Genomic DNA, 144,179 nt, shown 5'->3' with positions numbered 1-144,179 from the left:
CTTGACGTGTAGGTCTTAATGGCACAACTTAGAGCCAAGAACAGAGGATTTTCGGATGTGCTATACCTTGATTCAGAGACCAAGAAAAATCTGGAGGAGGTCTCTTCTTGTAACATTTTTATTGCCAAGGTACTATTCTTGTAGCATTTTTTCTTTTCAAGCATGTTGCAATGCCGCATATGATGAGTGGCGAGAAACAACAAAAGAAAAATGTACACCAAGTTAAAACTAGTGTTGTAAGCTAATGAAGGCATACATGAGTCTTTCAAAACTGCAATTCCAGAACTATAAGTTACGATTTAATGCTAGAAATTACAGAAAACTGATTAAAATATGTAAGTAGATGTCATCAAAAGTTTTGGAGACTTTGCATGTAAGCAGGGATTGGAATGAATGGGAGGTATTCTCGATATTTGATAGATCATATGATATGGGCAAACATACAACCTAAGATATTAAAAACATAAGGTTGTGTTAGAGAACAGAATTTTAGACAATTGCAGTTAAGTTGAATTGTTTACCTTCCCGTTTGCGCATGTTACCAAACAATTTAGTGAAATTGTCAACTACATTCACTTGCAACTGGCCAATCTAATTTGTTTTCTAATCTCATAGGGCAAATGCATCTCAACACCTGCTACCAATGGAACCATACTTGCCGGAATCACCAGAAAAAGTGTAATTGAAATTGCTGGTGATCTCGGCTATCAGGTAAGAATATATAATAAGTACTTTTGGCTCCTACATTCAATATTTTGTGCTTGTGTTTGGATACTAATTGAGGGCAATGTGAATAGACTTCTGAAGCTAATGGATTATGGATATCGCAGCATATTGTTTCTGGCTTTTTGAATTCATGATTAGTCTTTCTCACAGACAGTAAAAATTTGAGTAGTCATTCGTTAAGTTTGTTTAAACTACACCAGTTATTGTTAATTAGTTTATATTTTTCTGTTGTTGAAGTTTTCAGCAAATTAAACTCGTATAATCCATTAGTATTGTCTTCTACAGCAACAACAAAAGACTTATCCTACTCAGTGTAGTATTGTCTTCTAAACCAGTAAAAATAGAAAAATAAATAGGAACACTATAATCTTAAAAAAAGAAAGTCAATACAATTTACATTAAAGTAGTCTTACAAGTTCAAGGAAAACAAATGTTTGAAGTTCAGATCATAGAGTTGATCATATTGGAGCTTTGTGTATTATTTTTCTCTTTCAAATATGCTTACTGCATGACCAAATTTGTTCAGGTGGAAGAGCATGCTGTAAACGTGGATGAATTGATGGAGGCTGATGAAGTATTCTGCACAGGAACTGCTGTTGGTGTTGCCCCTGTAGGGAGTATCACATACCAGGACAGAAGGTAATAGTAACTTACATATATAAGAATATTACTTATGTTTTTAGAAAAGAAAAGCTAATTTCTTCTTCGATCATGTATAAACCAGGGTTGTTAATGGCGGATAGCGTAGTGTAGCGGCAAGCCCAAAAAACGCTATTTCAAGCGCTATTGCGGCGCTATAGCGGCAAATAACGCAAATAGCGGTGAATAGTGGAGTAGCGGTGAACCCCCAGGGCGCTACGCTATAGGCTATTGCGCCGCTATAACGTGCTATTAACAAGCCTGATAAAAACTATATAAAACTTCCTCTCTAGATTACAAATCTTAACTATTTTATTTAACAGGTATAAATGCATCATATCAGTCTAAAATTTGCTGAAATATTGTTATATATCTGCAGGGCGGAATATAAAACAGGTTCCGGAACCATTTGTCAAGAGTTGTACAAAACTATATCAGGAATTCAAACGGGTACTATTGAAGATAAGAAGGGGTGGATTGTTGAAATTGATTAATACAGTTGCATCTTCTGTTTACATATCTCCTTGTGAATCCTCCCGTTTCTTTGAATTTGTGTATATTCACCATCATCATAAAACAACCCATTCAAATTTGCTTCAAGTTTTTCTCCAAACCTTTGGATTGTTTACGAATTTAAATCTTCCAAATCCGAACTGTTGCCTTGCAAGTTTTTCTTTCTTACTTGGTACATTCACCACCACCTTCCCCATGGCTAAATCACCAGCCTTAAACTCATTTGATCGTTCTGATATGAGAAAATAGTGAAGTAATAGGAAACTGTGCTGTTGAACTTCACCTCTACCAATCTTTGCAAGGAATATAATCCTCCTCTTAAGTATCTTTCTCCTGTCAGTAATCACATTGCCCAAAAGTTGCTTCCTCTGCCGAGGCTTAGTCTCCATCGTGACACTACAATTCATTGTTGCTCTCTGGTTTGATGGTTTGATGATCTCTACCTTATTGACCGCAACTTCTGTATACTTCTGTATTTATTATCTCTGTCTCTCCTTGTTACTGCTTCCAAATTTCAAAAGTAGTTAACTGAAATATGTAAGAAAAATGAAAAAAAAATTGAAAAGGATATAATGATTGGCCATTTCACAGATTCATATACTTGTTTAAGGCATTTCCTTTGTGGGGCGAAAGGAACTGATGTGTTTCCTTCAGAGGAACTCATCATTTTCTTAGTTCACATAGAACAATTGACCTATTAAAATTTCCATGTTTTTCATTTGAGAAAGAAGCTTTTTGTTTTTTCACTTGTTTTGAAAAATGAATTGAAGTGAAAGTAAACGCCAAAACTCAAATGAAGTTTTTGGTAATGTTTTCTGAGCTTAGAAAAGAAATCCTGCTTATAACACACTCAAGTATTGCGTTGATGTCTTTGATAATTTTTGAGTATGTTAATTTTCCCATTAGAAAATCCTGAATCAATTCCGGCAGAGTACAATTGATTCTAGACCAAAAATCTATTCCAGTAAAAGCTAGAAAAAGTAGGTTTTGCGTTGAATATAATTATTCATGAGACTTTAAACAGAACTTCACAACATTACTGAATAAAAATCACTTTTTCATATATGTATTACAATCTCAATTCACTTTGCTGTAATAAATTATACTAAAACCAATAATGATAAATATTGATCCAAACTAGCACTAGAAACATGATTCCTGCTGAGATTTGATCTTTGACTGAGAGAAAGAGACACATGAGCAGAAAGAAGGATGAGTGAAACCGTAAGTGCTTCTATGACAAATTGACAATCCACTGTGGAATCAATCAAGCTAGAAAGGGCCGGCCCAACACTAAGTGTGGCCTAAAGCAAAGTTTAAAGTGAGGCCATATTACATAAATGAGGACTATAGAAAACTTTAATTTTGGAGGCCTTTTTTACTTAGTAAAAAAATATTTTGAGGCCGTTTTTACTTAGTAAAACAAAATTCTTTTTGGAGGCCTAAAACCCTTGCTTGGGTGGCTTTACCCTTGGGCCGGCCCTGGCTAGAAGTTTGTTGGCTTGGTGGTACACCAACGTTCGGGTTCAATACTTGGTGGAGTGGGGCCTTGAAGTTAACTTGCCTGAGCTAGCCATTCAACTCATGAAACATAAATTGTAATTCACAGCAAAGAAATGCCACGTACTTGTGGTCATAAATCACAACGATGTCAAGGTGCATGCACCATGGCTAATTGGCTATGCTTCAACCAAACTAAGTAGGACCTACAGCCAGTGAAAGACGTCACGTAAAATGAATAAAACAAACAAGTTACTCTCTGATCTTCAATGCATCCATATTCCATCCATCCCAATCCCATGAAAAGTCAAGCTGTCAGACTTTTGAACCCTTTAGATTTTCACTATCCGCAAGTTTCATATTTTTCCTACATAACATTTCTCATATGAAGTTCTACAATATTCCATCAGCAGCAGTCATTTTATGACAATTAAACCATTTTCATCAGAAAACTGGTTGTCTCCTTTGAAGTGGAGTATGACTGATCAAACACTTATTCTTATTTTAAGTTATATTGCATGATTTTCCTGATTTTTCTTCAAATAACATATTGCAATCCATAGGATTATTTGTATGAATAATCAGTTCCAGTGAAAATAAACTAGTGTACAATGAGAAACAAAACCAACTTTTAATATAATTTCACATTGTCCACATGGGGATGAAGCTATGTCTCGATCTGTTCTGTTTGCTTTGTGCTTTTTTTTAATCAGTTACTTACTGTTAAGTTGGTGATAAAAAGATATTAAGGCCTGGAGAGGAAGTTGGCTTCAGCTGTATGCACTACTGATTATTGAAGAATGAGATTGTAAAGAAATGAATATTTTGATTTTTCAAACATATAAGGTCAAATCAAGCATGGAAATTAAAACATACAATATAATATGGTTGCTGACCAACTTGTCAGCAGAGACCTCTGTCCTAACCCTTCAATTATTTAAATATTTAATTATCATTATACAGTAAAACTTGCTTCTATTCTTTGCTAGGGATTGTTGGGCATGTCTTCCAAACTCTTCTTTAGTTTTATGTTTCCCATTATCAATATTTTTAATATTTCTATTGCATCTTCTTTATTTATGTTTCAAAACGATGATGAACGACCAATAAAATCAAGCCAAACTCAGAAACAAGATACATAGAGCAAGTTTTAGAGGTCCCTCCTTCTTTAGCAAGGTTTGGAGTCTAAAAAATTACTATAATTATATTGGGCACCCTATCACTTTGGTGACTTCATAATTTGGTTGTGCGACTGTGACTTTGGCCGCGATTAAGATTTTAGAGGTTCTTGAAACCGCAAAATGAATGTGATTTTGACGACAACAACCACGTCTATTCATAATTTTCTGCAATAATCAATGCATTGTGACATGACTGAGGCTAGTATCGTAATTACAATTTAAACCCTCACTACATCAAAGATTAATCATTTGATAAGAATTATCAATTGATACTTGGAGAGAAAAAAAAAAGTGACAGTCATGGTTTATTGTTGTTACTTCTTAAATATTCTAAATACTATGTCTGTTGGGTCCTAAATCCTTGATTACTTGGGGTTTAAAAATACAGACTTCTAAACAAAATTCATGAATTAGCTTCATCTCCCTTTGGTTGATTTAGCATTCAGGTTCAGAAAACAGCCAAAGTGACCGTTTACTTGGTGCCATTAGCAGAGCAACCAACAATTTGGCTATTCAGAAAACAGGACCAAACTCAGGATCTTTTCATACAAATCATAGTGCATGACTTCTAGGGTGGACCAGCTAAACCAGATCTTAAAAAATTCAGGTTAGAACTAAATTTGCCTCAAAAGCTAGATCAGGATGAAGGTTGTTCGATCTTTTATGTGGGTTATTTTAGTTATATCACTAGTTAATGTAAGATTTTTTAACACGGAAGGTTCCACACAATAGCAAAAGTCCAAAATTGTTGATGTGAAATGTAGTTGTAATAATAGAGTTGTAGCTTCAATAACTTGAAGCATGGCTGCGCTTGTGTTCATTCAAATGCTGTAAAGCACTAACATGTTCCCAAATCAACCAGGACGAGGAAGAAGGTCAACCAAATGACAGCTTTTGATGTGACCCTATGTTTGAGATATGAACAAAATAACATTTATATATAGATCGATAATCTTCAACTCTTTTACTAGTTTTTAAAGTAGAGTTAGATCTAACCCAAATTTTAATATGATATCAAAACATATCCTTAATCCGTTAAGTAGAGACTATGTGTATATTAGCCACCCGCTGACCGGCAAATGTTTATTCTCGATCCATAGTTTACGCTTTATATATCCAACTTTGAATGTGAGGGGTACAATCTTCACCTCTAGTTTCAGGTTTTGGGTAGAGTTAAATTTACCTCAAATTGTAATACAATAGCCTCCCTAGTCCCTACCACACTAGATAAGTTAAACAAGGATTTAATTTCATCTTTTCTAGCAACCTATATGTGATGACTTTTGACTTTGCCTTATACTTTTCATTTTGTGGGGGCAAAGGCAATTATTTTAAGGTGGTCCTTCTTGAGCTTCTTCAATTTCTGAATTTTTTGTTTGAAATGAATAAGGGAAAGCGTAGTATTGCTTGTCAACCTGATTCCTCGGTTCCCAAGGCATGCAATTCTATTATTTCTATTATATCTTGTTACCTTGTTAGTCATTTGTTCACCAACCAAAAGGGTTTTCCACACATTTTCAATGCCAGTAGCACCCTGTCTCTTTTGCTTCTAGAAATTGTATATCCTTTTATCAATTTTAGAACACACAGGTTACAAAGGCAATGAGATGAAGTTGACATTGGGTGATAAATTTCAACGTCATGGTTTTAATTTCCTCACTTGGGTGAAGTTTGGTTTGTGATGAATTACTGACTCTACACAATAACAATCCAGTCTCTTCTGAAGTGATTATAAGTTGACTCTGATACCCAAGACTCTGATACCTTGTCCATGACTCTGATTACTTATGCGCTCTGATTACTCGATTTTCATCTATGTCATAAGTTTTTCACTCTGAACTCTTATATTATTTAGCTCAGAATCTAGACTTTACTAACGTTTTCATCAAGTATTAGATTCAGGGGGAGCTAAGCTCAGAATCAAGCAGTGACTTGAATTCAGAATGAGCAAGATAAACTATTCACATCAGGATAAGTATTATTCTATATCTCTAAACTCTGAGTGAATTCAGTTTAATGTTTAAGAATTGTTCATCAAAAATCTTAGTTTTGTCATCATCAAAAAGGGGGAGATTGTAAGATCAAGTTTTGATCTAGTAGTACAACTCTATGTTTTGATGATTACAAGTTAACCTTTTGATATGAACAATTGTGGTACTCTAACGTGTTTTTCTGAGTGTGCTATTTGCAGGTTCTGACCTCAACTCAATCTCACACTAATCAGAAGCACTGTGTATAAAGAGTGACCCAAGCAACGTTTTCGCATTCACCATGTTCAGGATGAACAGTGGAAAAGCTTCAGAAGTTCTGAAGTTATACAAACTCTGATGAGGACTCAGTCACTAGAAGCTCTGAAGATCCAGAAGTTCTGATAACCAAGAAACACTGAAGGTTCAGATGTTCTGATGGTGTAGAAGACTCTGAAGATCCAGAAGCTGAATAGTGGAAACTCTGAAGTCCAGAAGCAAGAAACTCTGAAGGCCATGTTCTTCCCTCTGAGTTCAGAATCAGAAGATACAATGGTCAGAGGATCTGTGCTTTCCATCTGACTCTGATCAACCGGCTTCACAAGTTCCAATACGAAGCATTCCTCTGATCAGAAGTCTCCCAGGTTTAAAGGTCGCGTCGCTATCCAAGTACAAAAGCAACTGTACCTTCCTGACGACCTACCTAACGTTCTCAGCCACAGCAGAAGCTGGATTTTCCATAACTGCCCTCCAACGGTAGCATTTCCCATGCATCGCTCAACCCTAATCCTTGGAGTATATAAAGAGGCTGAAGACTGAAAGAAACGGTTGAAGCAAGAAGCATTCACATACGCAAGACATATTCGAAAATCTTCTAAGTTTTCTTTCATCTGAAATTCATTGAGTTTACTATTAGCTTTTTAGAAGCAAATCTCTTGTAAACGATTCTTTGATAAACAGTTTGTTTAGTTCCTTTAGGAGATCAAGGTTGATCGGATCCTAGAGAAGACTAAGAGAGTGAATCTTAGTGTGAGCTAAGTCAGTGTAATTGTTAGTCACTTGTAGGTTTCAAGTGCAGTTGTAACTCTTACCTGATTAGTGGATTGCCTTCATTCTAAGAAGGAAGAAATCACCTTAACGGGTGGACTGGAGTAACTTGAGTGATTTATCAAGTGAACCAGGATAAAATCCTTGTGTGCTTTTCTATCTCTTATCTTTAGCACTTAAGTTCTCGAAAGATTTGTCAAAATCTTTAAGGTGGATGTTTTATACTGAAAACGTTATTCAAACCCCCCCTTTCTACCGTTTTTCATACCTTCAATTGGTATCAGAGCGCAAGTTTTGATTACCACACCTAACAGTGTTCAGTGATCCGGGCCGGTGTGAAAAACAATGGCTGCCACCACCAGTGAAACTCAAAGAGATGGTTACAATGCAAAGCCTCCTATGTTCGACGGTCAAAGGTTCGAATATTGGAAAGATAGACTGGAAAGTTTCTTTCTGGGTTTCGATGCAGATCTCTGGGATATTATTGTGGATGGCTACGAGCGTCCAGTTGATGCAGATGGCAAGAAGATCCCAAGGTCAGAGATGACTGCAGATCAAAAGAAGCTGTACTCACAACATCACAAAGCAAGAGCAATTCTTCTAAGTGCTATTTCCTATGAAGAGTACCAGAAGATTACAGATCGTGAGTTTGCAAAAGGCATTTTCGAATCTCTGAAGATGTCTCATGAAGGAAACAAGAAAGTCAAAGAATCAAAGGCATTGTCTTTGATCCAAAAGTATGAATCCTTCATCATGGAGCCAAATGAGTCCATTGAAGAAATGTTCTCCAGATTTCAGTTGCTTGTAGCTGGCATACGACCTCTCAACAAGAGCTACACAACAAAAGATCATGTCATAAGGGTCATCAGGTGCCTTCCTGAAAGTTGGATGCCTTTGGTGACTTCAATAGAGCTCACGAGAGACGTTGAGAATATGAGTTTAGAAGAACTCATCAGCATTTTGAAATGCCATGAGCTGAAGCGCTCAGAGATGCAAGATCTGAGGAAAAAGTCCATAGCCTTGAAATCCAAATCTGAAAAGGCTAAGGTTGAGAAGTCAAAGGCTCTTCAAGCTGAAGAAGAGGAATCTGAAGAAGCATCAGAAGATTCTGATGAAGATGAGCTGACTCTGATCTCCAAGAGACTCAACCGCATCTGGAAGCACAGGCAGAGCAAGTTCAAAGGCTCTGGAAAGGCAAAAGGAAAGTATGAGTCCTCAGGCCAGAAGAAGTCTTCAATCAAGGAAGTCACATGTTTTGAGTGCAAAGAATCTGGGCACTACAAAAGTGATTGTCCAAAGTTGAAGAAAGACAAGAAGCCAAAGAAGCACTTCAAGACGAAGAAGAGTCTGATGGTGACATTTGATGAATCAGAGTCAGAGGATGTTGACTCTGATGGTGAAGTCCAAGGACTCATGGCAATTGTCAAAGACAAGGAAGCAGAGTCAAAGGAAGCTGTTGACTCTGACTCAGAATCAGAAGGAGATCCTAACTCAGACGACGAAAACGAGGTATTCGCTTCTTTCTCTACCTCTGAACTGAAACATGCATTGTCTGATATTATGGATAAGTATAACTCCTTATTGTCTAAGCATAAGAAGCTGAAAAAGAACTTATCTGCTGTTTCCAAGACTCCTTCTGAACATGAGAAAATTGTTTCTGATCTGAAAAATGATAATCATGCTTTGATCAATTCTAACTCTGTGCTTAAGAACCAGATTGCTAAGTTAGAAGAAATTGTTGCCTGTGATGCCTCTGATTGTAGAAATGAATCTAAGTATGAAAAGTCTTTTCAAAGATTCCTAGCTAAAAGCGTGGATAGAAGCTTAATGGCTTCAATGATCTATGGCGTAAGCAGAAATGGAATGCATGGCATTGGCTATTCTAAACCAATTAGAAATGAGTCCTCTGTGTCTAAAGCTAAATCCTTGTATGAATGCTTTGTTCCCTCTGGTACCATATTGCCTGATCCTTTACCTGCTAAACACCCTCTTAAAAAGGGATCTTTCTCTATGACTAAATATCATGCAAATATTCCTTTAAAATATCATGTTGAGACACCCAAGGTGATCAGAACCTCTGGGGTAACTAACAAGAGAGGACCCAGAAAGTGGGTACCTAAGGACAAGATTATCTATGTTGCAGATATCCTTGATAGCTCCACTGAAACACCAATCATGGTATCTGGACAGTGGATGCTCGCGTCACATGACGGGAGAAAGGCGTATGTTCCGAGAGCTAAAACTTAAGCCTGGAGGAAAAGTTGGCTTTGGAGGAAATGAAAAGGGTAAAATTGTTGGTACTGGTACTATTTGTGTAGATAGTAGTCCATGCATTGATAATGTGTTATTGGTAGACGGCTTAACACATAACTTATTGTCTATAAGTCAATTAGCTGACAAGGGTTATGATGTTATATTCAATCAAAAGTCCTGCCGGGCTGTAAGTCAGATTGATGGCTCTGTTCTGTTTAACAGCAAGAGGAAGAACAACATTTATAAGATCAGATTATCTGAGTTGGAGGCTCAGAATGTGAAGGGCCTTCTGTCTGTTAATGAAGAGCAGTGGGTATGGCATAGACGGTTAGGGCATGCCAGTATGAGAAAGATTTCTCAGCTGAGCAAGCTAAACCTTGTCAGGGGCTTACCCAATCTGAAGTTCGCTTCAGACGCTCTTTGTGAAGCATGTCAGAAAGGCAAATTCACAAAAGTCCCTTTCAAAGCAAAGAATGTTGTCTCAACCTCAAGGCCGTTGGAACTTCTGCATATCGACCTTTTTGGACCAGTGAAAACTGAGTCTATAGGTGGCAAGAGATATGGGATGGTTATCGTTGATGACTATAGCCGCTGGACATGGGTAAAGTTTCTAACCCGCAAGGATGAGTCTCATGTTGTGTTCTCTACCTTTATTGCTCAAGTGCAAAACGAGAAGGCTTGTAGGATTGTGCGTGTCAGAAGTGACCATGGTGGAGAGTTTGAGAATGATAAGTTTGAGAGTCTGTTTGATTCCTATGGAATTGCACATGATTTCTCTTGTCCCAGAACTCCTCAACAAAATGGTGTTGTTGAGAGGAAGAACAGAACTCTTCAGGAGATGGCTAGAACCATGCTCCAAGAAACTGGCATGGCTAAGCACTTTTGGGCAGAGGCAGTAAATACAGCATGTTACATTCAGAACAGAATCTCTGTGAGACCAATTCTGAATAAGACTCCTTATGAATTGTGGAAGAACATAAAACCCAACATTTCTTATTTTCATCCTTTTGGCTGTGTTTGTTATGTTCTCAATACTAAGGATAGATTGCATAAATTTGATGCTAAGTCTTCTAAGTGTCTATTACTCGGTTACTCTGAGAGATCTAAAGGTTTTAGATTTTATAATACTGATGCTAAGACTATTGAAGAATCTATTCATGTTAGATTTGACGATAAGCTTGACTCTGACCAGTCAAAGCTAGTTGAAAAGTTTGCAGATTTAAGCATTAATGTTTCTGACAAAGGCAAAGCTCCAGAGGAAGATGAGCCAGAGGAAGATGAACCAGAAGAAGAAGCTGGTCCCTCTAACTCACAAACTCTGAAGAAGAGCAGAATCACTGCAGCTCATCCTAAGGAATTGATTCTGGGCAACAAAGACGAACCAGTCAAAACCAGATCTGCCTTCAGACCCTCTGAAGAGACGCTGCTCAGTCTGAAAGGATTGGTGTCCTTAATTGAACCCAAGTCCATAGATGAAGCTCTTCAGGACAAGGATTGGATTCTGGCCATGGAATAAGAACTGAATCAATTTTCCAAGAACGATGTTTGGAGCTTAGTGAAGAAGCCTGAGAGTGTCCATGTTATTGGAACGAAGTGGGTATTCAGAAACAAGCTGAATGAGAAAGGAGATGTAGTCAGAAACAAGGCAAGGCTAGTTGCTCAAAGAGTGCCTAGTTCTACACCAGATGGACGTAAAGAGTGCCTTCCTAAATGGTTATATCTCAGAGGAAGTCTATGTTCATCAACCCCCAGGTTTTGAAGATGAGAAGAAACCAGACCATGTGTTCAAATTGAAGAAATCACTCTACGGTCTGAAGCAAGCTCCCAGAGCATGGTATGAGAGACTTAGCTCATTCCTTCTGGAGAATGAGTTTGTAAGGGGTAAAGTAGATACAACTCTGTTTTGCAAGACTTATAAAGATGATATCTTAATTGTGCAAATTTATGTTGATGATATTATATTTGGTTCTGCTAATCAATCTCTATGCAAAGAATTTTCTGAGATGATGCAGGCTGAATTTGAGATGAGTATGATGGGAGAATTAAAGTACTTTCTGGGAATACAAGTTGATCAAACACCAGAAGGAACATATATCCATCAGAGCAAGTACACTAAAGAACTTCTGAAGAAGTTCAATATGCTGGAATCTACAGTGGCCAAGACTCCAATGCATCCTACATGCATTTTGGAGAAAGAAGATAAAAGTGGTAAAGTATGTCAGAAGCTCTATCGTGGCATGATAGGTTCACTTCTATACTTAACTGCATCTAGGCCAGACATATTATTTAGTGTTCACTTATGTGCTCGTTTCCAATCAGATCCAAGGGAAACCCACTTAACTGCTGTTAAGAGGATCCTAAGGTATCTGAAAGGCACCACTAACCTTGGCTTGATGTATAAGAAAACATCAGAGTATAAGCTTTCAGGTTACTGTGATGCTGATTATGCTGGAGATAGAACAGAGAGAAAAAGTACTTCTGGAAATTGTCAATTTCTGGGAAGCAATCTAGTCTCATGGGCAAGCAAGAGGCAATCAACCATTGCACTATCAACTGCAGAGGCAGAATATATCTCAGCAGCAATATGCAGCACTCAGATGCTTTGGATGAAACATCAGCTGGAGGATTATCAGATCCTTGAGAGCAATATCCCAATCTATTGTGATAACACTGCTGCAATCTCATTGAGTAAGAACCCTATCTTGCATTCAAGGGCAAAGCACATTGAGGTAAAGTATCACTTTATTAGAGATTATGTACAGAAGGGCGTACTTCTTCTGAAGTTTGTTGATACTGACCATCAATGGGCAAATATCTTTACAAAGCCCTTAGCTGAGGATAGATTTAATTTTATTCTGAAAAATCTAAACATGGAATTTTGTCCAGAGTGAAGATGGATCAGAACCTCTGACTATGATACTTCTTGATCAGAAGATGTCTAGTTCAGAAGGTAACTCAATCAGAGTGTGTGTGCCCACTGGTACTGACTCTGAAGCTGAGACAACAACGCGTGTGTCAGTTTTTCTGATGCATAGTTCCTTGTGCCCGTGTGACAGTCTGTTATGATTGCGTGTAGATGTGCTTCTCTCCTGTGTGTGATTGTGTATTTTACTGTTACTATCTATCTTTAATTTTCAACCGTTGATCTTAAAGTGCTTTTTGAATCAACAACGGTTATTTGATAAAACCCACTATACACACACGTTCTCTTTCACTTCCGGTTTTTACTCTCGCTCTCTTTGCTTTTCAAAACCGCTCTTCTCGATTTCTCTCTCGATCTTTCTTCATCTTCCAACCTTCATCTTCTACCTCAAACCTTCAACCTCTTCAAAAATGGTGAGACAAACCAGAAGATCTACCGCAGATGCACCTCAGTTCCCTCACATGGTAGTTGGTCTGGCAACGGGTCAAAGGGGTTCTGAGAATCCAACTCAAGATCAAGTTCAAGCTCAAGAACAGAGTGTTCCAATTGCAGAACGGGGCTGTGCCGTTCACTGTGTTTATCCTCCTGAGGAACTCCAAGTCCTGGCAGAATGGAGATTCAACCTCGACAACTTGGCTACAAATGGGTATGATCTTCGTCCTGAAGTCCAAGCTCAAGGTTGGGGAAATTACTTCAACAGACTTCGAGGACCGGTGTATGATAGATTGGTCAAGGAATTCTGGAAGCACGCCGACTGCGATGATACTCAGGTGGTATCTCATATTCTTGGCAGAAAGATCATCATCACGGAGAAGTCCTTCGTGAACTTGCTGGGTGCAGATACTGCTTATGGGTATCGGTTCCAACTCACGGAATCGAAGCTGAAACCCAGCACCAAGGATACAATCAACCAGGCCCTGGACACCACTTTTAAACCGGGCAAGACGAGTTACAAGGTGATGGATCTTCACCCCAAACTCAGGATCTGGCACAAGATCCTGCTTCACTGCATAAACCAGAGACCGAAGGGCAGTTCTCCAGACTACATCAACTTCAACCAGAAGGTGATGTTGTTCTTCATCCAAGATCAGAAGAAGATCTGCCTTCCCTACTTCCTGTTCTCCTACTTGAAGGAATGCATCCGGAAGTCTCGCACCACTGCCTCCATCAAGTCTGCAATCAAATATATCCCTTTTGGGAGGCTGCTCTCAGACTTTCTCATTGAAAGCAACCTGGTGCAAGATCTGGTTAATGCTGGATGTGTAGAAGATCTGAGCACAATTGTCAGTGATGTCTTCACTGCAAACTCTCTGAAGAAGATGGGTTTGGTCCAGAAGAAGATTGCTCCTGCTCATGAAGACACATCTTCTGAGATCAGAGGTAGAAGGATGCCTCTGAATGACTACCCTCTGTGGACTCAGGCAGACAATCCTGACGCCATCAGATGCTATGTTGAAGACCTCAGGGCTCAAGGATTCGAAATTGACCTTGATGATTTCGTCAGCAGACTACCGCCAGCTCCAGAGTTTCCTTCTCCTCCCAAGAAGAAAGCTCAGAGGAAGATGCTACTGGACGAATCTTCTGAGGAATCCGATGTCCCTCTAGTCCAAAAGAAGAAGAGAAAGCCTGATGATGGTGATGATAGTGACAATGAGGATGGTCCTCCCAAGAAGAAGAAGAAGAAGGTCAGAATCGTGGTGAAGCCTACTCGGGTGGAACCAGCTGCTGAAGTGGTCAGAAGGACTGAACCTCCTGCTAGAGTGACTCGATCATCAGCACATTCAAGTAAGCCTGCACTTGCTTCTGATGATGATTTGAATTTATTTGATGCACTCCCTATTTCTGTCTTGCTCCAACACTCCTCAAATCCCCTCACTCCTATTCCTGAATCCCAACCAGCCGCACAAACCACCACTCCACCACATTCCCCAAGATCTTCCTTCTTTCAACCTTCCCCTACTGAAGCACCTCTCTGGAATTTGCTTCAGAACCAACCCTCTAGGTCAGATGAACCAACCTCTCTCCTTACCATTCCGTACGACCCATTATCTTCTGAACCAATCATCCATGAACACCAAGAGCCAAACCAAACAGAACCACAACCCAGAACGTCTGATCACTCTGTTCCCAGAGCATCAGAACGTCCTGCTGCCAGAACCACGGATACAGACTCTTCAACAGCCTTTACACCTGTATCCTTCCCAACCAATGTTGCTGATTCTTCTCCCTCCAATAACTCTGAATCCATTAGAAAATTCATGGAGGTTAGAAAAGAAAAGGTGTCTACCTTAGAGGAATATTACCTAACTTGTCCAAGCCCTAGGAGATATCCTGGCCCTAGACCTGAACGTCTAGTTGACCCAGATGAACCTATCTTGGCCAATCCTATCCAAGAGGCAGACCCTTTGGCTCAACAAGCTTACCCTGTCCCCGACCAACAAGAGCCTATTCAACCAGAACCTGAACCCGAACATTCAGTGTCTAACCAATCCTCGGTTAGATCACCCCATCCTCTGGTTGAAACTTCAGACCCTCACCTTGGAACCTCTGACCCCAATGATCAAATGATTAACATTGGTTCTCCACAAGGTGCCTCTGAAGCTCATAGCAGCAATCACCCAGCTTCTCCTGAAACCAACCTCTCCATAATTCCCTATACTCACCTCCAACCCACATCTCTCTCTGAGTGCATCAATATTTTCTATCATGAAGCCTCTTTGAGGCTCCGCAATGTGCACGGTCAGACTGACCTCAATGAGAATGCTGAATGTGTGGCTGATGAGTGGAACAATCTGGGCACTTGGCTAGTAGCTCAAGTTCCAATTATGATGCAGCTCCTGCATGCAGAGGGAAGTCAGAGCATTGAGGCTGCAAAGCAAAGGTTTGCTCGAAGGGTGGCTCTTCATGAACAAGAACAGAGAAATAAGCTTCTTGAAGCCATTGAAGAAGCCAAGAGAAAGAAGGCTCAAGCAGAAGAAGCTGCACGTCAAGCAGCAGCTCAAGCTGAACAAGCCAGACTTGAGGCAGAGCGACTTGAAGCTGAGGCTGAAGCTCTTAGATGCCAAGCACTTGCACCAGTTGTGTTTACTCCTGCTGCTTCTGCTTCCATTCCAGATCCTCAAGCTGCTCAGAATGTTCCTTCCAGTTCTACTCAGACAAGCTCATCCAGACTCGACATCATGGAACAGCATCTTGACATTCATGAATCCATGCTGATTGAGATGAAGCACATGATGATGGAACTTCTGCGACGATCTGACAAACCTTAGTTTTAGGATCTCTTCATTTTCCTTCTTTTTTATTAACGTTGTTTTATTTAAACTCTGTTTCTTTTTATTTACTTATTCTATTTTATTCGTTTGTGATTCTATTTGCATATCTATATATATATTTGTGTCACATATGTTTGCAAAAATCTTTTTTATTCATCATATTTCTATGTTTACATCATATTTCTTTACTTCATAAAATCTAGAATGGAGGATCCCTCCTCATTCTTCTGCACTCCTGGCGCTGCTCTGACCTATCTTTCTCCAGACGCTCCAGTACATGCTGGATGTTGTTGAGCCTGTCCTTTAGCTCATCCCTCTCCAGAATCTCTTCTGCAGTATTGAGCTCCTCTTCCAAACTTTCTTTTTCTTCCAGCAGCTTGAGTTCAAGCCGGCTGAGTTCTTGCACCTCCTCCACGAAGGCAAGAAATTCCTTCAGGTCTCTCTCCAACTCTGGACGCAGGTCCTCTTCCAGCATTCTCCGTGTCAGCTCCGCGATGGTAGTTGTACCCTCTGGATGCCTGATGTTTAGGAACAAGTCCTCTTCAAAGGCCTTCTTCCTCAGCTCTTCTAGTGCTACGATGTATGATGCCATTTTTTTTACTGAAATTGTTCGAGGTGTGAAGCTTACCTTTCTCTCCAACGCTTTATATAGGCTTCACTTTCTCTCTGAAAGTTAATGCTCCTACGGTTTCTCGAGGTTAAGTTCTTGGTAACTGACCCTTCTCTTTACTCACTTGACCGGTGGTAAACGTTCTTCTCTTGCATTAACTCTTCCATTTTTTTCGCCTAACTCTGATTCTTGCATCATTTTTCTTTTTCTTTAAACTTAGACCTTCTCTAAGGGGGAGTACCTTGTACTTCAAGCTAAGTTTTTCACACCCCAAGCTTTTTGCTTATGACAAAAAGGGGGAGTAAACCCAGTTTTTGATGTGTAAGATGTGTTAGTGTGATTTATTTTTCTTTTGGAGATTTTAAGAGTTCCACCTTCATGACCATAGATGTGTCACTGGGCAAATACAAGGAATACATTTCACTTCTTCTGAAGTGATTATAAGTTGACTCTGATACCCAAGACTCTGATTACTTATGCGCTCTGATTACTCGATTTTCATCTATGTCATAAGTTTTTCACTCTGAACTCTTATATTATTTAGCTCAGAATCTAGACTTTACTAACGTTTTCATCAAGTATTAGATTCAGGGGGAGCTAAGCTCAGAATCAAGCAGTGACTTGAATTCAGAATGAGCAAGATAAACTATTCACATCAGGATAAGTATTATTCTATATCTCTAAACTCTGAGTGAATTCAGTTTAATGTTTAAGAATTGTTCATCAAAAATCTTAGTTTTGTCATCATCAAAAAGGGGGAGATTGTAAGATCAAGTTTTGATCTAGTAGTACAACTCTATGTTTTGATGATTACAAGTTAACCTTTTGATATGAACAATTGTGGTACTCTAACGTGTTTTTCTGAGTGTGCTATTTGCAGGTTCTGACCTCAACTCAATCTCACACTAATCAGAAGCACTGTGTATAAAGAGTGACCCAAGCAACGCTTTCGCATTCACCATGTTCAGGATGAACAGTGGAAAAGCTTCAGAAGTTCTGAAGTTATACAAACTCTGATGAGGACTCAGTCACTAGAAGCTCTGAAGATCCAGAAGTTCTGATAACCAAGAAACACTGAAGGTTCAGATGTTCTGATGGTGTAGAAGACTCTGAAGATCCAGAAGCTGAATAGTGGAAACTCTGAAGTCCAGAAGCAAGAAACTCTGAAGGCCATGTTCTTCCCTCTGAGTTCAGAATCAGAAGATACAATGGTCAGAGGATCTGTGCTTTCCATCTGACTCTGATCAACCGGCTTCACAAGTTCCAATACGAAGCATTCCTCTGATCAGAAGTCTCCCAGGTTTAAAGGTCGCGTCGCTATCCAAGTACAAAAGCAACTGTACCTTCCTGACGACCTACCTAACGTTCTCAGCCACAGCAGAAGCTGGATTTTCCAGAACTGCCCTCCAACGGTAGCATTTCCCATGCATCGCTCAACCCTAATCCTTGGAGTATATAAAGAGGCTGAAGACTGAAAGAAACGGTTGAAGCAAGAAGCATTCACATACGTAAGACATATTCGAAAATCTTCTAAGTTTTCTTTCATCTGAAATTCATTGAGTTTACTATTAGCTTTTTAGAAGCAAATCTCTTGTAAACGATTCTTTGATAAACAGTTTGTTTAGTTCCTTTAGGAGATCAAGGTTGATCGGATCCTAGAGAAGACTAAGAGAGTGAATCTTAGTGTGAGCTAAGTCAGTGTAATTGTTAGTCACTTGTAGGTTTCAAGTGCAGTTGTAACTCTTACCTGATTAGTGGATTGCCTTCATTCTAAGAAGGAAGAAATCACCTTAACGGGTGGACTGGAGTAACTTGAGTGATTTATCAAGTGAACCAGGATAAAATCCTTGTGTGCTTTTCTATCTCATATCTTTAGCACTTAAGTTCTCGAAAGATTTGTCAAAATCTTTAAGGTGGAAGTTTTATACTGAAAACGTTATTCAAACCCCCCCTTTCTACCGTTTTTCATACCTTCATTCTACAACGTTAATTTGAGCGTTGAGTGATACTGCAACGTTTTGGGATTCATGTAGCGCCGATGAGCTACAACATTTGAGCGTTACAATGTGGAAAACTTATCAAAGTTGCAACATTGCTTATTAATATTTTTACTCACTTAAAAGGGTTATACGAATTTCAAGACAAGCACTTGCAGTAGGGTTTTTGGACAAAAACAACTATTAGGAGCTCTGTTAGGGTTTTGTGGCCTCTCCATTGTCAAGCCATGGGCTCCGGGAATTAGCTAGTGCGCGCTTAGACTTAACACCCTCAATAAAATGGAGACAACTCATATATGGATTGAGTAGAGCATATAACAATTCTTGATGCGGAAGGTAGAAGAAGAGTGAACAGTTGAAACTGAAAAACTGAATTGAATTGATAGTGTGAAATGTACAAGAGTGTAGCTTATATACAAAGGAGTGAATAGCAAAGGTAAAGTAACAAACTTAACCAACTAGCTTGGTTAAACTAACTGCAACTAACAACCTCACTAACTAACCTAATGGGTTGAGAGTTGAGGTAAGTATACAAAAGTAAAAGAGGTAAAAGTAAAAAATATTTACTATATCTAATAGTCCCCCTCAAACTGGAGAGTGTATGTCCAACAATCCCAGTTTGGAGAAAATGGAACGGAATGGAGCTGGAGTCAAAGGTTTGGTAAGAATGTCTGCCAGCTGAGAAGTAGAAGTCACTTGAAGTAGATGAACCAGGCCTTGTTGAATCTTCTCACGCACGATGTGACAGTCAAGCTCAATGTGCTTTGTTCTCTCATGGAAACTTGGATTGTGAGCGATGTGAATGGCTGACTGGTTATCACAGTAGAGAGAAACAGGAGATGTAAGTGAAGCTTGAAGATCCTTCAAGAGGTAGCTGAGCCATTGTATTTCACACACTGCTGCTGCCATGGCACGATACTCCGCTTCACAAGAGGAACGTGAAGCAGTGTTTTGCTTCTTAGACCTCCAAGATATCAGAGAAGACCCTAAGAACATGCAATAACCAGTGATAGACTTGCGGGTATCCACACACCCTGCCTAGTCTGAGTCACTAAAAGCTGTGAGTAATGTTGATGAAGATGCTGGATAAAAGAGTCCACACCCAGGATTGCCCTTTATGTATTTAAGAACACGATATGCAGCTGCCTCATGAATGTCAGTAGGTGACGAGAGGAACTGACTCAACTGGTTGACTGCAAAGGATATATCTGGTCTTGTAGTTGTAAGATACAGAAGTTTCCCAACTAGACGTCTGTAGGAACCAACATCTGAAAGTGGAGTTCCTGAGGTAGCACCAATTTTCTGAGAATGATCCATTGGTGTTGAAGTAGGCTTGCCACCAAGTAGACCTGAATCTGAGAGGAGTTCTAAAGCATACTTGTTCTGGTTCAAGACAATGCCAGCCTGAGATCTTACTATTTCTAGGCCAAGGAAGAATTTGGCCTCACTAATATCCTTTATTCGAAACTGAGAATGCAATGACTCCTTGACTAAGTCTATTTCCTTCATGGCATTCCCTGCTAGCAGCACATCATCAACATATAATAACAGTGCAGTGAAAGATCCAGTAGGTGATCTCTTGGTATACAAAGTGTGATCTGCAGGGCTTTGTGAAAAACCAAGAGTCTGAAGAGCTGTGCTCAAGGTGGTATACCACTGTCTACTAACTTGTTTAAGTCCATATAATGACTTCTGAAGTAGACAAACTTGATTAGGCGTGCTTGTGTGAAGACCCTGAGGCAATGACATATAAATCTCTTCATCCAAGCATGCATGAAGAAAAACATTATCAACATCTAGTTGATGAAGAAACCAGTTATTGGTGGACACTAGAGAAAGCAAAACCCTCAGAGTTGTCATCTTGGCTACTGGTGAAAAAGTATCCATATAATCTATTCCTTCAACTTGGGTGTAACCTTTCACAACCAACCTTGCCTTGTACCTTTCTATTGTGCCATCTTGTTTATATTTGATTTTATAAACCCATTTACACCCAATCGGTGTCTTATCAGAAGGTTTATCTACCAATATCCAAGTGTTATTCCTTTCCAATGCCTCTATCTCCTGATCCATTGCTTTTCTCCAGCAATCATGCTTTACTGCTTCTGAGTATCTTGTGGGCTCAACAGTTGTTGTGATATTCATAATGAAGGATCGATATGAAGGAGCTAAACTATCATAAGAAATGACTTGAGACAAAGGATGAGAGATACCTTTGCTTGTGGAGTGAACTGGCATAGTAGTAGAAGTAGAAAGAGTACAGTGGAAATCTTGCAAATAAGCAAGAGGCCTTCTGGTTCTAGTGGAGACCCTTTGGATAATTTCCTCTGAAGAATTGGAACCTACTTGACCAGTAACAGTTGGTTCTGTGATATGAGGTGTTGTAGTATTGGGTTGTGTTTGGTCAGTAGTAGGGTTGGCAAAGAAGTCTTCAGTCAAAAATGTAGGTTGAGGTAAGACACATGCCTCTGTTTGGTCAATGTGAGAATAGGCTTTATATGGGAAAATGTTCTCATGAAATACAACATTTCTAGAAATAGAAATATCTCTAGACTTGAGGTCATACACCAAATAACCTTTGGTTCCTGACTTAAACCCAAAGAAAACACACTTTTTGGCTCGTGGATCAAACTTGGTTTTATGACTAGACAAAGTAGAAGCAAAGCAGAGAGAACCAAACACTTTTAGAGTTGTCAAATCTGGTAGCTCATTATATAACAACTGATAAGGACATTTATGAGCTAACACTGGACTATGAAGCCTATTTATGAGATAGACTGAGTGAGCAATGGCATGAGCCCAGAAAATTTTAGGAAGATGTGCTTGGAACAATAATGCCCTAGCCACATTCAAGATATGTTGATGCTTCCTCTCAACAATAGAATTATGTTGAGGTGTCTCAACACAACTTGTCTGATGGATAATTCCTTTTGTGGCATAAAACTGATCTAAAGCAAACTCCTTGCCACTGTCACTTCAACCAACCTTCACTGTTGTGTTATACTGATTGACTACTAATGCACAAAAATCTTGAACAAGGTTTCTTACTTCAGCTTTAGACTTAAGTAAGTAAATCTAGGTAAATCTAGAGTAGTCATCAACTATGGTTAAGAAGTAAGAATAACCATGCAAAGAATGAACTGAAACTGGACCCCAAATATCAACATGTATTAACTGAAAAATAGCAGAAGAAACAGAATTGCTAAGAGGAAAACTGAGTTTCTTTTGCTTTGCAAGTGGACAAATTTCACATACAGAATCTTTTGTACAATGTACATATGGAAAGAGGTCATTAATTGATTGAACTTAGACAAAAGAAGGATGGCCTAGCCTAAAATGCCATAAATTTTGTACACTAGACTGTGAAACACAAACTAAATGACTATTGACAAGTGCAGGTAATGAAACAGATTTACAAGGTTTTATACTAGGATTTACAGTGACTGAATTACAAGCTTTCAAAGGTGGATGTACAGAGGCCTTGTTGAAGATGTAGAGTCCTCCTCTTTCTACTCTAGCTGTGCCAATCGTCCTCCAAGCATTGGAATCCTGTATTAAGCAAAAATCATCCTCAAAAGTCAGCTTAAAACGAAGACATTTCACCAACTTATGCACTGAAATCATATTGAATTCAAAGTTTGGTAGAAACAGCACATTTGTCAAGATAAAAGATGGGGTAATATGAACTGATCCTGTCATTGCTTTTTCTACAACTCCATTTGGTAGTGAAACAGGAATAGGTGCCACATGCTTATAATCATGAAAATAACTCAGAGTATTGCATATATGATCAGTTGCACCGGTATCAAGTATCCAAGTAGTGTCTAGAGGTTTACTATTCTTGGTGGGAACACCTTGTGAGTGACCATTACCATTCTTAGATGATTGGATTTGAGCACAAGAATTGACACTAGCTACATGATTTGAGGAAGAACTCTTCTGATCTTGATATGGAAGGAGGGCCAACAAATGATGATATTGGTCAGCAGTGAAGCCAAAACGTGTACCCTCTTGTCCTGAAGCTGCTTCCTGAGAATCTTGATCCTCTTCATTGCTATGAACACAGTTTGCAGATCTGTTAGCATATTTAGGATTCTTGAACTTGAACCCTGGTGGAAACCCATGCTTCTTGTAACAATCCTCCACTGTATGGCCCATCTTGCCACAATAAGAACACTTCTTGTTTGAATACTTGCTTCCTCCATGATTTTTGCTCCCTCCATGATTATTGTTGCAACCTCCAGAGTTAGAATGATGATAGCTCCGATTCTTAGATTGTGCACTTCTGTTCTCAGACTGTGCATTCCTGCTATCACTTGTGCCTTCTCTGGAAGCCAACAAAGCTTTGGACCCAGAAACATTCTCAGAAGAAAACCGCCTTTCTTGTTGTGCGATTAAAGCAAAAACACAATTCACATTGGGGAGAGTATCAAGCAACATCAACTGAGACCTAACCCCAGAAAATTGATCATTCAAACCCCTAAGAAACCTAACCACTTGGTTCTTGTTTCTTTCTTCTTCAACATTTCTAATCGCACCACATGAACACCGTGGATTACAAGTGCAGAAAGGTAGAGGATTCAAGACATCTAACTCATCTCAAAGGGTTTTCATACTTGTGTAAAATTTTGAGACAGAAGAATCACCTTGTTTCAAGCTGAAGATCTATTCTTGAATCTCTGAGATCCAGAACAAATCAGCTTGGGAAAAACGCTCTCGAAGCTCCCTCCAAACCTTTGTGGCTTTCTCCCTCCAGAGAATCGATTGTGCTATTTCTTGACTCAACAATTTGATAATCCAACTTAACACAAGAACATTGCATCATTGCCAGAATGGTAGCACAGGATGACCCGTTGGAGGCTCAGGAATCGACCCATCGACGAAACCAAGCTTGTTCTTTGTCAAGAGACTCATCTTCATGGCTCTTGCCCAATTGTGATAGTTGCCTTCTGCGAGTGGTGGTGAAACGAGAACGGTAGCGGGACTCTCATTCAGATGAATGTAGAAGGCGTGAGAGATGGTTTGTGCATCTTGCACAGTGAAAGGGTAGGCTGGTTCTTCAGCCGCCATTGATGCGCAGCAAAGCTCTCTTAGAGCTCTCTCTCTAAGAGAGCTCTGATACCATAACAATTCTTGATGCGAAAGGTAGAAGAAGAGTGAACAGTTGAAACTGAAAAACTGAATTGAATTGATAGTGTGAAATGTACAAGAGTGTAGCTTATATACAGAGGAGTGAATAGCAAAGGTAAAGTAACAAACTTAACCAACTAGCTTGGTTAAACTAATTGCAACTAACAACCTCACTAACTAACCTAATGGGTTGAGAGTTGAGGTAAGTATACAAAAGTAAAAGAGGTAAAAGTAAAAATTATTTACTATATCTAATAGCATAGGATATGGTCAAGGAAATAAAACCCCTAGAAGTTTTCCCATATTTTACGCAGCATATAATTTTTCCCATATTTTACGCATCATATAATTTTCGCTTTTGTTCATGGTTAAAACATTGCAGCATGAATGCAATTCAACATTTTCAACTCATTCAATATTCAATAGGAAGCTAGCTAAATATTGGTTTAAAGAAATGAAATTAAAGATAGTCACGTGAGTTGGTTATATATTTTTAGTTCTCCTACCATCAATAAGTTAAAGGTACAATTGGTAAAATTAATGCTCGCTTGAAATTGTAAAAGTGACAAGTAAATAAGAATAAAATAATGATCAAAATAGTGACAATTATATAAAAACATAAGGTAAAAGGGTGTGAAGTAAAATAAAAGGGAGTTGTTATTAAGACTCCCCTCTCACATCTTATTGGACCCCCTTTAAAGTGCAAAAATACTAAAATGTCCTTAATGAAAAAAATATAAAAAAATATTCACCCCCTTCTCACATTCTCTCTCATCTCTCCTTACCTTTTTCCTTTTTCTTCCTCACCACCGCCACCACCGCCACCACAACCTCCATCTTCTGTCGTTTTTTAAAATTTCCAACTTTAGGGAGTTGTTTTTGTCCTTTGTTATTCCTTTTCTGCAACTAAACGCACTTTAGAAGTGCGTGCCTCACACACTTTAAAAGTGTGAGACCAAAAATTGTCAAATTTTTCAAACCGCACCGCTCCTGATTGTGAAGCGACTACTAGAAGGTGTAGAAATTTGGAGATTCTGAATGCATATTTGAGCTCAGAATGATCGTATTACCTTAACTAAGAAGTGACAGTCCAAAATTCCTACAAAAAATTAAACAGGAAAAAAAAAGAAATATGTGCGTTCTGCTCGCACTTTGAAAGTGTGTGACTTACGCACTTTCAAAGTGAGACTTACGCACTTTCAAAGTGAGAGCAAAAAAATTTACAAAGGGTCTTTTCGAATTTTACAAATTTAACATAGTATGAATAGATGGGGGTCCGAATAACAACTCCCAAAATAAAAAGCTGAAAATACACAAAGTAACATAAAATTAAAGGAGGCAAATACCTAAAGTTTCTATTTTGATTTGGTTTGAATGTGTGTTCTAACCAATGACCTTATCCCCTGTTTATAAAGTAAATCTTAGCTAACTACAATGGTTACCAGACACTTAACCACTTACGCCATGTCCAAAAATCATGCTTCCACTTAATATCAGGGCTTGGTTCACGTCTCTCTCTCCTAGTCAGCTTGTAGACATGGACTATGTTTGACATGTTTAACTGATAAGCTAGTTGAAAGCTGAAAAGCTAGCTGAAAGCTTATAAACTAGCTGATAGGTGAAAGCTGATAAGCTAGCTGAAAGCTGAAAAGCTACGTGATTGAAACAAAAGTGTTTGGTAAAACTAGTTGTTAAACAAGCTGAAATTGTAAAAGGACATAAAATGACATTACTTTATTTTCACATTAATACATATATGATATTAATATTAAAATTATTATTACTTTAAATATTTTTATTAACTCAAGTTATTTATCATCTTAAAAATATAATATTAATTTTTACTTATTTTTATTAATATGATATTTTTAATACTTTTTGTGCGCAGCAGTGTGGCGGAAATGGTGGCGGACACTGCATACGTAAGTGTGGGGGGAAAATAGGTTTAGTGTTAATATATAAGGGTAATGGTGGAATTTTAATAAAATAATAAGGATAAAAATGAGAATAAATTTAATAAGTTATAAGTTACCTGAGATAGCTTATAGCTTAAAGCTTTAGCTACTGAAATAAGCTCCTTCACCAAACACTTTTAAAGACCTTTTAAGCTAGTCAAATAAGCTATAAGCTAGCTGAAATGACATGCCAAACATAGCCATGGTCTTCTTTGACTATAGGTTGGCTTCTAAAGTATCACAAATTTTTCCATTTACTAAGGAATAAATTCATTTTAAATTTTCAACGTGTTAAACCCAAGAACCTGAGTAAATATCTTGTGAATATTATCCTCTCTATGTATGTATAGGCTTGGTTTCTTGATCTAAATCTCTTTTTAATGCAAAACTTTTCCATATCGACCGAGCTACTCGACTACGACTAATACCCTCTATTATTCACCTTGGCATTCCCTATCGGCGGGAATTCTAGATCTTTCTAGCCGATATAGATGTCCAATATTTTGGTGCCAAGAGTAATAAGGTGTTTGTTGTGCGTGGTACCTTAAGCCAGATTAAGACGTGGTACCCAAAATGAGTTCGTTCGATAATAAAGACTCAATATACCGATTCAAAGTTTGATTTTATTCTATCGTATTAATGCAGCGTTGCATTCTTAGGGACGTGCGATTTGCGAGTTATATTTTCAGAGCTTTATTTATCCATCAACCATGGTCATTTTACGCGCATCTCTATCACCATGATTGTTTTCACCACTCATTCATTTTTCATTAAAATAGGAATTTCATAAGATAAAGTTAATTGATAAGTAAAGTAAAATCTAAAGATGTAATATTTACCTTAAATAACATGATAATAATCTATTAAATTACTTAATACAGTACCATACCCAAAAAAAAAATCAGGGTACCACAAAATTTACCTAGTAATAAACCCCACTTTATCTGTGTGTGTCGCTCGTTGTTGGTGTTAGGATGTGTTTCGTTCACCATTCGCGGTCGCTTGCGTTTGCTCACCTGAGTTTCTAACCATCTTCCACTAATATAATACTTCATTCACACTTTAATTCCACTAACATCAAAAGTGAGATATGAAGAAAACAGAGAGAAATGAGTAATATAATAAATAATGTTATAGGAAACAACAAAGATTTGTGTACTACTTTTATTGGTGTAGATACATAAACATAGAAAGATAAAAGAGAAAATAATAGATGCAATCATCATGTGATGTGGCATGAAGAAAGAGGTAGAGAAAAGAAAAAAAAAGGTGCACCCATGAGTGTTGAATTTAAATAAGGGTATTTTAGTCAAATTTTATATCAATTAATGAGCCCTTAAGTTGTGCGCATTTCCTTAAACAACAACTATTTTAGAACAGAGAGAGTAACAAATATCATATACATATATATTATGAAAAAGTATGCATTTACTATTATGGTTTACACCAATTGATATCGAATAGGAAAAATATAAAATTAAGAAGAAAAAGTTATTCGAAATGAGATAGATGAAAAGGTTAACGTGAATGAATCATTACTGAATGAGCTATGATACATTCACATTCTCACTTTATTTACACCTCACTTTTTATCTATTTCTCTTATCTTTTAATCATATCATATGTCACATGCACCTTCATTTACACCTCTCTGAATACATAGCAAATACTGTCCAAATGAAAGAGTATTTTGGGCATGTTGTGTGCTTGTATATACTTGGACAGCGAGGGTCAGAGGGGAGTGTACTTCAAAAAGTTGCAAGAAAAAATTGATTCCAGTTAAAGAAAGACAAGAAGAACAAACCTTATTCCCCTGTTCTGCCAATACTAATTAATTTCTGAAATACCTTTCTTTTCCATCACACCCTCATATAAAAATAACACCATGGCATGTTCTTGGAATCATGTTTATCCGCTCCAGCTCTAGTTTTATATTCATTAACACACACACTCTCTCTTTCTTTTCTTTCTCTCTCTCTCTCTAATCAAGCTTAGAGGCAACAACAAACACCATGGGAAGAGCACCTTGCTGTGACAAAGCAAACGTGAAGAAAGGCCCTTGGTCTCCAGAAGAAGATGCCAAGCTCAAGTCCTACATCGAACAGCACGGAACCGGTGGTAACTGGATCGCTTTGCCCCAAAAGATTGGTATTAACTCTTAATTATGCATCTACAATACACACTTGCAACTAAATTAACCCTATTTAGTTGTGACTCCATCAATATATTCACTTAAGAAACTTTTTTCTTTTTTTTTGTATTCATGTAACCAAACAGGCCTTAAAAGATGTGGCAAGAGTTGCAGACTCAGGTGGCTAAACTATCTTCGCCCTAATCTCAGGCACGGTAGCTTCTCAGAAGAAGAAGACAACATTATTTGCAGCCTTTACGTTAGTATTGGAAGCAGGTAGGTTTTTGGTGCAACCAAGTTTGACACATGTTTTATTTTTTTCTTTTTCTTTTTATATTCCCTGTTTGGATGTTAGTTGACCGCAAACTCAATGGTACTTACATCCTAGAATAGAAGAAGAAGAACAGTTTAGCTATGAAGTACATGGTAACGCCTGTTTGCAATAGCGTCAACGAATTTCTTAACATAGCCTTAAGCCCTCCTGAAGTACTTTTTATTTTTCCTTTCTGTGTGATGGATGCAGGTGGTCTGTGATTGCAGCTCAATTGCCAGGAAGAACTGATAATGATATAAAGAACTACTGGAACACAAGGCTGAAGAAGAAGCTTCTAGGGAAGCAGCGTAAAGAACAACAACAACAACACGCACGTAATAAAGGCATCAAGCATGAAATTAGCAATAGATCATCAAGTGGGGATCAATATTCCTCATCTTCTTTGGTTGTAAACAACAATAACATTACTCAACAGCCATATTCTTGGCCACAGGTTATGCCTGTGTTGCCACAATTTCCTTACACAAACCAAGGACCGAGTTTCAATGACCAAGACTCTATTAAGAAACTTCTAATCAAGCTTGGAGGAAGATTCTCTGATGATTACTATCACGAACCCGTCGTAGATGTGTTGAATAATAATCTTCAATTCCCTGATGGTCTTCCTCCAACACAACAAATTCATGAAGAACAAGTCCATGTTGTTGGCTCTTCAGGTGGTTGCAACATAAACTCCATTAACAACAGCAACGAAGTGCAAGGAAGTTTTGCAGGAGAAGGAAGTTTCTTAGAAATGTTGGGGGAAATGGAATCTATTGAACATTACCAACAAAGGTTAAGTGGGATAGAGTGTTTCTATGGGGAGGACATGAACATGATCAACGGTGATAAGATCATAGGGTCTTCCAGCTGTAGCCAAAGTACTAACTGGGGTGACACAAATAGTAGCAGTCTGATATATTCTTCCCCTCCTCTTGTTGCTTCAAATTACCAAGAGTCGACGCCACAAGAATGCGCATTTCGAGAGCAGAACTACCCGGGGGCGCAATAGGAACCTTGTATATGCATGAATTACTATCACATTCTATTCCTTTCTCGCTCTGGGTATCTATCAGCTATCCGCATGCGGATCAGATGTCCACATATCATTACAAATTATAAATTTATGGAAGTTGGAACTTTTGGAACTATTTAAATTTGTAGCAAACATTAGAAGCTTTGTATTTGATTCCCATTTAGACAGTAAATTCAGCTTTATATAAAGAACTAGCGATCAATGTGTCTGAGGGATCATGTGCTGATCTGCTAGTGGAAGTGCCGTTTTAATTTATCTGACATGTTTGTAAATTTGAGAATTTATTTTTATTATGCTTTGTGTTCTAATTGGATATTTTGCAGCATGTGGCCTAAACTCAAGTATGCAAATTAGTCTCACATCTATACTCAGATACTCTTGACTTAATCGCTGGAGATAAAGCATTTGTCAGAAAAAACTGTTCAACTATAACTGGTACGTACCGTTATTTTCACACATTTAATTATGATTTGCATGTGCGTATGCAAGACAAAATTCTAGGTAATTGTAGGAAAGGGCTACTCTAGGGACGGTGCCATATAAATTTAGAGTATAGACACTGCTCCGGAGTCAGCACTGGATAATATAGTTGGTTATGGTGTGTGTATATAGGGATCCCTTAAAAATGCAAGTGTGCTTACTAGTATCTTTGGTTACACGCTGAAATGTTCTACACTCACTTCTAATTAAAAGTTACAAGTTTGAGCTTCTGAGATTTCTGCATTAATAAGTAACTTCTACAAAGCAATTTCAGGATTAAGTTATAGGTGTTCCACACCTTCTTTAGAATTGTTGTGCCTTGAAGCCTAGTGCCACAATCCTACTCCTTTTCCTAATCCTAATCCTAGTGTGAGATACTACAAGGTACATCCACTCATATCCTTCTCTCCATTAGAAAACCCTTGAGCTCTCTCAGTCTCTAGCTTAGGCATCAAAGTGTCTTCGCAGGACCCCTCAGAGGGCGAGTCAGACTATAGAGCAACAACAGAACCACGTCGAGGCACCTTCTTTCCAGCCCTTCACTACTGAGAATGCGATGTTCTTTTTCAATCAACGCTCACTGAAGTAATTTGACCTGAGAGGGGGGGGGGGGTTTCCTATGAAGGAATCTTTGTGAAGTTGTGGCCGAGCTGCTTTCAAACAACTTCCCCCTTCGATTGTTCCAAGATGTTGAACCTTCAAGAGGTCATGAACCTAAAGCAGGCCTAAAGAATTACTTGTACTTCCCGTCTTCTAAACAAGATGGTCCTTCCCTAGTTCGGGCGGGAACTTTCTCAGAATGCGTCTAAAAAATGGACAAAGTTAAGAAATTAAGCCTCAAACTTGAGAAAATTGAAAATGAGAGGGAGAAGTTGACCAAAGAGATTGAGGACCTTCATAACGAGGTCAATCCTACAAGCTTAGTAGCTAGAGGGAAATTAGAACTAGATGTTCTAAAGTGAGTTCAAAGGTAATTGGATGCATAAAATTTGATAATTTCTTATACAATTGAAGAGATAAAACTCTTATTTGTTGAATTTAGTGCATCTTCTAATTGAATATCGTGTGCGTTTATTTGTTGAATTTAGCAAGCAAATTATGGCGGACTTAATGCCAAAAAAATTTGTCAATGGATTCCTTTTTTATTGCGGCAATTGCAAACCGCGAATGAAAGGCAATTGAATAATTGAGAAATTAGTATGCATTTCGCGAATATTTCAAACAGCTATATATGTCCATTAGAGTTCAACAGTTGGTCAAAACCGCCACAAATTAATCTTCAACACTAATAACCGCAGCGTTGTTCCACCAAGACTCATTTTACGGCAGCTAAAATTGACACAAATTCTGCTAAAAACTTGTTTCCTTACAGTGTAATTTGAACCAAAAGAATGACTAAACACTCACAGTGAACGGTGAGTAACTAAAAGTGGTTGTTTGACCTTTTAAGTAAAAAGTTTGATTTTTATGAGCAGTCCTTTTTGACATTCATCACATTTAAATTGAATTTGCGAGAGGAAGAATCTAATAAAAGGTTGGTTTAATTTCAGAATCTCTCTCCCAAAAGGAAAACGGAGATTGGTTTAAATCATTACATTGATCCTCATACACAACTAATTAAGAATATAGATCGACCTTCCATTTTTTGATGACTTAATTTCATTCAGCTAGTGTGAAACACAAGGAAAAAATGAAACGAGAGCATGTCCAACACAAATATTTAGGATATAGATGACCTACCGCTACCATTTTTTTACCTTGTTTGCTTAAAAGGTCAAAGAAGTCACAATCATATAGAAGCAGATATATATCTTGTCTAACTAGCTATGGGTTTAATTTTATATGTAGTTGATTACAGTTGTTTATGTTTTTACATGAATTCTTGTTGACTTAAGGAGTTTGTTTGTGAGCTAATTAGGTCATGATTTGTTAAAAGTGGTTGACATTATAATGCGAAACTGAGTAGCTAATTATTTTGTCAATAGTTTCAAAAGTTTGGCCCCAATAGGCAATAACCATCCAACTCTTTAATTATAAAGTTTTCTTCTCCTTCTACTTTCCAAAAACTCTTATTCTTAGAAGTTCCGGAAGAGAATATTTGATCACGACACCTCTCCGAATGTCACCAAGCTCTGTCGCCCCCATTTGCATCTCCAACCTTATCGTCTTCCAACCACTATAAAACCTCAAATTTGAAACTGACAACGTTTATGTCATTTCCTCTTGTCCCATCAAACGTCTCACTTGGAGCTCGAGAGCTCGAACAAGGTATGATAGATGACCATAGATGCCTAATTACACTATCAAGCTACCAAATTAAAGGTCCGCTGTCATACAATAGGCAAGTCCTGAGATACTACAAGGTACATTCACTCATATCCTTCTCTCCACTAGAAAACCCTCTTGCTCTCTCAGTCTCTAGCTTAAGCATCAAAGTGTCTTTGCAGGACCCCTCAGAGGGCGAGCCAGACAATAGAGCAACGACAGAACCATGTCGAGGCACCTTCTTCCCAGCCCTTCACTACTGAGAATGCGACGTTCTTTTTCAATCAACGTTCTCCGAAGTAATTTGACCGGATTAGTCCGATCAATTATAATAAATTTTGAGTACACAATACAATATTTAACTTGTATAGATTCACAAAACTCAATCCAAAACTTTAATTAAAGCATTGGCCAATAACTAATTAATTAGGCATAATTATATAATTGCACAGAATATTCTCCCACCCTACTCCTTTTTGTCCTCGTCTTGAGGTTTCTAGCATAATTCAGGAACCTCCATCTTTATAGCCATCAGTAACTGAAGTGTTGATGATGAGTTAATTGCACGTACGTTGCAACTACACAAATTGAAGAACAGCATAGACCAGCAAACTACAAACAACTAAAAAAAGACGCATGCTTAATAAACTATAAGCAATAAAGTTTATAATGTGAATATTTCGCCCTGTAAAGTAAAATGGAATATCCCGAAGCCAGAAAAAACATGAAAGAACAATCCTACAACATAAAACAGGGATTCAAAAACTTGACTTGTGAGTTAGTTCATGCTTTACAGAAATATAATAATTAAAAATTAATTAACACAGATACATGATTGTAGCTCTATCAGCATGGCATGCCCTATAACCCTGACAAGAGCCAAACGACGAGTTCTCTTATCGCATTATTCATCGGTATTTCTTTTTATAATAATAAGTCACATTCTATCTAGATTATGATCTTAAACAAATGCAAATCCGTATCATATACTACTAATTAATTGGATTTGGAATAACTTTGATTGTTTATTCAAATGATAATGACACTCACTAACATGAAAACTTCTCAAATTCAGTCATGCCTTTAGACCGGACAAACATTACTTGCAATTCTTATATTGGTTCACGATGACTGCAGGCAGTTTTTAATTGGACAATGTAACGTTTCAAAGAAAATAATAGCCGACCTAGGTCCACTCTATTAATGTGTCAAGGGTGTCAAAGATAATAATATATCATGTGGTTTTTTAGAACTGTGATCTTAACTTAAGGTGATTTGTATAGTGGTTTGTTCACCTCGTCCTTTAACCATGAGGTCAAGGGTTGATTTTTACCCGTGAAAATGTAGTGCATTTTGTAGTCAGTCATTTACTACTTAATGCGCGAGCACTCGACAAGGAGATTAGTCACTGTTTTCAGCCATAGATACCTTAAACACACACAAAACGTGATCTTGGGGTGCTTGAACCACAACGTTTATTGAATCATTAACATGTACAAGCCTAAAAACGGTGAGAAGAAATGAGAAATAAAATAAAGATGTTAAGTGATTTAATTGAGAAGACAAACATAGATAGAAAATGAAGGTGGAAAAATGGTGAAGGTTTATATGAATCATAACTTAATTTTTAATGTTGGACAACGTAATTTCAAAGAAAATGATGAATTCCGAAAATGATAGCCGACTCAGACCCACTCTAGTTATCTATCAAAGGTGTCAAAGATAGGAAGTAATATATTATGTATAGTATCTTACAATCGTGATTCATTCGTCTCCCTCTTGGTTGATGTATTTAATAATTGTATACATAATAAGCATGTCTTTGGCAAAGATATACTATTTCATACGTCAAATTTTAGAGTATGCCTGCAAGATTTTCGAGCCGCTGCATTTTTTGGGACTATATTCTTCCTGTTTTTATATGGATTCTAGTTAATCGGTGTCTTAATTTGTAAAAGCAAATTTTGTTATTGGCCAATTAATTTCTAGTTTCTACTATCATAATGGAGAAACTCTATTAGCTTTTGCATACTATCTTATCAATATCATGTACAATTATACAGAAAATAGGACAAATAGCATAAAGATATATATACTCTGTTGTTGAACCAAACTTTCCTAGGAGTCCAAATCCTATTTTCTTCGCAGATATACGCAATATGGATTATCTTCATCATTAACATGTACAAGCCTAAAAACTCTATTACATTCCAACAATTCAAACACGATGAGGTGGCCATGATATATCTTGTTGGATGATTTCCAAGCCTGAAAGATGAAAACCAAACATAGACAAGCTATTATATTTTTAATTTTAGATAGAAAAGTGAAATTACCACCACCATTGCTTAGAAGCAAACCTGTCTTTGAATCTTCTTCTGGAGTCTGAATATGCTCCCTGCTTTGATGGCTGGAGCATTCAGATTGACCAGAACTCGTGAACTGGCAGTAAGCTGAATGCAATTGTTCATAAATCTCTTCTAGCCTCCCGCAATGCTCATCCCTCTGATCCAAATCAATAAGAACCTAAAACAAAGAACGTATTTGTAAAGAGATATTGATATTTCTTATGAATATATAATCATGTCAACAGATGATTGTCACAAAATTATATCTTTTTCTCCAAAAACATCAGAATATCACATGAAACATCATTAGTCATGTTTAGAACAAGTCTTGAGAATATTCCATTGCCTATTATTTATGGTCTGACTCTAACTATATTATTTTCATCTCCATTCTTCCCATCCAAAAAAAGGTCTAGTTCATCAAAGACAACTCCTGCCAATTTGAAAAGTCCACTACCATAAAAAGGTCAATCACATACTAATGTCTCACGACCTTGTCTCTCTTTTTATTATATGTTTTATCTTTGCCAGAGAAAACTTAAAGGTTACAATGCACACAAACCAAATTATCTTCCCTTTTTGTGATTTATTTTGTTTATATTCAAATAATTGATCAAGGAGTATGTACTCCAAGACTTCTCACATGGAGAATAAGGTTGTGCAAAACACTTTAAGACAGGTTTTTAGATATGTTCGCCAAATATATTAAAATCGTATACTAAATATATGGTCAGTCAGTAACTTCTTTTACAAAAATGCAAGATGCTCCTTGGATACATACTTAGGAGTATCGGATATGTATCGATATTAGATATGAATATAACACCAAAGCTTTAGCAATTTTGGAGTAATATTAGATTTGTGAGGTAGTGAGAGCAAGAGATCGCACCTGTGCTGCATTGTTCTTAAATACCGGAAGAAATCTCTGCCTACAATATTGGTGAAATAGAATGGTACCAATCAGGAGAGGAATAGTAAATCCAGATGCAATTGTTGAGTCTTTCAGTCCAAACACCCCAAGTGCAATAACTTGAGAGAAGACCAATGAAAAAATCGTTGTGTTGTGAGCAATGGGCCATAAGTGTCCCCCGCCATCATATTTTTTAATATATACATTGATAATCTGAAAAGGATAGTGTTAAGTATAAGCCCTTTTCCAAGATAAAAATGATTAAGTATTCATTCTCAGACTAGAGAATTACACTAGAAACAACTAAAGCACTTGAACTTATCCCTGCATGCATAGATATAGGTGTTTATCACTCTTACTTATGTATTTGGGTGACATATCCTTCACTACCTTTAAACTCTCTGCTCTAGGTGGATTTAAATGCAGATACTACATATAGGGAACCCAAAAATCACAGCGAAATGCTAGCAACGAACTCTTTTGAACACACTTCATGTGATTGACTTATTTTCTAAAGAGTCAAGACATTTTTCAAAAAGTGAGGCAAATGTGTGGACTTTTCAATTATTTGCATAAAAATAATGAAGTGTTTTTTTATTGTTGCATTGTTTTATTCAAATATTTCACTAGGAATTAAAAGTAAAAATACAAAGGAAACAATATAGACAAAAAGATAAATGCTTATGCATAAAAAAAAATAATTAAGTGCAATTAACTCCATCATGAGAAAAAGGAGACAAAAACATGATAGAAGTACTAACCTGGTTTCGGTAAACGAGGTATGCAAGGGAAAAGTAAAACAATAAGAAGGGCAGTATGAGGGGTGCCAGAATAGAACAGGTGAAGCCAAGGAATCCAAACAGCAAGATCCTTGGAACTTCTGTATGGTATGGAAAAGTTAGGTTGCCATTATATGAATCCTCCTGGGAACAGAAGACCAATCTCTGGAACAAATTGCATAAAAGAGGAAACGGTTGTATAATTTCAAAAGCCAAACTTGCCCAACCAGATGATAGAACATATGTTGTGAAGAAGGCAGCCTGTATGCCATGAGAAAAAAAAACCACAGTACAGTGAATAACTAATCACAAAGATTAACCAATTTATCTGACATTTATAAACTGAAGAGGACAAAAGTTTAGTTCAACAATGCTCAAATATTTGATACAAGTATATATCCTCACAAGGGGTACATAATTGACAATCAACATTTGTCATCTAGGAATCTGGATATCTCACCTGCACCGGGACTGCCTGGGCAAGTTGGGCAGTTAGTTCTGTTATATTAGTAAAGACTGAGAGTTGGCTGATTACAGACCCGGCAAAAACATTAACGAAAAACACATTCCAAATTGTGAAGAACAAAACTTTACAGCAAGCACTTCTTTTCCTTCCACTACGGGAAATAGGCCCCTCCACCGCTGAAAATAGCATCATCAATGGTGGAACAGCTAATAAAAACAAAACCAAAATCACACTTGGCAAGTAACCAGTCACCAGCTGAATCATAAATTTCCTGGAAAAAAATATTGTTTCACTTTACAATGGACTGTATAGCATTTTTAAAATTTGAAACTATCTTGATAACCTTCCACATCCCATGCATGGATAATAATTTTAAACAACCCCCCTATTTTAACAAGAAAATGTTGCAGAAAAATGAACATTTAACATTGCTTGTGGGCAACTGACAGTGTTTAAATAAGATATCTTTAGCAAAGCACTAGATTTGGGATAATATTAGACACTTGGGTTCTATGTGAGGTGAAGCACTTGACATTTTTAATTAGATTTCCTTAGCAAATATTTTGAGGTATTGGGCAGCTTTGTTATATTCTTTTCCATTTTCCAATTTCATTTGCTGTTTTGTGTTTTGTTCTGATGCTAAGGAGGATTCCCTATCATTACATCTCATTGGGATTCTTTTGTCCTTCATCTTAATGAATTTATGATTTTACAAAAAAAAATATGTGTGGAATTAATAACTGAAATTAGATGAAATAGAAGGACAAACAATGAGTAGCTTAGCTAGAATTCTAACATGCTGACATTATTCCTCGAAACAAATAGCAGATGGCTAACTTATAAGCTTAATAGAATGACAGAATTTTTTTATAGAAAATTACAAAGAATGAATTCTTAGCCCAATCAGGTTATTCAATTACCATTCTTCCAACATAGTTAATCAGTTGAGTTTATTGTTCCTAATTGGGAATATGATTACCAAGAAATACATTTTTGTTTTCCTCTATAAAGTATTGCTGAAGATATACTAAGTATAAAGAAATTCTTGAATATCATATATGGTAGGTGGCAAATTGCAATTACAGGCTTAGCAAAGTAATTTGTTGTTTTCTAGTTTTATCATAATATATTACGAAATCTTGAAATTTACACAGGATTTATGGTAGGCCAAGTATTGTATGAGCAAGTAAACAAACTAATAGAAAATTCTGAATAAACTTTCAATATAGTGCATGCACATGTGTTACTCTGCTTATAAAGGGTTTATTAAAATGTGATTCCATGGTTGATTTATCATGTATGAAACCGAAGTCATTATCATGCATAATTATTTCTTTCAAAATTCTAATCCATATTTATTGCAAAAAAAGGCCAACAATATGGTTAGGTCTATGATATTTTCCGCTAGTATATGAGCAAAATCTTACTTTTTAAGTATCCCAGTCAGAAAAGGGAACATTTTCTCAAGCTTGTCTAGTTGAGTCAAGCATTGTGCAAATGTGACAGGGATGAGAAATACAAGCACGAAGGTCATAGAAGCCACAAGTGTGGCTATCTTACGGATCCAAAGTTGCCTATATGGTATGCACAGTTTAGACCAGTAAACATCATGTGGTTCAGGAGCTTGGTCTGTGACCCATAACATAGGATTTGATGTTTGAAGATTTTGTGCAGCCATAAGAGCAGCATACCGACTTTTAAAGAACACAAAAGCAGCTGCGCATTCCTGCAATTGATACCCAAACTTGAGCATAAAACATAATAATAATGATAAACAAAAAGAAAAGAACACTAATAACATGTTTAAAAAACTAACTACAATTGATTCTAAAGTTAAAATCAATTATGGGGAGAAGTTTCTGTGAGTAGCTTCTGGATGCCAAAATTAATTCTGGAAAAAAAAGCTGATCCAAACATGCTATAAATATGTTTTGGCGACATAATTTGTTTTCTTTCAAGAATGGCTTAATAGCTCTTTTGGTTCCTTACTTATCACGATTTTGCACTTTTGGTCCCCAATAAAAAAATTAGCACTTTTGGTCCTCTACATTGCTTATTTTTTTGCAACAATGATCCCTATTTGGGACTAAAACAGCTTAAGTGTGCAAATGTGAGGGACTAATTTTGCTAATTTGTTTCTAGAGGGACCAAAAGAGCTATTAAGCCTTCAAGAATAGATGTCAGACTAATACCCAATATATTTCCAGTAATGAATGTCTTGTTCAATGTTCATTGCTAATACACAACTAGAAAACTTTTCAACTATTTGCATGTCCCGGACTACTAGACCTGGTCACCCAGTGGAGCAAACTCCAAACTCCGAGATAGAATAATAAGCTTGAAAAATATTGAATAATCTTTCATCTTAATTACTTATACACATTGATCTTCTAAGAATGATCCCAAAATTTTTTTTTGTCAGCAATTCACCCCCAACCCCAAAACAATCCAACATAGGATATCCATGTCCAAGACCAACTATCCTAATAATTCAACCAATAAGAGGACAACTATAGATGCAAGAATTTTTTATTATATTTTATTTTAATTTCTCTCACACTTGTACAAGTTAGGGCCCTTAAGTCACAGACTCAATTTATGTAATATAGAAAATTATTTTAATTATGAAAAATAGGACCAGCAACATCAAACTAAAAAATACCAAGTCAAACAGGTTTAAATATTGTGACAAGAACCTATACATTACAGAAGCTAAATCTGTTAGAAGCTAGTCCAAGAAAGATCTTTATACGGAAGACTTAAAAGAATGGAGCTCCATTGATATTGCTTTCATTGTTTAGTTCCTGCAAGTTGCATAACCAACTTGTTTTTCTGCATTCACATTAAAATGCAATCCTACATTTTGTTGTAGGCCTTGACAAACTTCTGAGAAATAGTTTATAGTTGTGTTCCAGGATTATATTGGGTCAAAGAACAATGTCGCAGAAGAAAAAACAATTAAGTGAATAACAAAAATGAAGAAGTGGAAGAGGTTCATATATGGATATCAGATCATAACTAAATAAATAAAGCCAGCCATAAAATTGACCTTTTTTCTTGCATCTATATGAATGTCAGTGTAGCCTGTTCTTGCATGTATACTATCTATGTCTTGAGAAATTAGCTTAAAATTTGTGGTCCCTCCACAAAAGTAACATTGCGCCAAGCTTGGCTTACAAGTCTGTTCCAAACTTCCGCTGAACATCTTACATGCATATTCTGCATCATCCTAGAGGAATAGGATTAAAAGAAAGAAAAGTTAAAATAGTAGTTAACTCAACAAGGAAACAGGAGATGACAACAGTGGTATTAAGGAGTTCAGATGATATGACACAAATGAAAGCAATACTCATCCAAGAACTGAAATTTCCAAAATTTGAAGGCTTCCTTCAAAAAGAAGAAAGAAACAAGAAGAACGTTCAACACTAAACAGCTGATAAAGTGCACAACATGGATCATAAAAATGAAAGAGATGCAGAAGCTTATTTCTATTTTCTACAGTAAGCTCAAATATAATTTCTATTTTCTACAGTAAGCTCAAATATAATTAATCTACCTTGAAACAAGTAGTGGCCTTCAACTATCTATTACATACATACATGCATATATATTGATCGTTTTAACAACATTAATTGTGATATAAACAAAGAGGATTGAAAAATTACACAAATATAAATTTAAGAGCAAAAAAAAAAATAGAAGTTTGATACTGTAATCACAATATACATAAAGCATTAATAGACGAGGCATACCTTCAGTTTTTGAACTGCACCAGAGTCGTACACTATTTGGTGTGACAAATATGTTGATGCATAATAGTAAGAGAAAAACTTTTTTACTGTGTCACTGTATGATACTTTTGAAGACCAGGGTATTGCTCGGACAAGAATTGCAAAATGACTTGGATTCAGTGGAGATCCAGTGATATGTGCTAGCCGCAAATTAGTAATGCTCCTAAATTCCTAAAAATTATTGCCACTTGATTAGTCATACTTAAAAACCAGGAAAAGCAAAACAAAACTTGTTGGGTCACTCCATTATAGCGGGTTGAGAAATCAATCTTGCAGGGTAAATTCAGCTCCTTACTATGTAAAGAAGAGAACAAGTTGTCAATGTTATGATGTATAATGCGAGACAATGAGCCCAAAGCCTGAGATCAAGCGAAAGAATATAATTAACCAATAAATAAACAGTTTGTAGGGAGTATTCCTGAACAAATTCATTAAGTATTATTGCATTAACATCTCAAAAATGATGGGGAAAACATAATTAAAAAGGAGGAGTCAAGTCTGAAACAGTTTGGGGGTAAAAGTCTGCCCAAAAAACTCTCCAAAAAATTATTAAAAAAAGAAAGAAATTGAGTAGTTTTCTCAACTTCAATGAGTTGAGCCAGAGATCCATATATAGTTGCCTACAAAACGTCAAAAGCCTCTTTATACATTCTATTGTCTGTTCATTATTTTTTAGTTTCTATGCACTAATGAACAATACCATTTAAAAAAATAAGGAATAGCTCATACCACGTGGATCCTTTCTTTACATTCTCAATGGTAAAAGCGTCCAGTGACTCAAGATGTAAATTCTTGCGTGTTCTACTCTGACCATAGTAATTCACTGGAAGCACTAGAAAAGTTCCAATGACTGCAACGACAGAAAATACTCGAATACTGAATGAGAAAATAACATAATCAATAGTTAGAACAGCCCCACAATGTACAATAAAAAATCATTTACACTTATTCAGCTTTTTATCTGATGTTCTTCTAAATGTTTGATTAACAACAGGTTTTGATTTGAGTAACACAGCATGGTAACAAAAGCAAACCATACAACCTCAGACAAATAAATACAAATAAGTTGGAAAGTTTTACAAGAGTGAAGTGAAAAGGGTTCTAAAACTCCATGAAGGGCCCAATGCAAACTTGAGTTTAGCATCACAAAAAAGCTATTTTAGAAAATATGGTTTTATGAGTTTTACAGATGTTTGGAAACATATTTTCCCCACTTTTCAAACATGGTTTATGGATAAAATGTGGTTTGGGTAGAAGCAACTATATATAGCTGTTTCATTCCGGTGGATAAAATGCAATCATAAATGACATCATTTCAATCCATGCTTAATCAAACGAATTTTACAAAACTCAAGTTCATTCAAAACAATGATATGCAAACGCTCACCCAAACATACACTTAGTTCAGAGGCTCAAACAAGATAAAATCATTTACAAATAACTGCTGTGCAACACAGTTAGCATTTTTCAACAAATTAGGATCAAAAAGGTTTATTGTGCATAATGTCAGTGCTATGTTATCAAAACATATATTTCAGCTACTCGTATGTGTATTCTCGGGAGTTTGGACAAGAGTTCCATCTAGAAAGTAGACTTGAAAAAACAGAAGATATTATCAGAGTTTAGCATAATATCATCTTCGCTTCTACTTGTCTATGGTTAGATGTATTCACTCAGTAGTAGGTTGGCCTCTGTATTATGGAAATTGTTCAAATTTCATGATAAAACTTGCCTGGATACGGAATCAGTTTATACTGACAATATGGATACAAACAGATTTAAGAAGATTCAATTTAGTAGGATTAACCTGAACACAAGCAACCTACTAAAAGCCACAGCATCCAAGCCACCGATATTCAGCATTTCATCCTGAGTTGTTGCCCAGGCTTTCTTTACCCATGTAGGAGATGGAACAAATCTTTCCAAGCAAAGACCAAGGCTTTTTGAATGTCGAGAGGCTACCCTTCTTCCAAAGTACACTTTAACATTGTTGGGTTGTTTCCTTAATATTGAATAGAGTGAAAAGAGCACCACGCACACAGCAATATTAACTCCAGCAGAAGTTAAAAGAGCAGCAATGTTCATCTCCACCACTCTATTGGCTAACTTGGCACATCTCCTTACCCAAGAAGAAAGACATAAGAAATCAACATGACATCCATCACCACAAACGCTTTCACCTTAACACAATAGGCAACAATGCAGATTAGCAAAGGATTGAAATAAGAACTCACCTCAAACTAACACAAAGACACACACACACACAAATGACAAGACAGATTGAGAGATGTGAAGCTTGAAAACAATAAAAGCAAAACCGATTTACTTTCCAATCGATTCGTACAAGAAAATATGATTTACTTTCTAGAAAAATTATGTGAATTGACAATAACTCCTCTATTCACTGTTAGTCCATAACCCAACCCAACTATGAGTTTAGGAGGATTTAGCAGGAACACCTCACATCACACATGAATGCAAAGCTAGCATATGAACGCGATATTAGAAATGAAAAACGCGATATTAGAAATGAAAAAAAAAACTTAGTTTTACATGGAATTGGTGTAAAGCATGTGCAGTAAATCACTATATAGTAAAATTAAATAAACTTAGGCACCTAAGAAGTTGTCTAAACAACAGTAAAACATTCAAAGTGCAGCTTTCCAAACCAATCATTCATTTCCATCATCAAATCATTATCATCCAAACCAAACACAATGAAGAGAGTAATCACAACATGCATTAGCACTTTAAAATATAAAATTGTCTTTGAGGCATAAATTGTTTATTGATGATTCCGAAAGTATTTAAACAAAAACCAAAATCTCAAGTACCTGCGTGTGCGGATGGAGAATTTGTGCAATTTGGGGAAAATGGTAGAGAAAAAACCAAAATGTGAAGGAATGATCACAGAAAAACAACAATCAATTAATCGGTTTTTGTTAAGGTTTTTTGCTGTTGAGATGAAAATGGCGATGGTTTTAGGCGTGGAACCGCATCAAATAGGTCTGAATGTTCTTGTGAAAGCATTGATTTGCATGGAACCCTCGCCAACACGGACGCAGATAGCGGGAGAAACGAATTCTCGACCAAAACCACCGCGAAACTTTTCTGATACGATGCATTTGCCATTTGCTAATGCCGTCTCTCAATTCTCAAATCGTAACCGTCCCTTTTCTTGTTCCTTTTTCCGCTTCTTTTCATTTTTTACATTTTTTTTTAATTCATCTTTTTTTTTATTCTTAATATTTGTAATTAAAATTGTCATTTTTTTAAAGTTACAAAATTGGTAAATTAAATCATAGAAAATAGTAACATGTACCAAAAAAAAAAAATAGAAAATAGTAACAAAATTAAATGATATTTATAGTATCATACTTATTATATTTTATGTTTAAATTAAATTATCATTGAAGTGAAACTTAGGTGAAAATGCGGTTATCTAACAAGATTGTTCCTAAACCCTCCTCAAGCCATACATTATCATGAAAAGAAAAGGAAAACTTAGACCTAAAATCGGCTATACCCAGCCCACACCCTTCAACCTCATTGTCATGTGGTACCTTCCAACATCTAATAGCTTGGGCCAAGATGGGTTATTAGAACATTCCAATTTCGAACATCCTTAATAGTGTGTAATGTTTTTGTGTAGTTGACTCTTGAAAAGATTTGTTGGATATACAATCTCATTTCACTAGAATCAAATAAATAGGTAGATATATGTCAAAGCTTTTTTAACTAATTAAATGAAACCCCCAAATCGCTAAACCTTGAGTAATGATATATACACACCTCATTTTTTAAACACTTCATTTCCACCTCTTTTTATTTTTATCTCTCTCATCTTATCATCTATCACATCTCATATTTTCTCTCTCTTACTTTTTCTTTTCTTCCTATCTCTCTCACCATTCCACTTCTCCACCTTAAAAGAGAGGTGTGGATGAAACATTACTCCTAAACCTTAGCTCACAACAATTAGTCGCAACACCTCCCTCTCTCCCCTTCAACATTATTTATGGTTGCCACCAAGGAGGGCTTCTTTCCTCCAAATGGGAGGCTTCCCACCCATTTTAGGTGGGTCATACCCTCTCCTTAGTGAGAAATTTATCCCTTATCTAATGTTTCCCCATCACCTTTGTCGACCGCCACCATCATTCTCTAACATCTCCTGTATGACATTCATTTCCTTCCAAGAGCCAACCCATATGTTTTCCCCCTCCCACCTCAACACTCTTTTTTCCTCCTTCTCTTTTTCCAATCACTACATGAATCTTCTCTCATCTGAGAGTATTTTTGTCAACATGTAATTAATGCACCACAAACTCCAAATTAATTTTTATAAAAAAGGATCAAAGGTAGTAATTAACTGAAGGTGTTATCTCCAAAGTTTCAGGGATTAGATTTGACAATGAAGACACTTAACCTAACCACCAAAAAGAGTATTTTAGTGAAGATAAGATCTTTTGTCTTTTTCTTGCTTCTTATAGATCTTCAAGTTGTCCTTTGAGGTACCCATAGATATTGGTTGTTTCCTTATTATTGTGTTTTTATATTAGGTAATTTTTACACAAAAAATTGTGTCATGATTATGGTCTTTATGTGATGTGACTGGTTTAATGTTTGATAAGTCGGTGGGTTCTACCTCAGAGGATTCGTGACATTGTCTTTCTTGCACTACCCCCTTCTCGAGACCGAGTTAGCATTTGGTAACTCATATGTACGCAACCCTAAGCATCTTGCTTGATGAGGTGAAGTTGTCTAAACACTTGTTTCCTCCTCAAAGCCCGAGTTAATATTAGATAGTTAGTTCAGTATGTACAAGAGAGTAATTAATTACTATGACAATTCAAAGCACACACACGTAATAATTTTCAAACAAATATAAATTTAGTAATAAGAGTTTCGACTTTGGCTCTTAATCTCATTATGCCAAAAGCAACAACCTTTACATGTGTATGCTAGTATCATTAGCACCATTCGACATTTGCTTTAGAGGCCTTGAACTGTTTCCTATCAGCATACTTTCGTAGAAGAAAATGTTGCAGCTCACCATTTTGGAAAGCTTGACTTTGTTGTGTTATCAACTTCATCAATGAGAAGTTAGCTTGTCGCCCATTTTGTTTGTCGATTACTCGGATGTATTTACTATTAGGAGTTAGTTTTTTTTTTCCTTCCCTTCTTTTACCAAAATATATTAAAATAAGAAAATTTGAAGTGATTTTCTAACTTACTAACAACTAACCACTAACATTTGCCTATAAAAAAAACGACATATAAAACGAAAAGAGGGAAAATGGAAATTATATGCCAAATACATAAACCCTTGAGTTTATTTTAATATATATAACATATATTGGCTAGATAACTAGATTACAATGCTGCTAATCATTGTCGTTAAGCTAAAGCCTAAAGGCGTCATTAATAACACAAATCATATGCGGGGGCAACTTCTTTGCATCTTCTGAAAACAGAGTCATAGCTCACAATGTGTACATGGTTCAGATTCCTCATGCAAAGATAACTGGAAAACCCATTTACCAATTGAACTTCTTGTTGCATAATTGGTATTATGCTGAGCAAAACCACTCCTCCTTATTCCGTTGAAATTAGCAGAGAACACTGAGTCCGTGAAAGCCTTCATGCGTCGCATTGCAACCCTCAACGTGTCTTCAGACATGTTGGCGAAGCACACCCTGAACCACCCTGGTTCAGAGCAGTGACAAGAAGATCCAGGTGAAATGTTCAAACCAACCTGGTAGAGAATCTTCTTCCAAAGCTCCTTCTCTGCTTCAAAAGTAGAAGAGCTTAACAGGTTTCTCATGTCCACCCAGCAGAACAGCCCTGCATTGCCCTTCAAACAACGAACCCCTGCATTTCTGAGGCCAGAGACAAGCACTTCCCTGCGCTGCTTAAGCCTTCTCTGAGTCTCCTCCAAGTATTTCAAAGTGAAATTTTCATCAGAGAGCAAGTGAGCAAGTAAGTACTGAGTTTGTGAGGAAACGAGTCCAAAGCTTGACATTTTGGTCGCAGCGGATACAACCATTTCGTTGTTTGAGTAAACCATTCCCACTCGAAACCCCGGCACCCCGAGATCCTGAAACACATATATATTATTACAAATTGTAATGAATGAGATAGCTTGAAATTAACGTTCAAAAAAAAAAAAAAAGAGATAGCTTGAAATTCAATATTTAAATGAACTATTAATTTGTAGAGTGAATCACAAAACTTGTCCTAAAAGTGTAATCATTTGACAAGTTAGTATTGAAAAAATTTGAAAAGAACTAGTTAGTCACAAAACTCGTCCTAAAAGTAGGAAATACCTCATGGAGGAAATATATAAACTAGATAACCTATAAAATTTCTTTTTTTTCTCATTATTTTCTCTCTACTTATCTTCCATCTTCTCAGTTTCTCTCATAAACCAAAAAAAGTATTAAAGTTTGGTTAAGTGGAGGCACTTCTAACTTTGTGGGGGCAATATAAGACTTCATATCTTAATATTAACATATAATTAGTGTAATACTTGCAATTTAGTAGGGGCATTTGCCCCCAAATGATGCAAGTGTATCTCTGTCTATTGTCTCTAAATGTGTAAATTGTGCGTCAAAGTAGCTCCTGCAGCGAATAATTTGACCTACGTTTATCCAAGACTAATTTGACTGATTATTTCCTTCTAGAGATTAATTTTATAAACACTTGCACTTTAAGGTGAGTTTGGCAATTCACTCTTAATTTCTTAAAAAATCTTCAAATAATGAAAATAGTTAATGACTGAATTAATGGACCATAATACTCCATCCGTTCCTTATTATAAATCACATTTTTTGAAAAAAATTTATTCCTAAATATAAGTCACTTTATAATATCTAGGAAGCATTAAATAATTTTTTCTAAATTCACTCTTATATTTAATATGAAAGAGATGATGAACTTTTGGAATATTAACTTGGGGAGAGAAAATCATAGGAAAGTAAATAAGGGTAGTCTAGGAAAGCTAATTATTTCCTTTACAAATTTATTATTACTAACTACTTTTTCTAATCTAAGACAATTAGTTTTTTGTGACTTATAAATAGGAAGAGAGGGAGTACTACCTTAGAGAGACTGTAAACGATGTGAACACGGTTCAAAATTTCATGGAATTGAGAACTTCTCTCGTTGGCAACTTCCATGATGCTCACGAATTTGGGTGAGTTGAAGACTGTGCCTGAGTAGATTTCATCGCTTATTATATGAATTCCCTTGTCAATGGCGAAGTCAACGAGATGGTTAAGCTCTGTTTTTGTCATGGTTATGCCTAGTGGGTTCGAGGGGTTAGTTACTAGCACCCCTTTCACCTTGAGGCTTTGTTTCTGTGCTTGTTGATAGGCTTGTTCTAAAGCAAAGGAAGTGATTTTGAAACCGTTTGAGCTCGAGCAATGCATTGGAACAATCTCAACCCCGGTTCGCCATTTAAGATCTCTATCGAACCTGCCAAAATAAAGTGGAAATTGAAGGGTGACATAATGCAAGCACGACTATATAGCAGGGTTTAAAATGGCGATTGTTGGTATGTTGTGGAATTGTGTCCAACACTCCAACATAAATACATAGTAGTACAAAAGTTGATACAAATGAAACAAAAGTGATACATACCCAGGATAATAAGGTGTGGGAAGGATGAAAGCTTCCCCTGGATTAGCAAGGCAAAACATGAGAATCTCATTCGCTGGAGTGGCACCAGCTGTGAGGACAAGCTTCTCCGCACTGAATTTGACTCTGTTTTCTCTTATTTTTGCCATAAAGTTCACCAGTTGCTAGAAAAAGAAAATTAAAGTTGAATTGGTGATATAAGTACTGTAATTAGTAATGTCTTGGATTTTACCTTCTTTATTTCTACCAATGGTTAAACCTAAAACTAATAAGTTACGTTAAAGAGTAAAACCGTCATAAAACTATATATTGACAGGTGTGATCTATAAAATGCAATATCCACTTATCATTTCCGTATGAATAATGCTACATAAACACACAGATTTCTCGCGACATTCATTTGATATACACATTAGCTGCGACCATTAAAAACTGTATCGTTGATAATGTATATGTTAGAAGGGTATCAGATTGTCGGTAAATTTTGTATGTTCGTCGATCGTTATTAAATTTATGTATTATAAAAGGCTAAAAAAATTAGCTTGAGGAAGTATGCCTTACATTTTTGAAAGCAGGTAAGCCGTGGTAGTCCTGGAATAGAGCAAGTTCTCTAAATACGGATACCCCATCTCTCTTCAACCCCACTATATCAAGATTTTTTTGAAGCCATGATTCTAGAAGGTCAAACGAAAGCTGCAAAAGATGTCACCAATAGTTGGACAAAACTATATATGAGGAAACATTACATTTATTTACACCCAGATCATATTATCTCATTCATGTAACAAGGGGAAAAAAAAAGAAATATAACTACTCTCTCATGTGAAATGAAAAACGTGCTATGATATAGCTAGGAATTTACACGTCCAGTACTATTGTGTTTGACATCTCATGATAGGTTGCTCATTGCTATATATACTCAAGCAAAACGTAGTACTAGTATTAGTATCTAATTATCTATCTGCTGGTCTAAATTGGTGGGGGTATTTTTAATTTTTTTTTTTTTACAAGAGGAAGAACTTAAGAACTTCTTTTTATCTTTCACCCAACTTAGGGTTTGTTCTCAATGAAACAAAATTGGCTTATGCTTTAGAAAGAAAGATTAAAAAAAATACCAATGACCCCTAATATTTAGTAGAGAGATGTATTTACAATACACTCTGATAAATTTAATTTGGACGGAAAACATTCTAACTTATGATGAGTTAAATTTTCTTGTTTGGGGTATTAGAGCATCTTTAACCATGATATTCACTAAAGTATTTACATTTTACTTTTTACAACTCCCAATAATGTCACATCATCTACATCATTTTATTAATTTTTACTCTAACCCAACAACTCTTAAAAGTTTATATAAAAAAATTATTTTATTAATTGCAAGTTTTATTTAAACCTTTTATAAACAATAGTAAATGCAAACACACTTTTCATGACTAAATTGAGTATCTACTTTCACATACCCTCACTAGTGTTGGAATTAAAAATATGCTTCAATGGTAATAGATACTGGAAGGAGTATGTATTTAACATTACATACTCACATTGGAGATGCTCTTAGAGTTCTATACTTAAGGTAATAAATGTCAAGAGACAATTGTCTCACGCATAACTATAAGAATTGGGGAACACTTCAATGTTACATAAATTATTACTCCATCTATTCCTATTTAACTGTCCAGGAAGAGAAGAAACACACATATTAAGGAGTGCAATTAATTTTGTTACTTATCATAAATGTATTATTTGATTTCCTATTTCACCCTTTAAAATGTATATTATATTTCCTCATTTATTGTTCCTGCAAGGACATTTCTTGGAAAAACATCATTTAATTCTCTCTTGAAACTCTAAGTTGACAGATACTCCCTCCGGTCCTATTTATAAGCATGAAAGAGAAGAAAAATCTTGGTCCTTTTTATAAGAACCAAATGAAAGTTTGAGCTATATTAATTAATTTTTTCCAATGATGCCCTTATTAATTCTAACTTGTAAAATGTGTCTCATTAATTATTCTCTTTCTTTTCCACTTTCCAACACTAATAACAAAGGGTAATTTTGGAAGTTCATTTTAATTTAAGACAAATTTAATGCATTTTATCTAGTTTAACTACATTTCTTAAACTATGTGAATTTTTTTTTTGTTGCTTATAAATAGGACCGGAGGGAGTATATAGGAACAAATTTTTTTCTTCAAAATTGACAGTTAATAAGGAACGGAATGAGTATATTTTTAACCCACTCTTCACGCAAGAGGTTTTTTATCCTTTGAAGCATAAATAATGCACACGCATATCTATTATGTGCTAAATATTAATTTTTTTATTAGAAGAATTGGGAGCTATAACGATCAAATTATAGATTACTTAATCATTGAGACTCTAATATCATGTCAAACAATCAATTTCAACTTAAGTTATTAGATAAAGTACAAGAATGATTATATATTCAATAATGATATATACACACCTCATTTTTTAAACACTTCATTTCCACATCTTTTTATTTCTATCTCTCCTCTTATCATCTATCACATCTCATATTTTCTCTCTCTTACTTTTTATTTTCTTCTTATCTCTTTCCTCATTCCACCTCTCTCCACCTCAAAGAAAGGTGTGCGAAAGAAACATTATTCTTATATATTTAATGATAAACAAACTAACCTGATTCTCTGCAAGTCCCATCTGGATGATTCCATTTGGATTTTGAAAGGGGTGATAAGGATTCTTTTCATACTCTTGCCATCCTAGAAAGTAACTAGAGTCTTGGCCATGAGAGTCATGGCTAGCCTTCATAGACAACATGTTCATCATCATGGCGCTTTCAATGGATTATATAACTTGTGTAAGCAAAACTTGAGGACCGGAAACACAATGTGACAGACAGGGAGAGAAAGAGAGAAATCACGGGTTATTCTTGAATATGTGTTGAAGACTTTGGAGACTTGGTGTGATGGTGAAAATAGTAGCCAACTAGGTTGCATATTTATAAGGGCAAGACAATGAGAAAACATGGCCCCGACAAATTTGAAATTTTGAAGGACAGCAACTTTTTAGTACATTATGATGGCCTAAGCATATTGCATTCCAGTGGAATCAATTTGTTTACTTTCTTTGAATAAACAGGGTTCTGTTGAGTTCTTTTGTGGTTCTTCTATGTTCCCTATCTCTATTTAAACACATTTAATTTATATAGTTTACTAAACTGAGGTGTTATCCCCGAGGGTTAGCTCAAGTGGTAAGAGTTAGGGGACATAAGGATTGAGTGAGATGAAGGGTGAAGAGTTTAAATCATGAGGAGGACTAATTTACTAACATTACTAACAGCTAATATTCATGTGATAATGCAATCTATTTAACTGTTCAATCTTGCTCATGTATATATCGGAGGGAAATTAAGTTTGTCTCAATTTTTTAAAGGTTAACCTCTATTCTAAAACCCTAAGCTCCTCCCTCTCTCTAAAACTCTCTCTTCGACCTGCTTCGTTTTTGGGTGGCCGCCGCGCCGCCTCCCCCTGGCGCGGCGGCAACCCCCTTCTTCTCCCTCTATTATTGTCCTTTCGTCTTCTTCCTTTGCTAATAAACCAGATCAATTTCTGGGTTTGCTGTACCAGTGCTCATTCCTTGGTTTTCTTCCCCTCTCCCTTCCTCGACGGCTGTCTTCCTCTTTGCCCTCCTCGCCGCTGCCGGTGTTTCGTCCTCCGCTTGGAGCCGTTTCTTGGGCTCGAGTTTCGGAGGAGTTGGCAAACACAATTTTGGTGGATCTGTGCTGTTTCTCTTCTGGATCTGCTATGCAGATCCTTGCTTGTGATCCACCGTTGTTAGGGTGCGACGCCCTCCGTCTTTGGTGGTGGGTTTTGGCCGCCGCAGCGTGGTGTTGCGAGGGCGGTTGCGTTGTCTTGCTGTGGTACGGAGTTCAGTGGGGGTTCAGTGCCGCCGACGCCGGTGCCGGGGCTTCCTGCTTTTCATCATCTTCCTAGTGGCGAAGTCATCATCTTCTTGGACAAGGCTCTCCATTGGCAACCCTAACCATGTGGGGCTAGTTTTCCTTGTTCGCTATTTGTGCTCCGCATCTTCTTCCCTTCTTTATCCTCTTTCGCCAGATTTGTGTTTAAATCTGTGTTCGCGGATGCCTCCGCGGTTGGTGAGGAGGTTGGGATTGCGTTGGGGTGTACAGCTTGGGACTGGTAGTGATCTGTGCGTGCCTGTTGAGGCCAGATCTGCCTGGAGAGTCTTGTTCTTTTCCTGCCTAGATCTGTGCGTGCCTGTTGAGGCCAGATCAGCTCGGATTCTTGGATTCGGGTTCCCTGGCAGCGTTGATGGACTCTACCCTTTCTGGTGCCTTTCCTGTCAGATTCTCTGTTCGTGAGTGTGGAGGGTTCGTGGTTGATGATGTCTCTTTGGGTGCCGTCGTTGGTTTTTTTGGGCTACTGGAGCTGTAACCAGGTCTCTTGGATATAGTTGGCAGTGATCTCTTTGTTGTTTTCTATTTGTTTGATGTACTGTGTTTATTTGCGTCCCAATGTCGAGTTGAGCTCTATTTTTGTTGGGTTTGTGTGACGTTTGCCACACCTAGGTCCCCGATAGATGCTCTTCTCGTAGGTTTTAGGTGTTTATTCATTGGATAGAAGTCTTAGGACTTTCTTTGTTGCATTGTGGACTATTCACACATTGTGTGTTATATGTACTATCGACTTTCTATTATATATATATTCTGTTTTCAAAAAAAATATTGTCATCTGAGTGAGTATTAACAAGTTATTATAAAAAATATTAAATGTGTTTTAAGTTAAAGAAGGTTTGATATTTCATATTCAAGTAGTAATACTGTAATAGCAATCCTTTAGCGTGAGTCACCAGCCCATAAGTTGACGCCAAATAGGTAAAAACCGACACTTAAGCTGAATTATTGTATGTGTCGGGGCTAGCGTTAAATGGCCTGAAACTAATGCTTTAGCGTTGGCCTCGTGGCTGACACTACGTTCTAGCATCAGTTCAACCGATGCAACTCACTTGACATTTCAAATGACATAAATTCATAAAAAATTAGTGCAGTCATTAGACCGACTTTAATTAGCATCAGCAATGCTGGTGCTATATGTCAAAGAAAATAAAAATGTTTACCACGCCGGCCATGGCTATCAATGCAAAAATTAAAGATCAATTACAATCATTTTCATATAGTTTAAAGGCCCATAAACCAGTCGCTCTCGTCTAGGGTAAGTAGTGCCCCTGAGTTGGTGTTGTTATACTACTTGCCATGCATGAGACTGTCAACTTAGGAACGACCTCCAAATTGTTGGTGTTAATTCACCTTACATAATATGGATGAACTAATATCAGTTTGTAAAAATCAAATAATTGTAATGCATGAATTTGAATATGATGAATTGAAAGGCTTGTCTAAATGGTCTAGATGCATGGTTTGCAAATCGAAATCGGGAAACCACTCCTTAAAATGGTCTAAAATGCATTTTCAGAGAACACAAACACAAACACAAACAACCAAAAGACACGTCGATGTCGAAGAGCATGACGACAAGGTGGTGGTGGGCGACAACGATGACGACACGGGATCGTGAGAGGGTTAGGTTATGAGAGGGGGAGTGAGAGCACAAGAGCAGCAAGGTGCAGGAACGAGCAAAATCACCATCACATTGATGGTGGAGAGGGGTGGCGGAGAAGGGAAGAAGAGGAATAATTTTTTTACCACAAATGAGGGGGGACATATGAGAGTTTAATTGGGGGTTTGAAAGGGGAGAGGTTGTGGCACATTTGGCGGGTCAATGACATGGGAAGTGGGAGCGGTGACAGAGAGGTGGGGGTCAGATTATTAGAGTGTGGGAGTTTGAGGGGGCAAAGGTGGGAGCCGACAAAGAGGTTGTGGCAGGGGCAGCGAGGCAACAGGGTGGAAGTAGGGGAAACCATGGAGTGGCGGGAGTGAGGGTTAAGGGTTAAGGGTTTGAGGAGGGGGGAGGCTTACAAGTCTCATGGGGAGGAGAAGTCGTCGAAGGTTAGTGTTGTCCAGACCGGCGCGAACTTGTGGGCATACTAGATGAGTTGGACCTAGTTCACATTAGCGTCAACCATAACTAACGCTAAGTTGGTCGGTGAAATTCGTGTCGGCCACGAACCACCGATAGTTGATGGTTGGCAGAAAGTAAACAGAGCGATGATTTTAGTACATGTCTAAGGTGCTTAACTGACACTAAATTTTATTTAATTTTTTTTAAATTTATCATATATTTATATTGAATTTAATGTAGTTGCATTGTTACTTGTGGTCTTTCAATTTATTGCATAAACTTGTGTATTTTATATACTTAATTTAATTTTATAATGACATGTTAAGAATCCCTGTGGGGACATGTGGGAAGATGAAGAATGAGGATGATTTGAGAATTTACTCCGCCGCATGGAATGAGAATGGGGGCGGGGACAAAAGAGAGATGTGAGGATGGGGAGCAAGAATGCACTTTCCACTCCCGCCCCACTTTTGTCGTCCCTATCCGAAACCTGTAGTCAATTGTAATTATGTCACCTCAAAATTGGCTCTTCTAAGCTAATTTTGAATATTCATGAAAGAATCTGTCTGAAGTACCGGAGAAATCAAGCCATTAAACGTGTGAGACAACTCATGGTAAAAATATAGAATGGTCTCTCACATTATGAGGAAACAACTTGAGGAATATATTTTTTTCAAGGTGCTTGCTAGGATACCACAACACTCAGTTGGGGTATGATACAAGACGTGACGTGGACCAATAACATTTAAGTGAGTGTTTCTTCTTTTTCTCATATGTTTTAAAATGAAACAAAAATTCAAATACACTGTCAGATGTCGGTTTCCTATTGGTACACATCAAATCGCGTCATTCGTGTACCATACACTGAGGGTAAGGTAGAATTCACCTTTTTTTTCAATTACTTTATGCACGTACAATTTGATAAAAGTATTGATGCTACAAACTTACATCAAATTGGATATTGTACCACATTTTAGTCAGTGTTAATTGCCTTGCTTTTTCTTGGGGAGGTGAAAAATTTCCTTGCTTTTTTAGGACATGATAAACGACACTGAATTTTGACTTTTAATTTGCTGGAAGCAAGAAATTTGTATCGACATGATTAGCTCATTTGGCCTTTTCCTTTCAATCTTTTCAATATTGATTTTTTGATCATTATTAAGTAACTCTATATGTCCAATTAGTTTAAGTACAATTGTGCTAATTATATGAGTAATTACAGCTTTTCAAAACAAAACAAAAAAGTAATCACATGGTAAAAAACTAGACGTTCATTCTATCACATTATTGTCTGAATCACTTATATTATGATATGATATTCAAAGTTGCAAAAATGCATTCATAATCGATTACTTAGAAACCCTACCACATATCCCCTAAATGAAATGTTCTCCTTGTTCCTGCCCGTAAGCAGTAAGCACCCTGCACCCTCAAGACACATCATAGTTAGTGGAGTGTCAGGATTGAAACTACACAACTTAAGGTACCATTATTCAAAAGGCCCATAGCCCATTCTGCTTGAATTTTACATATAGTCATCCTTATCCCGGGCCCATGTCTTTTCAAATTTTGAGTAGCATACATAATTAAACTATCACGATGGCATCCGTGTGCTGCATTCACTTCCACTATTTTATCAAATAAATTCTCAAAGCCTATTATGAAGGGAAGGACCATATGCATAAAAGGTTAAAAATAATAATATTAAATTATTCATGTAACCTTAATTACCTAACAGTTTAGTATCAGAGTGTTTTATAATTATGTGGTTTATAGTTCGATCCTTATCGTCTTTAATTCTTTTAACATAAAAACGTTGAATTCCAACACATTATAGATGAATTTGTGCATTGTTCACGCTTCAAACCTAAGTGAACTCTTGCATGAGAAGACATGTTAGAAATAAAACCATTCAGAGTCTTTTACTCAAGCAAGCTTTTTTTGTTTGAGTTATGCCTCCCAAATTTCATGGTATCAGCGCCTCTCGAGCAAGCAGTCTAGAGTTCGATCATTGTCGCCCTCAATTCTTCTAATAAAAAGTTGAATATCAGAACATTGTAGGTGGTCCTATGCATTGTCCACACTTCAAGTCCAGACAAATAAATCCAAAAAATGAGTTCTAGCGTGAAAGATTGTGTTAAAAATATTACTATGAAATCTTTTATTTGGCCCTTACCCAACAATAGCCCCCTTTAAGATTTCGAGGTTTGAATACTTTTCTCAAAATGGTGATTCAATATTAAATAAAATGGGCAATCACCATTTTATTTGGTGTAGTCTCAAAATAATTCCGTTGATGGCCACACCACAAACCCCACGGGTGGTGGTCGCACCACAAACCCCATGACATTGCAACTTTGTACTCGTGGAGAATGGAAAGTCTAGAGGAGATGGTTGGCAAAAGGCGACAGTTCCCTCATTGCTTTGCACAAAGGAGGAGGCGTCTGGACGAGGAGGTGGGTGGTGGAGGCACCAAGAGAAGGAGATGAGTGGCGGAGGCGCCAGAAAAGGGAGAGGCACAACAGAGGGTCGTCGGAGTGGGTGGAGGTTTTGTTGGTTTAGGATGAGGGATTTTTTGGTAATTGTAACTATTGGTGTTTTTTCTTAATAGGTTGCCAAAACCTGGTTTACCATGTTATTTTCATATTTCATGGGTGAAAAATAGCTCACAAACATTCACCCTAGAAGCAACCATTTTATTTAAGTTACTTTTATAAATATTATTGTGAAATTGGCTTTCCAGGTTCTCTCTAGGAACTTGAAAATTATTGTCATAATATTTTCTCTATCATTTATACTTTGTTTGTTTTAGAAGATAAAGTGATAAGAGAAAAAGTGAGATAAGAGAAAGAGAGTTGAGAGCAAAAGGTGTGAAAAAAAATAGTAAATTTTGTAGATGGTTTGATAAGGTTAAAATAAAGCAGAAAGAAAAGAGAAATAATAATGTGGATTATGTTTCCATGTATGATACACCTAGTAGAATACTAGAGAGAGAGATAGAAAAAATGGAGTTATAAGTGATATATGATGTGATGGAAAAAGAGAATAAAATTGTATTGCAAAACGTATGTATTATTTGGTGGCACACAGTGGCGGACCTACCACAGGGCTTGGTAGGTCCAATGCCCTGGCTCAAAGTAAAAAAAATACAAATTTCTTTGGACTAGGTAGGTTTTTTGGCCCAAAAAAAAATAGAAAAAAAGCAAATTTATAAGGAAATGCAAAGTTTAGAGACTTAATCATAAAATTTGCCTAGGCTTCCTAAAATTTCTAGTTCCGCCACTGGTGGCACACGTAATATTATTGGAACAAAATAATTTGTAGCTCATGCTATATAGTAGCGGCATATGCAAACACTACACGTTTGTGGTAGTTTTAGACCGCTATAAAATACATTTATTTAAGCTTTCCACCTCGTGGCAGTCCCAAAACCACCCTAAAATGAGTCTGTAGATACCCACAAAATGGTCTACGAATCAGAGTTCTTACTCAAATTATGAGAAATAGTATAACAAAATGTGTACTTGTAGTGACTCCATGTTGGGCACTTTCTTGCTAGAGCTGCCAACTTGCAGTAGTTATATAGGTATCTGCCAAATGTCCTCAATTTACTATAGAGGACCACCCAATTGAGGTAAACTCTTGTGGTGTTGGAATCCAGGGACCAAAATGCACATGTGGATATTACTCTTGACCCTACTTAACTCAAATCCATGTCGGCCATTCATCTTGTCTCTTGTTGTATCACAAATACAAACGAAGACCGTGAGAAAGAACAATTTGCTTATTTGAGGTTTGTCTTCTTAATGTCAACCCCTACTGTGCGACAAGAATGAATGATGCAATGTTCAATAATTCATGTCTTTGAAGAAAAACTGAAAACACGTTAACATCACCTTTGTAAATGCTTACTATAATGTAACCCAATGGTAATTCAAGACATCTCCACAATTTTCATATATAACAGAAACAGGGTGATACGTGTCTCTGTGTTTGTACGTATCAATTCCATTTCTTTTTTTTTTTCCATGAATTTTCATATATTTAAAAGAAACAGGGTGACGTGCCACATGACCGGCCGGTTAAAGTTATGAGGAGAAAATAACTTTGTGCCATTATGTGTACACTAGGAATTTTTCTTTTTTTAAAACTGAATTACATTAATTAATGAGAAAAAAACACGTTCAGAGGTTAATACACCATGCTGAATAAGAGAATTTAATCTCGGAAGAATTTTCCCAATCCAAACCAAATTGTGTACATTAGGAACTTGCACACACGAGAGAAGAGGATTGAATGAACATTATTAATTGTGGAACTAACATACACTTTCTGTTAACATCTATTTATATATAACCACAAAGTACACAACACTTCTATTAATCAACCAACTAACACCCTAATTGTCACAACTAACTAACACAAATATGAATTACTCATTAGCACTCCCTTTCAATTCAGATTTCCAATTAAGTGACATAACACATAATTAACATGTAACATTGTAAATGTGTCTGTCTTTTTAGGCTTTGTGACCAAGTCTGCAATATGCTGCTCTGGCTTTCAATCCACTAGCTCAAGCATTTCCCTTGTTCACTTGTTGTTGCAAAAAATGAAATTCAATCTTAATGTGCTTACTCATTCCGATCCATGAGCTACTGGATGTTTTGATAAATGAATTGCAGACTTAATTGTCTACAATGGTTGCATTAATGTCTTACATGCTCTTAGTTTCATTTCTTCTAGTAAATTAAATTTCAAGTCATGCATATTGCTTGACATGCACCATAGGAGGTTGAAACACAAGTTGCTTCTTTGAACACCATGAAATAGGAGCACGGCCGGCCACACATGAACACGTATCCAATGGTACTCTTTCTGTCATTTTTGTCTCCACGCCAATATAGCCAATCACTTCATCTTTGAGATAGTACTTTTTAACTGTCGTGACCTCTAATATGCACCACTTTTAGACTGGTGCAATTTTACACCACTTTTTTCTAACCTGGTATAACAGGTCAACACATTTTTTTTTTAAAGAAATTTAATATATAACAAATTTTTTTAAAAAAAAAATTAATGTGTTGACCTGTTATAACCGGTCAAAGTAAGTGGTGTAAAATTGTATCACTTTTCGAATGGTGCATATTAGGGAGTCCCTTTAACTGTTAGGAAACAATGCCTATGTTCTCTTTATGTACCTAAGCCTTCTCTTTGCAACAGTTAAGTGAGAAGCCTTAGGACATTCCACCAATCCGCTGACCATGTACGTCGACTCCATAAGAGATGCCAGGCATGCAGTTGCAGAGATATTTAAGTGACCCAACACTCTTCTTAAAGGGTAGCGTCTAAAATCTTTCACTCTCTTCTTTCTCTGAACTAATTAATTCCATATTCAAGAGGGTGGAAGTAGGGTTGCATCTTGTCATAGTGACCCAACACTCTTTGTTTGCCTTGACACATAAAAATTCCTTTAACAGTAGGTACAAAGAAGAGAGTGTCTCAATGTCTTGCTTTTTGGATTTTAGCCATGTAGGGGTGGCTAATGGATGGATATGGATATGGATTGTAATGATGGATTCAAATAATTCATTAATCCATTAAGATCCACTAAAATTGTTTAAAAAAATTCATCCAATCCATCTATTAGTAAATAAAATCCATCCAATACATCCATTAGTGAATTTTTAATGGATGGATATCCAATCCACCCAATAACTTAGTTTTTTTTTAAAGTTATAAACAAAAATTAACAAAAGAAAGTTTATAAAAATTATTTTCTCTAAAATCATCCATAAACACTAAAATTGGCTTTGGATTTTAATGCAGAAGGCGGTCATAATTGATATAAATCGCAGAAATCATACTTCTTGGCAATATAAATCACTTCGCTTGAATCTTTTGCACATCTTAGACACTAGAATATGGGAGAAACATAAGAGCATTGGAGAGCATTCAGTTGTATTCGATGTTGAGACGTTGCATGTCATTATTGCTTCGGTTCCTCGTAGTTCTTTGATCGGGGGAAGCCAATCAAACCTACCCAGGAGAGGGGTAGCGAGGAGGGAAGGGGAGCAGTAGAGGACCGGGGAGAGAAGGAGGAATCTGGGAGGTGTTGCTCCTTCAGCTGGGTGCCGGCGAGTCCCCAGGGGGGGTGTTCCTGCAAGGTTCTTCGAAGCTTAAGTTAGATTTTAGGATTTAGTTCTAGGTTTTTCAAAGAGTAGAGGAGATAGAATAAAAGAGTTACCTTGGCCCCTTGAGGTGAGGGGCATTTTATACTGGGAGTTCAGTGACGTGGACATAATCTCAGAAGTCTATGAGAAGCTAGAAACTGGGGCAGATCCCTACCCTTGGATCTGCTTGTAACCCAAGTCAACTCCAGCCATCCAACGGTCTGAAGATCCTAGGTGCCGCTGACAAGATCTCGAGCCTTGGTCCAATGTCTCCTTTCCAGCGGCCAAGTGTCAGAGATGTGACAGCTGAGTTGAAACGCATCTTCTTCTGGGAGGTGTTGGTAGGCTAGGGGAGAGTAGGTGCTCGGGCTGGACCGGTGTCGTTTTGTTGGTTGATCGGAAGGTCATCCCTCGGGCCAATTGTGGCACCCTTCCATTACGTTACTCGGATAGGCCTTGTAGTAAACCGGCTCCTCTCGTGGGTTGGTTCGCTCGGTTGGTTGACCGCCTTATGAGGCCTAAACGTCCTTGCTTTGGCTGGGTACGCTGACGACCGCCCTAGGGGGTTCAAACGTTCTCGTCCTGATCGGGCCGATTAGTTCCCGTCCCCAGGGGTTTAGGCGCACTTGTCATGTCGGGTGGATGCGCTGGTCGGTCCAGTCGCCCCTCGGGCGATCGTGCTAGAGTGGGAGCTAGGGGGTCTGGTATTTTCCCGAACCCCAGAACATTCTTTATCTATGCTTCTAAGGTTCCTCATATTTTAGATTTTTTTTCTTTACTCTCTTGTAACGGAAACATAATTCGTCGTAAAAAATCCTAATGAATAATAAAAAAGGAATTAATAACAAAATATGAAGAGGGAACATTTCCGTAAAAAAACAATGCCCACATTTTTCTGGGGTGGTCATCATAAAGGAAGCAAAATTAAATATACACTAGTATATGACCCGTGCCTTGCACAGGAAATTTAAAATTATATATAAGTTTCATTGTGTTTATAAAGAAATTATGAATTTTATTTTGTCATTGTTTAGTAAATTTTATATATTTTATCATAGTTGTGTTTATTTCGTCTTGATTGCAGTGAATGATTATAATATGTCAATTTAAATCCTTAAAAATATTAAGTTTTTTGTCCAAAAAAGAGAGATTCTTTTGGTCATCATAAAGTAAGCAAAATTAAATATATGTTTCCTCCACGTCTACCTTTTATCTTTCCCCTTTCAATAATATTAAATTAACATGGTTTATAATTTTATATATAAACTAGTATATTTGACCCATGCGTTGCACGGGGAATACTCATTTATGTTTATTGTATGTATTTTTATAAAAGAATGTGTTTTTTTAATATTTTTATGTACTAAAAGAATATAATAAATTTTGTATAAGCATTCGTAATTTTTGTAAGTTTTTGTGTGTTGTTTGTCTTTATTTATGTAAATGTTGCATTGATTTTTTTATATATTAAAGTTTCATAGTTTTTTTTTACAGAGAGATGAAGTAACATATATGAACTTACTATTGACGCTGGAAAATTCTATATTTGTTTTCAGTTAAAATCATTACAATGTAATACAACTAAGGCTAATGTTTGGTCTGACTAACTTGTAATTAAATATGTAATGTACTTACTTATCTGACATTGCGAAAGGCTTCTTTGTAAATAACATTTGAAGTACTATGAGAAATTGATTTTGTCACTGTCGCAGATGAGAAATTTTAATCTTGTAGGACTTGTTACACTGGAGAATGTTACATATAGTTGGCCATGTGAAAATCGTGGTTTTCGCCAATATAAGTGGACATTTTTCCGTGATTGTCCTTGCATTTTGTTTATTGTCATGGCAAAAAAGAGTGTTATAGGAAACCGTCTCCTTTAAAATTTAAAAGGGATTCTCTTATCTGATGGAGTTAATAATAATCTTGGTATGAACCCTTTATGTGCAACATATGATCCATATATAACATTGTCTTCCAATACATATGTCCCAATCTGAGTGATTATTAGACGCATACCATTACACATTTCAGCTGATTGATCGATGTTTCTTATAAGCATTACTGGAACACAACTTTGAGCCTTAATTGATAATTAGACAAACTTGAAGAGTTTATTCTGTTAAAAAACTCGGGTGTGTGAACATCATCGAGGTCATCGTAATTATTGTCTGATATACATGTGTTATCTGCACTAAGATAAATGTTCTCTTCCTCAAGCATTAATGATGTCATATATTCATTCAAACTATCAACAATCTCATTAGTAGGAGCTAAAATAGCACGATGATGAAATTTGACTGAGAGCATGAATGGAATGAAATAAGATAAAATGCTTTGCATTTGTAAAACAACAATAATTTGGAAAAACACACAAAAGCTAAAACTACATTAGTTTTGGAACGGAGGGAGTAATTATTGATCCATGTGGGCGTTTGCGTGAACTTTTTACATCTGTTTTGATCTTTACAAAATTTCTTCCATGAAATCTAGTCCTTCTACTCTTAATTTCAATTGTTCCTAAATGTTATTCATCTTCTTGAATAATCTTCATCTTCATCACTTGCATCAAACTCAAAAACTCATAATCCAAACTCAAACATTAACATACTCATATCTAAACTCATTTTCTTTCTATCATAAATCTCAGAGAAATCATCTAAACTCAACAAACCTAGGAACACATAGCAAACCCATAGACCTATAAATTTATAATCTCAAAACCCCTGCCACTAACAAATACATTAAAAATACATTTTCAAGATTAATAATGTTTCTTTCACACCTCTAAGAGAGGTGGAAAGAGGTGGAAAAGAAAAAGTAAGAGAGATATGAGATGTGATAGATGATAAGAGGAGAGAGATAGAAATAAAAATAGGTGAAAATGAAGTGTTTAGGAAATGAAGTGTGTATATATCATTATTCTTTGAAGATTGATGAAGTTGGATATAAACTCGGAAATATTTTTCAAGTGTTGAATAATTAACGTATGAAGATTCACTCCAAATCTTGTAGCACAACATTAATAGGCTTGTTTTTTTTTCATCCTTTTTCACTTTCCTTTAAGTCATCCTTTTGAACTAAATGTTCAATAACAAATAAAAGAAAATTACATTTTAAAATCAACAATGTATGAAAAATATGGACCACGTAATGTTGTTATTGTATTAGAACTAACCCATCAAATTTTGGTAGTGTGCAGTTGTTTGAATTGCATGAAACGATACAAAATCATACTTCAATTTTAGTGATGCTCATGAAAGTAATATGTATTTATGTTTTGTAACTCTAAATTTCTTTGAAAATGCTTGAAACATAAAATTTTGAATGACATGGACTTTTTCTATCGAAAATATGTCGCTAAATTGTACCATTTGACTACGGTTAATAGTACCATGAATCTTATATTGCAACTTTGTTAACAAAAAGAAATATTCAATTAAAAAAATATGTTTGATTTGTTCTTTTTTTAAATAACTAGTCTGAATCTGGAACCATTGAAATGAAAAATAATAAACAAATTTGAATATCTGTTTATCGATTAATAGCAATTCAATACTACTAATAATTTGAGGTTTCCTAAAATCTCCTATTTCCCACAAATGAAGCACACAAACTTTAATCTTCCATTCGACCTTTCCAGGAACAATGTTAGATTATGAAAAGTTCGGAACATTCTGTATTATAAAAAGATGAGAAACTGGTAAAACTGATTATACAAATTATAAGACATTCTTTATTGACTAATCCAATCATGAAAAAGTGCGATGAAATAAAAAAAAACATGAGAAAATCAAGATGAAAATTCAATATCAAACTGGTAAATTAAGCTAATCATTTTCAAAGACATTCTAAGTACCTAAAGAATGACTCAAAGTTTGAGCTTTTGAAAAAATCAAAACAAATACCTCAACACACTCTATGTGAAGTGCACATTCTAAATGAGCTTTATTACTAATTTATATAGTTGTAGAGTAAAAAGTTAGTGGTGTAGTTTTCTTTTGTTTGAGTGGAATAATATTTATTGTGCTCTATAGAATTCCATGACATAATATTTAAGTAATTAATAATTCATTTAAATTAATTGCAAGGTGAATAGTAAATGGATATAGTATGACATTGATGGGAGGGGAAAAGGTTAGTGTTTTTTTTAAGTGAAACCATATTTAATATTTAATTCATTCAATAAATCAAAGTTAATTATATTTTTCCTATGGAATTCCATAACTACTAAAATCTAAATAATATAAAATTCATTTAAATTAATTTTAAAGTTAAGAGTTAAAGGATATAGCATGACATTGGTGAGAGGAAAAAATGCTAGACGTGAATTTTTATTTTTTTAGTTGAATCATACTTAATATTTAATCCACCAACTTCCCTTCTAGAGGATTATTAATATTAATATTAATTAAGATTGAATTAATATTTTAATAAATGAAAACTAAGTGTGTTTGTCTTATGAAATTTCATGACTAATAAGATCTAAATAATAAATCTATAAATAAATTGTAACGTTAAGAGTTACAAGATATAACATGACATTGATGAGAGAGAAAAATGTTAGAGGCAAGTTATTTTTCAGTGGATTAATATTTAATCCACCAACTTCAAATCTAATGGATTATTAATATTCATATTAATTAAGTTTGAATTAATAATTCAATAAATGAAAATTAAGTATGTATGCCCTATGGAATTCCATAACTAATAAGATCTAAATAATAATAATTTCATTTAAATAAATTGTAAGGACGATCAAGATCAAAACTAATCAACAGTCATAATTGATTTTCTATAAATTATTCTACGAAATTACATAATGACACATGGTAAAATATTCATTCATGAGTCATAGTCTATTGCATGACTATTTTACCCTCTTGTTGCCACTCTTCTCTTTTATATAATATATGGATGGATGGATAGATAGATAGATAGATAGATAGATAGATAGATAGATAGATAGATAGATAGATAGATAGATAGATAGATAGATAGATAGATAGATAGATATAGATGAGTCATCTACAATGGGATTGAATTAGCGAAGTAATAACGAACGGCAGTGTTCCTATGATCATCCGCCTATATAGAATTTCCCTATACGGCAAATGTCATTTAATTTTCTTTTCGAAAATGAAATCTATCTATAAACTATATAAAGGGAGAGTTTTGGAAGCTTTAGGGGTAAATCAGGAATTTAATTGTTCATTGCACTACAATCAAATTTTCTGGATGGATATTTTAGTAAAAACCCACATTAATTTCCTAAGATTCAATATAACTTTGTCACATATGTTCTTCTTTATTCCATTGTTTCATTCTTCTGACTTTCTCATTTCCTCCTTTTGTAACTCCCTTTCTTCTCCGTAATAAAATCGACAACGGTTGCGTCTTTCTTTCTTCCTACCCATTCCAAGGAACCACATATATTCAAAGTTGGAGAATGTTCTCTGGATTTGTAGAAGCTCGGCTTTGATGTACGCACATCGTATCACCTAAAGTCTCCGCTCTGGAAAACCAAGGATTTGAATTCCTTCACTACGCATCCGGTGAGCACTGCCAGGTAGGCTTGCTGACATCTTTTTATTTCTCTCTTTAAATTAACATTACCTCCTTTAGATGTTAAATGTTAGTACTGAGGTATGGTGTTCAGAATTCTTTCACTACCTTTCATCCATTTATTTCACTTGCTTTACGTTTCCTTGGCTCTCATGCAGTGGCCACGGTTCATGATGGGTTGTGACGTGATGACATCGACATCGCTCCCTTAGAAGACATAATTTGTGCTACAAACTCAATCCTACCAATTAGTATCTGGGTCTTCCTTTATTGAGTTTTCATTATCCTTTTGTCTGCGTTAGATAGAAATTGCTCTGCCAATCCACTCAACTTTGTTATGCTCAATGATAATTTACAAGTCATTCTTACAAGGTTTTATGGCAAGGAATCGGGATGGGAAGAAAACTAGAAGAGTTGTAGAGATTTTAAAATTTATTCTCAATTATAAATTCTTATATGTTGTATTTGATTTTCATCATTTTGTATGTATACTTTCAAAGTGTCTTTTTTTTAAACTTATATATGTTTCTTCAACTTTGCAATATACTATCAAATTATTCAATCAAGAATCAAATAAAATGATGCTCCATTCTAATAATAAACAAAAAATAACACAACTTAATATAAACATTCTTAATGGAAATTTTGTTTGGCCTAATTCTATATGTTACAACTCTATCAATGGGTTCTGTAAGAAAGAAAGATTATTGGTTGCAGAAGGAGTGGTTGGTGAAATGGTTATGGAGGGTTTTGAGGCAAGTGATACGTCATATGCTACTTTAATATATGAATATGCTAGGTGGGGGAGTTTGAAGGATGCCTGCAATCAGGCTGTGTGATGAAATGGTGGAAAGATGATTGTTTCCTAATATTGTTTACAATTCCTTTTATTATTTCTGAAATTATTAAAATCAACTTCAATTTAAAACAATATATTAATATTATTTTGTTATATTTTATGTTTTTATAATATTTACACTTATAGACTTATCGTTGAAATATGTCACACACGTCTGAAAATTTTATTAACTTCTAAGTATAATCTGATTAATTTAATATTTTTTATTAAAAACCTAACAAGTAACAAGTGAATAAACATTTTACTGGAAATTGTTTAAACATTTCAATTATTTTCGTGCAAAACATTTAAATTTAAATTGCTACATGAAAATTTACAATTTTATGAAATTGTTATTAATAATTTTTAAATTGTAAAAATTTATAATATTTTAAGTAATTTTAATAATAAATATTTATATTGTATACTCAAAATTATATAGAATAACTCCCCGTGTACGAGTCACTAAACTAGAAAAAATCAAATTAAAAAATACACTATTCAAATAAACCAAGAAAAAAATAACACAACTTAATAATTATAAATATCACACATGCATCACACAAAAAAAAATAACCAAGTTAAAAATATGAGGCTACAAACTGAAACATCAGATGCAGAGTTTGTTGATTGTTGAGCTAATTTTTTTTTTCATAGTGGATATTAAACATAGGAGATGAAAACAGGAAAGCAAAAAGAAGATGAAACTACTCTGGACATCCCTCGAGAATTTTTGATCCCAGATTCAGGTGATCCAATGGTTTCTATAGTCCAGTCTACTTATCCATCTTTCCTTCAAAATTAAAAAGATCCACAATTTTTACAACAACGTGCTATTTTTGCTCATACTGATGAGATTGTTGATAATTGAATGAATAAATGATGTCATTGTTTCTTGGAGAAGATAAAATTTATTGCATTGCAGATGACATATGTTCATCAGACATCAAATTTGACAGCCAGATGATATCCATACACTATAATTTTAAACACAATAAACTCTTCAGGATTACCTAATCATCAATTAAGGCTCAAAATTGGAGCTCCAATAATGCTTCTAAGAAACATCGACCAATCAACTGGATTGTGTAATGGTACACATCTGATTATTACTCGAATGAGGACATATATTTTGGAAGTAAATGTTATATTTGGAACAAATGTCGGACAAAGAGTGTCGATGACAAAATTAACATCAACTCCATCAGATAGGAGAATTCCTTTCAAATTTCAAAGGAGACAATTTCCTATAGCACTCTATTTTGCCATGACAATAAATAAAAGACAAGGACAATCATTAAAATGTGCGGTTATATTTGCAAAATCAGTGCTTTCACATTGTCAACTATATGTAGCATTCTCTACAGTCACGCATCGTAAAGGATAAAAAAATCCTCATTTGTGATAGTAATTACAACAATTCTCATAGTACTACAAATGTAGTCTTTTTACATGAAATGTGGACCGATCCGTTCTTAGTTTTATTCTCAATTATTCCAATTGAAAAAAAGAAAAATTAATTTAGTGTCTAGCACATACATGTTACTTCAACTCTCTACAATAAACTATTTAGGCTTAACTGCACTTTTGGTCCCCCACTTATACCAATTGTGCGATTTTGATCCTCAACAAAAAAAATTAGCAATTTTCGTCCCCCACAACCACAAAGGCCCCCAACCATTCTCCTTCATCTCTTCACTGCTTGCTAATCTCTCTCAAGCCCACTATACTGGCGGAGACGGCAACGACAAGAACAGAGAGGGCGAGCGTCGGCGTCGTTGTGGCGCTGGAACTAGTGTGCGAACAAGACGACGCTGGGTGGTGGCGCGGCTTTGAGAAAAAGAGAATGATGGTGGCGCCGCGATCTAGGACAGAAAGGAACGGAGGTGGCGGCGGCGTGGTTTTGGTTGAGGAAAGGAGACGGTGGTGCGATCAGGAAAGTAAAGGAGGTGGTGACAGGGCTTCCATGGGGGAGAGAGAGAGAGAGAGAGAGGAGGTGGCGGCTAGGGCTTCTCGGAGAAGAAGAGGAGAAAATTTCAGAACTCTTGGTGAGATACATAGAGGATTCATGGGAGAGAGACGCTGAGATTGCCCTTTGAATTTTGGATTTTTCTTTTAATTCTCCTCTGAATTCGTGACATTGCATGTGGGTATTGTGTTAAAGTTTGAAACTTTTGGTTTTTGTGGCTGGATTTGGATGAAAAAGAAATGGTTTTTTATTTTATTTTATTTTATGGACTGGATTTAGGTGTTCTTTGTGTGTATCCATGATGCAGACTGATTATTTCTCTCTTTCTAAAATCCTAGGGTCAATTTTGGGGGTTGTTGGGTTTGGGGTATGTATTTCTGGTTTTTTCAAGATTCAAATAAATGTGATGAAGAAGATGCTTGAAGAAGATGAATAATGGATGATGGTTGCTGGGATTTATTATTTTATTATTTTAAATTTATTATTTATCCCAGAAACCGTTAAATTTTGGATGGAATGAGACGGAAAACTAAAAGTGCAAACGATAGGTAACGTGGGGGATGAAAATTGCTATTTTTTTTTGTTAAGGATCAAAATCGCACAATTGGTATAAGTGGGGGACCAAAAGTGCAATTAAGCCAACTATTTAATTCATAAAAAATAACTATCAATCGAGCATTTAGGAAAACAATGACAATAAAATAAAATAGCAACTCAAAAAACTAAAAACAAACATTCAATACAAAAAACTTAAAAATTTATAATTTCTTATATATAACTTTTTCTTTTAATCCGTAAAATATATTTAAAAAAATGACACAAAAAAATATGAATATCCCCGTGCATCGCACGGGTAAAAGTACTAGTTGACACATAAGAATGAAACATAGAATATGTACAATATATAGAACTCAAATCAACATTCCACTAGTTTCACCAACATTTCAAAACACAATCCCTGGCAACGGCGCCAAATTTGATAAAGGTTTTTTCCTCGTTGTTTGTACTGCTTTTGGCTTAAACCTTTAAGATTCAATCATAGTAAAGCAGATACGGGTTTATCGTCCTCAGGGATTGTGTGAACATCAGTTCCACCAGTTAAATATTGATCTGAGCGGATAAAAAGATGTTTGATAAATTGTTTTTGTGGTTTTTGAATATAAAAGAAAACAGTAAAAGAAGATTTTTTGAGGTAACAAAGAAGAAAACATATTCAGAATGCATTTTCACCTAATCCTCTAATTGCTTTCAACTCAAACACTTTTGTAATGGTTCATTTCATTTATGATGCCGAGAGCTATCCACCTAATTATCCCTAGCCTAGGTGAATCTATCAATTAGAATTCCTGGACGTAATCCCTTACCATCTAGAAAACCCAAAAGGAATAATATAGCTCAAGTTCTCTCTCAAAGACATTCCCAATGACCAATTCATCCTAAGACAAGGTACCCTAGGCTTGCAAGTCTCCGTTGTCACTTTAGAAACTCCTGTTAGAACTCAGAACTCCACCTGTCACGTAGAAATTCACTATTGTTCCTACCCAATATATTCTCACCCTAAGACAATTGATACACTAAGAAGTTTCTCTCTTGAACCGGACCCACATCAATCTCTCGATCTAATGCTAGTCCCCTGAAATCTTACATGGATCAATCGATACTTGAAGCACAGAAAGCGAAAACCTAAGACATAGGTGTCTACTCTCATTGAACTAAGCATACACAAACTCACAATAATCTCCCGATCTATCTACGAATTAGTGAAGCTCTTTTGATTATCAATTGATTGGTTAGAAGCATGAAGTGCAAAGAGAAACACAATACATGAAAGATTATCATTTACATTGATGAAAGAGCTTACAACAATCAAAGCATCAAGTTATAACATCCTAAATAAAAAAATAGAAACAAAAACTACAAGGGAAAGGGAAGAAAGAACCGAAACCCAAGAGAAGACGACGTAACCACAACCATGGAAGCTTTCCCAAGCTTTCCATGGCTTCCGGGAGGTTGTCACCGTCCTCCCATGGCTGCCATCACCATCTTGAAGCTCCAATCCATCCAATCCTAGCCCAAGGACCCCTCCTCCATGAAGCCCAACTCCCTTGCTCTGTTATGGTGCCAAAATTGGGAGAAAATCGAAGAGAATGGGAGAGATAGGACAAAAATCGAGTTTCTGCCCTTTAATAAGTGTTTAGGGCGGTCACAGGGTGCTAGGCGCTCATCAGAGGCCGCCGGGCGCCTTGCTTCCTTCAGCATTGGGTTTCTTCAGCTACATGGGCGCTCAGCGCCCCTTTTTGGGTGCTCAGCGCTCTGCAACTCTAAAAAATCAAATTTTCACTTTAAACTTGGATTCTTCATGAATATCTTCCCTGCATCAAAAGTCCAAGTTAAGCTCATGAAATATATGATATTTATACTATTTCTAAGTTAAAACTAAGTACTTACTAAATCAATTACTTTGGGCATAAAATGATAAAAAATGCAAGCATACAAGTCAAATAAGTGCTTAAAATGATATTCAAATATACGTAAAATGAGCACTTATCAGGTACCTATTCCAACAGAGGGCTTGATTTAGAGGTTTATAATTAATTACAAGTCTTGGAGTTCCTCTTTCTATTTCAGCTTGCTTGTTAACATAAAAGGCGGAACAAGACCATAGACTCTTACTTTTGCGGATTAATTTTTTGCTTAAAAGATCATTGATCTCCTTTTGACAAAATTGAAGAAGTTCTTCATTCATTTAGATTGGCCTAGCCTTGGTGGGAATTTGTCTATCATTGAAATCTTTTTCATAAGGGAGATCAACCATATGGCGTTTTCTCTCCCAAAAAGCGCTTGGTAAATCCGAACAAATGGAAGATTGGATTTCTTTAAGAAGGTGTTCAATCCTAGATTGGATTGAAGAATGTTGTAATTGGGCTTCAACGTTCTTGAAAGAAATCTCATCTTTGAGGAAATTAATCTGTCTTTCTTTATATAAAATGACATTCAAATTCTTGACAATTGGAGGTTTGGAGAATTTGAAAGTAATAGGTTGTCCTAGATGTTGGACAGCAATGTCATCTTCGGCTGTCAGATAAGGGAAGAGTTTTTTTATGAAGGGTGTTCCAATAATTACCCTGCTACTCAGATTTTTGACAAGCAAGAAAGATGTTTCTATTTCAAGGTTTTCATTTTGAATAATAGCCGAAGAGATTTTATATTTGATAATAACTTAGAACCTTCAGCAGCACTGAGACAATACAATCAGATATACCTCCCAAAGCACCCTTTATGCTTAAAAATGCCCAAAATATTCCTGTCCTAGCATCCCCTTTCAAAACGAAAAATGAGGAAGGTGGAGTCACATGGAAGGATATCAAAGATATCATGGAACAAGCCAACTACACAAACAAATACCTACAAGCATTAGGTGATGAAGCATATTTTCAACTTGTGAAAAAAGGAAAGGTTAAGATGGAAACTCCCTCTACTTCAGGGATTCAAAAAGAAATCTGCAAAGAGAAACCCTTGTTTAAACCTTACAAAATAACAAAAGGTTCTAAACTGAATCTCCAAAATACCCAAGCCGAAAAAGATGCAGATAACAAGCTCCTTCGTAAGGTAGTTGAACAACTCAAACTTTTCAATACTGTTGTCCAAGATACACCACCAGAACCATTCGTAAACAACATTGAAGAAGTGAATTCAACAGAATCTAGTGAGGATTTACCTAAAATCAGCCCTGTCATACACAATCCAGGAAGCAATTGGAGAAAAGGAACCAAACTCTATTACAATAGGGCCACTGCTCCTGACTTATTATTAGAGGAAAATGATTCTTCTAATTTCAAGAGCTTCAGTGCCAACAATATCTATGAATGGAACATAGATGGTGAAAATGAATATGGGATCACCAAAATCCTCCAAAATATGACAATGGTCGCTACAGCATATTCTACTTCAAACAACTGTCCAGAAACCCTAATTGTAGAAATCCTCATAGCAGGATTCTGCGGTCAACTCAAAGGATGGTGGGATAACTATCTCACTGATGATGAAAGACTCCAAGTCCTGGCAGCCATCAAACATGATGATGGGAATAATCCCATCAGAGGAGAAGGTGGAAAGTATACCTCTGATGTTGTCAATACTCTCATCTTCACTATAGCCCAACACTTCATAGGAGACCCTTCCTTAATCAAAGATAGGTGAAGGTATGAAAAACGGTAGAAAGGGGGGGTTTGAATAACGTTTTCAGAATAAAACTTCCACCTTAAAGATTTTAACAAATCTTTCGAGAATAAAGTGCTTAAGGTAAGAGATAGAAAAGCACACAAGGATTTTATCCTGGTTCACTTGATGAATCACTCAAGCTAATCCAGTCCACCCGTTAAGGTGATTTCTTCCTTCTTAGAATGAAGGCAATCCACTAATCAGGTACTTGTTACAACTGCACTTGAAACCTACAAGTGACTAACAATACACTGACGTAGCTCACACTAAGATTCACTCTCTTAGTCTTCTCTAGGATCCGATCAACCTTGATCTCCTAAAGGTAACTAAACAACTGTTTAAGAAAGAATGTTTACAAAGAGATTGCTTCTAAAAAGCTTATAGTAAACACAATGAATTCAAGATGAAAGAATGCTTAGAAGATTTGAATATAGCTTGCGCGTGTGAGATTCTTCCAACCGCATCTTTCAATCTTCAGCCTCTATTTATACTCCAAGGATTAGGGTTTGAATGCTGCATGAGAATGCTACAGTTGGAGGGCAGTTTTGGAAATTCCAGCTTCTACTGTGGCTGAGAATGTTAGGTAGGTCGTCAGGATAGTACATTTGCTTTTGTACTTTGGAAAGTGACTTGACCTTTAACCTAGTAGACTTCTGATCAGAGGAATGCTTCATGTTGGAACTTGTGAAGCTCGTTGATCAGAGTCAGAGGGAAGCATGAATCCTCTGACCGTTGTACCTTCTGATTCTGAACTCAGAGGGAAGTACTTGGTCTTCAGAGCCATCTTGCTTCTAGACATCAGAGTCTCCACTTTTCAGCTTCTGGATCTTCAGAGTCTTCTACACCATCAGAACATCTGAACCTTCAGAGTGTCTGGGTTGTCAGAACGTCTGGATCTTCAGAACTTCAAGTGACCGAGTCCATATCAGAGCTTGTTTGACATCAGATCTTCTGAAGCTTTTCTACTGTTCAGAGTGAACATAGATGTTGCGAAAGCGTTGCTTGGGTCACTCTTTAAGCACAGTGCTTCTGATTTGTGTGAGATAATATTGAGGTCAGAGCCTGTAAATAGCACACTCAGAAAAACACGTTAGAGTACCATAATTGTTCATACTAAAATGTTAACTTGTAATCATCAAAACATAGAGTTGTACTACTCGATCAAAACTTGATCTTACAATCTCCCCCTTTTTGATGATGACAAAACCAAGTATTTTGATGAACAATTCTTAAACAATAAACTGAATTCACTCAGAGTTTAGAGAAATAGAATTAGACTTATCCTGATGTGAACAGTTTATTTTGCTCATTCTGAATCCAAGTCACAGCTTGATTCTGAGCATAGCTCCCCCTAAATCTAAGACTTAATGAAAACGTTAGTAATGTCTAGATTCTGAGCTAAATAATATAAGAGTTCAGAGTGAAAATACATGACATAGATGAATTGAAATAATCAGAGCGCATATGTATTCAGAGTCAACAATAAGTGGTATCAGAGTCAAATAGAATCACTTCAGAGGAAGTGAAATGTATTCCTTGTATTTGCCCAGTGACACATCTATGGTCATAAAGGTGGAACTCTTAAATTCTCCAAAAGAAAAATAAATCACACTAACACAGCTTACACATAAAAAACTGGGTGTACTCCCCCTTTTTGTCATAAGCAAAAAGCATGGGGTGTGAAAAACTTAGCTTGAAGTACAAGGTACTCCCCCTTAGAGAAGGTCTAAGTTTCAAAAAGGATGGAGAAATAAACGATGCATGAAAGAGAATTAAGCGATTTAAAGAAGGGAGTTAATGCGAGTGTAGAGCGTTTACCACCGGCCACGGGAGTAAAAAGAAGCTTCAGTTACCAAGGACTTAACCTCGAGAAACTGTAGGAGCAATAACTTCCAAAGAGAGAATGAAGCTTATATAAAGCGATTAAGAAGAGGGTAAGCTTCACAACTCGATCAATTCCAAATAAGAAAATGGCATCATACAGGATTGCATTAGAAGAGCTCAGAAGGAGGGCTTTTGAGGAAGATATGTTCCTCAATATTAGGCACCCTGATGGTACAAAGACCATACAAGAGCTGACGAAGACACTGTTGGAAGAAGATCTTGGTCCAGAGATGGAGAAGGATCTGAAGGAATTCCTCTGCTTCGTGGAGGAGATTCAGGAGCTGTGCCAGCTGGAGCTGAATCTGCTGGAAGAGAAGGAAGCAGTGGAAAAGAGACTCAAGACGATGGAAGATAGTCTGGAACCTTCTGTGAACAATTTGGAATTCGTTGTGAAAGTAAACCCAAACCTAAACCTAGGCATGACCTTCCCAAGCCTCAGCATAGAAGAAGACCTAGACAAACCTACAACAATAGGAAGCCTAAACCTAAAAATACTCAACCTATTATGAAGCCTTATGAGAATAATAACAATTCTCGCAATAAAACCATTACCTGCTATAACAGTGGCAAGCCTGGCCATTATAGCAAGTATTGTAGGCTCATAGGAAAGATTTATGAGCTCAAACTTGACCCCGAATTAGAAGACAAGCTCAACAATCTCCTTTTCCAATCTTCTGATGAGGAAGAATCACATCCTCCTAATTCAGACAAATCTGAGGACCTTAATCACATCCAGGATGATGATTGGTCTCAATCTTCCTCTTCTATCAATGTCCTAACCAATGAGCAAGATTTGCTCTTTACGGCAATTAATGTCATTCCTGACCCAGAAGAGAAAAGGAAATATCTTGAGAAACTCAAATCCACCTTAGCAGGCAAACCTCCTAAGGGTCCTCTCACCACCAACAAGTTTAATCTTAGAGAAACTTTTAAGAGACTTGAGAAATCTAGTATTAAGCATGTTACCATCCAAGATCTCCAATCTGAGGTCAACCACTTAAAATTTGAGGTCAAAAGCCTGAAGCAACAACAGGCGCCAACAGCTCATCTTAGATAGTTGGATTGAAGATAAGTCGTATGAAGATGATTCTTTAACCCTCAAACCTTCAACATCTAAATTACCTAAAGATGATGATAACAATTCTCCTGAAAATGATATTGAAGATTTCTTGCAAATAACTAATACTGTTACAATCCAAAAATTCTATATTGATGTCAAAATCATCATAGGAGATTTTAGTTTTAAAACTTCAGCTCTTTTTGACACCGGGGCTGATTCCAGCTGCATTTTAGAGGGACTTGTTCCTACTAAATATTTTGAAAAAACAACTGAAAAACTCAGTGCTGCTGAAGGTTCTAAACTTATTATCAAATATAAAATCTCTTCAGCTATTATTCAAAATGAAAACCTTGAAATAGAAACATCTTTCTTGCTTGTCAAAAATTTGAGTAGCAGGGTAATTATTGGAACACCCTTCATAAAAAAACTCTTCCCTTATCTGACAGTGGTGACCCGGGTTTATATGATGTTTTTAGGGTTTTTCTTTGTTAGTTTTGAGTCTTTTTCTTATGTCTCATGTAGTGTTTCATGCATTCTCATGCATTTTAACTATTATTTGTGCATTTGCATTAGTTTAGTAATTTTGTAGTTTTATAAGGACTTTAGTTGCATTTTAGTATAGTTTTGAGTCTTTTGTTAATTGTCATTAGTCTGAGTCCCTTGTGCAATTAAATGGTTGGTATTCTTGATATTTTTCCTTGAGCTTTGATGAGAGTAATCAGGTCTGAAACTGAAGAAGAAGGAAGGTCAAGAAGCTTGGTGAATTAAAGGGAGGCTTAAAGAGGCATAAAGAAGAGTTAAAATGAAGATCAAGGGACTTTCCAGCGAGTCTGAGCGCCTAGGCATGCTCCATTGGCGCCTAGGCGCTCTGAATTGGCGCCTGAGCGCCCGGAACAGCCCAAACTCGTGATTTTTGCCTATAAATAGGATTTTAGTCATTTTCTTTTGTAATCTTGGATATAAATTCCATTTTTTACATAAGTTTAGAGGTAGAGGATCATCTAGGAGTGAGAGAAGGCTTCCAAGCTTGTGTTCATGCTTGGCTAATCTCTCTTCTTTACTTTGGTTTTCTTGTAAGACTTTTCCTTTTAAGTTATAATCTTAAGTTCTTTCTCAAATGTTCTTCTTCTTCCCTTGAATCCCATATCCATGCTTTATGTTTCAAGTTAGAACATGTGCTAGCTTTATGCTTTTCTATAATAGAACGGAAGTTTGTTATGGGATTACCTCTTCTATACTTGCTACTAGGAATAGAGGAAGGGTTGGGGTTTGTTGGCCTGAACTTTATAATCTTTATGCTTCAAACAAATGTTTAAGTACGCAAGGAATTGAGCTTATCTTTTGGTTTGAAAGAATTATCTATGCGAGGCATTGATAGGTAGTTGCTTAGGCTATAACATCAAGGAGAGATTCATGAGAACATGAGCTTAGAATGATGTGCTTGAATTGATTAGTTGAGCAAGAACCCAAAGTAAATCACTCTTTCTTTTCATTTTCTGTTTCATTTCTGAATTTATATTTTCTTTTTCCTTATTACTACTTCGACATATGTTTGCCTCAATAAAACAAACCTTCAAACTCGAGGCTTATACCGAATCTAGTCACTCACAATCCCTGTGGTTCGATATTTAAAACCGGGTGGATTTCGTACACTTGCGGATTTACCAACAGACAGTTGAAGATGGCATTACTGTCCAACATCTAGGACAACCTATTACTTTCAAATTCTCCAAACCTCCTATTGTCAAGAATTTGAATGTCATTTCATATAAAGAAAGATAAATTAATTTCCTCAAAGATGAGATTTCTTTCAAGAACGTTGAAGCCCAATTACAACATTCTTCGATCCAATCTAGGATTGAAAACCTTCTTAAAGAAATCCAATCTTCCATTTGTTCAAATTTACCAAGCGCTTTTTGGGAGAGAAAACGCCATATGGTTGATCTCCCTTATGAAAAATATTTCAATGATAAACAAATTCCCACCAAGGCTAGGCCAATCCAAATGAATGAAGAACTTCTTCAATTTTGTCAAAAGGAGATCAATGATCTTTTAAGCAAAAACTTAATCCGCAAAAGTAAGAGTCCATGGTCTTGTTCCGCCTTTTATGTTAACAAGCAAGCTGAAATAGAAAGAGGAACTCCCAGACTTGTAATTAATTATAAACCTCTTAATCAAGCCCTCTGTTGGAATAGGTACCCTATCCCTAATAAAAAAGATTTTCTTGCAAGACTACATAATGCTAAAATCTTTTCTAAATTTGACATGAAATTTGAATTTTGGCAAATTCAAATCAAAGAAGAAGATAGGTATAAAACCGCTTTTACTGTCCCGTTTGGACAATATGAGTGGAATGTTATGTCGTTCGGATTTAAAAACGCCTCTTCTGAATTTCAGAAGATCATGAATGATATTTTTAATCCATAATCAATGTAGACAATTCATGATCTTCTGAAATTCAGAAGAGGCGTTTTTAATCCGAACGACATAACATTCCACTCATATTGTCCAAACGGGACAGTAAAAGCGGTTTTATACCTATCTTCTTCTTTGATTTGAATTTGCCAAAATTCAGATTTCATGTCAAATTTAGAAAAGATTTTAGCATTATGTAGTCTTGCAAGAAAATCTTTTTTATTAGGGATAGGGTACCTATTCCAACAGAGGGCTTGATTAAGAGGTTTATAATTAATTACAAGTCTGGGAGTTCCTCTTTCTATTTCAGCTTGCTTGTTAACATAAAAGGCGGAACAAGACCATGGACTCTTACTTTTGCGGATTAAGTTTTTGCTTAAAAGATCATTGATCTCCTTTTGACAAAATTGAAGAAGTTCTTCATTCATTTGGATTGGCCTAGCCTTGGTGGGAATTTGTCTATCATTGAAATATTTTTCATAAGGAAGATCAACCATATGGCGTTTTCTCTCCCAAAAAGCGCTTGGTAAATTTGAACAAATGGAAGATTGGATTTCTTTAAGAAGGTTTTCAATCCTAGATTGGATCGAAGAATGTTGTAATTGGGCTTCAACGTTCTTGAAAGAAATCTCATCTTTGAGGAAATTAATTTATCTTTCTTTATATGAAATGACATTCAAATTCTTGACAATCGGAGGTTGGAGAATTTGAAAGTAATAGGTTGTCCTAGATGTTGGACGGTAATGTCATCTTCGGCTGTCAGATAAGGGAAGAGTTTTTTTATGAAGGGTGTTCCAATAATTACCTTGCTACTCAGATTTTTGACAAGCAAGAAAGATGTTTATATTTCAAGGTTTTCAAGATGTTTATGAAGAGGTCCTGGCTTTGGTTAAAGGCTAAAGCAAGGAACTTCAAGTCATCTTTTTATGAGTGGGAGCGGGAGCCATGCTATTGCTTAAGAAGGAGCATTCAAGCACGAAATTCATAGCTAGTGCTGTGGGTTTGGACCTTAATATCTGTAAGGGTTGTAGCTTGCGGGATGGTTCCCTTTTTTCTGGTATGATGGGTTATTAGTTGTAGCATAGAGAAATGTCGTTTGTTTGACATTTAGGGAGGGGGCTGGGTATGAGTTTTTGATTGTATTGCTATTAGTACTCTATGTTGTGTTGGGTTGGAGCACCCCTTGTACTTCCAATATATTAATAAATTCTTTGGCTTTCCAAAAAAAAAATTAAATTTTAATTAACTCCCAAATCTTTCCTAATTATAACTCTAACCCTAAAACTAATACTAACCTTACTTCATCTCAAAAACCCAAAAAAATCATCATCTTCACCTATTTCTTTCATCATCTTCATGAGGTTCATCTCCCTTTTTCACCAAAACCCAGAAAAATCAAAGTTGAACACTGTGTTTATTGCTTACCACCTCCCAATGGCCACATTTTAGCAAGTTTAATTTGTTTTGAAATTTTGTAAAAAGTAAAATAAAATCAGAAAAAGCGAGCTCCTTTTCTAAGTTCAATCTGGGTCTCACCAAGAAAAAGGGAAGATATGAGTTCATGGACCACCAATATGGGTTTTGCTTCTTTTCATATATGCATTTGAAACCCTTCGATCCGGGTCGCAAATCGTTCAATCTGGGTTCCCCCTCTTTTCTTTTCCTTGTTGACTTGTTCTTTCTTCCGTCCCCTTTGTAAACTTCCTATGGATTTTTCTTTGTTTTTGTTTGTCTGGTCTTGATTATGTACTATACTATTGAGATTTGGGTTTGCCACCCCACCTATTGGGTTTGGCACCCCATGTATTCAATACGGGAATTAAGGGTGTGTTTGATTTCTGTTTTTAAAAACAGTTTTCTGTTTTATAAAACAAAAAAACAAAAAAACTTGTTTGATTAAGCTGTTTTTAAAAAATTCATTTAAAAACTGTTTCCTCATTTATTGTTTTTAAAACAAAAAAATCAGAACAGAAAAAAATTGTTTTTGTTTTCTATTTTACAATTCTGTTTCAGCATCATGGAAAAACACGGAGAACAACTTGTTTCCTTTCCCCTCATTAATGGCACGATTGTAAATAACAGCAACTAAAGAAATAATGGTTTCAACAGTACCATTTTCCTCTTAGCCCTATCTGACACTCCCAATTCTGAACACGACGTACCGCTCTCCGAATCCAAATCAAGGATAATCGGCATGTTATTCAGAACCCTGAGGATGCACTATGTCCCTTCTTAAAACGGGTGGAAGAGACGAGCCTTCATCTGCTGCTTCTATGTCCAGTGGCTATGGAGGTCTGTGGCGCAACCTTTGGTTGGGGCTCTCTTCTGCATCTCCTGGGGGCGTCCGTGAGCATTTTCTGCAATTCCCTTGCCAAGGCAAAAACAAGGTGTGCAGAGGAGGGGGGAAATAATAATCTGGTTTGCTTGCATTTGGTAGTACGAAATGAAATTATATAGAATGGCGAGTTGGATCAGGTACAGATTTTGGAGCTGATTCAATTGTGATCATGGAATTGGGCGAGAGTTAAATTGGGTGGTTTCTACATTCTTTCTTTGAATGGAAGTCCAACCCAGTAGCGTGCATTCATTCTTTGTAACTGGCATATTCAGAATATGGTGGACTGATTTTGTGTAGATTGTGCACATGGAACCTTTGTGGATGTTGCTGTTTTGATGGGGCCTCTATTGTATGAAGTAGATGGGTTAGTGTTGAAGAGGAAAATATAAGGGGAGGAGAATTTGCTTCTTGTCTGGACTAACAGGTTGCTGAAGCATTGACGTTATGTCTGATGCAATTAGCAATGGGAACCTGTTAGCAATTTTCTTCTTTGTTTGTCTATTTTTCAGTCTTTTGTGTACAACAGTTGGTTTGTTTACTTCTGCTGTCATCTTGTACTTCTTTTCTTTACTTGATTTCTCTCTCTGTACTGGGGAGGGACATTAGAAGGGACAGAAACTGAGAATTGTAACTGGTGAGGGACATTAGAAGGGTGAGAAACTGCATTAAAGGTGTTAGCAGTATCATATATGCACTAAATCATTATTCAAGAGCAGTTGAGTAAAGGCCCTAAGGGAATCTTTTTCAGTTCAAAGTCTTGAACTACTATAAAATAAAGACGGTAGTTGGCTGATAAGTGATAAGGATTTTTCACTTGGTTACTTCTGACATGTATATATGTGTTAGTGTTTACAACAAAGTTTATGTACATAAATAGACCCTTCATCTAATTACTCTATGTCTTCATCTGAATATGATGGTTTGGTTACAGAGCATCCTTGCCAGCTTATATAATTGGCTTGATTATGTCCTTATTGCATCCCTTCTCCTTCACTCAAAGAATATGCTTCGTAAATAGGAACTGAGGACATGTTAGTGAGTGCTGACAGCACTAATGGTAGTGTTATGCAGATGACTACCAAAGGCAAGAGTGCAGCCAAACATTCATAGAATGTATGGACAATTTTAAGAACAAGGGGTCCCTACATTCAGTGTTATTCGATGAAGGAAGAATGGGAATGGCAACGAATAAATATTATTTTACGATTGGTGATATACGTTATTATACTCATTTTAAAGGTTTATGGTTTCTTTGCCATTCTTTACATTCACTTTTAACAATTTTTTCATAGTTATTTTTCATAAATGGATAAAAGTATGTAACAAAAAAAAACGAATAAAAGTATATCAAGAAAATGTTATGAAATTTTTTTGACGATGAATATTACTAATAAAAACATCCAGATATTTTTTAGAACAAAAGTTAAATAAATATATATGAAGAAAAGTACCATAAATCATATAATGAAAATTAGCATAATCAAATGAATTCATGTCAATGATTTTTTCATAAGGATGCAACCAAACGAGTTTTCTATTCATTTGTTCCTAAAACATGTTTTAAAAACAATTTTATCAAACATTTTTTATTGTTTTTTTATTTCCAAACTGTTTTCAAAATTAAATTACCAAACAAGTTTTTTTATTATATTGTTCTCAAAAATAGTTTTAAAAAATTCTTCTGCAAAACTGTTTTGAAAACAAGAAAACTGAAAACACAATCAAACAGGCCCTAAATTTCCGTTTTCAAAACGGAATTTAAAATTCCGATTTTTTTTTATATGCAATGAATGGTTGAAAATGTGCCACATATGCTAAAACACATAACGGTTTTTTAATTTCCGTTTTTTTCGTATTAAATTCGGAATTTTAATTCCCGTTTTTAATAAAGTGGGGTGCGAAACCCAATAGGTGGGGTGCCAAACCAAATTCCCTATACTATTGGGTGTTTGTTGTGAGATAACTAATCTTGGGTTCTTTAGGTGTTGTTTGTTTGTTGATGCTGCTATTGTATGAGAAAATGGGTGTGGACATGTTGTAGAGATTAAGGGGAAAATCATTTTTCTGGGTAAAAGAGAGATGATGACCATGAAGAAAGAATTGGGGGGTTTTGATGTGAATTTATTAGGAGATGAAGTTAGGTTAGTGTCAGTGCTAGTTTTAGTTTTAGGGTTTAGAGTTTTAATTAGGAAATATTTGGGGGTTAATTAAAATTTAATTATGTTAGTTTTGATATTTTTTAAAAATTTACACGTCATTTAATGAAATAAGGTGGCATGTCCACATAGGACCAAATCGGACACCTAGCAACGGCAGCCGGAGCTTTTTAACGGCAAAGACGGTTTCCAAATAGAAAATCTAATTCAAGAGTGTCCATAGGAAGATTTTCCGGTGAGAGGTGGAAATCAAAGCTCGCTCAAAGTTCAGAGACGGTTTTCACGTTTACCCATTTATTTATAAATAATCTCATTGGTCCATTGAAGTGAAGTTAAATAACACTTATAGTTCATTTAGTCAATCCTTAAAAAAAAAGGAAAACATAACAAAAAATAATCATTCCACAATCACTTACTTGCATTCAATGGTTAGTCATATTCATTCATACATTAATTTTACCAAAAACCTTACACACTAATTAAAAAACATTTTCCTTTTGTTATTATATATTTAGTCAAAAGCGTTTTTCTATGTAACTTTATTTTATGGAAATTCAAGGACAATAAGGAGGTGCTTGTCCTGGTCCTCCAAAAAATAAGGTAGGTTCTTGTCCATATTTAGCCTCATTGAAGACATTGTAGCAATACTCTTCTTCAGCCCTTGTACTTACACTTTCAGGGTACTTAAGTTGTTGCGAGTAATCCTTAATTCTCAGATTGCGCATGAAGCATCCGGTACCCCAACGACTGTCTATACTATCTCCACTACCCATGGCGGTTCTTGTGTGGGGTCTTTTCTTCACCATCGGGCTGTACACTTGTCCACCCCACTCAACTGATGTGGCACTGTGACTCAACCCATCTGGCTTAAATAATTTCGCAGGCCAATAACCAACAGGGTTATTGTGGCCTACTCTAAACCACCAATTACCTGATTGATCCTGAATTAGGCCACCGAAAAAAATATTTATTTGATATATTAGTTGATGCTACCATGTAATCGAGATAAATTAATTCTTTGGTTAGTACAAAATATTTTATTTGTGCTTAAAATGATTCAGTATAATATATTTGCGTATAAAAAGCAGACACGAGCATTACCCAGAAGATTCCAACATTGATTTCATATTGTGTGCCGTATGGGGTCGAAATAGGTGTTATGGCACTACCAAGTGCTACTTGGCCTGTATGCACAAACCCTGAGCAAGTAACATCAAAGCATCCTGTTGACTTGTATGAATCCGTCTGCACCCAAAAATTAATAAACCCAAAAAATAAATGTTAATTTGATTTTCTCCTCTAAATATTATTTTAAGAATCCGGACCATCAAGCAAAATGAATGATCATTCAATGATTAATTGATAACTTACAGTCCAATATGCAAACAATCGAGTGGCTCTATCACCATACAATTTTGGATTCACCTAAACCATAATATGTATAAAAACATAATTAGTCAATTTCATGTTCATTTATGATACTCCACATTTTATACACTCACACATAAGGTCTGGTTGATATGGAATTGTAAATAGTGAATGTAAACTAACCATCCAGCCTACTTCGACGCTTTGAAAAAATTGAGGACCATTTCCAGCCTTAAGCCATATTTGAGCAGTGGTGAAGTCATTCGGCAAATCAACCCTTGGATTCCAAACGTTAATATTTGCTTCTGCACCTATATAATTGTATCCCACTGTTATAAGACTTGATTTCTGCATGTCATGTCACAATTAGTTAGCTACATGAAATCAAAATGATATACAATATGTGTGAGTATAATTATACAATATGTACATACCGAACGATTTTCTGGAACGTATGCGTTAGAACCATTGGCTTTGTGAGAATTAGAGTTTATGGTGTTTGTTGAATTCATGAAATGTATTGGTGGTTTTCGCCCAAAGAGGTCCAGAGAACCTGCTCTTAGTAAATCCTCTTTTCGAATTCTACGAATGGGGATAGTTCCTTCTGGACAACTTCCACTTTTTTGCCATGTCTGGAACACTTGTGAAGAGCTTGAGTTTTGCCATTCTAGAAGGAAATCAGGTATTTTCTGCATCGCTCATTGGTTAAAGATGCACAATATATCAATATAAGAAACATAATTTGAAATCAAATAATATTAGTGATTTTTTAATGAATTATAAGGTTCCATCAGCATTGGGCTTCATTGGTTAAATGCCGAATAATGATTTGAAAATTATGTGTAGACCCTAAAAGAGAAATCGATACTATGTAATTGTAATGACTAAAATCTAACAATCTCGACTATTGGGTGAAAATTGACGTTACATATTCAAAGAACATACATGAGATTAATTAAACTTTGAGCCGCATGATCTTTACTTAACTTTGAGATATCATGATTGCACTAAAAATTGATTATAGCTTAGCCAAACCCTAAAAGTGTGGTAAATCTTACTTTAATCCTCATACTACTAAAAAATTGAGTATCAACATGTTTGGAAACCAGCTTTCGCCAATCTAAAGTTCATATATACAAGTTTCAATAAAAAGTAAAACAAACTTAATTGTTAGCTTAAAAGTCTTTTTAGAGAAGGTTGACTTATATCTAAACACAAACTTTTATAGCTAGGTTTATTCCTCCAGTATCTAGGATAGCGGATGAGGCTTTGTTGTCATAGACTCTGCCTTTTGGACTAGATTGCGGCAGAGTTTTGGCGATGGGTCGTCCTGATAAGGTAAAGCCAAGAGATAGGAAAAAGGAGGATCAATTCACTTTGATCGAAGAAGATTCAAAAGTGCTGAAGGAGATTGTGTATACTCCTGGTGCTTCGGAGGAGAACCAATTGATGGTTCTTTCCTAGAGGCTTTGAGATTGTGTTTTTCATTTACAAATTATTTTAATATCTTAGTTATTATATAATATAATTTACAACTTACTTAGAATATAACCATGACTCAACTTTTCACAAAAAATTTGTTACCAGTGGAGACCACATTGCCACACTTTCTACAAATGAATTTAATAACGTACCTGAATAGTGTGATCTTTTAACGCAGGATGGTCGAAAGCAGGTTGTTTATAGATGTCAACACAATCAATAATATCACCATCTTCACTCTGATGAAAAACAAATAGGTAAGTTTCATATTCAAACCCATTTAAAAAAAATCAAAGGCAATAACTTACAATCCTTCTGATCAGTTTATTAATACTTTATTATTAAATTGGATAGTATTATTCAATATACTAAATATGATTTCATTAAATATTTCACATTAGCGATTAAGAATGTAGTTCTAAAAAAAAAAGGTTAAGAATGTGCTTAGAAACTATTGTAAGCCACTAAGCCCGCTATGCACATTCCAAAATTGAGAAGAAAAAAAACTCTTTTTTCTCAAAACAAAACGTAAGGAAAATGATAGATGCTCGTTAAAATTAAAGCACTTTTACTTTTGTGTAAACTTTAACACAAACACAAACTCACTCTAAGATTATTAAGGATAATAGTATTTTTTGAAATTACTGCAAAATTCATTTAAATAAGATATTTAAATGAATAATATTGTACACAAATTTAACAATTGGGAGATTTTACAATGAATTATTTAATTATTTATTTAAGGATTTAATTATTGATTAATAAAATATTTATTTTATCATTATTAATCAAAATAGAAATAAAATATTTTCTCAAACTAGATAAATTTATAGACAACATGTACTGTTGTGACGAATTTTTGGGAATTTTATTTATTTAGCTTACCAACAAAATAACCGGCCAATAGGTTATCTTATCTCAATGTTTTGTTTAAAAATTGAGATTTTATCCTCCTTTAAATATAAACATTCAATCTCGGTTTATAAATTTTTTTTTTAAAAGAAAGAAAGAATCTCTTTGACAACATTACATAAAGCCAAGAATGCAAAATCTGAAAGGTAACAAATATAAAAAGGGGGTGTGAAATTGAATACCTTAATGGTTTTTAGAGCAGGCTTATTGAGGATCTTCAATTTGGCTTCTATTTCTCTTTCTGAAGGTAATGATAATGTTTTTGCTTCAACTTTGAATTCGAGCTTTTGGCTACAAGAGGTAAACAGGACCCAAAGCAACAAAATCGTAACCTTAAAACTTCCCATACTGTATACTCTCACTCACTAAATCAAGGGACATACAAAATGAAAAATTGCACTGAGATTTATACAAGACGTTTGCACAGATAAATGGCATGGAAATTAATAGGTGTTATTAATGCTTTATTGTAAAATTCATTCATTTGTGTATTTTATTATTTATATTTCATTTATTAGTCATATCTATTTAATTTATTAATATAGCAAGTTTGACTCTATATCTATTAGTACTACTAATTCTTAATATTTGTCATTAATACAAAACTCAAGTCAATTTTTAAGTTTAATGTTAGTATTTAATATAGGTAGTTACTCCTAAATCTTTTGACAGTAAAATATTTTCAGCTTTTAATTTTATTATTTATATATTTGTTAGAAAGGAAATGTTTTTCGATGTATAAAAAAAAATGTAATTTTTTATTGCTTAGTGCATTTTAATATAAAATTAGAAAACTTGAATTATTAAATATATTTAATGCACCGTCAATAGCGACCACTGGCAAGCAACTCCCATTCCAGAAGAACCTAGGACCTTGTTTGGGCTCTTAACCACAAAGTGAAGGCGAATAGGCGAGGTGGGTTGTGAACCTTTCTTAGCCCCACCATCAAATACATAATCAAGGGAGATTTTGAGTGAAGAATAAGCTAATTTTTTTTAGGCGAAACTCACAATCAACCGCAAATAAATGGATTCTTAAGGGAAAAAAATAATTCAAATTTCTAGTGGATTTTTAAAGTGAACAACAATTTTTATATTTTGAAAACAAACAAAAATCATTTCCACCTTCTAAAAAACTTAAGATAAAATTAATCTTTTATCCAATTTTAAAATCACTTATCTTCTTAACAAAGTTTTCTTAATTTTTTACTCTTTTGTTATTGTAGCTTTGAAGTCGGTGACATTTCACATTGTCGTCCCAATACGGTGCCGCATCGTTCTATTCTGTACATCGGGGAAGATCGGAGAATCGCTTATGTGTTTTCCGATGTGGAACCGGTGAACGAGATTGCGTAGAAGAAGAAGAATGACATCGAACAAAGACAAAAGCGATGACCCCAAGCTTTGGGGAGTTTTCCTCTTCGGCCTCATTGGCGCCACCGCCTCTACCTACGCGGTGAGCTTTTTCAAACGCCGATGATTCTGTTATTTGCAGAGCGTTTTGATTGATTACAACTAATCTGAATTCTTAATTGCAGTTCGGTCACCTGCGGAGGACTGTTGATTGGTTCTATGTTCAGGTATATTGAATTCAATTTGATTCTCCTGTTTGTTTGGAATCTGCTACTTGAGCGATTGAATCTGTAATTGAGGGATTGAATTTGTGTGTTTTTAATTTTGATAGTGTATTGTGATTTGCTTGCTAGTGTGAAGAGGACTTGAGGTGTCTAGGTTTTTTTCTTTTATAGATTGTGTTTTGAGTTCACCATGAAGGTGAAGCTGATGGTGTGTGTGTGTGTGTCTTTGAACTCTTTGTTTAGATGGCGAAGTCGCAGGGGTCGTGGAAAGGACGGAGCAGCGGTTCTTCGCGATCAGCTTCTCAGGAGGAGGCGTGGAGGAGGCACAATAAGCGGTTGCAAGAGGAATATGAGGAGGAGATGGAGAGAGTGGTGAGTTTTTTTTTTCTTTTATACTCATTTTCTTTTTCTTTGTGATGATGATTGTTGTTGTTGTTGTTGCTGTTATTAACAACTTTACATAGCATTCTTCAAAATTGAGATTAGAGGGTGTGCAATTTTGGTAGCTTGCTTGGATGTTGGATTGGCTGGTTCTTATAGGCACTTTAGCTTGAGCCTAGATGATGATGTCGAACAATAAACTTTGAAAACCCCTTAGGCTGTGTTTGGGAGATTTAATGGGAGGGGAGGGTTAGACTTAGAAGGGGAAGGAGAGGTAAGCTTCTCTTGTTTAGAAGTTCCAACAACCCCAATTTGGGAGAACGAAAAAATATGGCTAAAAGAGGGTTTTGGAGAGGTCTTGGAGGGAGAGCTTCTCATAAGTCATAAGCCTCCCCATTCCCTTCCCTCCCCTCGAAAACTCAACTCAGTGTGCATTTGTGAGTTTTTCGGGGAGGGGAGGATAAAGCTTTGAAAGGATAGGGAGGGGAGGGCAAGAGAGAGGGAAGAGGAGGGAAGTTTCAAATTTCCCAAAACTCATCAATTTGGGGGAAATTAAAAATATAACTAAAAATGGTTTTGGAGCAGTTTTGGAGGTTTTTCACAAATACCCTAAACCCTCCCCCCTCACATTTAAAATCTCTCAAACAAGGTGAGGGCTTCTCATAAGCCTCCCTCTTCCCTTCCCTCCACTCCAAAACTTACTCTTAGGGTAAATACTATTTTCACTAGAACAATAGACCTAACCTAGTCATTAGGGCAAAATAACTCTCTCTCTCTCTCTCTCTCTCTCTCTCTAACCTAGGTTCAGATGGACCTAACCTTGGGAAAATACTATTTTGACTAGAACAATAGACCTAACGACTAGGTATGCCTTTCCATTCTGCATCACCTGGTGATTGTTGTCTGCTCTTTGTAGGAAAGAATAAGGCGTATGCAAAGTGTGTTTAACAGAGAAAGAAATAAGTACAAAAGATCCTACGAAAGCTGGAGGGAAAATGGTTCTGGAACATATCATCAGCATTTCCAGAGAGAAGATTGGTATTGGCAGGCCGATACATCCTTCAGAGACAGGAGGACTAATTATCGACAACCTCCAAGAGAGAGTGGAAACTATGCATTATCACATCACTACTCTGTTTTGGGTCTTGACAGGTACTAACAGAAATCTAAGATACTGCTCCATGTTTCTTTACTTATTTTGCTTGAGAAAGTACAAGATAACTGTCCGTAGTATAGATTATAGAGGGGGGAGTCAAATGAGAATTGTGTTGAGAGGAATAAAATGACTGATACTGAGAATAGTATACGGGTTGGATACATCCTTATATGATACATCTAGAGCAGTCAATGACCAATTCATTTTCATAAATACGTGATTGTAATTTGTAAACTTAAAACAAGTATGCAATGTAATGTCTACTGATAGTTGCAACATGCAACCTGCAACCTGCAAGATCAGTATTTGTAAATGCAGTTTCAATATTTTTGCTTGAATTGTAATTTTGTAAATACTTAAAAGACCTGTACATGAATGTGTCCTATGTGCATAAGAAGTTCATGCTTGTTTTGCATTCACGATTAGCTATTAATTTTTTCTTTATTTTGATGGACCTCAGGTTTAGACAAGCGCCATATTCAGATGCTGAGATTAAAGTAAGCTTTCTTTTTGTCACTATTCCTTGCATGTTACTGTTAGTTTTGCTATATTTCATCTATCAATTCCTGTATGCATCGTACTCATTTTGGTATAGAAGTGCTTCGTCTTATTTTAGGTTCAGCTTCTATGCTATTTAACATATGGCTAGAGAACTAGTGCTGCTTTGATAGTAAAACATAAATGGTGGGTTTGAGCACCATTCGTGAACAACTAGTTTCATGACTATTGCATTGAAAAAAAATGAAACCATGTCATGGTCTCATCTATCATTTCTGCTCACAGCAAATTATAGACCTGCCATAATTTGTGTGCATTTTACAACTATTGGTGTTAGGTATTGATAGAACCAGCCAAGAATGTAGAGAGAAAGAGTATTATTATGCAAGATAAACCCTAATCCCAAATAGGAATTAGATAAGGATACATGAATCTGGTGAATATTTGTTAGGACCCCATTGCAAGGTATGGGACTTGAGTCCCACATTGGAAGTATGGGATTCTAATGTGGGGTTTATAAGGCCTTGGGCTCTCCAACTACAACAGCTAGCTTTTGTGGTGTGGTTCTCCCAAGGGTCTTATCATTATTCGAGAGACTCACCTCTCTCCTAAGTCTCAATTTCCTAAATGATCCAAAAGATACTCATCCTCTCACTAACCCTCCTATTTATAGGCTAACCCTCTAACTAACTCTAACCTATCACTATATGGGGGTATCTATCAGGTGTGAAGCAAAGATAGTAATGGAAATTGTAATGTACTGTATTATTTACGTATTGAAGCCTGATATGATGATCAAGCTCGATGTATTGCAGTGTTTACGGCAAAGTTTAGAAAAAGAAAACAGGAAAACAGGTCCTTAGGCACTTCGAGAGGCCTTAATCTCGTCAGGGTCCGATTTCTACAACTTCCAGCCTAACCCTCTCGTTACTCCCTTCCCACTTGTATCTCTATTCTATTACGACTTACAATGTTTTTCCCACTCAATCCTCTCCTCTTCCTGCACCCTGCCACTGTGGAGTTAGTTACAAGTTTCTCTCTCTTAGGCATGTGAAGGTGCATTGCAAGTTTTAGCTCTTCTCACACACACGTTAGTAAAATAGTGGGTTCTTTGGGCTTGTAATTCTTGTATCAATTGGTTCCCTAGAGTGGGTGGTGTTCTATCTTATCACACATGGTATTCTCGTGACATCAATCCTGATTTTAATTCCTGTAGTGTGTTCTCCCTTCATATTTTTTGTTAAATATTTTGATATTGGTGATACTATTGCTTGTTGCTGTGTTAACTGCATTTTTTATTGTTTTCATGTCTTAAATTTTATTTATTGATCATCCCCTCATCTCTGCAGTCAGCATTTAGGACCAAGGCAAAGGAACACCATCCTGATCAGAACCAGAATAATAGAGGTTGGTTTTGACATATTATCAATGCATAAGATCCTGTAGTTTCAGACTTAGGCATTATTAATCACAGATCCATGTTTGGGTACATATTACAGAGGTTGCTGAGGCAAAGTTCAAAGAAGTGATGTCTTCATACGAGGCCATAAAACAGGAAAGAAAGAACCAGAATCTGTAATTGCCAAACTAAGCCCAACAATCATGGGACCCAAAAGGATGAGGTATTCCAAATAGTTAATAAAATTTGTCATTTCTTCACTGCATTATCATCCAGCTGAAGTGGGATTCTGCTGCAAGTAAATTTTGTATAATGATTAGAGAATTAGATTAGTATTTTGATTTTTTGGAATTCATCAAATATAAGGTATGTATTCAATTAGAATTCCAACCACATATTTAATGTCCTGTAATGTGCTCTCAGTAGATCCCGGGTGTTGTGTTCGCACAATAATTCGCTTCCTATACACATTTGTAGGCTTGGGGCCCTTCAATGTAGGCAATTATTTTCTCACACGATGTCATTATTATTGCTACATATAATGTTAGACACACTTTGCTTTTGCAATTTCGTTGTCATTCACTAGATGAATCACACACTTGGTTTGACCCAATCATTATCCTGTGTTTACAAGGCCGGCATGAGTGCAATGTTCATCTTCAAAGGTATTGTCTCTGTCGACTTTAATTCTGTCTGTCTTCTGTTTTGTAAACTAGTAATTGTTAATTAGCAAATTACCCCTTACCATCTTTAATGTGTATTAACCTGTGTAGTTAGATTCCTGAATTCAGATTGGCTTGAATAAGTGCAGAAATGATATAAAGGAAAAATGATATAACTTTTTGTCGGTTAATTTTTCTTTGGTCCGAACTTTTATGAATGAAGCCTAGAAGCCAGATTATATATGTGGCTTTCGAGTTGGAGTTTTAGTCTTAGGCCCCGTTTGGAAGAGCTTATTTGAGCTTATCTGATAGCATAAGCGCTTATTCTAGTGTTTGGGAGAGCTTATGCAAACAGCTTATAGTCTACCATAAGTTGTTTGGAGCTTATTTTCATAAGCTATTCAGGATAGCTTATGAATAAGCGCTTAATTAAGCTGTTTTTTCCAAACGGGACCTTATACTCTTATGCATATGCTTATGCTTATTGATTATACTGATCATAGTAGTTCAATTTTGCCTACCTTTCAAGAAAGGAAATTGCTATTTTCGTTTTCTCTATACCACCCTATAGGTGAAATTCTCACATTATCAGCGAAATGGAGAGATGGTTCGTATTTTTTTTTAGGGTTAAAATCTATAATCGTCCATGTACTTTGAGCGAGTTTTGAAAATCGTCCCTCGCCGGAAAATTATCTAAAAATCATCCTCAGACTATTGAAAATAATTTCAACCCATCCCTCCGGCCGCCTCAGGTCCGGCCAGCTCCTTACGTGGCTGTCCACGTCAATTGGGTTAAAACATATAATCGTCCCTACACTTTGAGCGAGTTTTAAAAATTGTCCTTCACCGAAAAATTATTTAAAAGTCATCCTCAGACTATTGAAAATAATTTCAACTCATCCTACAAAATGCATAGCAACATAGGTCATGAACAAGCAACACATGGTGATGAACAAGCATGCATAATTTCAAGCAAATTTTAAGTTTTAAGCATCACTAAACTCAAATCGCACACTGTCAATTCGAACAAACAAAACCCTAAAATAGAAACAATCCGATTCAACTCCAAAATAGAAACCAACAACACAACACACAACTCGCAAAACCAACAACAACAACATATGTTGTTTTCAATTCGTATTTAACAACCTCTCAACAACCAAAACCCTTCCTTTCAACGGTTAAACGAGAAGGATTGAGAACAAACCTCACAAGCTTCCTTTCCAGTTTTTCGTCGCAACCTCATTGTTCTTCGTCGCCTACTTCATCCTCAGTTCTTCGAATCACCTTCCCCAGTTCTTCGAAGGGTTCAAACGATGATGGTGAATGCAAAGGAGAAGGATGGGTTTCGGACAGAAGCTCAAACAGAAGGGATAAGATGTTTATTTTGTTGTTTAGAGTTAATTAGGGGGAAAACTAGGGATTTAGGGTTAATTTGGGGAATTAGGGTTAATTGTGTTAATTCAGATAATTGTGACATTTTAATTTTAAAAAAAAAAGACATGTAATCCTCATTAATTGACGTCGACAGACACGTAAGGAACTGGCCGAACCTGAGGCGGCCGGAGGGATGGGTTGAAATTATTTTCAATGGTCCGAGATGGTTTTCAGATAATTTTTCGGTTAGGGACGGTTTTCAAAACTCGCTTAAAGTACAGGGACGATTATATATAAAAAAAATCCACGTCGGGTCTCATTAATTGACGTGGACGGCCAAGTCAGCGATTGTCAGACCTGAGGCTGCCGGAGGGACAGGTCAAATTTGTTTTTAAAAGTCTGAGGATGGTTTTCAAATAATTTTCCGGCAAGGGACGGTTTTCAAAACTCGCTAAAAGTTCAGGCACAGTTATAGTTTTTAACCCTTTTATCATAATCTGTTTGTAATAATTTTGAAATGCATCTCCTTATTCAAAAATTTATTTATGAAATTAGAAGAGATGTATCCTGAAATTATAAATTTTGGATAGCCAATGGAGAAAATAAAGGTTGTGCAAATATTAATTACATGCATCCAAATGGATTTTCATCGAACTGAACGTGGATTCGCGTTAAAGTTAAAATGATAAATAAAATTTAAGATAAATGAGTAAACGGTGGCATGATCTCAATCGTGAGCATCTCCAATGGTTTTTTTTTTAGGAAAATGTTAGTTGTTAGAAATGTTAGTAAATTAATCCCTCATCCGGGTTCGAATCCGGAACCCTTCACTCTTCATCTCACATCATCCTTATGTCCCTAGCTCATACCACTTGAACTATCATCCGGGACAGCATCTCCAATGGTGAGATCTTATTTTGGGACTTAACTCACTTTTTGTGAGCCCAGACTGCCACATAGGATTTAAGACACTCAAAAGGTCCACATGCACATTTCACTCTAGTGGTTGGGATCTTATTTTATTTTTGACTGGACTCACAGTACCCAATATATTTATATTATTTATTTTTCTCCCTATTTTTCAATTTGGTTTTGGTATTGAAGGAGAAAAAAAATATATTATTTTATTTAAGATCTCAGATTTGAGAGTACCTGAGCTAAAACACGGATCTTAGCAAAAGCTAAGATCTCATGCCATGTAGGATAACTCCAATGGTGAGATATAATAAGATCCGAATCTTATTTTAAGATCCGGATCTTATTTTAAGATCCGGATCTTATTTTAAGATCCCAAAATAATGACTCCATTTGAGATGCTCTTAATGACTCTAGAATGCAGATCTTCACTTATTTATGTTTTTTTTTCATTAAAGTAAGATGCCGCACCTACTCATGAGCATCTTAAATGATCTAATTGGTCCATTTGGGTGAGGTTAAATCAATTATGAGGATTGAGGGCACATAGCACACTACTATCAACCAACTTTGAAATGAGAGGGGCACTTTAAATTGAAAAATTCATTACAAAAACCGGCAATATACAAAGGACCCAGACTGAATCTCAGATTTTATTTAAGATCTCAGATTTGAGAGGACCTGAGCTAAAGCACGGATCTTAGCAAAAGCTAAGATCTCATGCCATGTAGGATAACTCAAATGGTGAAATCTAATAAGATCCGAATCTTATTTTAAGATCCCAAAATAAGGACTCCATTGGAGATGCTCTTAGTGACTCTAGAATGCAGATCTTCACTTATTTATGTTTTTTTTTCATTAAAGTAAGATGCCGCACCTACTCATGAGCATCTTAAATGATCTAATTGGTCCATTTGGGTGAGGTTAAATCAATTATGAGGATTGAGGGCACATAGCACACTACTATCAACCAACTTCGAAATGAAAGGGGCACTTTAAATTGAAAAATTCATTACAAAAACCGGCAATATACAAAGGACCCAGACTGAAGCCAGATTGTCTCACCAGAATCATTTAGATTTCTGAAGGAAAACATGGCTAGCTCATCTTGAGATCAATTTTCAATTTTTCATGCAGTCGGCGGAGTTCTGTAATAAGCTGGTACAGTTGCAGGGAAGAACATCTGCCGAACTCCTTCTGCCTTAATAATGGGCAAGATGATTCCAGATGCACTCTGATAAGATAAATTTGGTATATGCAATTAAAGACAACAATATGCCAATTTATTCAGATATAGGAACAATGAATCCAAAAAGGTTCATACTTACAGTGATTAATCTGAGTCCAATCCATATGCGTTTAGGGGAAGGAAATGGTAGGAGTAAACGGCCAACCCCATATATTGCAACGGCAAAGAAATGGAGAACCAAGCTCAAGGGCCGAGGGTTTAATCCTGAAAGCAAAGAGACTGGCCCTTCTGAGAACAAACCTCCAAGACTCAGATAATCGAAGCAAGCTTGGCGCATTTCCTTCCGTGCCGGATCAGGTGATGCGCAAAAAACCTTGTAAAGGGCTCCTGCCAACGTGTTTATGGTGGATGCCACAGGCTGAAAGAGCAATAAAGCTTAGGCAATAATCAAAGCTGCATAGCTTCATGAATGCTTATTTATTTTTTCAAGTTCAAATGAAAAAACAAAGAGGGTTAAAACTTGAGTGTGCAATACCTTACGCAGGGTATAGAAGGATTCAAGGTATTTGCATAGCTTGGGTGCATCATTCAAGTCACGCAAAGGCTTGAGAAGATTTCGCAGCACCACTATATCAGATAATGCCACAGTCATTCCACCACCCGTCAGAGGATGGCGCATGTTGAATGCATCTCCCATTAGAAGCGCTCCGGGAGTAGGAAAAGGAGCTGCTGGCATGCTTCTGTTTGGCATTGTTCTTATGTGGCCTTTGTCCACTGCAGCTATGAAAGCATCATAAATCTCAGGGGGAACCTGCAATATTTTTCCCTTGTCATCTTATGTACTAACTGAGAATGTGAAATAAAATACTGCTTTCTTTGTAAGAAAGGTAACCAACATGACAAGATTAGAAGAGAATTTGTCGAACCTGGGGAGCTACCACTGTCTTCAAATACTTGGCCATTTCACCATTGGAAATAGATGGAACTTTCTCACCAGGAACATCAACCAGGCAGCGAACCTCTGTACTACTTATAGGATAGAATAGAACTGGTGAAGGATCTCCCAGTATGACGTGCCCATGATTTGCACATGGAAGTTCACAATTCTCCAAAACTAAGCCAACAAAACAAGAGGGAACATCTACCTGCAAATATATAGAAATGTAAAATACATGAGAAAATTGCAGCAAAATATTTAATTCATTTATGGTCTTATGGATACCGTTACTTAATAGAAATGTAAAATACATGAGAAAATAACAGCAAAATGGTCAATTCATGCATGGTCTAAGTATACCATTACTTAATTCTACAAGCAGGACTAATTAGAACAAACGTGGGGAGAAAATAACAGCAACATAGTTAATTCATTCATGGTCTTATGGATACCAGTTACTTAATTCTACAAGCATGACTATGAAGAACAAACGTGGGGAAAAATAAAAGCAAAATATGTAATTCATTTATGGTCTTATGGATACCGTGACCTAATAGAAAGAAACTGTACTATTTTCTTTGAACATGGAAACCAAGTGTTCCCTCCAAAATTCTATGGGCTAAGCCCATTTATCTCTTTAGTTTCCTATCGTAAAACAGTTATCTTAATACTACATGCTCCTTATTGTGTCATCTGTTAGGTTGTCATTGTGTTACTAATTGGGATTAGGGTTTAGGGTTACAGTTCCTTCACGCGGGGCTTATCATTTGCTCTCAACTCACTCATAAATGGTCTATGATATATGGTCTAAATTGGGCTCTAGGCATATACACTAAGTAACATACTTATGCTGAAAAGGTTATAACCTTAGGATTACAAAGAGAGCGACGCAAGTTTGAGAAACAGCCATCACAAACAATGGTAAGAGGAGCCCACGCTGATAATTCCTGACCATCTTTTGTTTTGTACTGCACACCTTTAATTGTACCCTTCTCTTCAAGTAGGGAAGTAACTGTTCCTTGCTCCAAATGTACACTGCATAACATTAAAAATTAAAACAAAAATCATATAAATATATGAGTGGACGAGAAAACACCTCTTGTTCAAGAGTAGAATGATCTATTTTAAATTGTCAAATATAATTTGAGTAGTATCGAGGAATAAGCATTTATAGCACACAGCTATTGTGAGAGTAAGTCATCAAGTTATAACTTCGAATTTGTTATATACTCCAACTACTTATTGTTTAGGATGAGTAAGTTATCAAGTTATAACTCTAAATTTGTTGTACAGTCCCAAATATATGGGTTACTAATTTACTCCTTATTGAAAACAAGTGAAAGTGCTAAATGAGATTGTTAAGTTACTTCCACTTGTTTCATAAGTTATCCACCTATAACTTTAAATTTATTAATAAACTTCTAAAGGTGTAGGTTGCTAACTTAGACAAGCGAGAGTAAGTTAATATAGCCCCATCATTTAATACCTATTTTGACATTTAGAAATATTTAACAGTGTATCTTAACCACTGCAGAGACCCCTAATATTTCCATCCAAGCAAGCTAAAATGACACCCATGTGAAAAGTTGAAATGAGGACTGAATTTGGGTTGCAAAATCGTAGCAAGCCAATCACTCAATCTTTATATCAAACAAACAAAGACTTTGAATGCAAGGAAGAAGCCAATACTTGGAAAGGGAGGCAGCTTTCTGTCTCATCCTCTGAATAAAACGCCCATTGTGAAAGCTTCTGCCAGCAATATCTGAGTGAAACTTTTCCAAGGGATAAGAGAGTCGTGTGTGTTTTCCATCCTTGAAAAGCGCATATCCAAAGACTTGCTGCGCATCAATTTTCTCCACACAATCTGCAGTAATAGACAAGCCATGATCATTCTCCAGTTCTTATCAAACCCAAGTTAAAAGGACAGAAGATTTTTAGTATTTCCACCACTCACAATCAGCAAATTTGCACTACCTTCAAGTCCCAGTTCAATTAATTTGAGATAGCCTCCAGGTTGTAGCAACTCTCCAACAATCCGGTCTGGTTCAGTCAGATCTCTTTCAATGACAAGTACTTGACGCCCATCCTACAGTAGATAATAGGTACGCGGTCAAAACTTAATAGTGAATATTTGTACAAAACAATTCTCAAAAGAAAAAAAGAAAAAAACTGCCAGGAATCAAATTGATCAATAACTAGAGAACAAAAAAAACCACAATGTTTGAATAAAGACAGGAGAAAGGTGAGGATCAGATGGACCACATAACCTAAGGACAAAAGTTCCAAGTCACAGTTTCCCTCACCCCACGCGGCACAACTAATGAGAAAAGAAGGAAAAATCAATAGCCACCTTTCAACAGTAAAGCATCATGTAATAGCAGAAACTGACGACTAACATCAGGCCATATGAACAGTGTGTGTGTGTATAAAAAAATCACTAGTTTCAGTCAAACTAAAATTTGCTGGCCCTGTTTAAATCAAACGCAAGATAAAGAAATAGCAAATACAAAATTGTTTATCTCTACTTTTCAGCAAATACCAACGATGGCATTCATGGAAATCGCCAGCTTGAACAAATTAGAAGCAAAGATTATGCTGCACCATGATTTTAACATTGAACATAACAACAAAAAATTTCAGTGTTGACCAAGAATTTCACAGCCAATAGCCGTGAGACTAATCGCTCACCAACTGTCCGCGCACTAAGTAGTAGGATGTTAGCCAATAAATTTTTTCCATTCGCGAAGTGTCGGAAATCGAAACCCTCCCCAACCATTTGCTTAAGGGACGAATATGTTCACCGCTTGTCCTTTTAGAGAGGTATCTAAAATCTTCTTCATCCTAAATCACATACATTACACCTTCAGATCCTAAGAACTCTATTGTTTTACAGTCAAAGTTTTCAATTACACAAACAATGCATATTGTATTTCTTCCCTGACAAGTGACAACAGAGTATTTCAATAAAATCAGAGACAAACTTGGTATTAACAATTTCTGAAGCAATGAAGAACAAGAAACACAATATTTGAAATAATTTTCTACCAAATCTAACAGAAAGAGGAAAATCAACAAGCAACATTCTAATAATCCGTGTTTCCACAACGCTACAAGCAAACGAAACTTCATCTTCCTAACAATGAACCTCAAATCATGATTCTGAAACGGAAAGGCGTTTCTGAAAGCGCGAACTAGGCAGGGGAAATCAGAGCACCTACCTTGCCGAGAGTGTGAGCGAGAGCGGCGCCAGCGACACCAGCTCCGACGACAATGACGTCAATGTTGGCGTTGCGGTTGAAGGATCTGCATTCACCGGAGGCCGTTGTGATGTTCTCCGTGGTCTGAGTGGTGGTGGCGGCATCGGAGGAGGAAGAAGCGGTCCGTGGGAAAACCAAATTGTAGAGAGCAATGAGGGTGAGCACGGTGCAAATGGCCCATCCGAGCACGTAAGGGTCCACCATTTTGAGAGGAACCTCTCTTGACCACGGAGACGAAACCAGAGATGGCGTGGTTTGTGTTGTGCCCTCTCCCTCTCTCTCTCTCTCTCTCTCTCTCTCTCTCTGTGCTTCGCTGGCTATAACGCTTTTTGCTTAACAGAACCCGAGGAACTCGAGGTGGGTCGTGCTTTTATATGCAGACGGCACCATGACCATTGCGTTGCGTGTATCTAATTTAGCAGGATTTGGCAACGTAAAGTGAAATACTATACTCCTTAATTAAAGCTTAAATACATTTTAGTCACTAATGAGAATATATGATTTTATTTGGCGTTGGTCGTTGGATTGGTTATGGACAATGATGCCTTAGAATATGTTGAACCTTTTTTCGCACCTTTATCTACGCGTTGTGACTAAATTGAAGGATTTGTGGGCCTAGGACAGCAGGAGCAAGGGGTGCTACATGGTGAGAGAGTTTTACTCTTGGTTCAACTCGCTAGATCGAACCAAATGCAAGTTCTACTTCTCGGGAAGATGTTCTCCACTCTCTGAGGGAGTTTCCGCACGCTATGGAGATGTGGATGAGAATGGCTACTCGTATTTGCAAACTTGCTTGCATCTCGTACTAGTCAGATTTATCTTTTGCCTTTGGGTCATCTAGAAATGGAGAAATAGCATGCTATTGGACGAGAACCCTTTGACACCAACAGAAGTTTAATGAAGGATCTGCCATGGCCATGATGCAGCCATTATTTTTCAAGATTCCCACAAGTAGGAGGGGAGGTTTATTCATGTTTGGAAACGCCCCCCCCCCCCCCCCCCCCCCCCTAGGCTTGTAAATTGGGAATGGACAATAGTTATAAACGAGCTCGACGAGGTTGCGACATGGAGCTTACGGAATTTGGTGCTTGGGGCCGATTTAATGATTTGGGCTAGGGCTGGTTCTGGACTTAGGTCCAAATTGACAGCTTTATCTTGTAATAACTGATAAGTGTCAATTTTACCTAACTTTGATAAGAAATATAAGCACTTATCTTAAGTAATTCATGAGAAATCCTTATTAGTTCCCCTCATCTTGATTGGAATTTGTTAGTTGATTGAGAATTAAGCTCAAATGTGTTTTATGATTGATTATATTCTCAAATTATGATGTAGGGTTTAAGACTTAAGTTCTCAAGGAAAAAAGGCATATTTTCATGAGACTTAGAGAATTTTTGGATCATCAGGGTGCCCAGCGCTTGTCAGTAGCCGCCCAGCGCCTATGGCGGCTCTAGAAACCCAACCTTGAAGTAATTGGGCGCCCAACGCCCATAAAGGGCCGCCCAGCACTCTGCACAGATGCAGAATCATTATAAAAGGATTTTTCTTCAGTTTCAGAAAAGAGAACTTGACCAGAACTGAAACCCATCACTTAGGGAAAGATAAAACTCGAAGGAGAGCATCAAGGGAGGTATAGGAGACTAGAGAGAAGGCTTCGGAGCCGATTTCATCGTCGGGGAACCGTCACGGATTCGGTTTTTCATCGTTCTTCTTCTCTTTTATGATTGTAAAGCTATCCATGGAAATGGATAGCTAATTTCTCATTTGTTGGGATTAGAACTAGTTGTTTTGATGCTCATGTAATCTATTTGCTTTCCTTTCATGCAAAATTCATGTTTCTATGTTAAAGAATCAATGGTTTTCTCTTTTTGCTTCATGCTATATCTTAGGTTAATCCCCTTGGGTATTTTGATTGATTTAAACTTGTGTAGGGAACTCACACGTTCTTGAGTCTGAACTAGAGTTAATCATATGTATCTTTTCCACGATTCAATGATTTTTACCTTGTGCTTCATGCTTGTTTTGGATTGATCACCAAGAACATGAATTTAGATTTAATAGGATGGTGGGAACTAGCTATTTAAATTCGAAATAGGTAAAATAATCTAATGATTCTAAGGTCTAGAGATAAGGTTAGATCATTAGTCTATTCAAACATCCATGCTTAATGTTACTCACTATTGTTAATCGATCAAGGGATTGAGGGTTAATATAGCTAAGTTGATAATCTTCTACGCCGGGGACTGGGTAGTAAGATAAGAAATGGTGGGAGGAATCATTTTCATAGAACAATATTTGCATGTGAATCAATAGGTTACATAGAGGTCCGATAACGAAACTCTAATCCCAGCAAAACTATCTACCTTGGTGAATCTAACTCTTTTATCTTCTTCATTTATGTTTTTATGTTCTTAAACAAACAATCAATCTCTTTGTCAACCATCATTTGAGTTTATTAGCTATTGAATGACATAAGTATTACACCTTCTTGTGGATACAATTAAGTCTTGAGAGATTCAAATGTAGAGTGGTAAAAAATCTTTCATCAAAATGGAGACCTAGCCGCCTATGGATAAATGGTCAAAAAGCTCATTCTCAAGGTACAAACTTTCCTTTTATAGGGGTACATGGAACCCTAAATTAACCCTAATTGGATTCCTATGCCTTATAATTTCGGCCCAAGAGCCCATACAAGCGATATACCCGCCCCGCCTCACCCTAAGGCGGTTACAACCAGGTACCTACACACTAAGCCAATCACTCGCCCGACTGGTGCTATGCCACAAAGCAGTCTGGTTTAACATATAAGCATCATGAGCTAGTCCACTTATTTTAACTATGTGACTCGCCAAGTCCAAAAAAACACTTTTAAATGTCCCTAGCTACTAAAAAGGGGAGCAATTAAGTTTAATTGAGATGAATGTGAGTTAAGGGGTTTAAGACAATGAAGGTTATTTTACACAGACTAATTCAAACCGAGTTTTTCCAACAAAAAACTGACTCTTGAGTTGAGTTGAAATGAATGTGGGTTTAAAGACGTAACTGAATTTGATGAATGTACTTTTAAAATTGATAAACATGATGACACGACATTGCATGTGAGGCATGGTCCTCCCCAAAGGAAAATTGAACATAGTGAGTTTGGGTTGGAAAAAAATAAGTTAAAGAATCCCTTTTAGAATTTAACATATAAATTTAAAGAATATTTGCATGGAGTATCGATAAACAATTCAGGTTAGAAGCTAGAAATATAAAAAAAAAATTGTCAAAATATTAAAATAATAATAAATAATAAACATTAAAAAATATGTAAGGATTATAATTTAACTTAATAAATTGACAAGCTAATTTTTTTTATACAGACATTCAATCATATTTTAACATGATTTTTTTAGTATTATACTTTGTTAATTTACCTGTGATGTGATAAAATAATTGATTTTTAATTGTAAATAACTAAATAACATTATGTAAATCAGGCAATAAATCAGTCGCACGGACCAATTTTGGAATACCATTACTGTCGAAAAAGCTCTAAATTTTTGTTTAATAATGTTACGTCCTTTTGTTTTTGTAACCCATTAGGAGAAGCCCAAACCGGAAGTCTCGGACAATCGATGCAATTCTCGCCCCTAGTGTCACTGTCCATAAAGTTTTTAAAACAAATTCCTTATTTGCTCAAAAAAAAAATTCCTTATGAATGTTGACAAAAAAAAAATTCAGTTTGCTTTGAAAATTTAGAGAAATGAAATTTTAAATATCAGTTTGGTAATGTAATCTAATTAAACAATATAGTATTTGTAACATATATCACAAAGAAATACTTATTTAAATATGAAGGTGTTTCACTAGCACCCACTTTATGTGCAGGACTTATGCAGAGAAGAAAGAACGAGAAAATAAAAGAGATGGAAAGTAGCAGAGTGTTGGAAATAGTAGAGCATTGAAAAGAGAATAATTTTGTATCTACATCTGTTTTGATATGGAGCATTGTTATATTTTCTACTTCATCATCATATACAAATCCTCCTAAACACTAAATTGTTAGAATAATGCAATTAATATGGAATTAGGGCTAGAATTAATGCTGATTGATCCAGTATTAATGTGGCTGAGTTAGTGGGGTATTAAAAGCCCATGATTGACTTGTATAAAAGATAATGGGTCATTAGTGTGTTGACTCTCAATTGAATAAACAGATTTCGTTTTTCCCCAACTCTTTCTCTGTGTTTACTCTGTCTCTCTCTAGTTCAGTGTGTTAGAAACTCCAACAAACTGGTATCGAGAGCTATTGTTCGATCTAAGGGTCACGACGGCGGCGACGAGGGTTGCGACGGCGAAGAAGATTGCGCGGTGGCGATAGGGTGGTGCGATTCAAGTTCGCAGCGACGATATCGTCCTCTCCGGCAAACCACACACGGTGGTTGACACCATTCGCCAGCACCGATTCTCAATCTTGAAGCCATTCACTTCTCATCTTCTTGCGATGACATCCACAGGGAACTCAGGTTCAGGGTTCTCAGCGAACATTCCAATTCTTGATGGAAAGAACTGGAACAAGTGGAGTGTCAAGATGAAAGCTGTGATGGGGTTTCAAGAAGTTCTGGAAATTGTGGAAGAAGGGTTCACAGCGCCGGCAGAAGATGCTCCTGAAGCTGCGAAAACGTTGTTCAAAGAGCAAAAGAGGAAAGATTTCAAGGCTATCTGCTTACTTCACCAAGGAGTAGATGATGCACACTTTGAGAAAATCTCAAGTGTGAAATCCTCAAAAGAAGCCTGGGGGATCTTGGAAAAATGCAATGAGGGAGCGGAACAATTAAAGAAAGTTCGATTGCAGACACTGAGGCGTCAATATGAGTTGATGCAAATGGAGGCTAATGAGAAGATAGCACACTATTGCAATCGGGTAGTGAGCCACACAAATGCAATGAAGGCATGTGGTGAAACTATCACAGATCAATCTAAGATGGAGAAGGTTTTGAGAACCTTAACACAGAAATTCGATCATGTTGTAGTTGCTATTGAGGAATCCAGGAAGCTTGAAACCTTGACAATAGATGATCTTCAAGGATCATTGGAAGCTCATGAGCAAAGGCTCATGGAGAGGACCACTGAGAAGTCTGGTGACCAGGCATTACAAGCACAAACCTTCAAGAAGGGTGGCTATGGAGGAAAGAGTGGTTACAAAGGTCGAGGCAAGGGCAAGGAGTTCTACAAGGGTGGAAGCTCAAAAGGGATTCAAAGCAATTATCAACAAGATGGTGGTGAGAAATCTGAGCAAAATCAACAGGACAACACTAAGAAAGGTGGAAACAAGAACTGGCGTGGTACAGGAAAGAAGATTGATAGGAAGAAGCTCAAATGTTACAATTGTAACAAAATTGGGCATTTTTCGAATGAGTGTAAAGCACCACCACAGCAAGCTGATCACAGAGGTATTCAACATGAAGAAGCACACATGGTGAAGGAAGGATCTGAGGTAAGTAGTGATGATCAACCCCTTACTCTCATGATGCTCACCAATGATAGTGATAGAAATATAAAAAGATGGTACCTAGATTCTGGTTGTAGCAATCATATGACTGGAAATAAGGATTGGCTTGTTAATCTTGATTTCACTAGAAAAAGTTCAGTGAGATTTGCTGATGGGAGAATACTACATGCTGAGGGAACTGGTGATGTATGTGTTAGAAGGAAAAATGGTACTAATGCAATCATAGCTGAAGTCTTGTATGTTCCTAAGATGGAGAACAATCTGATAAGTCTAGGACAGTTGGTAGAAAATGGCTTTTCTATTGACATAAAGGACAAGTATCTAGATGTGTATGATAGATCCATGAAGAAGATCATTAGATCTCCTTTATCAAGGAACAGAACTTTCCAGTTTGATGTCAAAGCACTTGAATCCCAGTGTTTATCAGCTTCTGTTTTGACTGAAGACACTTGGCTTTGGCACCTCAGAATGGGCCACTTGAACTTCAAGGATCTTGCACTGCTCAAGACCAAAGGCCTTGTTACAGGATTGCCAACCATTTCTGTTCCTCAGAAGATTTGTGATAGTTGCTTAGTCAGTAAGCAACCTCGAAACTCTTTCAGCTCCTATACAACTTCCAAAGCAATGGACATTCTTCACATGGTGTATTCAGATGTGTGTGGTCCTTTTGAAGTACCTTCCTTAGGTGGAGGCAAGTATTTCATCACCTTTATAGATGATTTTAGTAGAAAAATCTAGCTTGATGTGATACAAACCAAGGATGAAGCTTTTACAAGGTTTAAGATCTTCAAGAACTTGGCAGAGAAGCAATCAGGAAAGTTCATGAAGATATTAAGGACTGATGGTGGAGGAGAGTTTACTTCCACAGAGTTTGAGAACTACTGTCTTGAACATGGTATTATGCATGAGGTGACCGCTCCTTATACTCCTCAGCATAATGGAGTGGCTGAGAGGAGAAATAGAACCATTCTCAACATGGTAAGGAGCATGATTAAATGCAAAAATCTACCTCACTGTTATTGGGGTGAAGCTGCATCAACTGCAGTGTATGTGCTCAATAGATGTCCTACCAAGAGATTACATGAAAAGGTTCCAGAGGAAGTATGGTCAAAAACAAAGCCTTCTGTGAGTCATCTAAAGATCTTTGGTGCATTGGCCTATAGACATATCCCAGATCAGAGAAGAAAAAAGCTTGATGACAAGAGTGAGATGCTGGTTTTCATTGGCTACAACTCAACTGGTTCCTACAAGTTGTACAATCCTGAAACAAAGAAGGTAATCTTCAGTAGGGATGTGTACTTTGATGAGTCTAGAACTTGGTATGAAGTAAAAGGTGATAGACCTAAGCCTAACTCAGTGCATTTAGAACTTGAGGATAATGCAACTACTGGCCACTCACAAACAGAAGCTGAGGGGGAGAGATTACAAGTAGCACGTACTCCTCAATCAGTTAACAATAGGCCCTCAAGGCTTAGGAGTCTACCACCAAGGCTGAGAGACTTTCAGATCTTCTCAGATGATGCTATTGATGATGATGGGGATCTTGTGCAGCACATGGCACTTCTAGCTGACTCTGAGCCAGTGAGTTTTGATGAAGCTATTGTCAGTGATACTTGGAAGCAAGCCATGAAAGAAGAACTCAACTCCATAGAGAAGAACAAGACATGGGAGCTAGCTGTTTTGCCCTCAGGAAAAGTCCCAATTGCTGTAAAGTGGGTTTACAAAGTAAAACTCAAACTTGATGGGACAATAGCAAAATACAAAGCTAGGCTTGTTGCCAAAGGATTTATGCAAAAGGAAGGCCTGGATTATTCTGAAGTCTTTGCTCCAGTAGCAAGACTTGAAACTGTGAGAATAATCATAGCTCTAGCTAGTTGGCATAAGTGGAATCTGTTTCAACTTGATGTCAAATCTGCATTTCTGAATGGACCACTTGAAGAGGAAGTCTACATACATCAACCTCCTGGATTTGTGGTCAGAGGTCAAGAAGACAAGGTGCTGAAGTTGAGAAAGGCTCTATACGGGCTAAAACAAGCACCAAGAGCCTGGAACAAAAGAATTGATGGATTCTTGTCTAGCTCTGGATTTAGAAGATGTACAGTTGAGCATGGAATTTATGTGAAATTCTTTGCTGACAATAGTGTACTCTACATATGCTTGTATGTTGATGACCTCCTCATAACTGGCAATAATCCAGTTGAGATTGAGAATGTGAAACTACTGCTTAAAGGAGAGTTTGAAATGACTGATTTGGGAGTTTTGTCTTACTTCCTTGGTTTGGAAGTCATTCAAACTGACAGTGGTTTGTTCATGAGACAAAAGAAGTACACTTCAGAGGTCTTAAAGAGGTTTCATATGTGGGGTAGTAATTTTTCAGAGACACCAGCTGAAGCAAGTGTGAAACTTGGACTGTGTGAAGAAGAACAGTCCGTTGATGGTACACAGTTCAGGCAGATTGTGGGATGCCTGAGGTATATCTGCCACACAAGACCTGAAATATCTTTCAGTGTTGGTGTGATTAGCAGGTTCATGAGTAATCCTAAGCAATCTCATCTCTTGGCTGCAAAAAGAGTGATGAGATATCTGAGAGGAACATTGGATCATGGAATACTATTTCCTCATCAAGGCAGTAGAAGCAAGTTGAAGCTACTGTCTTATTCTGATTCTGATTGGTGTGGGGATATCATGGATAGAAAGAGTACTATGGGGTACATATTTCTCTTGGCTGGAGCACCAGTCTCATGGTGCAGTAGGAAGCAGTCAGTGGTAGCATTATCCACTTGTGAAGCTGAATATATATCAGCTTGTTCTGCTGCTTGTCAAGGGATCTGGCTCTCATCATTGCTTGAAGAACTGAGAGCAGGTATTGGTACTCAAATTGATTTGCTTGTGGATAACAAATCAGCTATAGACTTAGCAAAGAATCCTGTCTCACATGGTAGAAGCAAACATATTGAGACTAAATTCCACTACTTGAGGCAACAAGTTGAAGCTGGAAAGATTAAATTGGTGTACTGCAAGACAGATTTGCAACTGGCTGATGTGCTAACCAAAGCACTGAAGATTGAGAAATTCAAAGAAATGAGAAAGCTTATTGGAGTCACAAGCTTGGCTGATTTGAAGACTTAGGGTTTTTTTTACACAATTATAATGTGGTTTTTTGTTTCCTTTGTTATATTTTGGCTGAGTTGTTTTTTTTAGTAGCTTTGTCATAGGTTAATTGCATTATGGGGGAGTGTTAGAATAATGCAATTAATATGGAATTAGGGCTAGAATTAATGCTGATTGATCCAGTATTAATGTGGCTGAGTTAGTGGGGTATTAAAAGCCCATGATTGATTTGTATAAAAGATAATGGGTCATTAGTGTGTTGACTCTCAATTGAATAAACAGATTTCGTTTTTCCCCAACTCTTTCTCTGTGTTTACTCTGTCTCTCTCTAGTTCAGTGTGTTAGAAACTCCAACATAAATGAAGTAAGAAGTTATTACTTTTGATAGCTTAGACATATAAAAAACATGTAATTCTTTTACCATTTAGTGTGTAAGAGGATTGTATGAGGGTGGAGTAGGAGGATACAACAATGCTCCACAAAACTGATATATAATATCTTTGCAAGAGTCCAGTTACTGGGGACTATTTCAATTTGTTAGGTTAGAAACTTCACTAGACAAGTACACTGCACACGACAAAAATAGCATATGAGAAAATGTGTTTGGTCACGCTCTTTGGAATGTCGTGCGTGTCAGCATTGCACTAACTAACTAACACAAGCTGATTCGAAGCTTGGAATTAGCGTTTGCACTGGGAAACTAAGGACCAAGTCAGCTCCACAAATGAAAGGGGACGGCTATTGATTTTTCAGCACCACCAAGCAAAGAGCAAATACTAGTAAAAAAAAAACAAATTTTTTTATTTTTGAAGTTATCTCACGATCGACAATCATGAGACTAACCAACTTGATATTTATAGATTACATTAAATAAGTGTGTCTTTCCTCAACATATCATTCTCTAAACATACCATCGAAACCATTTTTAACGAAATGTTTAAGGAGCTCAACTATCTATCAATTATATAATGGTAAATAATAAAAGAAGTTGATCTTTAATATTATGTCCGCTTAGTTGGTAAAGATAAACCATTTTTCCTATGTGTTTGGATCTGGTTGAAGATGTAAAAGATCAATAGTACCGAAATCATGTCTTGACTCATGCTGGTGATTGGAGCCGAACCAATCTAAGGAATGAACCTAAACTTTATCTAACAAAAAAAAAATTAATAGGATTAAATTAAAATAGCTTAATTAAAATATTGAATATTAAAACTAAAGACACTTGTTGGCTGTTTTACTCATTGGTTTGTGCTTGGCTGTTAATAGCACGTCACACATTTCCGCTGAATTTTTCTCCTCCGTCTCTGACGGTTTGATAATACACACCATTTATTTACCAGAGAAAATAAAATCCTTAATTTATTATTTTATTTTGTTTTCCACGCGCAAGGAAGAAGAAAGAAAGAAAGAAAGAAAGAGAAGAAGCTAGCATTGATGCTTCCCAATCCAGCACGCAGAAAAATGCCTCTGTAATTGTAAACCCTCACCTACCTCTGTAAAAAAGTTAAAAAAATTGTTCCCATTTCCTGAATAAATTGAGAAATTCCAGTTGTCTGGTTGTTACAAACGTTTATTGAAAATTTAAATAGGTTTGGTGGTGAATAAAGAAAAATAGTTTTTTGTCGGAAATTTTTTGTGTTACATTGATTTTGTTTTTTTCCTTAAACTGTTACCTTACCACTGTCATTTTAATTTCTGTTCATAATTGCTCTGTTTCTGGGTTTGAATCACGTTATGCATTTTTCTTTTAATATTTATTTATTTAGAGAAAATGAAAAGAAAAATTGTGAATCGAAGTATCAAAGTTGAAAATGACGTGTTGAGCTGTTTCTCTTTCAAAATCCACTTTCATGTTTCAATATTTCACTCCCTGAAACCCCGTTTGTGAGAAAGTGTTGTTTTGTTAGCGTATGAGTTTGCTCCTAATGTCACAATGTTTTTGAGACGCATTGCTTTGCTTTCTTCCTCCACGCGTCTGTCACCGCTTTCATTTTGTTTTCTGACAACAATGAGATCAAGGTTTTAGTCTTTTACTACTACTACTACTACCCTTTTATGATTTGTTTTGTTTTTTGAGATAAAGGAGACATTTTGGTTGGAAATAAGGGTGGGAACTGAAAAGTGAGGGTTTGTTTTATGTTTCTTGAGGTGGGTTTGTGAGATCAGGTCTAGAAATGGCACCTTTGTTTGATTGGGGGGTGAAGGAACCACAGAGAGGAACCCCAGTGGTGGTGAAGATGCAGAATCCTAATTGGTCTATGGTTGAACTTGAGGGTCCTTCTGATGAAGATTTACTCATCACTGACCCTTCTTCAGCTGGGTCAAGAGATAAAGGAAGAGGCAAAAATGCTAAGCAGCTCACTTGGGTGCTTCTCCTTAAAGCTCATAGAGCTGCTGGTTGCTTAACCTCCATTGCTCCTGCAATGCTGGGTCTGGTTTCGGCTGTGAAGCGCCGCGTGGCTTCGGGGAGGACGGATGTTGATGCGGATAGTGAGGGTGGCGGAGGCAGGGAGAAGGAGAATCCTACTGTGAAGAGCAGATTCTATTTGTTCATCAAGGTGTTTTTATGGTTGTCTGTGATTCTGTTGTGTTTTGAGGTGGCTGCTTATTTTAAAGGTTGGCATCTTCAGTTGGAGTATTTGTTTTGGGCACCTGCATTTTGGGTTAAGGATTTTTTCGGTTGGGTTTACGCGCTGTGGGTTTTGATTCGTGTGGAGTATCTTGCTCCTCCATTGCAGCTCCTGACCTATGCTTGTATTGTGCTGTTCCTTATTCAGAGTTTGGATAGGTTGGTTCTTTGTTTAGGTTGTTTTTGGATCCGGTTTAAGAAGATCAAGCCTGTTCCGAAAGACGGTGCTGTAGATCTTGAATCTGGAGAGAAAGGTTTCTGCCCCATGGTACTAGTGCAGATCCCTATGTGCAATGAGAAAGAGGTAACACATACAATTGTTAGGTTGAACAATTGGAGGCTTTCATTAGTTATGTAAGTTGAGGTAACTTATGGTGTGTGTGTGTTTTCAGGTTTATCAGCAATCAATTGCTGCTGTCTGTAATTTGGATTGGCCTAAGTCCAAGTTGTTAATTCAAGTTCTTGATGATTCTGATGATCCTACAACACAGTCGTTGATCAACGAGGAGGTCCAAAAATGGCAGCAAGAGGGTGCCAACATTTTGTACCGGCACCGGGTGATCAGGGATGGGTACAAGGCCGGTAATTTGAAATCTGCAATGAATTGTAACTATGTGAAAGACTATGAGTTCGTTGCAATTTTTGATGCCGATTTCCAACCTACCCCAGATTTCCTTCGAAAAACTGTTCCTCATTTTAAGGTACTAAAATTCATTAAAAGTTTTCTTTTTATATTTGTCATTATTGAACATATTTTGTCATGTAGCTTGAAGAATCATGGTATGTGAGTGACTATGTGTATGTTTTAGCCAATTAACTTACTGACCCACTTGGTGATACTGCAGGATAATGATGAATTAGGACTTGTTCAAGCAAGATGGTCCTTTGTGAATAAGGATGAGAACCTGCTAACAAGGTTGCAGAACATTAATTTGTCCTTCCATTTTGAGGTGGAACAGCAAGTCAATGGGATTTTCATCAATTTCTTTGGGTTCAATGGAACGGCTGGAGTGTGGAGAATAAAGGCTTTGGAGGATTCTGGTGGTTGGTTGGAGAGGACCACCGTGGAGGACATGGACATTGCCGTTCGAGCTCATCTTCATGGCTGGAAATTTGTTTTCCTCAATGATGTTGAGGTTTGTCACACATTAATAGCATGTTTGAGTTAACTTCTCTCTAATCAATTCGGGCACTCAAAAGCTACTCACAGAAACTTCTCTTCAGAATTGATTGAGTAGATTTTTGCTTTAGAATTAATTGTAGAAAGATTTCTAAACACGAATTAGTTCTTTTCAATACAAGCTGTTTGTTTTTCTGCGCAAGTTCATTCTTTGATTCCAAGTTGTTAATGCTTCCTTCAGTGCCAATGTGAGCTACCCGAATCTTATGAAGCTTACAGGAAACAGCAGCATAGATGGCATTCTGGGCCAATGCAATTGTTCCGCCTTTGTTTGCCTGATATCATAAGGTCCAAGGTATGTGTAAAATCTCAATCCTCATGACCCTCTTTTTCTAATAGCAACACATTGAGGCATCTTAATGTTAAATTAATGCTTATGTGGCGTTGGTACCAATTATGGTTTTTGCAGATAAGCATATGGAAGAAATTCAATATGATATTTCTGTTCTTTCTCCTTAGAAAACTGATATTACCATTCTATTCATTCACCCTTTTTTGCATAATACTGCCTATGACAATGTTTGTCCCGGAAGCTGAGATTCCGGCATGGGTTGTTTGTTACATCCCTGCTGCCATGTCATTTCTCAACATTCTTCCTGCTCCAAAAGCTTTCCCTTTCATTGTTCCTTATCTCCTATTTGAGAACACCATGTCAGTTACCAAATTCAATGCCATGATCTCTGGCCTGTTCCAGCTCGGGAGTGCATACGAGTGGGTGGTTACTAAAAAATCCGGCCGTTCCTCGGAGGGTGATCTGGCTTCATTGGTTGAGAAAGGGCCAAAGCCTCAAAGAGGAGCCTCAGCACCTGATCTCGAGGAAATGAAAGAGGAATTTCGAAGGCAGGAGGAGGAGGAAAAGGGGTCTAGGTCTAAGAAGAAGAAAAAGCATAACAGAATATATATGAAGGAGCTTGCTTTGGCCTTTCTACTTCTAACAGCCTCAGCTAGGAGTCTCCTCTCTGCTCAGGGGATCCACTTCTACTTCTTGCTATTTCAGGGTGTATCATTTCTACTAGTTGGCCTAGACTTGATTGGTGAACAAGTGGACTGAGTGCATGTTTGGATACACGGCGGAAAACCACAGTGAGCCAAAATTACGGTGCATGATTCATATACACCGAAAAAACAAGGAGGGGTAACCAGGCTCTGAATCATATCAATGAAGACACTTATTGGGGTCACTGGAGAATGAATAGGACACAGAGCAGAGTGGTTTATTTTCTTGCTCATGCTCCTGTCCCTCCAGGCTTGTAAATCACTTCCACGCAGTAAGAGACTATTGTGTTTTTATGGACTGAAAAGATTTCAATTTGAAAACATGGGTGTATAATTAAGCTTACCCTTTCTTTTTTTCCTTTTCCAATTCAAATTTTGTAATTTTATGTGGATTCCATTCTGCTGGATCAATTCTTTCTTGTAAGAAAATTTGTGGTTCTAACTTCAAACATCAATTTGGAACAAAACTATTCTCCTTGTCCTGATTCTTCTTCCTCCACCGCTTTGAATGGGGGAATGTTGGTGGAATACTTCATTTTTGTCAACTTTCTAAGATGGTAGAGAATTGAGATTTGATTTCATGGGGTCCAGAGAACGGGAAGCCAATAGCAAATATTCAAGGTGGTCCTGCACTCTCTTATTTTGCTTGTGTTCACTTTCCAACCTTGAGCTGAAAATTACTCGAAACATGCCAGTCTGTATTTGAGTTTGGTTGAGGTCCTGACCATACTGCTATCAGAAAGAATATTCAAATGAAATCAAAGTTTCACAGCTATAGTGTAAAATGCTTTTCAGCTCTTGTTAAATGTAATTCGAGGCACCTAAGGTGTATTTTGAACTTTGAAGTGCATGTAAGGTTTGACGTTAGAGCAAACACAAACGTGATTTCACGTATTGAGGCATCAATAGAGACACGCTAAAATTTGCCACATTGAGTTAACCATGGATCAAAAAAGTAAAATTTTGACATGTTGGCTTCAACTCAGATCCACATTGAGTTCAATGGAAATCATAATATTTGTAGATTTCCATGGACATTGAGTTCAATGGAATCATAACGTTTGTAAATTTCCATGGATAAGGTTTACTTCATAGAAAGTGATATAAGGTTTATTCTATGTCTTGGTGGTAACAGGTTTTGGCATATTGGAGTATCTTTTTCTGCTAGCTGGATAATTGTTCTGTTTCTGCTGTGTCTCATGACAATTCTTGAAACCAGCCAAAACTATAGCCTGTTTGGTTGACTTCAAATTCCCAATTTGGATAATGATAACAAATCTTAAGTGGGACAATGATAACTTGTAAAGTGTTTGGTTGATTCCAAAATCTCAATTGGCACCATGATGAGTCTATTTGTTTTTTAAGATTTAGTGGGTTAAAGCTTTGTAAAGTTAAGTTTATTATTATTAAATTAAATAGAATTAAGTTTAAGAGAAAGAATCTTTGTTTGCAATGTTTGGAAATGATATTGTAAATTGTAAAAGCAAGTTTGAAAAATCACTTTATTTGGACAATAAGATAAAATTACAATTGGAAAGTAAATTACGGCAAGTAAAATATCATTCATTACCTCATGGATTTAAACATGCTTATTCTTAGCAAGCACAGATTCAATGTCAGGGGTCACAGGTCGTTACAAGGTTAATTGAAACCCACGAACAGCTCTTTACTTCATTATCATTCCATGCTTGCTGTAGCACTTATGAAGCAATTTATAAGGCTTTTACTGTGCCGTGTAACGTTGGATGAAATTTGAAAGCACTGTGATTCCTCACGTAACTTGACTGATCTCATAGATAGTGTAGACTATTAACATTTCAGATTTATTTCTTCCTGATAAAAGTTACTCCTAATTATAGCTTTGTTTTTCTCATTTTAACATGGAAATCGCCAAATTTATGAACACAAACTGAAAAAAGTAGAAGATTAATAGTGATGGAAGAAGATGTAACGGTGGCACAACGAATTGTGGCCTAGGTGGTGGGGCTGTATAATCATCAAGTTGGTAGGTTATGGCATATTTTGCAGGTCCCACCCAAACTTTCCTTTAATTTCGAAATTAAGTTCATGAATAGCTTTTACTTTATTTTATTGCATAAAATCCTTAATAGTAGAAGTTTTACCGTCCATTGTAGTTTTTTTTTTTTGTTACAGTAGGAAAGAAAACAGCAAACAAAACAAAAGAAACTAGTTAAGAACGTCCTGACATAGCAGGGATATCACTGTTGGTGGTGGTTGAGACCAGAGCTTCCAATCCCAATTCTCATTAACAGCGAGCTTGGCGAGGGCATCAGCAACTTGGTTCCGTTCCCGGGGTACATAATTAACAGACACTTTCCATTCCTTGTTAAGCAATGCTCGAATAGCAATAATCTCATCTTTGTGCCAATAAGTGTCCACGTCCTTATTGCTTGTAATGATTTGCTGAGCTTCCAGGCAATCTGTGTAGCAAGTAACAGATTTAATTCCCATCTCCCAAACATGCGTCAGACCCTTCTTCATTGCCAAGAGTTCCGACTTGAGAGCATCACCGCCACCTAAACTTGCTGCGAAACCACAAATCCAGCGGCCAATTTCATCCAGAAGTACACCTCCACCCCCCATTCTATTTACCTGGGGGTTCCAGCTTCCGTCAGTATACAACATCACAGAATTTATCCCGTCGGATGCTATGGGATTTGATCGCTGCGTGCCCTGGGCCAACCTGTGAAATTCAACCGTGTCCAGATGAATGCGTCGCATCACATCACCCGGCTGCCAAGGAACCTGCTCAAACACGAAAGAGTTTCTCCACTTCCAGAGATTCCATGCCATGGCGCAAAACAGAGTATTATCTCTATTCTGAAGGTGACCAAATAACCAGTGGCGGAAAGTTGCAGAATCTGAAATCCATGGTAGAAGCCTTCCCAATTGGCCGCGAACCCAGACGGAACCAGGGCAGCGGCGGAGCACATGCTCTGCATCTTCAACAGCCGCTCCACATCTGATACAAGAAGCCGTGGTAGCAAGGTGATGGCGATGTCGTTTTGCATTTGTGGGTAGCGCATCTCTGCCCACCAACCAGAGAAAGAACCGCACCTTCTATGGTGCCGAGGCCTTCCAAATTAACTTCCAAAACCCGGTTTCTGGTAAACCATCATCGTTCAGAAACTGATAAGCCGATGATGCTGAATAGATGTCGTCGCTAGATTCACGCCATAGAATTCTATCCTCACCTGTTTGTATGCTGGGTATTTGCACAGATGATATCTCCTCTCTGATTTCTTGGGGCAACAACGTGTATAGTCTATCAAAATTCCAAGCACCTTGACGCCAAATATCAGCCACAGTTAGTGTTGTATCCGTGATGTGCACAAAAGGAATCCTGCTTGCAATTTTTCCTGTGCCAAGCCAGTTAGAATACCAAAGGGAAGAGGAACCTGCACCAAGTCTAGGGCCAAACCCATCTGAAACAGAGTCCCTTGCTTTCAAAATTCCTCTCCACACATATGATCCCCCTGGTCTCAATTCTTCCGTCAATATTGATCCTGATTTAATATATTTTTGAGATAAAGCTTGCACCCATAATTTCCCCTTCTCATTCAAGAAGCTATGAACCAATTTTCCCAACAGTGCCTCATTATTTTTCCTGGCGCTCCTAAGGCCCAATCCCCCTTTAGCTTTTGATTGTGTTACATCTTTCCAAGCCACAAGATGCCAACTGCGTGCATTTCCTCCTTTTCCCCAAATACAATTTCGCACCATTTTATCCACATGATTACACACAGAATCAGGTAACCAAAGGGATTGCATAGCATGAACCGGTAGAGAAGATAAAATTGACTTAGCCAAGCAAACTCTTCCAGCCTTGTTTAAAAGGTTATTCTTCCAGGAAGCAAGTCTTGTATTTACCTTTTCAATGATTGTGGCAAAGTGATCTCTCTTGACCCTTCCTTGGAGGAGAGGAAGTCCAAGATACTTGCCAAGGTTGCTGGCTCGTGAGATACCAACCAACCCTGACAATTCTCGTTGCCTCCGTTGACCTACAACCTTCGAGAAAAGCATCCTTGACTTCTCAAGGTTAACCTTCATGCCAGACGCTTCACAGAAGTCTGCTAGAGTGTGCTTGATGAGTCGAAGTTGGTCTTTGGATGCTTGGCAAAATAGAAGCACGTCGTCGGCGAAGAAGAGGTGAGAAATACCAACCCCATCCTTACTCACACGCACTGGCCGCCATTTTCCTTCCTCTACTAAATTCTGAATCTGAATCGCTAGTCGCTCCATACAAAGCACAAAAAGATAAGGTGATAGAGGATCTCCTTGGCGCAGCCCTCGCTGAAGAGGAAAAGAGGGCAATTTCGAACCGTTCCACAGCACTGACACTGCCGGAGTCCTCACACCCCACATGATGAGGTCTACAGTCCTTGGGGGAAACCCAAAGTCATAGAGTGTGGCCCGGAGGAAGTCCCAATTAACCCTATCATAAGCTTTCTCCAAGTCAATTTTGAGTGCAACTAGCCTGCCTCCGGTTTTCCTAGTGTGGATTGTATGCATCACCTCTTGAGCCAAGATTATATTATCCCTAGTTCCTCTCCCCGGGATGAAGCTACCTTGTAGGGGGCTCACGAGCTTGTGAAGTAGGGGCTTGAACCTGTTCACAAGAACTTTAGTAATTAGTTTATAAGAAACATTACAAAGGCTTATCGGTCTCAAGTCCTTCAGTTTGGTTGGGTTGTCCACTTTAGGAATGAGAACAAGAAGTGTTGCTAAGAGCTTCAGATTTGCTCCACCATTCTGGAAAGCTGATGCAACCATGTGGTGGAGATCTTCACCCAAGATATGCCAATACTGTTTGTAGAAATAGGCACGGAAGCCATCTGGTCCAGGTGCTTTGAAGGACTTCATGGACATGATTGCACTCCTGACTTCTTCCAAAGAAACTGGGGCTACCAACTTGTCTCTCTCCTCCATCGGGATAGTGGGTGTTTGGTTCTCCATTATCCGATTTCGCCGAACCTGAACATCAAGAGAAAACAAGTTAGTGTAAAACCTCTTCGCTTCCTCCTGAAGCGTTGATGGATCGGTGCACCAGTTCCCATCCTCCAAAAACAGGCCATGGATTTTATTTCTCTTCCTCCGCACCACTGTTTGTGCATGGAAAAACTTAGTGTTCCGGTCCCCAAATCTGACCCAGTTCTCTCTAGATTTTTGGAACCACAGCATCTCCTCCTGGTATAGTATATCCCCATACTCCTTCTGCAGATCTCTCTCCAATCTAGCAAGAGACTCTGAATCCCTCCAGTCCTGTTCCTGTTGGATACCCTGAAGGCGGCATTCTACTCGACGCTTCCGCCTATGGATGTTTCCGAACACAGTTTTGTTAAACTCCGTCGCGGCCTCCTGCACACACTGGAGCTTGTCCTGCAGATTTCCATCTTGAGCTCTCCATGACGTGTTTACCACGCTCTCAAACGAAGGATGAGACACCCACGCCGCCTGAAAGCGAAAGGGGCGAGCCGCACGATCCCCAGTTGGTGCATGACACCGGAGGAGCAAAGGTGAATGATCTGAGTAGACACGAGCCAAGTGCTCTACATAGGCCTCAGGAAAGCATAGCCTCCATGCTACATCCCCAAGGGCCCTATCCAGCCGCTTTGCTACTGCTCGCCGTCCATTCACTCGTCGTTCCCAAGTGAATTTGGAGCCCATGAACCCTAGATCAATAAAATTGCAGGCCTCCAACATGTTCAGCATATTAGAAGCCCTTGTTGCTGAGAAGTCCCCGCCAACAACCTCTGACAGTGAACATATCTCATTCCAATCCCCTAGAGCTAACCACGAATCATTGACCCTCTGTCGAAGCTCTATGAGATGCGCCCAAAGCTCAATACGCTTGTTGGGATTAGGGCTTGCATAGATTGCTGTGCACACCCATCTCCGTCCAGCCGTAGTGATTGCCACTGACAATGTCTGCTCCCACACTTCTAGGAAAGTGACTGCAAAGGTTCGGTTAGTTGATGCAAGCACCCATAACCCTCCCCTATGGCCCATCGCCTCCACCTCGTGAATCAATTCATATCCCTGCTGCTGCCAGAAATTAGCAACTCTCTCAAACTTACAGTGTGTCTCACAAATAGCAAATAAGGATGGGTGAAAATTTTGAATTAAATCCTTCACCCTCCTACGTCCACGGACTCCAACGCCTCCTCTTATATTCCACGCGATTAAGTTAAAGTTGTCTAAATCCATCAACAACTAATCGCAGTGGATGAGTGCCATCCAAGGTCAAGCCCCTTGTGGCACAATGCTACGTGCATGTTGTTCGCCTGGGTCAAATGGAGCTCCACCAACCATTAGGGTATTTGGTTGTGGCATCGAACCTTGATCATCTTCAGGTTGAGCAAGGAGCTGGTATCAATTCCCTCCCTGTGCAACTAGTGGCATGGTGGATTGAGTCCCATCAGTAACCACATAAATTCGAGTGCCATTCAACATTGTCGATGAACTTGAATTATTTTGTATTTTTTGTACAATCTGTGACGGTTGTGGGCCTCCATCACCAATTGTAACCTCCTTCCTCATTCTTTTCTTGCCTTGTGCAATCCCAACAATCTCCTTATAACTATCAGCAACAATTACTTTTGCATTGAATACTATGGAATTATTATCTTTGACTTGTGTAGCCGTTGCTGTCTTAATTGATGACTTTGCATTCACCCTATTTTTATTTCCATTCTTGCATTCAGATTTCCCTTTGGTTTGTAACGGCTGGCCTGCTCCCTTTATTCCCTCCACTGATTTAGGAGCCTTAACTGTTGTGTATTTTGAATTTCCTCCAGCAATTTTGGTATTCAAATTGCCATTTAAACCACCATTTAAACCTGCATTAACTTTTTTCTTCCGTTTTTCCACCACGAGCCAATCTCCATGCGCATGATATGGGCATTTAAGTTGTGATTTCACCTTAGCGCACTTCTTGGCGGGATCTTCGCTCTCTTGCATAACGTTAGCTGCGGTTACGTTTAGGGTTTCTGGCGTTGAATTTTGTTGATCCATGGACGGCGTTGCCCCCTCTGTCTCCGTTGGTGTCTTGCCCGCGTTAGGGTTCATGGCGGTGGCTTCCTTCTCGCCATTGGATGATGGTTCCTTGCTTACCGTCGTTGTGCAGTTACGAGTGAGGTGTCCATAACACCCGCATTTGCGACAAAGCAAGTGGAGGCCATCATACTCGATGTTGTACCAAATTCCTTCCAATCCAACAACCCCAAGAACAGGTTTGGTGAGATCGATCTCAACACAAATCCGCGCGTACCTGCCCCGTTGCATGTCATTTGTATTCATGTCTATTTTGATCGGTGTTCCAACCGCCGACGCCAGCGTGAGCAAAATGTTCCTATCATAGAACTGAAATCCTATCCCGGGGATGCGTATCCACACAACTGTGGTGCTAATCTTCGAGTTTGCTGCAACAAAGTCAGGAGTCCATGGCTTTACAGCTAGGTAGTGATCATATATTAGCCACGGTGCACCGGAGATGGCTTTCGCTTTGTCGTCCTCCTGCTCGAACTTGACTAGGAAATAACCATGGTGTACATCACGTACCTCATAACCACCTGTCATCTTCCACATCATTCTCAGCTTCTCGCAGAGAGCTCGGTAGCCAATATGCTTTCCCAATAGCTTCACCACTAGGCAATCTTCCCAAGGTTTGCAGATTTCCTTGTACATGTTAGGCTCAATAGAGAACATGGGAAAGGATGTGTTATCCTCCACAAACTCCATGCGCATGGAACCTTTCTCAACCAGATTAACAAACTCACCAGCTTCCTTTGCTTTCTTTGCACCTAGCACCTTCTCTTTGAACGTTGGTCTCCTTGCAGGTTCTTCCGGCGGCTTCCCCGCCGGCTGAGCACCATGGTGCTGCTCTCCCGCGCCCTCTTCATCCACGTCCATTTTCACTTTAACCTTCTGCTACTCTGGTTTATCTTTGGGTAAATGGTCACACCGTCCATTGTAGTTTGGTGTAGTTTTATTTAACTCGAAATTGTGAGAGCAATTCAACAAATCAAAGAAAAAAGTGTTTACCATAACTAATGTAAATAATGTATACCCTAGCTAGTCATAAGATGTTTTGAACACTCACATTATGAATTAACATTTATGCGATAAATATTTAATTAAGTTATTTACTCAAATACATAGCATTGTGTTTAAAAGAAAATTTAATTTTGTAACTAATTAAATCTAAGCTACGTTATGAAAAAATTAGCATGACTTTTTATAAAGCCACTAAGGTAACATTTTTTGGTTGCATTTTGTTGTTAAAAGGTATTGACACAGTCAACAGTTATAAGATTAATCATTTTGAGACTTTAAAATTATATTAATTGTGTATGTTTTACCAAACAAATCATTCTTCGTACATATTGTATAACTAATTAAATTTAATATTTTTTTTTTTGTTACAATGGGAATAGAAAAAACAAACGAAAACAACTAACAACGCCATGACAGAGCAGGGGAATCAGTAATGCTGGTGGTTAAGTCCAGATTTTCCAATTCCAATCCTCATTCACAGCAAGCTTTGCTAGAGCATCTGCAACCTTGTTCTGTTCTCGCGGGACATAGATGACAGATACACTCCAGTCTTTCTTAATCAGTTCTCGGATAACTAGAATTTCATCCTTGTGCCAGTAGCTTTCCACATCCCTGTCACTAGAAATAACCTCCTGCGCTTCCATACAATCCATGTAGCAAACAACTGTTTTGTACCCCAATTCTCATACATGAGACAAGCCCTTCCTTACTGCCAAGAATTCCGCTTTGAGAGCATCTCCGACGCCTAAACTGGTCGCAAAACCAGAAACCCAGCGACCTATTAGAGCTATGATACATCCACCACCACCCATCCTGTTTACTCGCGGGTCCCAACTCCCATCAGTGTGCAACGTCACTGAATTTGGTTCTTCTAACGCGCCGGGTGACGAGTTTTGCGTGACAAGGGCCTGCTTCTGGAATTCCACCATGTCCACATGGATATGACGCAAGACTTCTCCAGGCTGCCATGGAGTTTGTTCGAAAACGAATGAATTCCTCCACTTCCAAAGATTCCAAATCATTGCACAAAACAGAGTATGATCAGAGTTCTGTAAATGCTCAAACAACCAGTAACGGAAAGGAGAAGCTTCTGGGATCCAAGGGAGAAGACCGTTGAATTGGTTGCGGGCCCAAATTGATCCTGGACAGCGACGGATAACGTGTTCAGCGTCTTCCACAGTCGCTCCACATCTGATGCAGGACACGGTAGCAGCTAGGTGACTACGGTGCCTTTTAGCGTTTGTGGGTAAAGCATCCCTGCCTACCAGCCAGAGAAAGAACCCCACCCTCTCAGGCGCACAGATTCTCAAAATCAGCTTCCAGAATTTTGTCTCTGGTGTGCCGTCTTCATTCAGAAATTGATACGCAGACGACGCTAAATAAATAACATCGCTTGCCTCCTTCCAAAAAATTCTGTCTTCCCCAATCTGAACTGTGGGTATTTGCACACTGATGATTTCCTCTATTATGTCCAACGACAGCATAGTGTATAATTTATCAAAATTCCATGAACCTTGGCCCCAGATATCAGCAACAGTAAGATTAGTATCTGTGATATGGACAAACAGTACTCTAGTTGCAAGTTGACTTGTTCCTAGCGAGTTAAAGTATCAAAGAGTTTCAACTATCTACTAATTATGCAATTATGCTGGATTATATCGATATATTTTCATTTATAAATACATGATGTATGCCCCAACCGGGTTATTTATGAAATAAATTCTTGCAAAAAGTAGGTTTCATTCCAAAGGACCACGAGAATTGATCAAGATGACAGCTAACATATAATTTTTTTCGAAAAATTACTTGATCTAGGTAAAACATTTAAATATTTTTCTATATGACAATACAACCAGAGGTAACAAAAAAAGTTTACTAGAAGTAGCCAACATTATTTATCTCAATCTTGAAAGTCCGTTTATCACTTCTAAGTTCTAACAAACTGAGTCTGGATTCTTTAAATTCAGTATATTTTTTATATTTTTCTCTCTACTCATTTTTTATCTTCTTAACCAAACAAAATGTTAAAGTATTATTGCGTGTCTTTTCCATAATTTTGGTTCTATCGATCCTGCCATGTCGTTTGGCTCGTACATTGGTAGGAAAAATTACCTATTCCTGAATTTACCGTTTGACAAGCAACCATAAATTCTATGGATAGAATAAGGCTCATTTGGAAACACAACTTAATTAAGCACTTATGGTTATTAGTGCTTATGACATAAGCGCTTATTCATAAGTTATATTAAAAAATTTATTGAAATAAATCGAAAAATAAACTATATATAAGCATAAACTCTGTTTCATAAGCTATCATGAGTAGCTTATGAAAATGAGCTCAAAACAGCTTATGGTAGGTCATAAGCTGCTATCACGTAAGCTCACATAAGCTCTTCCAAACGGGGTATAAAATAAGTATTGTAATTGGGTTTCAGATGCCACTTATACCTATTAATATATATATTGGTGATGAGAAATTTAACACAAATAACAACTCTAACATAGCAATAAGCGGATAATAATTTCCCCAACTTGTTGAATCTGTGAGAAGCAATAAAAAATAATGCAACAACTAAAAATCACAATCAAAGAGACACCAAGATTTTTAACGTGGAAAAAATCTTCTCAATGTGAGAAGTAAAACAACCACGGGCACAAGCCAGTAATCAAGCTCCACTATGATCAAATAAGAGTACAAGAGAGTCTTAAATAATAGCACAAATCGTGCTCAACAATTGGCCAAACAATAAAGCAAGAAACTCAAAATAGAGAACTTTGAGAATCTGAAAAACCAGAAAACAATACTACTGTCCGCACCAATTTCTCCCATCTCAGACAACTTCTCGCCGATCCAACCGTCCAGAATGAAGTACTATGAGTCACGAACCTACGCTGCCAAAGTTCCAGTCCGATCCGATGGTGAACGGAGGAGTAATCATGAATCTCGTCTGGTTGGTCTGGGTTTGTGCTAACCAGATTTTTCTTCTCTTCTCTCACACTTTTCTCTTTGCTTCTCTTGCCAAACCAAACCCCTCTCATGTGCCCTAGCTGACCCATCTTCACTTGTTTAAATGAGCTTACATATTTGGATTTTTCTCCACATAGAAAAGGAGTCCAAAACCCCAACAATTGGCTGATAAAAAAAGTATACCGTGTATTTTAGTGATTAATATAAAGGTGCGATGTTGTCTGGTTCCTTTTACTATTTTTCAAGGAAGGAAGATGGAATTAAAGTTCAAAACACTCACTAGTACAAAAAATAGATAAGGTAGCGGTTAAAATATAGCAAAGGTAGTGGTTCTAACCGCAGAAAAGCAAGGCGTAGCCTTTGAGCAAGTGCAACGGTAGTGGTTCTTAACCGCTACCTTTAAACACTAAATGCAGCGGTTGATTTTTGAGGAACCGCTACCAATACTGCACAAATGACTCTCAGCGAACATCAAACGTAGCAGTTGTAACCGCTGCCTTTGGATAGAAATAGTAGCGGTTGTAACCGCTGCCTTTGCTTAAATATTTAACAACAAAGGCAGCAGTTCCAAACCGCTGCTTTAATTTTTTTTTTTTAAATGACCAGTAGGAAATGTAGGCTTCTGACATTGCTTGCTAAATAAACATGCTAAATATTTGTCCAACGAAAAATTACATAGTTCACAAGTATCTTGATTATCACATAATACTATTTGATAGAAGGAAAAACAATTAAAACATGACAAAGTTCATCTTTTAAGGTTGTCAAACAAAATAGGCTAAAATAAACATACATATTAAGCGTACTCCTACACAAATAATAATGAAAGAGTAAGTACGATACAAAAAGATGACAACTAAATTCTCCAATAGCTTACTCATCAAAATCCAAAAGACTTCACTATCTCCATAAACCTGCATCAATAAAACAAGAATCCAAACAAGTAAACATTTGATAGTACAATTCCAACATTATCAAAGCATGAGCAAAGAGAGTTATGACATAAACACCGCTAAGCCATGAACCTCTAAAATCAACCGATACAATTAAACTCAGGTCCTCACAATGAAATAACAACAGAGGAAACAAAAACAAAGTTGGGCAGCAGGAAAGGCAAACAAAACCAACAACAAATAGGACAGGACAACAACAATTCCAACATCCTAGAGGGAGAGAAACACCAACAAAGGGAAAGGCATTACAGTAGCCAAAACAGCAGCAGGAAAAAACACTAACAGAGGCAGTAACACAACCAACAGAAAAGGAAAAAAAAACATCCTACACAGCACCCCCCACACACACAGTAGCAGCATAAATTTTTCCTGAGAGAATGTAGTGTTTACATACTTGAAAACAATTAAGGCCCAACATTCAGCAATAGAAAGGATTATTTTGGATCTGCAGGTTACAAAGGGGAAATTTGAAAACTATGGATCTTTTGTTTAACCAAGTTTTCTTTTATGTGTTATGCATTGTATCTGCAGTTTTAAAATCTTATACCATGAAACCTAAATAATAAGTTTTTACTTTATGAGGTGTGTTTTTAAATAAAGCTATTAATTGGAAATAAGACCCCACTACAGTTAAGAAACAACCTTGGAATGAACTGATGATCATGATCACTTCTTTCATATGAGCTAAAACACTGAATAACTGATTCAAAGAAACTAAGATTATTAACCAAGACTATATGACATAAGGTGGGAAGCAACAAAAACAATCCACTTGAGAAAATTCATAACTCAAGTGTAGTCTTATGTATGTTTGGATACTCGTACGCAAGTGTTAACGCACTTTAGCACTCACATTGAGAAAAAAGTGAACGGAACACTTCTTATAAATACAGGAACTAGAGCTAACTGTCTGTGCTAACAACTGCCATACTAACTAACAGCATTAACTCCTTCGAACAAAATTACAAAAGCTAAACCAACAGCTTTATAAACTGAAATATAACTGAGGGTAATTAGTCTAATATTCATAATCAGATTAACCAATTAGATTCCTTTCTCTCTCAATTCTCTGTTATACTGTTTCTCTGTGTTCCCCTCTCATTTCTCTATATAATGACCAAGTAAAATACTATCCAACACAAACAAGCATGAAACCAAAAGTTAAGAGCCTTTTGAATCTTTTTTCTTTTTAAAACAGAAAATTTGAAGTTGAGAAAGCTATTTTTGATCTAGAAGAGGTGATTGAGCTGGTGAAAGTTAGATCATGGAAGTGGTTAACCGATAAAGCTCAAGCTTTTAGGTACTCCACTTATGCACTAGAAGATGATGTGAAGGACTTGTTTCTTGAACTTGAATTGGATATGCATCTGTTATATGCAATTGTTTATTTCCCAAGCAAAAAGTTGTTTTGATAAGCAAAAATATATATAATAAGGAAGTACTAAGTGTACTTCAAACCAAATAACTAAGAGTAGAAAAAAAAAGAAAGAAAGCAAGGATGGTACTAACTTACCCATCTCAGGAAATACTATCTAACATCAAAACCAACACTAAACTACCAAGCTATACACTGGCCTTAGCCCACTAGGGAATTCATTCAATCAAAACTACACTAACAGGGCCTAGATAACGTAATCAGCAGCAGAAAAAGATAGCCACCACATTGCCATAAAGTACTAGTAAGTTTTCCTTGATCTTTTATTGTGCATAGCCTGTGTATTTCAGTGAAGCTGATGAAATGATCAAGTTTTGCTTCTACTTGATTCAAAGTGGCACTCGTTTATGTTTATTCACAAATTTAGAAATCCCTAGCATGGATTTATGTTTTTAGTGAGTTAATAAACCTTTCAAGCGTTACTACATGCATCTAACATGTGAATATTCACATACCTTAAATCTATCACTGCTCATTCTTACACAACAATAGTTACCGGTGGTGATCTTCTATGCCTTATCACAGTTGGAAATTACATCTGATCTGAATTACAATCTATTCAGAGTATTGAATTTTTATTTTACATTTTCTTCAGGGATCTATCTAGTAACAACAACATTTCAATTAGATAAGCCAATTTGTATCCCAGCTTGCACAAAACAGACCCCATCACATATTCATAAACTAAACCAGAGAAAACAAATTGCACCCTTCAATTTTCTATCTATTTGATTATCTAACATGCCCACAAATTACATAACGGCACTGAGAAGGTAGAAGCAACTATGTATTAAATCAAACAGTGGAAAAAGTAAGAATTAGGAGAATTACCACAAAAAATATCTTATAATCAAACTTCAGCAACAAAAAAGTGGAAGCCACACAAATTTTAAGTAGAGATAACAGTGTCTCTACCATTCTCTGAAAAAGCTAATAAAAGCCTAAAACCGTCAATGAGTATAATTGCACTAGCTCTTATAGACATAAATAATGTCAAGATGATGTTACCATCAAATGATTAAACTTTCTGACCTTATTCATAAACCCTGTTGTATTACTAGGCCTGCCACCATTCTAATGTTATCATTTATCTAAAAAATACTTTTTTACCTGATTCATGTTAAAAATGCATTTTTTTTTCAAATTTGACCCAGCAAGAACAAAATGGAAATTGGAAAGAACTAGGGCAGATGAAGAAAGAGGAAAAGGAAAATGGGGGTATAGAGTTTGGTACATGTAGCTATCGAGCTCATCCACAAAATCATCAAGCGGCATCAAGTTGGCCAATGCAACAATCTATCAATCACAACACCAATTAGCAAAAATTTGAAGTTGAAAACGATAATCAAATTTGATACAGAGAAATGAGAAAAGGGAAAGAACAAACAAACCTGGTGGCCATAGTGGATTGATTTCATCATGGCATAGCAACTGTCTTTGCCGCCGTTAACGAGTGCAACCACCTTCATTGGTGGTGTTTTCTTCCTGGGAGAGAGAGAGAGGTAGAGTGCGTAGAAGATAGCAGCAGTAACAGACCGTACAGCGACGCCGGCAACAGCAATATACAAACGACGACACAAAGCGGAGCACGGCAGAGACAAAAATACGCTTGCAACAACGGCAGCAACAAGGTGACGATTGACAGCAGTGAGATGGCGTAGGGCGGAGATGAAGTGTGGGAAGAAGACGCAGCAACGCAGAAGAAGAACGAGAGTGAAAACTGCGCACGATCTATGTGTGGAAAGCTAGGGGCGCGCACGATGTGGATAAACCAGTATTTTTTTTTTTCAAAATTACTTTAAGGTTGCATCTTTTATGGTAGCAGGTTTTTTTACCCGATGCCAAAGCCCACTTTCCTTAATTTATTACTTAGCCCGCTACCTATTGCCTGCTTAAAGGTTGCGGTTGTCTTTTAACCACTACCTTAGCCCCTTTTTTGCTAATTTAAAAAAAAAACGTGTTAACGTAGCAGTTACTTCAAAACTGCTACCTTTAGCCCACTACTTATTCCTTTTTGTGGTGTAGTGACTCAAATTCTACTTACATTTTTTGGCAATAAAAATTTAGGATAGGAGATGGTGCAAACGTTTAAAAGAAAGAGTGAGAACTCAAATGTGCAACTTGTTAGATACCAAATCTCCTTGTTATCTTATGCTAGACCAACTCTTTGGAGTTCCGATTATACTTACATTAAAAAGGAAATTAGAATCCCTAATTAAGCAATTCTACGATGCATAAATATACAACATGAATACTAATTAGTGTGATTGCCAATAAAATTACATAAAAAGAAAATACAAATAGGAAAAGAGATGGTAGCATGGGAAAAAAAGGTGGTTTTGTTTTTAGCAAATATTAGTTGTTAATTATTATAAATTAGTTCATTCGCCGGGGTTTGAACCCTGACCCTTCACCCTGCAAATTCATTCATTTTCCTTACCTCGCCAATTAAGCTACCCAACCCAGGAAAAAAGGGTGTTGACTAGGGAAAAGGGAGGAAGAAACAAAGGGGCAAATATAACATGTATATTTTATTTTGTCTCATTATTATTTATCTTTCTAATGTAAAAAAAAAAAAACAAGCAAAAAGGACGGCTCAAAGCCAATTGTTTGCCTCTGCTGCTAATATGGGCTTTCTTTCACTATTATTTTTGTGTTTTAGAATAATTTTTGTTACAAAAAAAAGTTATTTTCTTTGTGTTGTGTTTTTGAACATGTACAAGTGCCTCAGTCTTTGTCAATAAAAGATGGTTCAGTCCTTATCGACCAAAAATCAAGTGACCGTGTCTTTTTTATCCAAAAGAAAGTGTAACTGAATCCATGCACGAGGAAAAAAAAAAGGACAACAATTTCGAGTGCAGCCATTCCTCAACCCCAGCCAGACCAAAACACAAAATAGCCACAGCAAATATTTCTTTACTTCTAACATGATCTCTTCTTATATATAAGAGTCTATTTGGTTAGACATGTAAATAATGCACAAACTCATTCACTATGTCTTGAATTTAATTTTTTATGTTAAAATAATTGAAGGTGGCAAGAATTAAACTCAAAACCACTTAGTCATTGAACCTACTGTTGGGAATTGCCTCAAATGTGGGCCCCAGATTTTCCTAATGAGTCAATTCTCAACAATCTCCACCTTAGCGAATTCCAAACTCCCTTGTGATGATTTGTTACTTCAGTTTCTTGACTCTAATTTTCGGGATTGGTGGTGACTGGCTTGGTCAACATGTCCGCTGCACTCGAACTCCACCGTGTTCAACACCATGTTCTGTGTCTGTTAGATCTGTCAATTTCTCCTCTCGATGACTTCTGCAATCCTCATGGCCTTTATCCGCAGCGGAAGATATCTACCCTTGTACCGCCGTTCGCTCCACCGTGAGAAACAGAACACTCAACCTGACCACACCGTCAAGGGATACTTTCGGCACACTAGCCTCGGTCCCGCGAACCAAGCGCTCTGATACCAATTGTTGAGAAAAAGGCACAACTTTATTCAGATAATACGATAGAGCGAGAAATCACGAATAAAACACACAGAAAACTTTGGTCACGCAGTTCAGCCAATTGTGCCTACCTCTGCGGCTATAGAGTAGCTATAGCTCCCTTTATTGATTCTCAATAATCAATTGTGTTTACAATAACAATTTCTCTCAACTGCCGAATTGTCTCACACATCTGCAATAGCAGTTTCTCTCAACTGCTCAATTGTTGTGTACCCTCGCACACCGCTGAATTGCGACGCACTTGCACACCACCCAATTGTGTTGCACTCCACACACACCTGGTGCACAATCTTAACACCTACAATGTCATGTCTCAGTCCAAAAGCTTAAGTGCATGATTGTTTAGCGCAAGAGCTAGCGTCAACGTAATTTCACCAATCTTAAAGCATCAATAAAGAAGTTAAAATTTACCACGTTGAGTTAAACATGGATTGGAAAAATAGTATTTTGATATGTTGACTTCAAAGTGGATTTTTGTTAAGTTTAACATAAATTTAAACACAAATTTAAGTGCTTCTTTGTTTTCATTTCAAATTAAACGTGAATTCACCTCAGCATCCCAATTTTCTAAGCAAAGTTTTATTATTGGATTAAGTTAAAAGTAATTTTATGTTGGCCCAACAACAATATCTATAATATCAACATAGATATTGGGTAAACGATCGACATGAATAATTGTTTTTTTAATAATTACATTTCTAGATTTTAGAATAGAGGATAATGGAGCTTTGTATTTCATGCTTTCTATTGAGCAGATAAATTTAACTTTTGAATTTAATTGCTTAAATCTAATAGTTAAAAAAATAATTTACACCATTTATAACTAGAGAATATAATTGTTACTTTTCCATATGTAAATAAAAAAATAGTATAATTCTAAACTGAAATTTACAATCAAAACCTTTTAGACACTAAAAAATGCATATATGATTTTATATTTTCCAACAAAACTCTAATTTTTGAAAAGGATTGGAATTGGCAGTAAATTAATTCCTTTGCTTTTGTTGGAGAAAATATTTTTTTATACTTCATTCGAATTGGCAGTGAATTAATTCCTTTGCTTTTGTTAGGGAAAATATTTTTTTATACTTCATTCGAATTGGCAGTGAATTAATTTCTTTGCTTTCTTATTCGATTTCGGTATTTTTTCTAAATTCAAGACAAGGACTAAGATGGACTAAGAAATGCAAATAAAAAAAGTGGTAATAAAGAATTTATATATGGGCTCTATGACTTGTAATAGAACTTATGCTTTATAGAAAGATTATTATCACATAGAGGTGCATGGAATGGGCTGTTGAATATTTGGTGGCGTGCACTATGCCGTAGCCGCTAGCCGCCAGGAAAGGATGTTTGGGTTCTGCTTGCAGAGTCAAATCAGGCTCGCTATACTGATTCTGAACTCTATGTTCTGCCATCTCTCTCTCTATTCAGTTTTTCTTCTCATCCTTTGTGGTTGACCTTACTTGCAGGTCGATATATATCACCATTTATTTTCTGATTTGATGTCTTAAAATGTACTTATTTCACCAGAACTGATTGCAGAATCATGTGCTTATCATCATCATACATACTTTGGATTAGCATATGCTACCAAATAAGATAACTGTAAAAGGTTTATACCGTTACTTATTTGGAGGTGATTTTTGCAAAAAAAAAAAAAACTTGATATTACATTTTTCATCCTTAAAATACATATACAATTAAAATTGATGATTTAATCACTTCTTAACATCATATGTGGCGTGGAGGAAGATAAATCATGAATGGTTTGTGGGGTTGGCTTTCTCTTTCATAACATTCTTGACGGGTCAGTATAAATGCGGCCTGCTCTTAAAAACCTATATTACCATAAAAAGAAACATCTTTTCATAGTCTTGTTCTACTAACAATGCAAGCAGATGAAGATCATTCAAGTCAATTGATATTATAAAACGAGACACGGTATCGTGGAGGCATGCACATCAAAACAAACACTTTATTGAGTACATACCATAGAGTGATATTGACAAGGAAAAGGCCATGTTTAATTTTTCCTAGCTAGGATTCAGCCCCAATTTCAGTATGATCTACTACCTATGGATTTCAAATCCTAGCCATAAATCTTTCAACTTCCAAGTTCCAACTTCCAAGAATGAAGTTGGATATCCTTTTCAGTACAGAGTAGCTTATGTCATTAGTTTTGTTCATTTACATTGAGTTTCAACTTTCAATATCCTCGCATGCATCACTGTATTTTTTATTTTGTTTTAAGCTAAGTAAATTTTTTATTTTAATTAGTTATTATTAGCACTTATTTTATTTTTTATTTAATGAAAATAATATATATTTTTAATCTCTTATGAGTACGACTCTAACGATACATGCAACTTTTTCTTCGTTTATAAAACTACAAATAATTAAAATTTAAAGAAATTAAAAATAAAATATGACAAACTTTTTCTTGGTAACAAGGATTGGAATTTGGAAGCTAGCGGTGTGTCCAGCACTCAAGCATGATCAAATGCAGTCATCACCAAGCTGTTAAAGATGTCTCTGAGCATTTCATCTCTCTCTTCATAAAAATAAAGAGAAAAGGAAACACTGTCTTCATAAAGAGAGAGGATCTAAGGTGATCGTGACAGGACATACACAAGCTTGGATTTTGACATCTCAACACAGGTGGTAAGTAAGAGAGAGAGAGATGGTAGTGAGGAACAGAAGAGGGCCTCCTGGATTAACTGCATATTCAGAAAGAAAATAAAAAGAAAAACTGTTAAATTTCTGGTGTTAATATTATAAATAATAATATAAATTATTTCTGTGCGTTTCCTTACCCAATATTCTTAGGAGTTTTAAGTAATTTTAGTTGTTTGATATAATATATAACAGAGCTTTTATGATTAAGTAATTTAGAGTTTGATCATACCAACTCCAATATTTTGAGTATTACAAAATTGAATTTAACTAAAGCATACAGGATTTGTTTGGATGAAAATCAAATATCACTTATGAAAAGCATTTTTAAAGCTTTTTCTAATATATAACCTTAAATAAGTCGGTATGCCCATTTATATAATGAGTGATTGTCGACTAGATTTTTTGCTTATGTATGTTTAGGAGAAAAATGATTTTTTTTATCATTGTTTGGATTAGAGAGATTAGGTTATAATGGTATAATTACATAGGAAGCCATGCAGTAGGACTTATAGGAGAGTATAGGTTGTAATTGCAGTGATCTAGACCAATTTGCATGTCACAATCACAAGTCACATATGATATATACCAGAGTTTTTATGATTAAGTAATTTAGAGTTTGATCATTACCGACTCTAATTTTTTTGAGTATTATAAAATTAATCATTCATTCTTTGAGTGAGTCGGGTCATCAGTAGGCTTGCTTCACCGGTATGGCTCATCGGCTTATTAATGACTAAGCGTAGTCAGGAGTCAGAGAGGCATTGGATAGCTCCGAGGTTATTCTTATAGCTGCCATCCCCTTCGATGGATAAATCTGTTTACTATCCACAATTTAATATATACCTAATAAAGCTAAACCATAAAGAGTCTATGAAAATCAAATATCACTTATGAAAAGATTTTTTAATGTGAAAAGTTTTTTTAATGCTTTTTCTAATATATAAAACCTTAAATAAGTTTGTATGATGCAGCGTGTGTGGGGGTAGAAGGATAAATTTAAACTCTCGTCGATACCCGCAGTATACCGAGAATTTAAAGACCAAGATTCGTTGATTTTCACGTAAAATACCGAAAAATACCGAAGGTTGACATACAAAGAGAAATTCTCTATTAATTTCAGAAATTCTAAAACTTCAAACAGTCTCATAAAAGAAAACAACAACTGTATAAATAGTAAATCCTAAATTTAAATAGCAAATCCTAATTAAATAGCAAATCCTAAATCCTAATTAAATAGTGAATCCTAAAATCCTAAATAGTCATGAGATTTGAAATTAATAAAATCAAAATAGCCCTAAGATATGAAATTAAAATAAATAAACATAAAACTTAAGTCAATCAGCGGGATTTCTTCGAATGCTCCAACTTTTGGATATACTGTAGCTCTAATTGCTCCGCATCTTTTATATAATGAGTGATTGTAGACTAGATTTTTTTAGTATCTTTAGGAGAAAAATGATTTATTTATCATTGTTTAGTTAGAGAGATTCGGTTTTAATGGTGTAATTAATTACATAGGATGATAGGAAGGCATGCAATAGGACTTATAGGAGAGTATCTACTACATATAATTAGCATGTTGAAGGATTTACTGTTTTTCACTGTTCATTTCAGAATGCCTTTTTTTTTTTGGCGCAACTAACATTGGCACATCAGTTCACACATCAGTTCAGTTGACCACCCATAAATCTTCCCTGAGCAAACGTGTGAGATTAGGTAGAGTGGTAGAGTAGTACACACATCAGTTCACCACCCACTTCCTGAAAGTATTTATTGCTTCACTTTCTTTTGTACCCACAGAGAGACAATAGCGGTTCGGCGTGATGGTGGGGAAAAGGGCTTGGGTTCCGTTCGACGGTGGATGGTGCTGTGGCCTTGAGGTCGCCGGTGGTAAAGATGGGACTTTAGGTTTGTTGTAACTAGGGTGGTTGATGGTGTTGGGCTCAGGCTAAAACTTGGTTTTGCTGAGTCATGGGGAAAAATGATTTTTCCTTTTGTTTCTTTGATTTTCTTCTTTCAATTGATCAACATTTCATTTTGTCTACTAAAAGTTGAAAGGGATTGCCTGATCATCTGTGTAATTTTCGTCTTCCTTTCTGCTGCAACCGGTAAGGATAAACACTCCAAAGAATTGGTAAAAGCTTTGTCTTTCCTTTTGCTTTTATTCTCATTTTCTTTTTATTTTCCATACAATTTGTTAGGTCTGGGACTTCACTTCGAAGTGCTGTCGTTGAATGCTACATTTTGGAAGGAGCAACCTGCATTTTCGTGTGTATCCACTATCCAGGTTTTCTATTTTTATTGAGATTTTGTTTTTTGATATAGCCAAATGGCATAGTTTAATTATTTTACTCTTCATTTGTATTTTAGATACTTTTCATTGCAAAGGTAATCTTTGGGTCACAATTGACAACCATGTGTCTTTCAAGCTTCTGCCTCATTAGGCATATACAATTTGCTTCATCTTCTTATGTTCATTTCCTTACATGTTTTTAATGAAACTTTTTCTCCATGAAATGCAGAAATACAACATAGCTAGATATAAACCAGAGTAATCTGAAGCTACAAATGATATGCACTTTATATACTTTATGTATGGATCAAATTTAGTATTAGTACGAACTTGGAATGAAGAGATCCTTTGTGTGTCTACAAGAATAAGAAAGCAGTTTTTAAAGAGGTCAGGAGTGGTTACATGAAATTTACTTACAATTTAAAACTTTTTAGTTATTGTTATGAAGATATATTATGTAGTAATCGTGAAAAATTGAATATGTTGTGGATAGAAGTTAATAGGGATCACCATTGGGCGTATGGGGATTGTGGGTCTTTTGAATGAAGGGACTGAGTGGGCTCAATCAATACAGGATATTTGGTGGTTGTGGAATGGGATTGAGCTTTCGATGTGAGGAGTGGCAAGTCATTATGAGAGCTTAAGATCTTATATGTTTTTCGGTGTCTACATAATTGCGCTTTACTGATCTTTGTTTTCCTAAGTCTGCAAAGCTGAAGGGTCTGTCCCACAAACTCGGTTGCGCTAGGAAATGCATCTTAACAAATCTTCTTCAGGTCTGTTTCTCCCTTCTTTTTAGCTTCCTTCATTTGATTCTACATTTTTCCTTTCTTTATCCATTCATGCATTTCTAACTATTTTTCTTTCTTTCTTTCTTCTTCAATGATTTTTGCTTCTCTCATATTCGCAGCTGAAGGTTCTCTCATTGTTGGCTTTGCTATGAGACGCAGTTCCACAGAAATAATGATTTGAGGTGCGTTTTTCCCTTTCTTCATTCGTTTCTCCCTTTCTCCATCTGTTCCTGTAATTCTCCCTTTCTCAATCAGTTCTAAATTGTTACTTTTGTAATTTTTACGAGATAAAGGATTGTCTATACTTGATTACATGTTGTTAAAATTATGATTAAGTTTTATTTTATTTTTCTTAATGAAAGAATGAAAATTATGAGAAAGGGGGATACATGCTTCAAAGTCTTAATTTTGATAAACACCCTCACCACTAACACTTCTTTTTTCTTTCAATTTGCTAGATTTTTTTATTTGTTTTCATTTCAAATTCATTGAGGCTTTGGAACCAGTTATTTGATGTTCTTTCATTTTAATTTACAAGCCTTCTTTCTATTTTTGAATTGGTAACATCTTCAACTTTGATTTCAATTGACATATATATTGCAATCAGGGGTAGGAAATTCTGGTTTGGTTTTATGCTGAACTTGATTAGATTTGTAACTTCAGTTCTTTTCCTTGCTTTTCAGGTTCTTTTACTACTTTGTATTTTTTCTGTCTGGGAATTTACTCTTGCAAAAAAGTTTGTGATAGACTTGTGTTGTCGACATGAAAGTTGATCCTTTTTTAATTTCTTATCAACTACATCATCTTGGTTAATATATAACTGTTTATAAAGAGGTGGATAGTTTACCAGAGCTGGCCTTTTATCCATTTTCTCCCTTCAAGCTCAGTGTAGTGACCACTCAATGAGATCATTCACAAATTCCATCCTCACGGAGCATAGTGCAGCAGATTGTATCATGTTTATCTAATTTCGATTCTACATAAGCAGAAGATTTTTGCAACTCAACTGTCCAGTTTCCATTTCCTTTCTCTGATGGGATGTACGTTGTGGGAATTTCAATTTCTATAGCTCCAGATGCTTACCTAGAGCATTTGAAAGAGGAACTTAACACGGTGGAGGTGGAAACCACCCATGTAGAAAACGATATTGAGCCTCTCGCTACAACACACAAAGTTGTTTGGTATGAGTTTAATTTTGAGTTTTGGTTTTCTGATACTCTATTTTCTTTTTTGTCAGGCAAAACACGGTTTAGCTGTAGATACGTGGGGGACTGGTGTTCCGACGCATTTAGGTGGGGCTATCTACATCCCTGAGTGTGCTTTCATTTCATATGATCAAATTTTTCTCCTTTCATGGAATGGGATTTGAGTGCAGAAGAAGTTTTCGGTGTCAGATGGTAGGTATGAATAGTAAGAGTATTTTTGTCCATCCTACTTTCAGTAGTTCAGTTATATCTTCTCTTATTCTGTTACACTTCATGATTCCTTAGCATTTTGTAGATATTCACACCATCTCCTTCCAAACTCTGCCTTGGTTAGCTTTGCATAATTTGACTTATTTCTTCTCATATTCTGTTTCACTTCATGATTCCTTAGCATTAATATTCACACCATCTCCTTCCAAACTCTGCCTTGGTTAACTTTGCATTATTTGACTTGGGAATGGGAGTTGGGTTGATTATGGTAGTTGATTTCTTTCTTGGTTTTTATACTTTTAGCATCATCTATCACCACGTGCAATAGATATCCCACATAGTAACTTCTAATTTGATTTTGGTTGTCTTAATATTTTGATTGAAGCATACTAAGAGAACCCAAATAGAGCAAACTAGACATAGAACATGAGAAAGAACTTTTGGAGGTAATTCTGGTGATCCTATCTGAAGTTGTTGTTTAAATAGATAAGTTAAAAAATTATATCTGAATGTTGTACATTTCTATATGTCCATATATGAAACTTTTTTCAGGGTGATTATTTATCATTGCATTCCATTGATCCAACTTCCATTTTCTACATTTCTTCTTAGGAAAACAAAATATTAGTGAAGAAAATCCAATTCAATTTAATTTTTCCTTTTCTTAATTTCTTCACAGGCAAACAAAATAATGTTGTTTATCCTTTTTCTTCTTAACTCAATTTTTTTATCCTTCAAACTATATTAAATATGACGTTGTTGTGTGAAAAGGGCCTGCCATTAATTGCTGATATTTAAGTGGAATTTGATCCTTCTTTTAAATTTTCTTGGTGGAGTTGGATTTTTTAAGTATAAATGTGTTTAGCATTTATGTGATCTGTCGACTTGATAGGTTCAAGAGGATGCAGAAGCCTCTTGTCAGTAAAATCTATGTCAGACGCAATAAGGGGAATTAGCTTAGTGTTCAATAATTAGCTTAGCGCTTAATAAACCTTGTGATTAGGGAGACTATAAATAGGAACCCATGGTTCATAGTCGGTTAGCTTTTTGCATATTGTTGGGTTGTTGTAACTGAATCAGGGATTCAGTTAGGTAGTTAGAGAGCTTCAACTGAATTGGGATTCAGTTAAGCTTCTCTGTTTCTGTTATCTTCTTCATTCTTCTACAATCAAGTTTCATATTCAGAAATTGTTCCAAATTGTTCCAGATCTGCATTTTTCTCTGAGTATTTATGCTATCTTTGTTAGCTTTTGATTTGCCAGTGCTATCACGACTCCTCTATAAGCAATGAGTGAAGGAAGGCACTCACCTGCACTTTGTATTAGCTTTAGCAACAACTTGCTCCTTCCAACTTTAGTTATGTTACAGGATAAGAAGGGAAGATGAGTGATTGAGAAGCTGGAAGATGCTCTGAGGGTGCGAGAGATGTGAGGTTGATAATGGGTCAGATCAATTTTTTGCAGAAGAATGTTGATGAGGCTCTGTGAATGTATGAGTGTCTAACAGAAAATGACCATGGTGATTCTAGGCCTTATTTTTGTAGGGGCATGATTTATAGCTTGCTTGATTAGAATGATGAGTCTAAGGTGCAGTTTGTAAAGTACAGGGAGTTGTCACCCATGAAGTTTGAGGTTGTTGGTTACTTGAGGAGCTCTCTGTCGAGGATCAAAGTTTTTGGTACGTATAAATGAGAGCTGAAAATGATAATAATGGTGACAATGAGGTCTTTTTGGCAATTGGAATTAAATAGGGATTGATGATTTTTTATTCAATTACATCACAAGTTGATTCTTAGCTGCAATGTTAGGAAAAGGTTAATCTATTTCCTGAGCTTTTGATATTGAGACAGAAAAGAGGATGACATCTATTGCAGCTTTATTTGTGAAGAGTTTTTTTAGAAGTGTCAACTTTAAGGTAATAATGTAAGATCAAGTTTTGATCTAGTAGTACAACTCTATGTTTTGATGATTACAAGTTAACCTTTTGATATGAACAATTGTGGTACTCTAACGTGTTTTTCTGAGTGTGCTATTTACAGGCTCTGACCTCAATTCAATCTCACACAAATCAGAAGCACTGTGTATAAAGGGTAACCCAAGCAACGCTTTCGCATTCACCATGTTCAGTATGAACAGTGGAAAAGCTTCAGAAGTTCTGAAGCTATACAAACTCTGATGTGGACTCAGTCGCTAGAAGCTCTGAAGATCCAGAAGTTCTGATAACCAAGAAACACTGAAGGTTCAGATGTTCTGATGGTGTAGAAGACTCTGAAGATCCAGAAGCTGAATAGTGGAAACTCTGATGTCTAGAAGCAAGAAACTCTGAAGGCCATGTTCTTCCCTCTGAGTTCAGAATCAGAAGATACAATGGTCAGAGGATCTGTGCTTTCCCTCTGACTCTGATCAACCGGCTTCACAAGTTCCAATATGAAGTATTCCCCTGATCAGAAGTCTCCTAGGTTAAAAGGTCAAGTCGCTATCCAAGTACAAAAGCAAGTGTACCTTCCTGACGACCTACCTAACGTTCTCAGCCACAGCAGAAGCTGGATTTTCCAGAACTGCCCTCCAACGGTAGCATTTCCCATGCAACGCTCAACCCTAATCCTTGGAGTATATATAGAGGCTGAAGATTGAAAGAAGTGGCGAAGAAACTAACGAGAAAGAAATACACACGCGCAAGACATATTCAAAATATTCTAAGCTTTCTTTCATCTGAAATTCATTGAGTTTACAATTAGCTTTTTAGAAGCAAATCTCTTGTAAACAATTCTTTGATAAACAGTTTGTTTAGTTCCTTTAGGAGATCAAGGTTGATCGGATCCTAGAGAAGACTAAGAGAGTGAATCTTAGTGTGAGCTAAGTCAGTGTAATTGTTAGTCACTTGTAGGTTTCAAGTGCAGTTGTAACTCTTACCTGATTAGTGGATTGCCTTCATTCTAAGAAGGAAGAAATCACCTTAACGGGTGGACTGGAGTAGCTTGAGTGATTTATCAAGTGAACCAGGATAAAATCCTTGTGTGCTTTTCTATCTCTTATCTTTAGCTCTTAAGTTCTCGAAAGATTTGTCAAAATCTTTAAGGTGGAAGTTTTGTACTGAAAACGTTATTCAAACCCCCCCCTTTCTACCGTTTTTCATACCTTCAATTGGTATCAGAGCGCAAGTTCTGATTACCACACCTAACAGTGTTCAGTGATCCGGGCCGGTGTGAAAAACAATGGCTGCCACCACCAGTGAAACTCAAAGAGATGGTTACAATGCAAAGCCTCCTATGTTCGACGGTCAAAGGTTCGAATATTGGAAAGATAGACTGGAAAGTTTCTTTCTGGGTTTCGATGCAGATCTCTGGGATATTATTGTGGATGGCTACGAGCGTCCAATTGATGCAGATGGCAAGAAGATCCCAAGGTCAGAGATGACTGCAGATCAAAAGAAGCTGTACTCACAACATCACAAAGCAAGAGCAATTCTTCTAAGTGCTATTTCCTATGAAGAGTACCAGAAGATTACAGATCGTGAGTTTGCTAAAGGCATTTTTGAATCTCTGAAGATGTCTCATGAAGGAAACAAGAAAGTCAAAGAATCAAAGGCATTGTCTTTGATCCAAAAGTATGAATCCTTCATCATGGAGCCAAATGAGTCCATTGAAGAAATGTTCTCAAGATTTCAATTGCTTGTAGCTGGCATACGACCTCTCAACAAGAGCTACACAACAAAAGATCATGTCATAAGGGTCATCAGGTGTCTTCCTGAAAGTTGGATGCCTTTGGTGACTTCAATAGAGCTCACGAGAGACGTTGAGAATATGAGTTTAGAAGAACTCATCAGCATTTTGAAATGCCATGAGCTGAAACGCTCAGAGATGCAAGATCTGAGGAAAAAGTCCATAGCCTTGAAATCCAAATCTGAAAAGGCTAAGGTTGAGAAGTCAAAGGCTCTTCAAGCTGAAGAAGAAGAATCTGAAGAAGCATCAGAAGATTCTGATGAAGATGAGCTGACTCTGATCTCCAAGAGACTCAACCGCATCTGGAAGCACAGGCAGAGCAAGTTCAAAGGCTCTGGAAAGGCAAAAGGAAAGTATGAGTCCTCAGGCCAGAAGAAGTCTTCAATCAAGGAAGTCACATGTTTTGAGTGCAAAGAATCTGGGCACTACAAAAGTGATTGTCCAAAGTTGAAGAAAGACAAGAAGCCAAAGAAGCACTTCAAGACGAAGAAGAGTCTGATGGTGACATTTGATGAATCAGAGTCAGAGGATGTTGACTCTGATGGTGAAGTCCAAGGACTCATGGCAATTGTCAAAGACAAGGAAGCAGAGTCAAAGAAGCTGTTGACTCTGACTCAGAATCAGAAGGAGATCCTAACTCAGACGATGAAAATGAGGTATTTGCTTCTTTCTCTACCTCTGAACTGAAACATGTTTTGTCTGATATCATGGATAAGTATAACTCTTTATTGTCTAAGCATAAAAAGTTGAAAAAGAACTTATCTGCTGTCTCCAAGACTCCTTCTGAACATGAGAAAATTATTTCTGATTTGAAAAATGAAAATCATGCTTTGGTAAATTCTAACTCTGTGCTTAAGAACCAGATTGCGAAGTTAGAAGAAATTGTTGCCTGTGATGCCTCTGATTGTAGAAATGAATCTAAGTATGAAAAGTCTTTTCAAAGATTCCTAGCTAAAAGCGTGGAAAGAAGCCTAATGGCTTCAATGATCTATGGCGTAAGCAGAAATGGAATGCATGGCATTGGCTATTCTAAACCAATTAGAAATGAGCCTTCTGTGTCTAAAGCTAAATCCTTGTATGAATGCTTTGTTCCCTCTGGTACCATATTGCCTGATCCTGTACCTGCTAAAATTGCTAAAAACCCTCTTAAAAAGGGATCTTTCTCTATGACTAAATATCATGCAAATATTCCTTTAAAATATTATGTTGAGACACCCAAGGTGATCAGAACCTCTGGGGTAACTAACAAAAGAGGACCCAGAAAGTGGGTACCTAAGGACAAGATTATCTATGTTGCAGATATCCTTGATAGCTCCACTGAAACACCAATCATGGTATCTGGACAGTGGATGCTCGCGTCACATGACGGGAGAAAAGCGTATGTTCCGAGAGCTGAAACTTAAGCCTGGAGGCGAAGTTGGCTTCGGAGGAAATGAAAAGGGTAAAATTGTTGGTACTGGTACTATTTGTGTAGATAGTAGTCCATGCATTGATAATGTTTTATTGGTAGACGGCTTAACACATAACTTATTGTCTATAAGTCAATTAGCTGACAAGGGTTATGATGTTATATTCAATCAAAAGTCCTGCCGGGCTGTAAGTCAGATCGATGGCTCTGTTCTGTTTAACAGCAAGAGGAAGAACAACATTTATAAGATCAGATTATCTGAGTTGGAGGCTCAGAATGTGAAGTGCCTTCTGTCTGTTAATGAAGAGCAGTGGGTATGGCATAGACGGTTAGGGCATGCCAGTATGAGAAAGATTTCTCAGCTGAGCAAGCTAAACCTTTTCAGGGGCTTACCCAATCTGAAGTTCGCTTCAGACGCTCTTTGTGAAGCATGTCAGAAAGGCAAATTCACAAAAGTCCCTTTCAAGGCAAAGAATGTTGTCTCAACCTCAAGGCCGTTGGAACTTCTGCATATCGACCTTTTTGGACCAGTGAAAACTGAGTCTATAGGTGGCAAGAGATATGGGATGGTTATCGTTGATGACTATAGCCGCTGGACATGGGTAAAGTTTCTAACCCGCAAGGATGAGTCTCATGTTGTGTTCTCTACCTTCATTGCTCAAGTGCAAAACGAGAAGGCTTGTAGGATTGTGCGTGTCAGAAGTGACCATGGTGGAGAGTTTGAGAATGATAAGTTTGAGAGTCTGTTTGATTCCTATGGAATTGCACATGATTTCTCTTGTCCCAGAACTCCTCAACAAAATGGTGTTGTTGAGAGGAAGAACAGAACTCTTCAGGAGATGGCTAGAACCATGCTCCAAGAAACTGGCATGGCTAAGCATTTTTGGGCAGAGGCAGTAAATACAGCATGTTACATTCAGAACAGAATCTCTGTGAGACCAATTCTGAATAAGACTCCTTATGAATTGTGGAAGAACATAAAACCCAACATTTCTTATTTTCATCCTTTTGGCTGTGTTTGTTATGTTCTCAATACTAAGGATAGATTGCATAAATTTGATGCTAAGTCTTCTAAGTGTCTATTACTTGGTTATTCTGATAGATCTAAAGGCTTTAGATTTTATAATACTGATGCTAAGACTATTGAAGAATCTATTCATGTTAGATTTGATGATAAGCTTGACTCTGACCAGTCAAAGCTAGTTGAAAAGTTTGCAGATTTAAGCATTAATGTTTCTGACAAAGGCAAAGCTCCAGAGGAAGTTGAGCCAGAGGAAGATGAACCAGAGGAAGAAGCTGGTCCCTCTAACTCACAAACTCTGAAGAAGAGCAGAATCACTGCAGCTCACCCTAAGGAATTGATTCTGGGCAACAAAGATGAACCAGTCAGAACCAGATCTGCCTTCAGACCCTCTGAAGAGACCTTGCTGAGTCTGAAAGGATTGGTGTCCTTAATTGAACCCAAGTCCATAGATGAAGCTCTTCAGGACAAGGATTGGATTCTGGCCATGGAAGAAGAATTAAATCAATTCTCCAAGAACGATGTTTGGAGCTTAGTGAAGAAGCCTGAGAATGTTCATGTTATTGGAACGAAATGGGTATTCAGAAACAAGCTAAATGAGAAAGGAGAAGTAGTCAGAAACAAGGCAAGGCTAGTTGCTCAAGGCTACAGCCAGCAGGAAGGAATAGACTACACTGAAACATTTGCTCCGGTAGCAAGACTGGAGGCAATCAGACTGTTGATCTCCTTCTCAGTAAATCACAACATAGTTCTACATCAGATGGACGTAAAGAGTGCCTTCCTAAATGGTTATATCTCAGAGGAAGTCTATGTTCATCAACCCCCAGGTTTTGAAGATGAAAAGAAACCAGACCATGTGTTCAAATTGAAGAA

The 144,179-nt window shown here is 36.8% G+C and overlaps 9 protein-coding genes across 14 annotated transcripts in view; 4 read left to right on the top strand and 5 right to left on the bottom strand.

Annotated features, from left to right (window-relative positions):
• Positions 1–2,474, top strand: part of LOC130723989 (branched-chain-amino-acid aminotransferase 2, chloroplastic-like) — a 5,727-nt gene extending 3,253 nt beyond the window's left edge. For 3 of the 4 annotated variants that reach the window (XM_057575148.1, XM_057575155.1, XM_057575162.1), the window contains exons 7-10: positions 13–129; positions 616–711; positions 1,253–1,365; positions 1,745–2,474. In XM_057575148.1, the coding sequence (XP_057431131.1) occupies positions 13–129; positions 616–711; positions 1,253–1,365; positions 1,745–1,859 (441 nt within the window). In that variant the 3' untranslated portion in view covers positions 1,860–2,474. Of the gene's footprint in view, positions 1–12; positions 130–615; positions 712–1,252; positions 1,366–1,450; positions 1,716–1,744 lie in introns of those variants that run through there. The other variant, XM_057575169.1, reaches the window with a different exon arrangement.
• A 25,010-nt stretch (positions 2,475–27,484) lies between these two features.
• Positions 27,485–29,486, top strand: LOC130723936 (transcription factor RAX3-like). The gene is made up of 3 exons (XM_057575086.1): positions 27,485–27,861; positions 27,991–28,120; positions 28,368–29,486. The coding sequence occupies exons 1-3, from the start codon at positions 27,726–27,728 to the stop codon at positions 29,167–29,169; spliced, it is 1,068 nt and encodes a 355-aa protein (XP_057431069.1). The 5' UTR covers positions 27,485–27,725; the 3' UTR covers positions 29,170–29,486.
• Positions 29,487–33,948: 4,462 nt separating this feature from the next.
• Positions 33,949–43,388, bottom strand: LOC130723903 (CSC1-like protein RXW8). 2 transcript variants are annotated; one of them, XM_057575049.1, is made up of 12 exons: positions 43,067–43,388; positions 42,040–42,412; positions 40,962–41,108; positions 40,528–40,591; positions 40,194–40,403; positions 39,491–39,670; positions 37,869–38,167; positions 36,436–36,712; positions 35,958–36,236; positions 35,176–35,409; positions 34,299–34,464; positions 33,949–34,206 (listed from the first exon to the last, which is right to left on the bottom strand). In XM_057575049.1, exons 2-12 carry the CDS (start codon positions 42,315–42,317, stop codon positions 34,157–34,159), a joined length of 2,184 nt encoding a protein of 727 aa, XP_057431032.1. In that variant the 5' UTR covers positions 42,318–42,412; positions 43,067–43,388; the 3' UTR covers positions 33,949–34,156. The 2 variants fall into 2 exon arrangements, with proteins under 2 accessions (XP_057431032.1, XP_057431039.1); XM_057575056.1 differs by having other exon boundaries at positions 40,962–41,082.
• A 2,148-nt stretch (positions 43,389–45,536) lies between these two features.
• On the bottom strand, positions 45,537–50,680 carry LOC130723916 (1-aminocyclopropane-1-carboxylate synthase 3-like). The gene is made up of 5 exons (XM_057575069.1): positions 50,534–50,680; positions 48,432–48,563; positions 47,874–48,034; positions 47,333–47,708; positions 45,537–46,329 (listed from the first exon to the last, which is right to left on the bottom strand). The coding sequence occupies exons 1-5, from the start codon at positions 50,678–50,680 to the stop codon at positions 45,709–45,711; spliced, it is 1,437 nt and encodes a 478-aa protein (XP_057431052.1). The 3' UTR covers positions 45,537–45,708.
• A 32,336-nt stretch (positions 50,681–83,016) lies between these two features.
• On the bottom strand, positions 83,017–86,623 carry LOC130732136 (uncharacterized). Its single transcript, XM_057584246.1, has 7 exons — positions 86,459–86,623; positions 85,517–85,603; positions 84,317–84,571; positions 84,066–84,230; positions 83,886–83,939; positions 83,616–83,759; positions 83,017–83,455 (listed from the first exon to the last, which is right to left on the bottom strand). The coding sequence occupies exons 1-7, from the start codon at positions 86,621–86,623 to the stop codon at positions 83,069–83,071; spliced, it is 1,257 nt and encodes a 418-aa protein (XP_057440229.1). The 3' UTR covers positions 83,017–83,068.
• Positions 86,624–87,494: 871 nt separating this feature from the next.
• On the top strand, positions 87,495–91,854 carry LOC130723876 (uncharacterized). The gene is made up of 7 exons (XM_057575020.1): positions 87,495–87,732; positions 87,815–87,856; positions 88,097–88,225; positions 89,151–89,386; positions 89,851–89,887; positions 91,238–91,295; positions 91,388–91,854. Exons 1-7 carry the CDS (start codon positions 87,643–87,645, stop codon positions 91,465–91,467), a joined length of 672 nt encoding a protein of 223 aa, XP_057431003.1. The 5' UTR covers positions 87,495–87,642; the 3' UTR covers positions 91,468–91,854.
• Positions 91,855–94,810: 2,956 nt separating this feature from the next.
• Positions 94,811–100,414, bottom strand: LOC130723855 (squalene monooxygenase SE1-like). 2 transcript variants are annotated; one of them, XM_057575000.1, is made up of 8 exons: positions 99,586–100,414; positions 98,342–98,453; positions 98,057–98,231; positions 97,234–97,402; positions 96,357–96,575; positions 95,966–96,241; positions 95,570–95,848; positions 94,811–95,475 (listed from the first exon to the last, which is right to left on the bottom strand). In XM_057575000.1, exons 1-8 carry the CDS (start codon positions 99,826–99,828, stop codon positions 95,371–95,373), a joined length of 1,578 nt encoding a protein of 525 aa, XP_057430983.1. In that variant the 5' UTR covers positions 99,829–100,414; the 3' UTR covers positions 94,811–95,370. The 2 variants fall into 2 exon arrangements, with proteins under 2 accessions (XP_057430983.1, XP_057430989.1); XM_057575006.1 differs by lacking the exon at positions 99,586–100,414 and adding an exon at positions 99,056–99,121.
• A 9,229-nt stretch (positions 100,415–109,643) lies between these two features.
• On the top strand, positions 109,644–113,504 carry LOC130723847 (probable xyloglucan glycosyltransferase 12). The gene is made up of 5 exons (XM_057574988.1): positions 109,644–111,165; positions 111,254–111,562; positions 111,707–111,997; positions 112,223–112,336; positions 112,451–113,504. Exons 1-5 carry the CDS (start codon positions 110,407–110,409, stop codon positions 113,090–113,092), a joined length of 2,115 nt encoding a protein of 704 aa, XP_057430971.1. The 5' UTR covers positions 109,644–110,406; the 3' UTR covers positions 113,093–113,504.
• A 5,926-nt stretch (positions 113,505–119,430) lies between these two features.
• Positions 119,431–120,969, bottom strand: LOC130749016 (uncharacterized). Its single transcript, XM_057602282.1, has one exon. It carries the CDS (start codon positions 120,967–120,969, stop codon positions 119,431–119,433), a length of 1,539 nt encoding a protein of 512 aa, XP_057458265.1.
• Between the last annotated feature and the right edge of the window lie 23,210 nt (positions 120,970–144,179).

The sequence above is a fragment of the Lotus japonicus genome, chromosome 1, assembly GCF_012489685.1.
Source record: "Lotus japonicus ecotype B-129 chromosome 1, LjGifu_v1.2".
In the NCBI taxonomy this organism is placed as follows: Eukaryota; Viridiplantae; Streptophyta; class Magnoliopsida; order Fabales; family Fabaceae; genus Lotus; species Lotus japonicus.
This window is presented reverse-complemented; position numbering and strand designations above follow the sequence as displayed.

Excerpts from the sequence above, each read along its gene's own strand:
- LOC130723936 (XM_057575086.1), top strand. The coding sequence starts at position 27,726 with ATGGGAAGAGCACCTTGCTGTGACAAAGCAAACGTGAAGAAAGGCCCT. Across the intron at positions 27,862-27,990 it reads CGCTTTGCCCCAAAAGATTG|GCCTTAAAAGATGTGGCAAG; the intron begins GTATTAACTCTT and ends GTAACCAAACAG. Across the intron at positions 28,121-28,367 it reads TACGTTAGTATTGGAAGCAG|GTGGTCTGTGATTGCAGCTC; the intron begins GTAGGTTTTTGG and ends TGATGGATGCAG.
- LOC130723903 (XM_057575049.1), bottom strand. The coding sequence starts at position 42,317 with ATGAACATTGCTGCTCTTTTAACTTCTGCTGGAGTTAATATTGCTGTG. Across the intron at positions 35,410-35,957 it reads ACCTCGTTTACCGAAACCAG|ATTATCAATGTATATATTAA; the intron begins GTTAGTACTTCT and ends TATCCTTTTCAG. Across the intron at positions 34,465-35,175 it reads TTAAGAACAATGCAGCACAG|GTTCTTATTGATTTGGATCA; the intron begins GTGCGATCTCTT and ends TCTTTGTTTTAG.
- LOC130723916 (XM_057575069.1), bottom strand. The coding sequence starts at position 50,680 with ATGAACATGTTGTCTATGAAGGCTAGCCATGACTCTCATGGCCAAGAC. Across the intron at positions 48,564-50,533 it reads TGGGACTTGCAGAGAATCAG|CTTTCGTTTGACCTTCTAGA; the intron begins GTTAGTTTGTTT and ends CATCTTTTGCAG. Across the intron at positions 46,330-47,332 it reads TCGTTTACAGTCTCTCTAAG|GATCTCGGGGTGCCGGGGTT; the intron begins GTAGTACTCCCT and ends TATGTGTTTCAG.
- LOC130732136 (XM_057584246.1), bottom strand. The coding sequence starts at position 86,623 with ATGGGAAGTTTTAAGGTTACGATTTTGTTGCTTTGGGTCCTGTTTACC. Across the intron at positions 85,604-86,458 it reads CTGCTCTAAAAACCATTAAG|AGTGAAGATGGTGATATTAT; the intron begins GTATTCAATTTC and ends GTTTTTCATCAG. Across the intron at positions 84,572-85,516 it reads TAAAAGATCACACTATTCAG|AAAATACCTGATTTCCTTCT; the intron begins GTACGTTATTAA and ends TGAGCGATGCAG.
- LOC130723876 (XM_057575020.1), top strand. The coding sequence starts at position 87,643 with ATGACATCGAACAAAGACAAAAGCGATGACCCCAAGCTTTGGGGAGTT. Across the intron at positions 87,733-87,814 it reads CCACCGCCTCTACCTACGCG|TTCGGTCACCTGCGGAGGAC; the intron begins GTGAGCTTTTTC and ends TCTTAATTGCAG. Across the intron at positions 91,296-91,387 it reads TCAGAACCAGAATAATAGAG|AGGTTGCTGAGGCAAAGTTC; the intron begins GTTGGTTTTGAC and ends TACATATTACAG.
- LOC130723855 (XM_057575000.1), bottom strand. The coding sequence starts at position 99,828 with ATGGTGGACCCTTACGTGCTCGGATGGGCCATTTGCACCGTGCTCACC. Across the intron at positions 98,454-99,585 it reads TCGCTCACACTCTCGGCAAG|GATGGGCGTCAAGTACTTGT; the intron begins GTAGGTGCTCTG and ends TATCTACTGTAG. Across the intron at positions 96,576-97,233 it reads GCTCTCTTTGTAATCCTAAG|GTAGATGTTCCCTCTTGTTT; the intron begins GTTATAACCTTT and ends ATATATTTGCAG.
- LOC130723847 (XM_057574988.1), top strand. The coding sequence starts at position 110,407 with ATGGCACCTTTGTTTGATTGGGGGGTGAAGGAACCACAGAGAGGAACC. Across the intron at positions 111,998-112,222 it reads TTTTCCTCAATGATGTTGAG|TGCCAATGTGAGCTACCCGA; the intron begins GTTTGTCACACA and ends TGCTTCCTTCAG. Across the intron at positions 112,337-112,450 it reads CTGATATCATAAGGTCCAAG|ATAAGCATATGGAAGAAATT; the intron begins GTATGTGTAAAA and ends TGGTTTTTGCAG.
- LOC130749016 (XM_057602282.1), bottom strand. The coding sequence starts at position 120,969 with ATGGACGTGGATGAAGAGGGCGCGGGAGAGCAGCACCATGGTGCTCAG.